This window comes from Peromyscus eremicus, chromosome 4 (genome assembly GCF_949786415.1).
Source record: "Peromyscus eremicus chromosome 4, PerEre_H2_v1, whole genome shotgun sequence".
NCBI classification, from domain to species: Eukaryota; Metazoa; Chordata; class Mammalia; order Rodentia; family Cricetidae; genus Peromyscus; species Peromyscus eremicus.
This window is the reverse complement of record NC_081419.1, coordinates 15,564,581-15,698,229: the sequence shown is the minus strand read 5'-3', so window position 1 is coordinate 15,698,229 and position 133,649 is coordinate 15,564,581. Positions and strand designations below refer to the sequence as shown.

The 133,649-nt window shown below is 51.6% G+C and overlaps 4 protein-coding genes across 7 annotated transcripts in view; all 4 read left to right on the top strand.

Annotated features, from left to right (window-relative positions):
* Positions 1-9,534, top strand: part of Ccdc187 (coiled-coil domain containing 187) — a 45,482-nt gene extending 35,948 nt beyond the window's left edge. The window contains exons 15-22 of the mRNA XM_059258812.1: positions 421-472; positions 2,000-2,139; positions 3,597-3,685; positions 3,908-4,124; positions 5,901-6,049; positions 6,408-6,520; positions 6,918-6,994; positions 7,468-9,534. Of these exons, the coding sequence (XP_059114795.1) occupies positions 421-472; positions 2,000-2,139; positions 3,597-3,685; positions 3,908-4,124; positions 5,901-6,049; positions 6,408-6,520; positions 6,918-6,994; positions 7,468-9,488 (2,858 nt within the window). The 3' untranslated portion in view covers positions 9,489-9,534. The remainder of the gene's footprint in view (positions 1-420; positions 473-1,999; positions 2,140-3,596; positions 3,686-3,907; positions 4,125-5,900; positions 6,050-6,407; positions 6,521-6,917; positions 6,995-7,467) is intronic.
* Positions 9,535-17,659: 8,125 nt separating this feature from the next.
* On the top strand, positions 17,660-49,497 carry Qsox2 (quiescin sulfhydryl oxidase 2). The gene is made up of 12 exons (XM_059260327.1): positions 17,660-17,975; positions 29,284-29,384; positions 31,257-31,305; positions 33,608-33,713; positions 33,932-34,022; positions 36,319-36,464; positions 37,450-37,584; positions 37,739-37,868; positions 40,177-40,299; positions 40,794-40,944; positions 44,808-44,996; positions 46,941-49,497. Exons 1-12 carry the CDS (start codon positions 17,675-17,677, stop codon positions 47,486-47,488), a joined length of 2,070 nt encoding a protein of 689 aa, XP_059116310.1. The 5' UTR covers positions 17,660-17,674; the 3' UTR covers positions 47,489-49,497.
* Positions 49,498-50,767: 1,270 nt separating this feature from the next.
* Positions 50,768-57,897, top strand: Lhx3 (LIM homeobox 3). Of its 2 annotated transcripts, none has more exons than XM_059259121.1 (6): positions 50,768-50,855; positions 54,855-55,026; positions 55,801-56,003; positions 56,485-56,636; positions 56,731-56,899; positions 57,476-57,897. In XM_059259121.1, the coding sequence occupies exons 1-6, from the start codon at positions 50,768-50,770 to the stop codon at positions 57,895-57,897; spliced, it is 1,206 nt and encodes a 401-aa protein (XP_059115104.1). The 2 variants fall into 2 exon arrangements, with proteins under 2 accessions (XP_059115104.1, XP_059115103.1); XM_059259120.1 differs by lacking the exon at positions 50,768-50,855 and adding an exon at positions 52,527-52,623.
* Positions 57,898-124,614: 66,717 nt separating this feature from the next.
* Positions 124,615-128,300, top strand: Tmem250 (transmembrane protein 250). 3 transcript variants are annotated; one of them, XM_059259117.1, is made up of 2 exons: positions 124,615-124,922; positions 126,177-128,300. In XM_059259117.1, exon 2 carries the CDS (start codon positions 126,288-126,290, stop codon positions 126,705-126,707), a length of 420 nt encoding a protein of 139 aa, XP_059115100.1. In that variant the 5' UTR covers positions 124,615-124,922; positions 126,177-126,287; the 3' UTR covers positions 126,708-128,300. The 3 variants fall into 3 exon arrangements, with proteins under 3 accessions (XP_059115100.1, XP_059115101.1, XP_059115102.1); XM_059259118.1 differs by lacking the exon at positions 124,615-124,922 and adding an exon at positions 124,945-125,056; XM_059259119.1 differs by lacking the exon at positions 124,615-124,922 and adding an exon at positions 125,073-125,286.
* The last annotated feature ends 5,349 nt before the right edge of the window (positions 128,301-133,649 follow it).

Genomic DNA, 133,649 nt, shown 5'->3' with positions numbered 1-133,649 from the left:
TTCCATTTCACTCAGCTGCTCCGGGAGGATGGGAGGGTAGAAGGGCATGGGAGGACCAGACATGCCCTGAGTTCTGGGAGGATGGGAGGGTAGAAGAGCATGGGAGGACCAGACGTGCCCTGAGCTCCAGGAGGATGGGAGGGTAGAAGGGCATGGGAGGACCATTCGTGCCTGAGCTCCAGGAGGATGGGAGGGTAGAAGGGCATGGGAGGACCAGACGTGCCCTGAGCTCCAGGGAAGAGCAAACAGCAGCCACAGTTACTGGCTCTGTGGTTGACAGGGATATGGGCATGTGGAGCTTCCTAAAGCACTTCTGTGGGGTGTGGAGTAACAGCACACAAACAGCCTAGCTTAAGGCAGCAGAAGGCGTGTATGTGACCACTCCAGCCTCTAGGACTATAGGGGTTGTTCTATGGCCAGCAGCAGCTGGACTCCGAGGCCTGGCCACCAAGGCCGTTTGCAGCAAAAGGGGGTAAGGTCCCTGCCCGTGCTTGGAGGGGCATGAAGAGTGTCCCTTGACCACAGGCTGGTGGAAGGAACAGCAGGGCTTCTCCATTAAGACCTTCCTAGCTTCCCCATGCTGGAAACTGTAGCAGGCTTTCTTGGACCACCAGCCCACAAGTCATGACACGGAGACTTATTAATGAGTGCTTGGCCTTATCTTTTTTTTTTTTTAAGATTTTATTTATTTATTATGTATACAGTGTTCTGTCTGCATGTATGCCTGCAGGCCAGAAGAGGGCACCAGATCTCATTACAGATGGTCGTGAGCCACCATGTGGTTGCTGGGAATTGAACTCAGGACCTTTGGAAGAACAAGCAGTGTTCTTAACCTCTGAGCCATCTCTCCAGCCCCCGCTTGGCCTTATCTTATGCTTGTCCCACTAACTCTTAGAACTTTATTCACCCTGTTTCTCTTCATCTACGTTTTTGCCTCGGGGCTTTTACCTTTCTTTCTATATGTCGCTGCTTTTTCTGTGTCTGGCTGGCAGCTGCCTGGCTGACTGGCCAGCCCCGGATATCTCCCTTTTTTCTCTCTCATTCTCTTCCCTCTCTGTTCTCTCTGCCCTCCAGCCCCGCCTATCCCTTTGCTGCTTAGCTATTGGCCGTTCAGCTTTTTATAGACCAGTCAGATGCTGTAGGCAGGCAAGGCAACACATCTTTACATCGTTAAACAAATGCAGCATAAACAAATGTAACACATCTTACATAGTTAAAATGATATTCCACAAAAGTAAACACTGTTCCACCCTGCGGAGCAGCACTGTAGGGGTAGGGTGATCTGGAGGCAGTTCTCATCCTGGCAGTCCCCTTTTCCTCAGGTACCCACCACCAGCCCTGGGGAGGCTATCACCACCCAGGCCCTAGCCATTAGTTCCTGGGCTTCCCCCCTCCACCTTGAGGGTGGGGATGGGGATTGAATAAGCTCACCTCTATGAATCAAGTGCCTCAGGCTGGCCTGCAAGAGGGGAGATTTTCTAGAGCTTTCTTTGGTACCTCTCACCAGCCTTGGCAAGAACAGTCCCTCTGTGCCCTCCTCTCTGCGCCTGTCAGCTGGGTGCAGGCTGGGCCAGGATAGCATGCCTATTCCTGGCCATGAACTTGATCTATAGCACTCGATGCTGGTGAAAGTGCTGGGACTCGGAAGCTGCCCTCAGGCAGAACCCTTCCTTTTGAACCTCTAGAGTTTCCCCAGGGTACTAAGAGGCAGGCTGGCTGGTTCACATGGTGGGCCCAGGCAACAAGGTGAAGGATCAGAGGCTCCTAGGCCCCATAGCCACTCCGCCATTGGAGGCACAGGCCCTGCTTGGGAAGCTGCTGAGTGAGCAGGGACCAGGACCCTGTCTTCTGCTTAGCCGTTGGCCACAGCTGCCCCTGGATGTGGCTCAGGGTGGTTCTAGAGACAAGGGCTTGCTGCGTGTTGCAGTCAGGGATGGGCACCCTGGGTGGAACAGTGGGGTGTGTACTCACATCTGTTCTACTGTGTGTTGCTCTGCAGCCTCCCTGAGCAGAAGGAAGGGATACCTCCCCAGACAACTCCAGCTGCAGATGAGCACCTGCAGCCTCGGAAGCTGAAGTGGGCAGATATGACTCCTGGGGCTGGAAGCCCACCTGTGGAGAGTAGACCTGACAACCAAGGTAGTTCAGGGCAGTGGTAGTGCCCAGCCAAGAACAGACAGTCACTCGATCGGTCGGCCCCAGCCTTCCGTGGTGGCAGCGTTAAGCTTAGGCTGAGACAGTCCTGCATACCAGGCCACCAGGCCAGTGTGTGACCTGGATTACCCAGGCCTCCGTGGGCACATCTGAGTTACAACAGAGTGCCCATTGGGCTGGCCCACAGGAGGCCTGCCCCTTGAAATACTCGGAGACACAGAACATGGGGTGCCACAGGGAGCTGCCCCGAAGCCTCTCCTGCTGTAGAGGGCTCCTGGTAGGGGCAGCTGCTCAGAGCTGATGTGGCCTGCCAGTCAGTGCAAGCCTGGGGCTGTCCATAGGCAGGTCAGAACACAAACCTGTCAAAGCAGCAAGACCTGGCCATGTCCCCCTGCTGCCAGGCAAGGATCAGGACTGAACATGCCCTTCCCTGGCGTAAAGGAGTTCGTTTTCCTGGTTCAGGGCAGAACCCCCAGGCAGAAACCTCAGCAGAAGCAGTCTAACACGATTCCTGGCTGTCCCCGTCTCACCATGGCCTGGCAGGTTTGCTCTCTGTCCCACTAGGAAGAATCCAGGATAGTAAGGGTGCTGCCTTCAGCACACTCTGCCTCCATCAGCCCATGGGCTGCTGGTGTGACTGCTTGGCCTGTGCCTCATTCTGCCTCCGTCCCTGTTGAAGGAAGGATATTCCCCCCCTCCCTGACCTTAGTCTTTCTCTATGATGAGATCAATGTCATTTTCATTTCTGGAGGCTGCCACAATAGCATTCTACAAAGTAGATGCTCAAACAAATGTATGCCCCCCATTCTGGAGACCAGAAGTGGGAAATCTATGTTCTCTCCAAAGGCTCCAGGGCAAGGCTCTTCTAGCTCCTTTTGGCTCCAGATGTCCCTAAATCTAAGGTTGTCTCCAGTCTCTGCCTCTCTGTGCCTGCCTCTTTTCTCCTGTGTCCAATTCCTCTCCCATCTCTTTTAGAGTTAGGACCTGCCCAACTCTAGGATGAGCTTGTCTAGAGATTCATAATTATATCTGCAATGGCCCTCTTACAAATACGGTCTTATTCCCAGATTTGCAGGTTATGCGTTGAGCACACTGTCTTTAGACCCCAGAGTACCTAGGCACACAGTGTGGGGGACACAGGGTGGAGCTGGCCCCCTTCGGACACTAGCATCTATGGTCAGGGATGCTGAAGAGGTTTGGGCGTGGGGGCAGAGTACCATTCAGCATTATGACCAGAACATGAGGCAGGTGTGGAGGGGAGAGTGTTGGAGCAGCAGTGGGGGCCCTAGGCTGTGTGGAACTCGGGAATTCTCCTTAGAGAGGGAGAAAGCAGTAGAAAGCCTCACCTAACCTCCAAAGCCGCAAGCTGTGTGATGCATCTTACGTCTGGGGTTCTACAGAGGCTGGACAGTGTGAGTGACCCCAGGAATTGTGTCTTTCAGGACCTGGAAAACAGCCTTACGTCTCTCCCCCTGGTCTGCTGCACTCGAGCTCTCTGGACCCTGACCATCAGAAACACCCAGCCTTTCCTGTATGCAACCCTTAGGGAGCCCCTCTCCCCAGCCCTGCTGGTTTGGAAAACCTCCCCTACCATTCTGCCAGTCTGCAGCTTGATCTTGGTTGGGACTCCTGGGTGCCCATGTGGTAGCACCCATGGTACTGGTGGCTCCTGGCCATCTTAGTCCTCGGAGTTCTGTCTCCAGGTGGCTCCCAGACACTTGGGTATATCTTTCCTTCTATCTTGTTGATGCAGATCATCAAGAAAGATGGCAGCCCAGCCTCTCAGCTGAAGCCACAGGAGGCCAAGGAACCGCCTCCTCCAGGTAATGCCCCGGAAACAGTCTGTGGGCCATCCCTGTCTGGATCTTTCCAGGAGCTTCCCCCACATCCAGTGGACCCTGTCCAAGGCTGGTATCCAGCGGTCAAGCAAGGACAGGGAGGTGTCCAGGGAAAAGTCGAAGAGGACGGATGCACATGACCCCCTGCTGTGACCACAGACCCTTCATGGTAGAAGACTGGCTGACTCCGTTGCCTGTGGGAGATAATTCGGCTGCTTCCTCTGGGGGCATTAAAGACAATACTTGGTCTAGTTGTTTTAGCTGTAGCTTGGTTTATCTAGACATTTCCAAGAGCTTAGAAAGCAGCATCGTCAGAAGCATCCTTATTAACAGACACCACAGATTTACACAAATCAAATTCTCCATTTTCTGAACCATGCACTTGGCCCTGAGGCCTCCCTAAGGGCAGAACTGATCTTAGGGGTGGGGTAGGAGAGTTCTCTCTCTGGGGGTTGCCCTGGGGCTGACATTGAGGGATTGGCCTGGCTGGCTCACAGTGAGTTGATGCCACTTCTGAGTTCCCCACTCCTAGGTCACCGCCCTGGGTTCAGAAGCTCCATCCCTCCACCCCCTACTCAGCATCTACCCTCAGAAGCAAGAGGGATGCCAAATCTTGTCAGACTGTGCGGGACCAAGCTCTTCTCATTAGGGGCCAGAGAGAGTGAATTCCAAGTCAGTCAGGATAAGAAGAAGCAAGACCTTCCCAGTGCATTAAGATTATCCAGGAGAGTTAGGACAGATGGGGTTCCCAGGGGTCCAAAGGTGATGGTGAGCAGGGGGCATGCAGAGCCCATTTCCATGGCTTTCCCGTCTGCTGGAGTCACACCTCTCTTGGCTATTGCTAGGGCTCTGTGGACATTTGTTAGGCCTGATGCCCCTCACCATGTGTGTACTAGCTGTCATGTGTGTACTTCAGTGTGTACTGAAGTCAGCCAGTACTTAGACCACACTCAGGGACCTTGTTGTCACTCGAGGTGAGTATGCTCATTACCCACCCTGCAGGTGAAGAGCCTGGGGCCTGAGAACTGAAGTACCTAGACCGTGATGGTGGAGCGTGTTAGTGATGGTCCATGATGCGTCTGTCTGACCCAGTGCTAGCCGCTCCCTAGTCAGAAGATGGCTCCTGCAAGGTTCTTGGGAACACCCCGGTGTGACCATTAGAGAAGTCCAGGGTCCTTCCTGCAATGACCCTGCCACCTCAGCCTTCATCCCGGGCTCTGGATGAGAACTTAAGGCACCATAGCTCTGGTCCCATAGGCCAGTGGCCTTGGGCCTCAGGATCCCAACAGTCTACCAGGGTCCAGGCAGGACTCAGATCTAGGAGTATGGAGGTATAATCTGGCTCTGCTGGGCCCTGCTTTGGGCCACTTGTCTGGCCTTTTAGCTTGCTATGAAAGACCATGCCATGTCCAAGGCCTACCCTTACCTGAGTGCCCATGCCCCTCACAGTACTAGAGGGCCTCAGCATAGTGCTGAGACAAGGAACGGAACAACTCTGGCAGGGTTCCCAGCCACTGGTGGGAGGTTCCCCAAAGGAGGGAATGAGGGCTATAAGTTTTTGTTTCCTGAGACAAGGCTGTAAACCAGGTTGGCCTGGAACTCCTAGAGATCAGCCTGCCTTTGCCTCCCCAGTGCTTGTGTTAAAGTGTGTACCACCCACCTGACAATAGGGCTATAAATTTAAAATGGTTTTTCCATGTGCCTTTCCCCCAGGACTTCACATCACTAATTATCCAACAGGATAATTTGGGGAGCACAATCACATCTTTTAGGTGCTCACACTAATCAAATGCCACAGTCAATCAAGTCTTGCATCCCTTTTGAATTTTCAGATATTTTTCCTGGGAACCACTCCTTTGCCCCTCTGCATCTATACATGCCAGCATTCACAGTCTGCTTGTCCCACAGGCGACCTACAGACCAAGCCCAGTGCAGCCTGGGCAGTGAGTGCATCCTGGGCAGTGGAGAGACAGCCTACAGACAGCCGTGCTTGGAGCTTGCATGGACAGTGTGGGCAGTCCCTAAGTGGAGATGGTCCTTGTCCTGAGGAAGCCAGAGTGAGTCAGGGTGTGGCCATGTGCCGTCTGCAGGCTAGGGGGGCACTGGCCTGCTGTGTGGCCTCCAGGGGCTGCCTTGTACATCACAGGAGGCTGTCTGTCACAGGAGGAGGGCTCAGAGGGCGTTCCAGGCAGTTCGTACGGTTCTGCAGCGTGCGGGTTCTATGGGTCTCACCTCACACTCAACGCTTGGGCAGAAAGAAAGTCTTCCCAGGGAGGAAGGAGATGTGATGATTGGGATCTTTGGGGCCCTCTTCAAGGGTCCCTTTAGTCTCAGGAAGCACAGCCTTTGATCCCCAGTGGAGGAGGTGGGAGAGGGTCTAATGGATATTTTACTTTTCCAATGTGTTTCCTGCAGGTGGCTGAAAACAGAACAAATCAAGGGCTAGGTGTTTCCGGAAGCCCCAAGGGCGAACACCAGGGAGAGGCGCATTGGCAGTCAGAGCAGCAAAGGTATGGAGCATGGGCAGGGTAAGGCACTGAGGCATGGAGACAGTCTTAGCATCTGGGACCTCTCAATGCCTGGACTCCTCCCCTACCCCTCCTGGACTGTGCCCAGCTGCATACCACGGGCTCTGATTCCTTCTTGGTATCAAAGTTGTTGCCCAGTGAAGGGCCAAGATGGAGCTGGGGGACACAGGTTTCTGGAAGTGTCCCCACCTGCCACCTGATCAAGGTGACTTGTGGTCAGATGTCCACCCCCATCCCAGGTAACCCTGTGTGGCAATGGTGGCTTCCAATGATGGGTGATTGCCAGGGCTGTTCATAAGAGTGTGTCATGGGGGTCAATGACTGTGAGCCCCGGGGCAAGGGCAACTGGAAGCAAGACTCCTTCCCCAGCAGCCAGGAGTTCACCATGTGCTTGCAGGAGAGAAGCCTGTCAACAGGAGAACCCAGACATCCCCTCCACCCACCTGGAAACTGACCAGAAGGCTGCTTCCCCAGGTGAGGCTCCCATCCCTTTAGGACCCCTACCGCCACCCCAGGGCTATTCAAAGACCATTAAGTCTTCCCTTAGAGGCTATCCAAAACCAGTTCTTAGATCAAAGTGAGGCTTTTGTGAAGGCATATTGCCCTGTCCTCCATACTGCCTGGCGTGGGATAGGGGAACCCTGCTGACCCTTTCCCCCAGGGCTGCAGGCTGAGTCTACAACTTCAAAACAAGCCAAACAGAGCCAACCACCAACTCTTAACAACAGCTGAGGTGGTATAGGCTGAGTCCAGACACTCAGGGACAGCCATGTGTGACCCACAAGTAGGGAAGGGGCTGGAACAGTTACCTAGGGGTTGTAACTGGTACCAGTGCCCTTTTTAGTGTCTTCTGTTGGAACATCTTTTCAACTTGGGACTGCTTCTAGTATAGCCTACCATGTAGGGTGTGGCAACTGTGAGCCACTCCCTAGTTCAATCCATCCCAGCAGCTCCTGTGGCCAGTGAGGAGGAGGCCCAGCCTGCCTGGCACCTAGACAGCCCTCCGTCCCAGCCTGCTGCCATCTTGGACGTGTGTTCTGAGTCTGCTTCTAGTAGCTTCTCAGGGTCTTCAGAAGCTCCTGCCTTATCCCTCACCCCTTCAGCGGGCTCAGCAAGCAGCCTTTCCTGTTCATCTCTTCAGGAGTTTCAGAAGGCCACAGCCACCCTAGTCCAACTTTCTAACAGTTCCACATCCCTGTCTAACTTGGAGGCTGAAGATACTCTGCCTGCAGATCCCAGTTGGTCTAGGGAGCTTTCTGCTCATGATTCCTGGGAGAAACGTGGCATGCCTTCATTCTGGGACCTCCATCAGGGACTTCCTCAGCTGGAGGGGCTTCCTGAGGATGTAGGTCAAGTGACCCTGCAGAGACTGGAAGGCAGTGAGGCCAGACTCCTGAGTGGCTTCTCTGGGGAGGCCGCTGTGGCAGGAAGCTCAGAGCCAGGGTACAACTTCACTCAGGCAGGCTGGCCATTGTCGTTCCCACATGCTTCTTCCCCAAGATTGGGGTCCGAGTTGTCAGAGTCCTCCAGCCAAATCTGGGATGAGAACGGTGAGGAGAACCTTGAGGAACCCAGCCCTGGTGTTGAGCTACCCTCAAGATGCTCCCTGCCTGCAAATGATTCTTTGGACCTGGAAGGCAGTGGAGGGCCCTATACCACTCTTCCCTCCCCTAGGCTTGGGAAAGAACAAGAAGCTTCCAGAACCAGCAGGAGCCTGACTGGTGCATCGAATACAGGGGAAACCAGGCAGATGTCCCCAGTGGCCACTTTAACAGTGTTCCCACCCCAGATCCCTTCTATCGGTGACTCGACTCTGCCACTGTCCTTTCCTTTGGACACTCCCACCTCTGGAAAGACAGGTCTCAGCAAAGCAAACATGCCTACTGAGGCCTCAGCTGGCTACCAGGGGGAACCCCAGGATGCTGATACTAGTCCATCCATACAGAGGAAGTCCCTACAGGCCTTGCCTGATCCTAAGGCTCCCGTGACCCTAAAGGCCCCTTCTGAGGACAGAGCTCCCCTTGTCACAGAAGTAGCCAGTCCGTCATATGTAGATGGATTCCTAACTGAAATACTGTCTCCTGTGGATGAGGAACTATCTTACGGCAGTGGGGACCTTCCATCCTCCATCCACAGGGACACTCGCCTCCCTCTGCCACCTCCTTCTCCTCACGCAAAGAGTGACATCAATGAGCCCAACCCCAGCTCAGAAGACTTCCCTTCCCCGCCTGAGGAGGCCATGTTTCCAGGTGACTCACTGGACACCCTAGGAGAGGATACATCCATTACTGTTGAAGACATGTCCTCCTTATCTGAGGACGCTCTGGAGGAAGCCCTTTCCCTGGGGCCCCAGAAGTCAGGGCACTGCCTAGGAGCATCTGGGCAAGATGGAAGCCTGGATGACTCAAGTTCAACATCTCCCTTGAGTAATTGGGTAGTCAGTGCCCCTGAGACATCCCCAGGACTGCCAGCTCAGCCCCTGTGTCCATCCCCAGTGGCTTGTGTGACCCGAAAGAACCTTGAGGCCGCAGGCAGTCAAGGTGGACCGTGGGAAGCAGCACAGTGTTTCAAGAGTGCAGAGCACCAGCCAGGAACAGAACACCTTTTAGACAGAAGAGTAGCCACATCCTCCTCACCCTCCTGGTCTGCACCCTCTGAAAGCCCACCCCCGGGCCCTAGGCCCTCGGTGGCCGGTGGCCAGGCTGAATCCCCCAAGCACACTAGTAAGAAGGAGAAGGAAGGCCAGAGCTGCTGGACAGAGGGCCAGCCCAAGCTCCAGGGTTTGTTGGACAGACAGGAGCTCTGTAGGAGAGACTTGGCTTTTGACCCTGCCTCTGGTACCTGTGTGGATCTTCCAGGGACAGGAGATGCTGGGCCAGTGGATGTGGTGTCCACCCAGCTCAGCAGGAGGATCTTGTGTGACTCTCTGGCTGCACTGTCAGGGTTGGCCCCTGGAGACAACCCCTAGGGGTGTGCTTCGAAATGATAGGAACGCATAGACATCTGACATGTGACTGTGTGTGTGTATATCTGTGTGTCTGTCTGTGTGTGCCTGTGTGTCTGTCTCTGTCTGTATACACAAGAACCTGATTTGAGGGACCTGGTCTTCCCATTGTCATACAGAATGTTCACACTGCACTAGGCTGGCAGGATAGTTATCTGAAACAATCAACAGTCATGGGTGAGATTCTCTCATGCCCATTACAGGCTGGCTCTGTCTGCATTTCCCTGGGCAGAGTATCCTAGCTTCTGTCAGGCTCTCAAAGGGTCCAAACCTCAGTGATTGAGGCATGCACAGCAAAGGCTATGTAGGATGGTGTCCAATGGCTGCCCGAGGCGAGCTCAGAAGGTCAGAGGCTCCAGCTAGAATGAGGTAGTGTGGGAGTCAGTGATGCCAAGGGAGAAAGGTAGTGTTGGAGGCCACCAAGCGGAGAAGTGATCAGAGTACATGGAGGATCTGTCCTGGGCTTTGTCTCAGCCTATAAATGCCCAATGTTCACCTACCTTTGATGGGTGTGTGTGTGTGTGTGTGTGTGTGTGTGTGTGTGTATACATGTGTGCAGGTGCACTTGGATTCCCAGAAGAGGGCGTCACAACTGGAGTTAAGGTGGTTGAGAGCCATCTGATATGGGTGCTGGGAACTGAACTTAGGTCCTCTGGAAGAGCAGGAAACACTCTTTTTTAAAAAACGTTTATTATGTATACAGTGTTCTGCCTGCATGTATACCTGCAGGCCAGAAGAGGGTACCATATTGCATTACAGATGGTTGTGAGCCACCATGTGGTTGCTGGGAATTGAATTTAGGACCTCTGGATGAGCAGCCAATGCTCTTAACCACTAAGCCATCTCTCCAGCTCTTGACTTTAAAAAATATTTTGTGTGCATGCCATGGTCCCTGTGTGGAGGTTAGAGGACAGCTTTTGGGAATTGGTTCCTTCTGCAGTGGTTTCTAGGGATCAAATTCAGCTCACCAGGCTTGCATGGCAAGTGCTTTTACAGGCTGAGGTATCTGTCTTGTTTGTTTGTTTTTGAACATAGGTTCTGGGAACTGAATGTAGGTCCTCATACTTGCAGGGCAAATGCTTAATCAACTGAAATATCTCTTCAGACCCGTCTGGATCTTGCTATGTCTCCTGTTTCCAACAGATTGCTTGTGGCTGAGGGACATTTGTTCATCTTGTGGAGATGGGGAGCAGATAACTGGTCACCCTTGACAAGCAAGGCTTAGGGCTTGTCCCCAGGGGTTGAGGGTCTCTCCTGGTCTTGTGATATTTTTGCTTTCATGGGGCTTGCTGGGACACTAATTTTCTCAGAAACACAGTGACTGGGGTCCAAAAAGACATCTTGTCCCTTGTAGGCCTGGCTGACTAGACAAAGGCCTAGACGGCCTCGTTTATTCCCTGGGGGCCTTCCAGGACAGAATGAACAGAGTGGTTCTTGAAATGTGGGCAGGTGACACAGATGGCTTTTGTATAAGGAAGCAGTGGCCATTCTCCCCCAGAATGCCTTCTTCCCTCAGGACACACATCCAAGGACTTGTTGATCCAACCACACAGGATTTGCTGCGTGGAAAGAAGCCAACGGCTTAATCATAAGAATGAGACCAGCTTGCAGAGCCAAGGGCCTCATCCAGCTGGGGGCTGGGCTCACAGGAGCCTAGGGTACAGGATCTCTACAGGGAGTGGAGTGGCCCTGGGGTGGGCTCCTGTAGTCAGTCCCCCAGGAGAACAGAACAATTGGGGGCACATATAAGGGTGAGGACAGGCCACTAAAGCAGTGACTTCTGTCAGGTGCCACCTTCACCTCCCTCAGGGGACTCTGGTGTGTTCCTGAGGGAGAGCAGGCTGCCTGCCACTCACTCCTGGTAGCCCGGTGTTACCCCACAACTGTATCCCAACCAATTGTCATCTCTGGGTGCTGGTGCACAGTCTCAGACAACAGTGGAAATCTCTGCTTTTGTAGCTGAACGGAGGCTTTTCTGGGACCCAGAGCAATTAGGGGGATGGGCTGTCTTTGGGGATTCTAGGCTCTCATGCTGGAAGCCACACAGAGTCCTCTGACTAGATGCCCATGCAGGTGGGAGTGTCCTGATGATGCATCTGATTTGTGTAGCTTTCTGTCTTGTCTTTAGTGCCCTGGGGAAGCGGCACTGTGTGTATGTGTTTGTGTGTGACTGGGTTTTGCCCTGTAACCCAGGTTAGCTTTGAACTCATATAAATCTCTCTGCCTCAGCCTTCCTCCCGAGTACTAGGATTATAGACATGAGCTGCCACACACCTCAAAGGAAGTGCCTTTAACACAAACCCAGAAGTCTTTCGGAAGAAGCAGCTTTTGAATCTGTTTTCTGAATCAGGCTTGGGCAGGATCTCATGGGATGGAGCTCACATACATGGTTAGAACCACCAGAGGTTGCTTGCCTTAAATCAGCATGTGTGTGCACATGTATGTGTACAGTGTGTGCATGTTTGTATATACATGGGTGTGTGTATCTAATCATCTCTCATCCATCCTTTTGTTTTAATTTCTTGTTTATTGATGTATATTTACTGTTCTTTTGCTGGGTCTCATAAAGACATTGTCTCCCAAGTGCATCACGTACTTTGACTGTATTCATCCTCTGCCCTGTCCTTTCACCCTTCCTCTCCAACTCTCCTTCTTTCCCTCTCAGTCTCGCTCACATCTTATTTTAATCCTTAAACATTATGCTTATGAATAATCTGTGCCAATGAAATTGGTTTATCTCCATGAAAAGTCTGGGTCACTGAGTTGGTGTTTAGTTCAGTATCATGGGAAATTACACACATAAAAGAAGTTGAACACTTCATGTGGTAGCTAGGTAATATGTGTGTTTTTGTTTTATATATCAGTTTTTAAAAATTAAAAAAATACTTGAGTAAAGTCTAAAATATGAAGAAATTATCTTCAGAAAATGGTTTTTTTTGTTTTCATTTTTATACTTCTGTATATACCAAGATATCCCCCTGCCAACCAGTATTGAGGCTTGGGGCAAGGCTTAGCACAAACTAGGAAAACATGCTAACATTGAACCACGTCTCCAGCCCCTTTTCACTTACTTGTTTTAACATTCATTTACTTGTATGTGTGTGGGTGCTGCAGTGTCTGTGTGGTCATAGAAGAACTGGCAGTCCGTTCTCTCCTTCTACCACGTGGAGTTTGTAGATCAAACTCAGGTCATCAGGTTTAGCAGCAAGCACCAATACTTCCCTCTTACTTTTTCTCAGCACCTGGAGAGAGAAACCAAGACCTGGAGGGACAGGTTCTTACTGAGCTCCCAGGCTGGCCTTGAATTCACTCTAGCCCAAGCGATCTCAAACTTGCAATCCTCCTTTCTCAGCCTCCTGAGTAGCGCAGGCCTGCAGTACCGTGCTCAGCCATTTTACATTTTTAACACTTTTTTCCAGTGTCGGGGATGGACTATAGGGCCTAGTATAGAGCTAGTGAAGTGCTCTCCTATGAGTCCCGTCCCCCGCCCACCACCACCCCTGCCCATCTGATCTCCTTTGAAAACTTTTTTCACAAAGGATTATTTTTATTTTATGTGTGTGACTATTTTGTCTACATGAATGTATATGCACTATGAGTGTGCCTTGGTACCTGCAGAGGTCAGAAGAGGGTTTGCATCCCTGGAACTGGAGTCACAAACAGCTGTGAGCCACCACGTGGGTGCTGGGAATCAAATCCTGGTCCTCAAAAGCAACAGATACTCTTAACTGCTCAGCCATCTCTCCAGACTCTTCTCATTAAATGGCTTTAAAAATTTTTTTTTTTGTTTTTGTGTTTTTTTTTTTTTTCTTTTCTCAAGACAGAGTTTCTCTGTGTAACAACCCTAACTGTCTTGGAACTCATTCTATAGACAAGGCTGGCCTTGAACTCACAGAGATCTGCCTTTGTCTCAGCCTATAAATGTCCAATGTTCACCTATGTTTGACAGTCATGGGTGAGATTCTCTCATGCCCATTACAGGATGGCTGTGTCTGTATTCCATGGGCAGAGTATCCACTTTCTATCAGGCTCTTGAAGTGCTGGGATTAAAGGCATGCACCACAACTGATAGGCTTCTAATCAAATTTTATTGATTATAATCCACATATCATAGTTTTCTTTTAAAAATGTACATATTAGTGACTTTTAATACAGTCACAAAATTGTGCAACTAGTTATTTCTTGAATGAGAAGGCCCCTTGTGGGTGCGGATTATTGATAGATGAGCATCCTGCTAGGCTTCGGGACATGTGAGTCCAGGGCTGATCCATCCAGGGCTCGGCTTCTCCCACCCATGCTCAGACGCCCAACTGTAAGGCATTATCTCCTCTGGGGAGATAGCTTATGGCCTCTGGGGAACCCAAATTTAACAGGCAGGTGGAATGGGCAAGCCCCTTGGTGCTAAGCCATCAGATCGGTCCTGCCTCTGCTGCATGCTTTGGTTTCCAGGCCACTTACAATTCCTTTGGGCCCCTGCTATGAAGTAGAATCCCTTTCTGCCCCTTGCAGACTCACAGTTAACTTGGCCTCAGGGGCATCCCAGCCTCTTAGCTCCAATGGGCTCTCAGCAAGCCAACTTTTGTGCAGTAGGCCCAGCGAATACTTGGCTCCAGGGATCTGCCAGCTAAGATCCTGCACCAGGTTTCCCAGCTGGTGCCAGAGCACAGAAGAGGCTTGGTCCAGTCGGAATATACACTCTTTGGTGTATATATTTTTAAGACACATTTCTGACCTATAGCTTTCCTATTGACTGCCCTGTAGTTTTTTGGAATGAATTATTCTGTAATTTTTTACTTGTTTTTTTTTTCTATTTATTGCTAACCTCTTTGGATTTATGAGGCTGAGTGAGAGGAATTATGTATTTTACACACACATGTTTGGCATAGCAATAAATCTCCCCCAACAAAACCTTGCAAATTTGCCTCAAATTCCACAGCAGCCCCTTGCTCCTGCCCAGTCTTAGTTTCATGGGGGTTGGTGCTGAAAGCTAGGCACATTAGGGCTATACACACAAGACAGCCAGGATCTCCCCAGAGCCACCTCCCCTGGGTACAGAGCAGGTGCAGCATGCTTTAGCCTTGGCACAGTGTCCTTGAAGGGAAGCTGGTGATGGGAAACTAATGAGAATCAGGTCAGGCTTTCTGAAGACTGCTGTAGCTGCAGGAGCCAAGCCATGAAATTACTCTTGTGGGCGGAGAGAAAGTATATCCACAGAAAGTGCTAGACACGCTTTATCTAGCTAGCATGTGTGCGAGCAGAGCGCTTTGGCATTCAGACGTATTGACCCTGGTGAGGCTTCAGCCCAAGGTCCCTCCCTCCAAGGCCTCAGGCTGTACCCGCCCTGGTTCTGATCCTTTGTAACCACTTGGGCCAATAAATCTTGACATGAGCCTCAGGAGAAGTCATTATTTTTCATAGAAAATAGTTATTTCTCTGTTAACCTGTACCTTTGATTTTCCTGTGATCTGTCTCTGTCAGTGCCCTGCTAAGCAGTCCCCTTAGACCATGCTTTCAACTTTCCACATGCCAGACTGTCACCCAGCTTTCCCAAGCCCCTAGGGTTTCATGCCCTGCTCCACCATAACAGCTACTCTCATAAAAACAAGTGGATGAGAGCCATATACTCCCAGGATCACAGAGTATTCTCCCTGTGCCTCTCGTCTGAGCCCTGGGGTCTAGTTGCTGTGGGCTGGGAGTAGAGTGGACTTATCATCAGTGAGACACAGTTGCAGCAATGGACACAACCCATGTGGTCCCCAGCAACCCGAGGAGTCTCCTTATCCTTCAACGATTTCCATCCAGATCACACCAGATCCTTGACTTTGCCATAGATAAGAATTTTAGGATTAGCCTGATAGTAGTGGAGTTTATTAGGAAGTAACAAAAACTTCATCGGAGTGATTTAATAGAGAAATGCTCAGAGAAAGAATAGGGCACACCTAAGCCTGGGTGTTGGCTTCTCAAAGGAGAGTCATATCTAAGTGGTTTAGCAATAGCTGTATATAGGATTTTGGAAGCTGTCAGAGTTTCTTGCTCAACAGGTTCCTAAGGGATTTCCCCTCTCTCTCTTTCCCCCTTTCAATGAGTGAGATTATAGGATGGTTCTGATGGCACTCTGGATGGGATTACAATCTGTTAAAAATAAAACCTCGGGCCACAAGGGGTTTAAGACACATCTTTTCTTGTAAATGGGGTTCCTTGTGAGATTCCTAGAAACTTGCAGGTTTAGGTTGAGAACACTCAAACATGGCTTGCTGCTACTTTAACATCCTTATTTGAAAAATGTTGCTATCTGAAAAATGTGTCAGCAAATGTTAATTGCATTGGAATTCTTGATTGTCAGCTGGAGAGAGGCTTCAGCCAGACTCCAGAATCCCTTCCTCATATCCCCATGGGTTTCCCCATCCCACCCTGCCTGCCTCAGACCTTCTTGCCTTCTGGGTAGAGTTAGGACCTGAAGCTCAGGCTCTCCTGCCTCAGGCAGGCCTTGTCCAGATCGTTCCTACACACCAACTCAGGCACAAGCAGCCGGTCCTCTCCTGCCTGCTTCCCAAGGCAGCTTCCATATCAGTCTCTGTGGTTCCTGGTCCTGCTTACCCGCCCTTTGGGGGCCATTAAACACCAAACAGCTTCTCTGTATTGTCTCCCAACCAGTGTCTCTCTCCCTTTGCCTCAAGCAATCCCCACAGCCCTCCACCCCATGCTTCCAGAACCCACCTAGGAGCCAGCCTGGCGTCTGTAAAATGAGACTGCAGGCTTTGGAAAATAGGACACATGTATGCATGTACACACACCAGCCTGTTCCTGACCCTGTGGCTCACCTGCATGGAGGTTTTGCCCTCAGCTGTGTCCTTCCAGGTTACAGAATGACACAGTTAGGTCTCTGATGATGATAACAGCCAACCTGTGGTCTGTGGGTACCAGAGTTCTAAGCCCAGCTCCATCTCCCATGGGGATATGCAGGGATCCCATCCTCCTGCCCTCAAATCCACAGTCACAGGCATCCATCCCCCCTCGTCATGGTGTCATTGGGGGCACTTCTCTTTACTTCTGCTCTGGCCCTAGTATGCTCTGCTCCAACCAAAACCAGCTCCTCACTCCCTATGTCTCCCAAGGGCTCAGCAGCCTTCATTTTACCTCAGGAACTTTGTACATGTTCCTCTTGCCCCTCTCCTCAACCCAGTAACTTTCCAAGAGATGCCTCCATGCCGTTATATGCACAACAGTCCCCAACACTTGCTGTCTTGATCTACACAACCCTGGGCATCAGGGCTTGGCTTGGATTGTATGTTCTCTCTAGTGTTTGGTAGAGCAGAATGTTAGCATAGGAAAGTAGACTAAGTGATTGGAGAAGCCAGGCATGATGGTACACATCTGTAATCCCAGAGCTAGGGAGGCAGGACAGAGAGTTCAAGATCAGACTCAGCTATATAGTGAGTTCCATACCAGCCTTAGAACCCTATCTAAAAAAAGGTCTACTTCTCCCTTCTACAATCTTAGCAGGACGTCGTCTGACTTTGCCCTGTGGCTCTACCATATCCTCTGGGTTATAAAATGGTCAAGGTGATCATCATGGACATTTGATGTTGACAGATAAAATCACAGGTTGCTTGTAAAATCCAGAATGCATGTTACATATGAATTTCAGGTACATAGATAATAGTGTCTGAGTCTATTTATGCCCAATTAAATATGCATTTCAGGCTGAAACTCAACTTCACATTCAACTTGGCATGAACTATTTCGCCCTGCTAAATCTGGCTGCCTAGGCCCAGGCTTCTCAGTTAGTTGAAAAGTACCTGTAGTCAGGAGCAAACCAAGATTGGGGCAGGGCCAACAGAGACCCAGAGCAGGGGCGGGGCCAGGAGTAAGGGGGCGGAGCAGATCTAGGGAGTGAGGCGGGACCTGCATTGTGGGGCGGGGCCAGTGTACGGGGGCGGGGCAAAAAGAGCGAGCAAGGCCGGACCTGGGATGACCAGAGCTCGGGGTGGGACCAGATCACGGGGGCGGGGCGAGAAGAACGAGGGGTGGTGCTTGAGAGGACTAGCTAATTTGGGGGCGGGGCCAATGCGCAGGGCGGGACCGGCGCGCGCAAGCACGTGATGGCGGTTGCCAGGGTGAAAGGTCGGCGCGCCGGCGGCACTCCCAACATGGCGGCGGCCCGGGCTGTGGCGCGCGGTCCCGGAGCTGAAGCGCGGCGGCCGCCCTCTCTGCGGGCCGCGCGGCTGCTCCTGCTGCTGGCGGCGGTGGCGGCGGTGGGGCCCCGGGAGGGCGGCGCGGCGCGGCTGTACCGCGTGGGCGAGGACGCCGTGTGGTTGCTGGACAGCGGCAGCGTGCGCTCGGCCACGGGCAACAGCTCGGCCGCGTGGCTAGTGCAGTTCCATTCGTCGTGGTGCGGCCACTGCATCGGCTATGCGCCCACCTGGCGAGCGCTGGCGGCGGACGTGCGAGGTGAGGGTCCTGCGCGCCGGCCGACGATCCTCCCGCGCAACAGCTGTGAGGGTCGAAGCCACAGCAGGGGCAGATGGCTCTGCTGAGGTCGCCAGCTCTCAGAACACCGACTTCATCCCGTCCCCAGCCTCTTATCCTGACCGCTCCCTGACCAGCCTGGACCTCCCCCATCCCCAGCAATTGCATTTCGGAGCCTACCGTCTCCACTCTGGAAGATCCCCATTCCTGTCAAACCCCAGCCTGGTTTGCTAGGTAGCCGTCCGTCCATATGGTGGGCTTCGGGCCGAGAAACTTAGAAACCCAGACACTCTGGGGACCGCTCTGCAGAAGCAGAAAGTTTACAGAGCGTCTTCTTGATGGGCTTCTTGTTCACTAACCATAGCTTTTGAGAAATCGTTGCTTTCTTAGTGCTAAGTTACTTTGCAGACCTCAGACCTCTTCCAGCAGCTTCTGTAAATGGATTTAAGTGGCTGCGCAGTAGCTTTCCCTGGCTTCACCAGCCTCCCTCTGTTGAACTAACCTCTAATTACAGATCTCACAGTGCAAAACAACAAATTGTTACTCTTCTCCTTGCACCTTTGGTTTTAGGTCTGGTGTTGAAACACTGCTGTGTTTTTCTTAAACAGATTTGCAAAGAAGCCTTTTTTCAAGTACACAATTGCAAATGACTATTTTTAAATGTTTACCTTCTCTTTCCTCATTGTTGGGACACTTTTTTTTTTTTTTTTTTTTAACTTCTTCATTAGAGTAGCCCAGGCTGGCCTTGAATCCACTGACCTCTGCTTCTTGAGTGCTAGGCTTTTATGTAGAATCTAATGGCATTGTTCTCTTGGGTCTTAAGTTTTCTTTTTTCCTTCTTCCTAAGATTTATTTTATTTTGAATTATGTGGGTGTGGGTGTGTACAGGTGTGTGCAGTTTTCCATGGAGGCCAGAGGTGTTGGATCCTCTGAAACTGGAGCTGTAGGATGTAGGTGCTGGGAATCGAATCCTGGTCCCTGCAAGAGCAGTGTGTGCTTTTAACCTCTGAGCCATCTCAAGATTTCTGGCAAGCTCTAGCCAAAAGTGAGACCAGCGATTGAAAAGACAGAGTTTATATAGTGGTTTTGTTTTTATTTTGTTTTGTTTTTGTTTTTAAAGCCACTCAGTAGTAGAGAGGACTTTTCAGTTCTTGATACTTGTCAGTGGACATGCAGGTGACCCTGGCAAGACTTGCTGGCAGCTTCTTTGTTTAAACTGGTTCTGGTTTTCAATCTAGTAACTGACTTGTAAATATCATTAACCATATCAGATGTTACAAGTGGGTTCTTCTGTAGCCAAACCAACAGTAGAGAGGGCTGAAATTGTCCCTGGAACTTGAAAGGAAGGACAATTCTGAAAGTGCCACAGTAAAAATCCACAACTAATGCTATGGTTGACTTAATGAAGTGAAGTTGCCTAAAGAGTGGCTGGTTGCCAGGACGATGGGCCTGAGACTGACTGCAGGTATGCTGACAGTGAGAGAGCTGACTGGCAGGAGCAGGTGAGGACCTGAGGAGCGGAGCAGGGATGCTGGGGACAAGGCTGCCTGAGTCAGGGCCCTCTGAGTCCGAGTGTGAAGCAAGTCACCTGGGGATTGCGGAGACACCCATGTTATCGGTCCCAGCCTAGGCTGCTGGGTGGGTCCCAACATCCTGTCAGCACAAGCTCCAAAGATGTCTGATCAGCTATTGTAAGGGATCCTGCCTAACTGCTAGATGCCTGCAGAAGAGATGGCATCCCTTGTGATGTCTGCCATGTCCATCTTCCTTAGGAAGGGTTTGCTCTCACCCTGTCCTGGGATATTGAGCTCAGTACCTCTTCAGTGCCTTGTCTTGTGGAATTCTGTGCAGAATAAGAATAAGAATCACTAGACCCTCTGCCCTGGCCTGCATTTGACTGTGCTCCCTGCTGTCTCCCTGCCTGCGTCATCCAGCAGGAGAGAGGGTGCTTAGCCACACAGGGGTAATCAGTCACCTGTGAGCTGGGCATGCAGGCCTTGCATTGGGTTCTTACCAAGAGTCTCTTCCTGCCCCCCTGAAATAGCACCCAATGGTTTCCCCAGTCTCTGATTGGATTGGCTTTGTTGCCATGGCATTGGAACTAGAAGGTGGCCCATGTCTGCCTTCCTGCCCCTCAACTTGTCTGATTGGAGTGAGCAACTGGAAGGTCCATAGAGGGAGGGCTCCCCCAGCCTTGTATGTGGTGATATAGTGTGTACCCTAATAAAGCTTTCCTGAGGATCAGAGAACAGAGCCAGCCACTAGATTAGACATAGAGGCCAGACAGTGGTGGCACACATCCTTAACCCTATCGCTTGGGAGGCAGAAATCCGTGTGGATCTCTGTGAGTTCAAGGCCGCACTAGAAACACAGCCAGGCAGTGGTGGCACACACCTTTAATCCCAGTACTGGGAAGCACACACACCTTTAATCCCAGGTATATTAGGTGTAAGGAAACAGGAACTAAAGCAGTTCAGCTGAGATCCTTTCTGGTGAGGACTCAGAGGCTTTCAGTTCAGGAAACAGGATCAGCTGAGGAGTTGGTGAGGTGAGGTTGGCTGTGGCTTGTTCTGCTTCTCTGATCTTTCAGCTTTCACCCTGATATCTGGCTCTGGGTTTTCTATTAAAAAAATAAGACCTCTGAGATTCAAACAACACTTGTGTCTTTGGTTCCGGACGCCTTCACTTCCTCAAAAACTTACGATGGTGTTTCTTTTACTCTTCACTGACTTTTAGGGGGAAGTAGTGTTTTTCCTTATGAGAGATGGGTTAACAAAAGGTCTACTGTGCTGGGCAGTGGTGGCGCACACCTTTAATCCCAGAGATAGGCAAATCTCTGAGTTTGAGGCCAGCCTGGTCTACAGAGTGAGTTCCAAGACAGGCTCCAAAGCTACAGAAAAGCTCTGTCTCGAAAAACAAAACAAAACAAAAAGGTCTACTGTTCTGCTCTGTTGAAATTGTTTATCCCAAGCTGTCGTGTTTAGCTCAGTCTGGGTTGGCAGTTGACACCTGTGCTTACTTTGCTGGCCACTGAAGAGTAGATTGCACTGGCAATCACCTAGAGGCCTAGGAGAACAGGAATGTGCCCTGAAGGCTGAGCCTGTGTCCCTCTGAGCTCTCTGTGATCTGTGGCTCTTCTCTCCCCTTCAAGTACACCTTGGAGAGGAGGGCAGATCTGTTGTTGGCCCTAAAATTTTTGGTGAAGGACTTGAAGGGGAACAGGAGAACTGCCAGACCATCACCACAGTGTCTACAATGAGTCTAGAACTGTCTGGCAAGGAGGCAGTTAGTCTCTATTGCAGCTGAGGGTACCCAGGTGACAGGCCAGGGCCTAAGTCCAGGCACAGGTGGCAATAGAGCCCCATTGGCACACTTCCTGTGTCCCTATAGAGGACATTGGGAATTGAGAGTAGGAGGTATTGGACAGGTAGATAGGTACAGAGTGTACCATCCACAGGCGGAAGACCGAGTGCTGTTACTGTTGCCAGCAGTAGCTAAGCCTTTATGCCTCCTCCTAGGCTCTCATTCCCATCGTGTCTGGTGTCTTCTGCTTGCTTAGGACACAAGCTCTTGAAGATGACGGCTTAATATTTATAGGGTGCCCGTTATCTATTTACTGAAAACAGAGGGGGACACTGGGGACAGTAATTGCTGAGGGGTTTGGCAGGCCCAGAGTCCTGGAAGCTGCAGAGAGCAACCACTCTTCAGTGTATGTCACAGCCATCTGGTCACTTTACCATTAGCCAGCGCCAGCTGCCAACTGGCCAGAGTGTGCTTCTCCAAGGTAGCTGCAGTTAGCATGTTAGGGACGTCAGCTGCTTGTGTATTTTCAAATAGCCAAGTGGGTTGTTTTACTTAACAAGGCTGGCCATCCACCCAGAGGACTGTCACCACTGCATTCCAGGTACCAGGAAGTGGAAGGGACCCAGTCATCACAGTAATTCCTTTCCTGTGTCTCCAGCATATGCTTTACCATCTAACCAACAGGGCTTGTTAACCTCACCCCAGTACACCCTTGAATGCTCAGGGGCGTATTGTTTTCCATCTTACTTACCAAGACTAAATAAACCAAGCGCTAAGAATGAAGAACCTTGAGGCCCCAGCCACTCTCAGTGAGGCTGGGGAAGAGTGCTTGGTTCCCACACTGGTCCTGGGTGACTGGTGGGTGTCAAGTGCTGGGTTGCACTTGTGGAAAATGGATTTTCTTTCTACCCAGACCCATGTGTCCCGCACTTGGAGCTTGGAGTTGGAGCTCCCCCCAAGACCTTTGCTTCGCCAAGAGAAGGAATGCACTCAGAGAGAAGGTTCTGGGTGTCTGGAATGTGGGCTTGGAGACATGATTGCCCAGGATTTTGTGAGGGTGAAGAAGCCATAAGAGAGCTAGAACAGTTCTGAGGCTAATTTACTTGTAATCATTTTCTAGAACCAATGATGCTTGGTCACAAAATCAGGATTTCCTCTGCTTCTCCATTGAGACATGGCAAGTGATGGGAAAAATTGAATCTGTTCATTCAGCAATCGAATCACTTGACAAATAAATTTGAAATAACTTGGTCTACTATGTATCGTAATTATTTTACAGATATTTCTAAGCCTGTAGTACTAAAATGGCTAAGCTGAGTACAAGCCAGAAGTCACTTGTAGTTGGTCACCCTCCCCTCTCGCAACCTCTGCCCTCCAGTGGGGGCCCTGTTACCCCTCGCTGGAGGGGACAGCCTGGCTGGTGCAAACAAGCAGTTTGCGTTTGGTTTCTTTTAGAATGGTGTCCTGGATAGGCAAGGCCGGCACTGCTGAATGAGGCACACACCCCAGAGCCGCCTTGTCAGGGTTCCGAATCCCATTTCTGGTAAAGTGGGTGCTGTGTCTTTGTTTGCTGTGAATGCTGTCCATCTGCCAGCCTCAGGCTTCAGGCCTCCCGGTTCCTAACTGTCATTGCCGTCTGCTGCAGCTTTCTCAGGGTGCATAGGCCCAGCGGTTTTTACCCCGTGAGATGCCAGCACACATGCCCCTTTCCCTGGATGTCCTCTGTTAAGGGGCACCTTATCTAAGTGTGGCTCTGCAGGTGCCTTATGGGCTCACAGGGATCTGAAGTAGCAGCAGGGCAGGCGGTGCTTGTGTGAGGCTAAAGCTGGACTTCTCAGCGTTGGCAGTTGGCAGTGTGGGCTCTGAGCTGATTCTCACATCTCTTCACCCAGCTCTGCTAGGCTGAAGGGAGCAGTGGGCAAAGCAGGCAGGTCCTTGTTCGTTAGAGGGATGTGTAGTACGTGAGAAAGAAAGTAACTGCAGGACTGACCTGCCCTGCTAAAGGAGCTGGCAGTTGGGGAAGTCTGCTGTCGCCCTCTGAGGAGCTGTCACTGTGACTGGCCACAGCAAGGGCAGAGAGCCCAGGCAGGCAGGACCCCAGGTCCAGAGGGTGTTAAAAGAGTTCAAGGGTGGTGACCTGGCAGACAGTGGGCATCCTGCTCCTAGAGGACAAGAAACCAAAAACAAACCATGGTTTTACGTGGCAGAGCAGACTTCTGAGAAGTGTCTGGGTAAAAGTTAGGAAAAACTGGGACACTAAGAAAGGCAAAGTAACTCTTCCTACCCTTACTGGATAGAGATCAGTAGGGTCATCGCCCCCCAAAGCCAAGGGTCTCATGGTGGTGAGGAAGCAAAAGAAAGTCATACCTTCTAAGGTGAGCTCAGGGGCTTTGCAGTCCATTTCTGGCCTGTGAGGTTCCCAGTGGACAGAACAGAGGCAAGACATACTCATGAGGGTCCTTGGCACTTTTCCTTTGGTAGCGGGGGAGGGAGGGATGATTTGTCAAGGTCTTGCTGTGTAGCCCAGTCTTGTCTTCAAAGTTGCAATCCTCTTGCCTTTGCTTTTTGATGCTGGGATTCCAGGTGTGGTGTGACCACCTTAACCAACCAACTGTATAGATAGATTTGGGCCAACGCTTACCCTAAGGCAAGGGTAAGGAGTGATTCTTAGGAGGAGACTTCATGACCCATTGCATTTGAGCCCAGAGTGTGGTCATGTTCCCAGCCTGGCCAGCTTCTGCCTTCTGGCTGCTTTCATCCTCAGCCACTGTGGGCCTCGGGTCCTTTCCATCTCATACTAGGACTTCATTTCACAGGAACTAGTAATCCAGGGGTGTCTGGGTGGCTGCTGTTCATTGCTCACTAGCCCTGGCTACAGTTAGGTGAACTTCACATCTTACTCGGTCAGTAAGATCTGATGGTGTGGGTCAGCACTAAGACAGCTTTGTCCTGGCCTCTCACTGTCCCTGGTGCTCTTGTGTGCGACCCTCCCCAGGGCCTTCAGTGTTCTGCTGAAGAACATTGTTAACATGGTGACATTGCTTCCTGCAGTGAGAATCTGCTTTTTCTTTTTTTTTTCTTTTTGTTTTGGTTTTTGAGACAGGGTTTCTCTGTTTAGCCCTGGCTATTCTGGAACTTACTCTGTAGATCAGGTTGGTCTCAAACTTGGAGATTGACCTGCCTCTGCCTCCCAGATGCTGAGATTATAAGTATGCACCTCCGCACCTGGCTTGAGAATCTGCTTTAATTCTTTGGAAATTATGCTTTGGTGCTACAGGGTGGACTCGTGGTAAGGATTTCCATCACTGGCAATGACCTTGTTATCGAATATATCTGAAGCAGGTAAGCTTCAGGTTCACTGCTCCTTCTCAGTGCTGCAGTGATGGCTCATTCCACCATGCTGAGGCTTCAGACTGCAGAAACAGTGTGGGCAACCCAGGGCTTTCTCCTTTTCAAGCCAACGGTTGCCCCATATGGGGTCAGAGGGCAGGGCAGCTGACCCTATATGATTGAAGTGACTGTTGTGGGTCTGAAGGAGAGAGAGCCAGTGGTGTCTCCATTGTACCTATATGAGACACTTGGAGCTGAGGGGGAAGACAGGACATTTCAGGAGAGATGCTAGGACAGCCGACTGCAGTCACCACAGAGGCAGCGCTCAGGGCGGGCCAGGCCAGAGAGGCCCGAAGTGGACATGGTGGTGAGTCGGTCCCATCGCCCTGACTACATGGAAAGGAGGACTTGCTCCCAGCCCTTGTCTGTAATGCACGTGCACAGTGTCTGGTACAGTTTGCATTCACGAGGCCTGCTCTTCTGAATCTCTCGAGGTCAGAGGGCATCGTTCATGTTTTTAAATGTCATTCATAAGTGTTCTACAAATGCTCATGTGGTAAGAAGACCTTTCTCTGTGGCCCTAGAGAGGTCTCAGCCTTGCTTGCCCTGGCCTAACCGTGTTGTCACCCTGGGACACCTGCAGTCTCACCGGCTGACGACTCCTCACTGTCCTCACCTTCACCTTCATGCACCTGAGTGTCGTGGATGTTGTAAGTGGTGTCCCCTCAGGGACCTGGAGGAGACAGGAAAGAACCCAGCCAAGGGAGCAAAATGGGGTCCAGGCCCAAGACCAGAGATCTGAAGGAGTGCTGTGTGACTGTGGGGACCTGTAAAGATTGTGATTTGAAGTCATGGAGTTCTGTTGAGGCCCGTTGTGAGCTCCTGCTGCTGTTTGCATGGGGTTTGCAGCTGAGCTAAGAGTCTTCTTCCATCTTGATAGCATGGCTCACTGCACCTTGCTACTTCCCAGAGCCCAGGTGGTAAATTAGCACTCAGAAACATCAGCTCCCCCACATGTCCTACTTCCTTGTCTCTGTCCTGGTATCCTTGTCAGGAGAGTTGGTTCTGGGGTTCTCTCTTCCTCCCTCATCATGTGGGTACTTAGAGTTCAGTGTCCTCATGTACAAAGTAAGAGCTGTGACATTCACAGGACACTGGAGTGAGACAGTGTGGATCAAAGACCCTTTTCAGTGTTCTGTGCTGATTACATTGCAGGGCCAGGAGGTTGCTCACATACTTGGGGACAGTGCCTACTGTGGGCTCGGTGAAATCTGTGGATCAGTGTTGAGGCCTTGCTGTGATGGAGATCCAGGTGCAGTTGTCAGCGAGCACTGCTCTGCATTCCTAGTGGCCTAGGCTGATGTAGCACAAATCCTAATTGGTCTTATAATAAAAACCCAGAGTCAGAAATCGGGGTAAATGCTGAAAGGTCAGAGACAAAGGAGCAAGCCACTGCCACCTCTCACCTCGCCAGCTCCTCGGCCAAAAGGACTGGGCTCCTGTCTCCTCCCGCCTTGGCAGTGGTGCTTTTACCCTCTGATCTTTAGGCAAGCTTTATTTGTTAGAACACAAACAAAATATCACCACATTCTCTTAGTGCCTTCAGTCTTCTAAATGCCGAGTCATTTCAGGAGGGCTCATGTGTTTAGTCCCTAGTGCTGGGCTATATTCGGGGATATTAAAAGAGCCATAACCAGCCAGTCCATGGTCTTAGCACTCAGGAGACTGAGGCAGGAGCATTTCAAGTTCAAGACCAGCCTGGGCTACCTAGCCAGAGCCTATCTCAGACAAAAACAAACAAACAAACAGAGACAAACTGCAGGGGCGCTGGCTGGGGTTTGTCTTGGTGAGCACTGCCCCTGCAGCACCGGGAACCCTCCTTTCCTGTGCCTTGTGTTGGAGAGAGTGGCCTTCTGGTTTGCATTCTGGAATGCAGAATCTGAGAAACACAAAGCTAGTGCCCAGTACCAGCGAGCAGCTGCCACGGTGTCAGGATCGGCCCAGAGATGTACTCTGCCACTGAGCACCAGCCCCTACACTCAGTTCTCCTGATGTGCATGCTTAAGAAAATTCTGAAAAACAAAAACAGGACCAGACCCCACCATGAAAACCTAGGTGCATCCTTCCCAGTTCTAGGTGGGTTTGGTATTTCAGGTAGCTGGGAGACTGGTTCCTACATTGTACTCTTGGAGATTTTCACTGTTACACTCTTGGCAGGCAGAAGGTGCTTTTCTAGAACATGGAAGAAAAGTGTGGGTGGAAACACCCAGTGAGCAGAGAGAATTGGTTGGGTCTGTGAGTCAAATCAGGGTGGCAGGAATGAGCTGCTGTGCCAGATGCAGGGTGGAAATCTGCCCTTGAAGTACCTTGAGCCTCAGAGTGCCTTCTGTGCCATCTGCCCCTAATTGGATGGGAGTATTAACTGTTCTTCCTCAGTTCTGTGCCATTTGAGACTCCAGGAAGCTATGACTGTGATTCAGAAATACTGGAGTTTTCTCCTATGCTTTGAAAGTGGCCTTGGGACTGAGCTGGCTTTTTGTAGCCAACAGTATTTGGTTACTATCTGTGAATGACCTATTCTTGCTTCTTACTCTTAATAAAAGAGAGAAAGAGTGTGTATTATAAGTCGGGTGGTAGGTAGGACATGGGTGGTTCAAAAGGAAGACAGTCACTGAACTCTGGCACATGGTGTTGTGTCTTCTGACACTGCCCCTTCAGTCCCTGCTGATCCCCACAGGCAGCCTCTGAGGGTTTTGAGCATTACTTGTCCTCAGAGGAATGGTCTCATGTGACTTTTAGCTAGGTTGCTGGTGAAAACAGAGTAACACTAGCAATACAGAGCATGCTGATGACCAGTGACCCACTGCATGAACTCCTGCCCAGAAATCAAGCGACTTCCAGACAGAGCATATACAAGGTCACCCAGGTGGTTCTTCTGTCTCTCATGCCCGTTCCCCCTTCCTACACTGTGTACCTGTGAGCTGGCCGTGCTGCTGATCATGCACAGGCCACCAGGCAAGCCCAGCACTTCTTGGGCCTGGGCCTAGACAGGACCCCTGCAGGACCAGATGCCTGGAACCATGTGTAATGGTGTAACTTTAATACCCTGGAGAAAGGGTACACTCTTTCTGATGAGGGAGGAAGAGGGAACCCCAGAACCAACTCTCCTGACAAGGATACCAGGACAGACACAAGGAAGTAGGACATGTGGGGGACCCCCTGCAGTTACCTAAGGTGTGCCTGATGCTAGTGACCAGAAGGCAAGGCAGAGAAGAGCCAGGCGCTTATCTCTGTATTACTAGAGGTGACTTCCCTTGCAGTGTCCCTCCCCTGGGGGAGAGGTGAGAAGAGAGGCTGCAGCCCTGATCTAATGTGTATTATTAGAATAATGAGGGAGGTGCCGAGGCTACCCCTCATGCTCCTGCAGAAGCACACTGCACTTTTTTTTTTTTTTTTTTTTTTGAGACAGGGTTTCTCTGTAGCCCTGGCTGTCTTGGAACTTGCTCTATAGACCAGGCTGGCCTCAAACTCAGAGATCCACCTGGCTCTGCCTCTGGAGTGCTGGGATTAAAGGTACACCCCACTTACACTTAGCTTCTTAAAACTAATCCCAGCAAAAGAACCTGATAAAAATCTCTGCTGGGCGGTGGTGGCGCATGCCTTTAATCCCAGCACTCAGGAGGCAGAGGCAGGCGGATCTCTGTGAGTTCGAGGCCAGCCTGGTCTCCAAAGCGAGTTCCAGGAAAGGCACAAAGCTACACAGAGAAACCCTGTCTCGGGGGAAAAATAACTCTACTTATGCCCCTTTTACAGGAGCTCTAGGGAGAGTGTCAGATGTGGGCAGGATGGGAGGAGATGTTTCAACTAGGTGCCTAATGGCATTAGGAACATAACTCATTGGGTGTGGCCATGGCAGTGTGTTGGACTGAAAAAGACAGGAAGATTTATGACCAATGTTTTGGATCTGAGGTTGCTTCCTGAGTTCTAGAACTGGGTAGGGTTTTGAATAAAACATTCACAAGAGCTGGTAATTACTGACACTAAGACAAGGCACATGTAGGGGGTTGTTATACTTTTTCTGATGCATGCTTCCGTGTGTGTGCACACACTTGTTGAAAATTCTCAATGAAAACCTTGAAACTAAAAAAGGAGATCTAAAACTGCCCCTCTTCTGCAGCAGTGGCATGTGCATCCCTGGGTGACAGGGGTGGGGTGGGGAGGCGGGTACTATCAGTGCAGACCACTGGCCTGACTTAAAAAATGGTTGCACGTTTCTGGTCCCACCAGGTCTACCTGGTCACTGTACGTACTCTACTTGATATCTCTTGTAGTGTTCCATTACCGTCCTGCAGACAGTGCTTCGGTTCCTGCACTTCTACCCATCAGGTGTCTTTAATAGGAAATGCTGCACGGCAAGCTGCTGTGTGAAATGAAAATTCAGCAGAACTCTGTTTCCTCAGTGATCAGAGGTGGAAGCGCCTCTAGCTTTGGTTGAAATGTTGCTCTGCTCTCCCAGCTCAGCACAGAGCTCATGAACAGCATAAAGGGAAGTGCACAGGTGGTTTCACGGGGGCAGCTGGTGCTCATGCAGATGCTGCCTAGCATGAAATGGCTTGGCGCTGGCAACTCGGCTCAAGATCCCGTTCTTGCCTTGTAGACTGGGCTGCTGCCATCCGTGTCGCTGCTCTGGACTGTGCAGAAGAAAAGAACCAGGACGTGTGCCGCACATACGACATCCACTTCTACCCCACCTTCAGGGTGAGCCCCCGGCAACCTTGACCTCTGCTCCAGTCCTGCCTTTTTCACAAGGGGATTTTAGGCAGAATTCTGGTACCAGTAACTCCTAGGTTGTCATTTCTGACTTGAAGTCTAAAAACTGTGGGGATTTGCAGACCCAGCATGTTGCCCCTTTGTTCCTCATCTGGAGTCACAGAAGGCTCTAACTGAAGAGCCAGCTGCTGTGTGAAGCCCCGCTCACAGAAGCCTGTTGGGTGCCTATCTTTGTGGGGAACCATGCTGCTTGGTCTCCTGTTACTGGCTGAAGGCACCAGCAGTGATGAAAGTGGTCCCCCAGCACCTCGCTGCCTGGGCTGCAGTTGGTCCTTCCGACAAACTTGGACATGTTTCTTCCACTAGAGGGCGGAGATGTGTGACCCTGCCGAAGGTCCACTGCTTAGTGAGTGCACGAATGTGTGGCCACATGCCTGCCCTCATGGGCCTCTCCAAAACCGTGGAGCCTCCCTCCTCCTCCTCTTCCTTCTCCTCCTCCCTCCTCCTCTTCCTTCTTCTTTCTCCTCCTCTTTTTTTTTTTTTTTTTTTTTTTTTTTTGAGACAGAGTTTCTCTGTGTAGTCCTGGCTGTCCTGAAACTCACTTTGTAGACTAGGCTGGCCTTGAACTCAGAGACCTGCCTGCCTCTACCTCCCAAGTGCTAGGATTAAAGGTGTGGGCCACCACTGCCCAACTCAGAGATAAATTCTGAAGAGCCTGTGACCCCAGCTCTGTCCTGCTAGTACTATGCACTGTCAGAGGCAGGATCCAGCACAGTGGTGTCCCGTGTTCCCCACCCATTCATTGCCTGGACTCTGCCACCCTGTGACCACCTGGCCTCCCAGTGTGAAGCTCCGTATGGCACCTTATAGGCCCTTGTTGCTTGTTCTCTTGCTTTCTACACTGGGCTGATAATGTCACGTGTATCCCTGTTTTACTTGGCTTTTCGCTCCATACCCTCTATTAAACAGTGCTGGGCCTTCTTTCTTGTACTTCATATGACTTTGCCAAGATTTGCACTGGGCACTGCTGTGACTCCTTGGTTTGACTGTGCAGTAATATCTCATTGAATGTGATGCCCCTCTCTGCTGTGTGTTGGGATATCTCCTAGCTTTTATTACATGGACCAATGCTGCTGTGAGCACACCCATCACACACACACACACACACACACACACACACACACACCACACACCACACACACACAAGTTTCCCTGACTGGGTCTGGGAAGAAGGCCAGAGGACCCAGTGGGGCCAGCCCCTCCCACAACATAATGCCCATGGTGCAGGGCAGAGTGCCTGTGCTCCCTGTCTTCCTGGTGACAGTCACATCTGTGTTTTTATTCTTGTGGGACTGTTAGATGTCTGTCCACTTTCCTCCTGACTGCTTCTGCTTCCCCCACCTTGTCACAGGGAGTCCTCTATGTGTCTCAGCACTGGTCTCCTCTTGTTGGGAACACTACCTAGCCTCAGCTGTCACTGATGTGCTTCTGATGGGGCAGCTCTGGTCAGAAGCGCTCATCTTCTCAGAGGCTCTGGATAGCCCCTCTTCCCTGGAACCTGTGCCCTCAGATTGCTCTTGAAGGGACACCACCCTTGTAAGGACCCCGCCCTAGTGAGTTGTCTTGCTTGGGATCCTGTTGGACTAGAAGTGACATAATAAAACCCAGTTGGTGCTTAGCAGAGTGGTCCACACAGCTGCAGGAACACTGGTGTCCATGGAGGCAGGGAACACGTCAGTGTAACTTTGGGAGGGACTTGATCAGAGCTCCTGGGTAAGACAGCAGTCATCTTGTTCAAGTATTAAACATAGGCACAACTCCCCCAAGCTGTTTCTTATTTTTTGTGTGTTTTTCCTTTAGTATTTTAGAGCATTTACAAAGGAGTTTACAACTGGAGAAAATTTTAAAGGTAAGGATACGCAGCACTCTGTTCTAATCCCGTAGACTGACTCACTGAACCTGGTAAACTGGATATGGTCTCAGCAGATGGATCCCATGGGCCTCCTCCCTTCAGTCAGCATATTTGTACCAGTTTTGCCTGACTTTCTATTAAAAATTCAAACTTTAGCTGGGCTGTGGTGGCACACGCCTTTAATTCCAGTACTTGGGAGGCAGAGGCAGGTGATCTCTGTGAGTTCGAGGCCAGCCTGGTCTACAGAGCGAGCTCCTGGACAGGCAACAAAGCTACACAACAAAGCTTTATTTTTTTGAGAAAACCTGTCTCGAAAAAATATCAAACTTTAATGGTTTGTGTGGGAATAAGTTGTTTTTTGTTTTGTTTTGTTTTTTTGCGGGGTGTGTGTGTGTGTGTGTGTGTGTGTGTGTTCAAGACAGGGTTTCTCTGTGTAGTTTTGGTGCCTGTCTTGGATCTCGCTCTGTAGACCAGGCTGGCCTTGAACTCAGAGATCCACCTGGCTCTGCCTCCTGAGTGCTAGGATTAAAGGCGTGTGCCACCACCACCTGGCGGGAATGAGATTAAAAAAAAAAATTTTTTTTAATTATGTATGTGTGTTTGTGTGTGCATCTGTCTGTCTTTGGAGGCCAGGGGTGTCAGACCCCCTGGAACTGGAGTTACAGGAGGTTGTGAACCATCTGACATAGGTTTTAGGAGCTGAATTGAGTCCTGAAGAGCAGTGCATGCTCTTACCCACTGAGCCATCTCTCCAGCCACGGAAGATTCTTTATTTTGTGCTTTGCCCTTCTTGGGAAATGTGGTAGTAATTTTTATTATCATTTTTACTAAGTTTGTCCTTTGGCTGTTTCGTACATGTCCATCCTCCATTCTGGTCATTCTCACTCTGTACCTTCCATCCCTACCCCATTACCTTCAGGTCCCTTTCTCACCTTCATGCGGTAGCAAACTTTATTTTTTCATTTATTTTACACACCAACTACAGTTTCCCCTCCCTCCTCTCTTCCCGTTTCCTCTCCCAACCTCCCGCCTATCCCCCACATACACTCCTCCTTTCAGAAAGGGGCAGGCTTCCCATGAGAGTCAACAAAGCACGTCATATCACGTTGAGGCAGGGCCAAGCTCCTCCTCCTGCAACAAGGCTGGGCGAGGCATCCCTGCATGGAGGGTAGGTTCCAAAAAGCCAGCTCAAGCGCCAGGGACAGGTCCTGATCCCACTGCTAGGGGCCCCACAAACAGACCAAGCTACACAACTGTCACCCACATGCAGAGGGCCTAGGTGGGTCCCTTGCAGGCTCCCTAGCTGTCGGTCCAGAGTCCTTGAGCTCCCATTAGCTCAGGTCAGCTGTCTGATCTTGACCCCTCCTTGCTTGTACATTCCCTCCTCCCTTTCGTCAGCTGGACTCCAGGAGCTCTGCCCGGTGCTTGGCTGTGGATCCATCTGCATCTGCTTCTGTCAGTTACTGGATGAAGGTTCTATGATGACAACTAGGGTATTCACCAATCTGATTATAGGGGAAGGCCAGTTCAGGCTCCCTCTCCACTATTGCTAGGAGTCTTAGCTGGGGTCATCCTTGTGGATTCCTAGGAGTTTTCCTGGCACCAGGTTTCTCCCTAACCCCAAAATGGTCCCTTCTATCAAGATATCTGCCTCTCATTACTCTCCTCCTCTATCCCATCCCCAACTCAACCAACTTGAACCCTCATATTTCCATCCCCTCTGTCCTCAGTTTACCCAGGAGATCCCATCTATTTCCCCTTCCCAGGGAAATCCCTGTGTCCCTTTTAGGGTCCTCTTTGTTACCTAGCTTCTCTTTTATTGAAAAAGTATCTAGTGGACTGTATATATGGCAAGTATAGGGCTCAGCTCATACCTTTTTTTTTTTTTTTTTTAGCTCGTACCTTTTTATGTATGAGCAATGCCCTAGTGAAGAGCAGGTGACTGCTTCACAGGCTTATCCCCCTGGGAGGCACCTGCCATTCCTGGCATCAGGGGTAGTTTGCCCATGTTAGCAGTATGTATGAGTTGGTTGGTGCCCCTGGCCACTTCTCACCACCATGAGTGTGAGGTTTGTCACTTTGCCATGTGTCTTACAGCCTGTCACTTGCTCTGGGCTGTGTGGTCTCCCATTGTATGCATCTGCTGCTAGCCACACTACAGCCTGTCAGTGAGCCGCTCTGCACCTAGGGCTGTGTCAGTGGTGCTGCTGCCTTCACTATCCTTGGGATCTGGGCTTGGAATGGCTACTTAGGTACATACACCTGCAGCCACAGCCATGACCCAGATTTGCTTTTGTAGGACCTGACAGGGAGCTGCGGACAGTCAGGCAGACAATGATCGACTTCCTGCAGAACCACACAGAGAGCACTCGACCTCCCGCGTGCCCGCCCCTGGACCCTATTCAGTGAGTAGATCCATTGAAAGGTGGCCTGTGGGGCCTGGACCATCATTGTGGCAGAGCTCCACAAGTAGGAAGCCCTGGTTCATCCTTCTCCCCAAGTTGCATGGTGCAGATTGGGCGTGGTTTTTAAAATCTCAGTATGTATAAGTGACTGGGGTGCTGGCATGCTGTGACAGCTTGCTATCATGGAGAGCATTGAAGGTTTTGCTTTTTCTTGACAGGCCCAGTGATATCCTTTCCCTCATGGACAGCCACAGTGGCCAATACCACGCTGTTATGTTTGAAAGCAATGGTTCTTACATTGGACGAGAGGTACTGTGTCTCATGGGCTCTGGGGCTGCAGCTAGTGTGGCTGGGGTGGGCTGTGGTTAGTGCATTGACAGCAACAACCAGTGAGCTTTGAGCTGTCATTGGTTACAGAGATCCTAAGTCACCAGCCTGTATATAGCAAGAAATGCTGGAGTGACAGGGCTTGCCTCTGAGAGTCCAGCCATAGCTGTGTCTTCCATCAGTGCCACTGTTGTAGATCTCCTGTGTCCTGTTACCACATCCGGGAGTCCGTAGGACCTTGCTGCTTTTGTGAGATGTTAGTGTCATGTGGGTGGTTCAGAAGCCTTCAGCTTTGGCCAAGTATCAAACCAAGGGACTAGAGACGTAGTTGCTAATGCCAGGGTCCTTTGAAGACAAGAAGGAGGCCTCCTGGCCCACATGGGAATTCAGCATTGACCCGTGGGCTCTTCCTTCATGCCACTTGAATGCGGTTCTCCAGGTTATCTGGGTAGCTCAGGAAAGAAGAGATAGCACTGCCCTCAGTAGGCCCTGGACGGTGTGAGGCAGGCTACAGACAACAGTGTGGCAACCACATGTGCCTGGCTGCACTCTAGGACCTTCCTGCTCTCCCTCCATGTTTGATGATGCACCTTATCCTTCTCTTCATTGTTGGCAGGATTCTCAGCCAAAGGACTGAGAAGCAGCAGAGCCTGGAACTCATTCATGCCCAGTTCCTTTCCCTACTGAGGAAGCCACTACATGCCAGATCTTCCAGGCAGTGCCCCTGTGCCCTTCATATACACATGTACACTTATAAACCAAAAACAGGACTTTGTCCCTCAGAAGATGGCTGAAGCCCCATCTTCTTGCCAGTCACCCTGTCCCCATAGTACCAGCACGTCAATACCTTTGGGATCAGTAAGGCCTGACCTTCTGGGTAGGAGCTGTAACCCAGGGTGCCCTAAGAGTCATGATCAAGAAGAACCACTGTGGCCAGGTCTGGTGCCATGCCTTTAATCCCAGCACTCAAGTGGCAGGTCTCTGTGCATTTAAGATCAGCCTGGCCTACATATGAGTTCCAGGCCAGCGAAGGCTACAAAAATCTCAAAAACAACAATAACAACAACAAACAAACAAAAAAGGACCTCCACCACCAACAACAACAACATGATCCACCTCACATGTAATCTGTTCCTCATCCCTGGAAGTAACTGGCTTTATTGACATCTAAGAGCAGCAGAGAACAACAGACTCCACTTGCCATGTGGTGAGCACAGGAGGGGTTTTTAGATACTGAGATACCATAACCATGGTCTCTCTGTCACTAAAACCACACTGCAGCTCCTTCAGCCTAAGCAAGCCCAACCGGTACAAGTCACCTGCAGGAACCACCCCAAACCTCCTGGCTTAGACCTGGAATGATGTTGAGTTGCCAGTCAACCCGGAAATGTGGGCACACAATAGCCAGTGTGTTGGAAAAACCCGGAAATGTGGGCACACAGTAGCCAGTGTGTGGGGAAAACCCGGAAATGTGGGCACACAGTAGCCAGTGTGTGGGGAAAACAGGGCTGTAGCTGATGAGTGGTGAATTACTCAATTCATGTAGATTCTGTAGCAGACAAACTGGTTCAGAAAGGTAAAGTTTAGTAACAGATGTTACTTTGGGGGTTACTTTATGGTTCAGCCCATAAAGTGCTTACCTTGAAAGCTTTAGGACTTGAGTTCCATCCCCAGCAGCACACTTGTAATGCCAGTGCTGAGGAGCCAGAGTAGACACATCTCTGGAGTTTGCTGGCCAGCCCACCTGCCAACTTGGCAAGCCTCAGGCTAATGAGAGACTCTGTCTCAAAAACAAAGTGGATGGTACCTGAGTAATGACACCTTAGGTTGTCCTCTGACCTCTGCATGCATCTACATACACACATGCACTAGCACACATACATGAATGTGTGCACACACACATACACACAAACAACAAATGTTACTTTTGATTATTCTGGAAAGTTGCTAAATGAGAGTGGACATGTGACTTGGTGAGCTGCTTAAAATGCAATAAAAGTTAAAGTGCAGAGACTGCTTTTGATTGCAGAGGGATGGGTACAGACTGATTGTGGTGCTGTGCCTCGGTCTTGTGTAATTGGTATAGCACTGCATGTCCCATCACCCAGCTGTTGACAAGTGGAGCAAGGTTTTCCATGTGCCGTACGGGTGGACAGCGATATTCTCTGAACAGTTCGGCACCTGTTGGGTGAAGCATGGCCTGTGAAGTGGTGGGTCTACACACTCTGGGATGTTTTCCAAGAAAAGCATGAAGGTAACATGATTTCTTGTTCTGCAGGTGATCTTAGATTTGATTCCATATGACAACATCGTGGTGAGCCGAGCACTGGATAGGGACAAAGCATTTCTGGGGACACTTGGCATTTCTTCAGTTCCTTCCTGTTACTTGATTTACCCAAATGGGTCTCATGGCCTGGTTAATGTGTAAGTGCTATTTTGTATAATGAGTAGATGAGCATTCAATAAGGTCTGTGGAGACTCGTGCATCATTGGCATACTGGATAAAGACTCAGAGTCCATGTGACAGACTCATTGGCCAAGATGCAAGGAAGCCATGTCTGGCCACCTTCCCCGACCTGTTGTGACCATGTTCCAGGCTCCAGGATCTGGAGTGGCCATTGCCTCTGGTTGTTTCCGTGGGTTTCTGTACAGACCTCAAGTGAAACAGGTGTCCCTCTTGTGCTAGGTCTGGGCTTTTGGTTGTGTTTGTTGTGGCCAGCAAGCCTTGTCTAGAGTGAGAGGTGGGGTTGGACACCAGGCACCAGATCAATAAAGTGACCTTGAATAAAGCTTCCGAAAGCAAAATAGATGTGAAAGTTAACAAAAGTTCTACGGCTGAAGGAGAGCCTTCCCAAGGTCTCAGTCACACCTCATAACTCTTTAGCTTTATGTACAGAGGGTGGGTTGTATGGGAGGCTGCCCTAACAGTTACCCCAGTAACTGCAGTTGAGTTCTAAAGACAGATGTATGTACACGTAGCACCAAGACTGTCACATGTGCAATCTCTAACACAAAGCCTTGGTAATACTTTACAATAACACCACTGCTGGCTCCTGAGTGGCAGAGAGCTTGGGAGTGGCCAACCCCAGGCCTGGCCTCCAGATACGGTTCAGCTGGCAGAGCAAGCATGTCGTGAAGACCCTCTGGCACAGTGGAGCCATAGCCAGGATGAACTGGTTTGGGCAGATGCTCAAACAACTTGACAAGCATCTTACAGTCCCAGCAAGTGTAGATGAGCCGTGATGCTCACTGCGGCTGTCGGCGGTTCTCTGGACTTGGTGTTCTGTCTTCCGATCTCAGATGGTGAAGAGTGTGTGGGAGTTGAACAGCTCTCCTCCAGGCTGTGGCCTGGAGAGGCTGCATGGTCTTGGAGGACAGCCATAACAGCATCTTCTCGTCCCTTTCACAGAGCCAAGCCTCTGCGATCGTTTTTCTCCTCGTATTTAAAATCCTTGCCGGATGTGAGGAAAAAGTCACTTTCCTTGCCTGGAAAGCCCAACAAAGAGGAAAATGCAGAGGTTATGGTTTGGAAAGAATTTGACAGGCAAGTATGAATGGGACTCGGGGCAGCAGAGAGGCTATCCCCCTGGGCCAGCTCCCTCTGTCTGCCTCCCATCTGGGGGTGTTGACAGAAACAAGAGGGGCCTTGTACAGGAAAGCAGGAAGTATCCATCCTAACTCTTCACTGTTCCTCTCAGGGCCAAGCTGTACACCGCAGACCTGGAGTCGGGACTTCACTACCTGCTGAGAGTGGAGCTGGCTGCCCACAGGTCCCTGGCTGGAGCTCAGCTAAAGACATTCAAGGACTTCATGACAGTCATCGCCAAGGTGTGGCTGGTTCTGCTCAGACTGCTCTACTAGGCCCCATTTAGTATGGGCTTGGGGCATCTGTCTGCTGATGTGGGTGGTTGGCTAGCCTAGACCCCCTGGTATTAACTGGTATTTGCTGGTATTGACTGGTGTTTGCCTGTGAGGGAGGGTCAGAAGAGGCTGAGAACAGGAGCAGAGCATGTTGAGCTCCGACTTCCCACTAACGTGGCGCAGTCAGCAGGCTGAGGGAATGGTAGATGAGGCGTGAGGAATGAATGGGTTGGATAGATAGCAAAGGCGGGGACCTGCTCCTAGGCAGCTTCACAATAGGGTTCTAGGAGAGTTGTGTGTCCAGGGGAAGGAAAAGTCATGACACAACACAACCCAGGTCCTGCCATCCAGAGTCAGGTTGAAGACCAGCCAGCATAGCCATGGTTTCCCAGAAGCCACGTGAGGAAATCAGTTCGATGCGTAGGTGCTGAGCAGGACTAAGGGGCAAATGAAGGGATATCTCACAAAGCTAATGCAGGAAGGTCACTAGGTGTGGCAGATGTGTGCTCCGTGGCCATTCTGGCCCTGGTAGGAGGGAGGGCTCTCAAGGGTTAGAAGAGGGGCCCTGAGCTGGCGGCTTCAAACGGCTGCCTCCTGAAGAACAGAACTCATGCTGGGCAGGGAGGGAGGGACAGGCGGAAGTCCAGTAGACAGGACAGCGTGCTTGACATTCTCGGACCTTCTAGATGGGCTGGGACCACTTCCACCTCGGTGATTTGTAGTACAGGCTAACGCTGTGGTAGCTGGTATGAGAGGGGGAAGTGTCACGCTTAGTTCCCGCCAAGTATTCCTCTCCAGTGCGCAGAGTTAGGGAGGGGGACTGCCCGGCCCTTTGGGAATGGCCGGAGCCCTCCTGTTGGTTGCAACAGCCCAGTCTGGTCTGGCTGTGGTCCTGCTGCTTTCTGGCCTTTCAGATTCCCCCACCACCACTATTGGCACAAGTGAAGTGTTAGACCCACCTTACCTTATACTGTGTACAGATACAGAAGCAAGGTATTTTACAGGCCTACTTTCACTAAGTGGAAAGTCCCTTGATAGGACTGCTTTTGTCTAGCTAGTTAGATTGTAAACATTTACATTTATAGTGTAACCAGAAAAAAGAAGGGAATAGGATTTATGTTTCAAGGAATAATGGGTCAGATATTTCAGTGAATACTGCTAGGTAAGTTTTTAGTTCACTGTGCTACTCAGGGTTGAGATGGCACTGGATGGCTTTGTTCTTTAAAAGTATGTCCAGCCAGGTTTGGTGGCACACACCTTTAGTCCCAGCACTTGGCTGGCCGAGGGCAGGCCCAGCACTCGGTTGGCAGAGGCAGGCAGATCTATGGGAGTTTAAGAACAGCCTAGTCTACTCTACTTATTGAATTCCGGGTCAGCCGGGGCTACATAGAGAGACTCTGTCTCCAAAACAAAAAGTGTTCAGCTAAACTAACTATATGTCTCACTAGACCTGCTGCCCTGGAATGACCTCCAGGCAGCAGACTCACCCAGGCATATAGTTGTTGGCTCACAGGAATTAACCGTGTCTCGATGGGTATGCCTCTCTGCATATTGCCCTCCTGCCCTCTTTCAGCTAACTCTGGTGTTTGAGGATGTGCCTGCCTTATGATGGTGGCAGCTCCTTAAATCACGACAAAAAGTTACTATTGTAAAATTTACTTAAGCCTCTAAGAACGAATTTAATGCTGATTAACTGATCATAGTACTTTGTAAGCAATGCATAAAAATACAGCCAAAGCAGCCTTTCTTCTTGCATGTGTAATAAGACAACAGTGTACTATCCAAGGAGGACAAGACCGCCAGGGTTCTCCGGGCTCCTGTATTGTGAGTCAGCCACTAGGCTACATGGCATCACTGCCTGTGAAAGGTCCCTGTTCCCACACAGCTGTAGGGCCGTTGCTTAGAGACCGTAGAAGAGGCTGTTGGAAGTGAAGAACTGCAGAGAGGCAGGATAAGCATACAGGCAGTGCCTTCTGGAGGGCCACCGAGCTCTTGATAACTTAGTAACATACCCTACCCGGTTGTCCCCTGTCTGACATTGTGAAATAACCATCTGCTGTCCTCCTGGTTCTTGAAGAACCCCAGTTCTAGGCTGGTCCTAAGGTTGAGCTGTTTCCTGAAAGGTCTGTCTGAGGTAGGGCATGTGTGCTGTGGGACTTTGACCCTGCCTTGTGGACTTTGCCACAAGGTCACAGCTCTCCATACTGCTTTCAGACCTTGGGAGGTAGTAGCACTTTTTCTCAACATCTTATAGGATGGGTCCTTCCTCTCTTAGCTGTTCCCCGGCCGGCCACCAGTCAAGAAGCTTTTGGAGACAGTACAGGAGTGGCTGGCCAACCTCCCCCTGGACAAGATTCCGTACAATGCCATCCTAGACCTAGTCAACAACAAAATGCGGGTGAGTCCCAGCCCTGGCCATGTCTAGTGTAAATCCCGCCGCTTTCCTTCACCTAGCACGTCTCCTCCTGCTCTGGCCCAGGACGAGAGTCCACAGAAAGGAAGTAAATCCGCTCACCTGTGGTGTCTCCCTGGCCTCATTGTCAGTACTTGGTGCCCACAGCACAGGCCCTGTCTCTCTGCTTGGAGAGCCCCCTCTGCCTGCATAGACAAGCCCAAGAACACGCTGTGAGAGCTGCGCTCCAACAGCACAGCAGCACGGCACTCAGGGCTTTGGGGTTTACATTGTTGTTCGATTCTTTCGTTTGTTTGTTGAGATCATCTCTCTCATGTATCTCCAGTCTTAGCCTTCTAAGTGCTTGGATTATAGGCATGCAGTGAGAAGCTTTGATAAATACATACCCTTGTATGATCATCTCCCCAAGCAAGGCCCACGGCATCCTTCAGCTAGTGTTAATTTAACACTTGTATTTTCTGTGGATGTTTTCCCCTCAGATTTCTGGAATCTTTCTTACCAGCCACATAAAATGGGTGGGATGTCAAGGAAGCCGATTGGAGTTGAGGGGCTACCCATGCTCCCTGTGGAAACTGTTTCATACTTTGACGGTTCAGGCCTCCACCCATCCAGAAGCACTGGTTGGCACAGGTAACAATCTGCCTAACCGAGCTGGTGTGAGTGGCCTTCTGCATTCACTGTCTAGTTCCAGTGCGTGGTGTGTGCTACCATAATTACCTACAAGAGTTTGCTTTGCTGTCCATGAGCTGCCAGTCTTCTAGGTGTCGGGGAGGGGACATGCTAAGTCTGAAGATGAGCGTCTCAGAATGCAGACAGCACAAACACAGCCTGCCTGTGTGGAAGGCAGCAGGGAGAGAGAGAGAGAGTTCACACCCTTTGCCACAGCAGCCTTATTAAAAAGAAGCCACAGAGAAGACAGACCCGCCAGGATCTGTAATGTAAACTCACCTTGGTTTACTCAAGGAAATAGGCAAGTGGACCCTGTTTAGTGAGGTATATTATTTGTCATTTGTTCTAGAATAATTTAGCCTCAAATTTAGCAGTTGAAAACATTCTACTTTCGGGCTGGAGAGATGGCTCAGTGGTTAAGAGGACCTGGGTTCAATTTCCAGCACCCACATGGCAGCTCACAACTGTCTGTAACTCAGTTCCATGGGATCCGACACCCTCACACAGAGTATACGCAGGCAAAACACCAGTGCACATTAAATAAATAAATCTTAAAAACAAACAAAATCCTACTTTCATAGTCTTACAGTTTCTGTGGGTCAGGAATCTGAGTGTGACTTAACCTGGGTCCTCAGCTTCAGGATAGTGAGACCCATTTCAACTTGGGATAGACCTGCTTCCAAGCTTTCCCACTGCCTGCTAGCTGCTCCTCTGAGGCCCTCAAGTCCCTGCTGGGTCCTGACTAGGGGCTCCTCATCCATTTCTCTGAGGTCCACTGGCATCTTGGCAGCTGGCTTAGGAGAAGGGAGCCAGCAGCAGAGGAACTCATCACTCTGTCACCTTGGTCTCACTGGCCCACCCTGCTCCCAAGGGAACAAGAACCTGTGACCAGGGACAGTCCCAAAGGCTGCTTGTCACATGGACTTGAAAACTACACAACCTGAGGATAGGGACAATCGCAAAATGAGAAGTACATCTGCTCTCTTCACAAGGCACTAGCCCCTGTTGAATTTTTCCTCCACTCTGCGTGTGGCCATGTGGTACTTCCAATCCATCAGGCCCTGGAGCTGTGGATCAGTGTTTGTCTTTCAGCTCTTGTGCCTTAGTCTGTGTGGCCGCACATGTCCACTCATGTTGACACCAAGCCTTAGTGGAGTCCATGCCATCCACTATGCCTTCCAGGAGCATCATAAAATTCTTTTTTCAAGACAGGGTTTCTCTGTGTAGCTTTTGGAACCTTTCCTAGAACTCACTCTGCAGACCAGGCTGGCCTCGAACTCACAGAGATCCACCTGCCTCTGCCTCCCAAGTGCGGGGATTAAAGGTGTGTACCACCACCTCCCAGCTATAAAATTCTTATAACTATGTGGTGTTGTCAAACACCCACCATTTTACTTGCTTGTGTTTGGATAGGTCAGCAGTTGGGTTGGCTGGACTGCATGATTCTTCTATTCCTAGGCATGGGCTTGTTTGTGTGGGTGTCTGGTAGTAACTGGCCATCCAGGGTTGGGGGCTGGGATTAACTCACTCCTGTAGGCCAGCCTCAGCTTCCTACCAGGTGGCGCCAAGATCAGGAAGGATCCTGAAGGCCTTAGCAGGTTGTCATTCAGCCATATCCTGTTTGTACAGACTGAACTCAGGGCTAGGGAAGTGGACCCAACTCATCACAGAAGCACCTAAATCACTTTGCAAAAGGGTATATCCAGGATGGGAGAGGCTTGGTTTGTCTTAGCGTCACATTCCCATAGAAATCAGAAGAGGAGCACACCAGGGAGAAACCCTAGGACCAGTCCAGACTCTGAGGTCAGGCCCATGACACTATGTAATTTAATTTAAAACAGGCTGACTCCAGAGACCTCTTGTCTATGTGGAGAAAGGAAGTGAGTGCTGGCCTGCCATGCTCCTGCTGTGCTAACCCCTCAGAGCACTGCTGATGTGTGCTCAAGGAGGAATGCTTAAAGACACTTGAGACAGCCGGAGACGCAGGTCCTGAGATGTCTGCATGACAGACTCCATTCAGACAGGCAGCTGCAACACTCCTCCTCATGAACACAGCCTGATGCAGCTCTGAGGAGAGCAGTCTCCTGCCATGGAATTGGGTCAGTCGAGGAGCAGGATTAAGTCTTTGAGGTTTTCTTTTCTCGCTGCTGATTTAAACCCGTCTACTAAAGTGCTGACTGCAGGGTCTAACCCTCCCCCAGGTAGTGGTTTATGGTTCTTGTCCACTTTAAAGATTAGGGCTGGAGCGAGCAGTGGTTTGGTGGGCAAGAAGAGGGATTACTGTGATGTGAGGCAGATGTTTGGAGAGCTGGTAGGGAGAGGAAGCCAGGCAGGCTGGTCACAAGAGCAGCAATGGTATCTCACACCAGGCATTGCCCAGCTACCCATGGGCATATTCAAAGCCAGCAGGAACAGTAGTACGCTGATTTCTACCTCCCAGATATAAAGGTCCTAGTGTAACTCCCTGTGTCCAAGAGCTTCTTGTTGACAGACACCTGGGTCAGGGCCTATTGAGAAGCAGACATCCATGCAGGCTGCTGTAGATGGAAAGACCGCTGCCCGCCCCCCCACCCCCCACCCCCAGTGAGAAATGCATTTTCTGTTCAGTCACTTTGTGCCTGTCTGTGGTGCTGGTCCCTTACTTGCATACTCATCTGCACTGGGATGTCGAAAGAGTGCAACCCTGTGCAGTTGGATTGCTTGGCTCAGGCTGCGTGCTTCTGCTTTTGGGATGGATTGCTTTCTGGAAATGCTGTGTACCCTTCATGTCTGCTGCTTCTATCCTATAAGCCCCTATTTTGCTGTGAACTGTGGTCCTAGATGCTGGACTGTTGTATTTTAAAACCACCACCAGCCAGGTGGTAGTGGCACACACCTCTAATCCCAGCACTTGGGAGAGAGACACAGGCAGATCTCTGAGTTTGAGGACAGCCTGGTCTACAAAATAAGTTCCAGGACAGCCAGAACTACTTAGAGAAATCCTGTCTCAAAAAAAAACAAAATAAAACAAACAAAACATCCACCAGTTAGATGTGGTAGTTTTATAATCCTATAATTCCAATATCCAGGAGACTGAAGCAGGAGGATGGCCTTGAATTTAAGACCAGCCTGAGCTCTTTTGCAAGTTCTAGGCCAGCCAGGGTGGCATAGCAAGATCTCACTTCCAAAAAAATCAAAACAAACAAAAGAATAAAACTGTCACCGTTTGGAGAGCTCAGTCCTGTCGAAAGAGTGCAGCCCTTGCCAACCTGCCTCTCTGTCCATCCTCCCAGAGGGAGCCCCAGCAGCTGGCCACCTGGTAACTGTTGCTGCCCATCTGCTCAAGGAAGATTGTACGTAGCCATATTCGCTCCTGGGCCTGGTTCTGTGGAATCTGTACCCGGGTGGTCCTGGGCTCAGAGTGACAGCCTCGTCTCCACAAGCAACACTTTTAGGGGTTACAAAACAGGAAAGTGCACACAACTGGATGATCCTAAGAAAAACACACTCTTGGGGTTAGGTTGTTCTTTGGGTCATGCGGTCAAGGACAGAGAGAACCAGGAGCATGGTCGAGGAATGTTAGGACATCCTTTTAAGGCTTATGGGGATCGAGGCATCTGAGTTATTGGGTCTTGTTCCTCTTGGTACTAGCACTCAACCTTCAGGATGCCCATAGTAATGAGGTATGCCCAGTGTGATTACCACTGTCCTCACGCAGGGGAGCAGACCTCACCACTGCCAGTTCCCATGCCATGGTTCTCTGTGGGGACACTTGGAGCCACTACGTGGTCTGGGGTGTGGTGATCCGTCGGCTTGCAGCACTGATGGCCTTCTTCCTCCTGCAGGTTTTAAAGATGACCCGCAGGCTGTGTTACAGACCATAAGGAGATACATTCACACATTCTTCGGGTGCAAAGAGTGTGGTGAGCATTTTGAGGAAATGGCTAAGGAGTCCATGAATTCTGTGGAAACCCCAGACCAAGCTGTCCTCTGGCTTTGGAGGAAGCACAACATGGTGAACAGCCGCCTGGCAGGTGAGAGGTTTGCATCTTCTTTGCTCTTCTGACACTGTCGAGCACATACTTTGCCTGGATTTGGAGGGTCCAGCCCACTGCAAGGCTGCCAAGGAGCCCTGGTCAGGGTGTTTAGGACAGGAACGTTGGTTCTGGGTGTCTCGGGCTGTGTCCCGCTGACCTTGGGGCTCCTGGCTCTTATAGAAACTGATGGGGCTCTTTCTTCTCCCTCTGGTACCCCTCTCCAACTTTACCACCAATAATTTTGAACTCTGGAAAAAAAGAAACTATAGAAATTTTGCTAACCATTTTTAGTGTCTTTAAAATCTGTTCACAGGGGCTGGAGATTTAGTTCAATTTGTAAAATTCTTGCCATGCAAGCATGAAGATCTGAGTTGGTCTCTTAAAAAATCTGGGCCAGGCAGTGGTGGCACATGCCTTTAATCCCAGCACTTGGGAGGCAGAGGCAGGAGGATCTGTGAGTTCGAGGCCAGCCTGTTCTACAAAGGGAGTTCCAGGACAGCCAGGGCTTCACAGAAAAACCCTGTCTCAAAAAAAAAAAAAGAAAATTCTGTGTGCAGCAACACATACCCATAATTCTGGTGCTGGGGAAGTGGAGGCAATCCCTGGATCTTGTTGGCCAATCTAGCCCAATCAAATCTGCAAACTCCAGGTTCAGTGAAAGACTCTGTATTAGAACATAAGAGCCTCAGGGCTGGAGAGATGGCTCAGTGGTTAAGAGCACTGACTGCTTTTTCAGAGGACCCAGGTTCAATTCCCAGCACTCACATGGCAGCTATTAACTGTAACTTCAAGATCTGACACCCTCACACAGACATACATGCAGGCAAAACACCAATGCACATAAAATAAAATTTAAAAGAAAGAAAAAGAACATAAGAGCCTCAGAGAGTAATTGAGGAAGATCCTCAGTGTCCACCTCTGGCCTCTACCAGAATGTGTACACACTACACATGTGCACAAGCATGTACACACACACACACACACACACACACACACACACACACACACACACATCTCAGATTGTTAAGCAAACCTTGCAAAGTGATTTTGTTTTAAGAAAACTAAATAGAGGGCACATGTAGTCTGTCAGAGTTAAGTAATTCCCGCTATTCCAAAATCAATGGCAGATTAAAATTAGGCTTAAGAGTAATTCTGCTGAGAAATGAATTTAATAGAGATGAACGGAAAATGTCGCTAAACTCTTGGTTTTTGTTTAATCCGCTGTATTATAAAACATATTACAACTAAAGCACTAAAGAAAATTGGTTTTTCTTGGCACCAGAAGCAGACGGTGCCTTTCGTGGGGCGGATTTGCTTTGTCTCAAGGCGCTGCTCAGTGGCCCTTGCATAGGGATTTCTCCCTAATGCCTCCCTATCTCCCTCCTGCCTCTCCACCTCCCCACACCCCAGGCGCCTGGCTCTGAGGCAGCCAGAACAAGGCACCAGCCGGGCTGCCCCATCCAGGGGACGCTGCCATTCGTCCCCATCCACAAGTGCCCACATCATTAGGCCACAGTGGGAAGGGGCTGTGTAGCCTGGTGTGATGATGCTCATAAGATTCCTCACCTTGTCCCCAGTTCCACCACCAGCCTAGGGATTGGGCTCCAGGACAACCAGGGCTGTTATACAGAGAAACCCTGTCTTGAAAAACAAAGGGGGTAGGGAGGAGGATGCAGAAGTGAGAACTTCATGGACCCATGAAAGAGGGAGGGTCTAGGTGGGTCACAAGAGTGTGGTCCCTTGAGTGGCAAGTAGAGCCCAGAATGCAGGGTCCCTCCTTTGCATGTAAGTGTCGGGGCTTGCCAAAGAGGAGAGGGCATGCACTGGGTACACAGGAGTGGGGGAGGAGCGAAGCAGGGGTACAGCTAGTGTGGATGGGTGAGGTCCAGCATCCTGTGGCTGAAAGGTTTCTCGGTGGTTCTCTCCTTGCCTCCCTCCTAGGCCATCTGAGCGAGGATCCCAAGTTTCCAAAGGTTCCATGGCCCACTCCAGACCTCTGCCCAGCCTGCCATGAGGAAATTAAAGGCCTGGACAGCTGGAATGAGGACCAGGTGCTTGTGTTCCTGAAGCAGCACTACAGCAGGGACAACCTGGTGGATACATACTCTGTGGACCAAGGCAGTCTTGATGACTGGGGAGTCCTGGGCAGGGAACAGGAAGAGGGTGAAGGTCTTAACCCCTCAGGGAAGTCCTGGGGACATCAGGATGCTGAGAGTCTCCGTCCACCCCACATGCTGGGCCCCAGAACTGACCTTTCTAAGAGCCTGCACCACAGACTGGACCTAAAACTCCAGAGCCCCCAGGGGCAGCAGGCACTGGAAGAGGCCAAAGCAGCTGTGCCCTTCCTGGGAGTTGGCTTCTCCAGTCTGGACATGAGCCTCTGTGTGGTGCTCTATGTGGCCTCCTCCTTGTTCCTGATGATCATGTACTTCTTCTTCCGAGTGAGGTCCAAGCGATGGAAAGTCCGGCTCTACCACTCAGCTGTGTAGAGCACCGGACAGCCATAGCAACACAGAGGAAGCCTTTGAAATCACCCGCACACCTGCAGCTCCAATGTTGGGATCAGGGATTTGGAAATGTGCCCAGCATGGTGTCTGGAGGAGCATGTTTTGTTTCATTTTATTTTGTTTTTACTGGAACATTTTGCATTGCTGGTACCTTGTCCTCACCTTCCCAGCCTCCATGTCAGACTTGTGTGTATTTGCCCTGTAGGCTGGAAGGAGGCAGGTCCGTGTTGCTGCTCCCTCACGAGGCCTCACATCTACATTTGCCCTCCCTTTAACCCCTAACCCCTGCTCCCTGGGGGCAGTGTCCAGTGATGAGCAGCCAAAGCACAGAGGCCTCTCCAGGCATCACTCGCCCTGCCACAGATGTGTACTGTGTAGCTGTTCATACATGAGCCTCGGGCGCTTTCGTGGGAGCTCAGTGCTCTGAGGTTGAGCAGGGAGGTCTGGTCACCTTGTGGGGTTCAGCGCCTAGAGGCCCCTGAGTTGTTTCGTAGCTTCTCTGTGTCTTCAGAAATAACCCAAGGTGGGGGTGAGACACTCAGTGGCTCAGAAGAGGAAGGGTGGTGACAGTGGATAAGACTGGCTGTAGCCCAGCCTGGGCCCTGTGGTGGGGTTCCACTCTGCAACACAGTGGTGGGCACTGTTGGGAGAGCGCAGTCTCTGGGAAGCCTCCAGAGCCCCTGTCATGTCTCATGTGCACCATGAGAAGGCACTGGTGGGGGCCCAGGATGCTGGGCACATGCAATGGCCCCTGCACACTAGGCTTCCCGGCCTTGGGGGGGGGTGACTTTAAAAACAGACAAACAAAAATTTAACAGTTTAAATACATTATTTGTAATATCCCAAAACACTGAATGGTAAACTTGTGCCTGAAGACTTTTTTTTTTAAAAAAATGGACTAAGTCTATCTACATTTATGGAAACATTCCTACTGAGACCTGTCATGGCTCAGGAGCTTCTTTTTATTTGGATAAAGCAAGCTAGTTTGTGTGTGTGTGTGTGTGTGTGTGTGTGTGTGTGTGTGTGTGAGAGAGAGAGAGAGATAAATGTGTGTGTGTACCTCTGTGTACTCACATGGATATGACTTGGTTAAATATACATTCACTTTGCATAATCTATATTTTATATTTGCGTCCTTCCCAATGACAGCTGATCACATGAGTATCATTTAAGACCCTGTATTACCAATGTTCCTGCTGCCACTTAAAAAAATGGACATCAGTCTCCTTGGGCTATTGTTAACCCTCCTTCCATCACATGGGAGGATCAGTTCTGAGAGCCAGGCTTTCCTGCTGGGGCCGGCATAGCCTGGGCCCAGCCATTTGAATCTCCTGCTTCACTTGCCTGTGGCAGGAGGTTTCTTCTTAGAAACCTGGAATCCTGTGCTTTTTAAAAACAAACAAGAAAAGAGCTTGTCCTTATTGCTGGCTGTGTGTCTAGGTTATTGAGACACCATTGGCCTGTCAGCTTGAAAATGAGGCCTATTTAAGCACAGCTCCAAAGAGAAATGCTTTGAGCCCGCAGTTGAACTGCCTCTGGGGAACGTTGCTGAAGGGGACTTACGTAACTGTGACCCCGGGGCTGCCGCAGTACCCCACAAGGCCTGACATGCTGATGTCTGCAGAAGCCCACAGAGGGCATAGCCTACTTTCAGCTGCTCTTGTGGAGTCCCAGGTCATCCCTTCTGGGGGACAAGCTTGCCACATACATCCCTATTTGGACTGTCCATTCTGCAGTGAGAAGGCTTGCATTCTTCCTCCAGGGCCCCGCTCAGCCCTGAGACCTACCTTTAGGCCAAGTGTAGGTCTGTTCTTCTAAAGTCTGAAGTATTATGAGATGTATTGCAATTAATGGATATAATAATTCAGTAATTTAAGTGTTTATTTATTTTTAATGCAAAGATTTTGATTAAAAAGCCAGTTGGCATGAAAATGTCAATGAAATTTCTTACCTGCAAAGGAAGGGTACATTTTGTATTTCAGTAAATTCTACTGTGCACATTTTAAGAATAAAGAAATTTGACATTTAGTAAAGTTGTTATTAGTTTTTGTTTGTTTGTTTGTTTTTTTGGAATATGAGAAGCTATACGTTAGGCTGGATTCAGGAAATGCTCTAAGTCCTTTGCTTTCTTCTAGTTTGCAGACCCAACTCTGAAGTTCTAGAATTTCTTGTTTAAACTAGACGCTTTGGGGAAGACAGCCCAGAGGTCAAGCAGAAAGTGAAGAATGAAAATGGATGGTGGCTGAGAGTTGCAGGACTCTGCACCTTTGTTAGCAAAGTGCCGAGAGCAGAGCAAGTGCACCCCACACTCATTCTGTTCTTCCTTTTAGTTGTTGGTTTTTTATCTTGGCGTGATTGAACACTAGACAGCCTGGGAATTGAACCCAGGTCCTCTGGAACATCAGTTAGTGCTCTTAACCACTGAGCCACCTCTCTCTCTCTCTCTCTCTCTCTCTCTCTCTCTCTCTCTCTCTCTCTCTCTCTAATACTGAACCTGCTGAGGTGCTTCTGGTTGCCAGAGCCTGGGGAGACCGACAAGCCCAGAAGCTGCTGAGACTCTCACCAAGTTTCCCATCTGCTCTATGTCCCTGCTCTGTCATCTTGAGGCAGTGTGTGTATAGCGGATCGCCTTGCAGGAACCTGGGAGCTTCTGTGAGGAGCCTTGGAGTAGCAGGTGGATTTGCACACTTGACCCTCTTCCAGAGGTGGGGATTGGAGAGGAGAGTCTAAAACCTGCCTGCAGTGTACTGGATACAGGTGGTTGAGTATGGGGAGTTCTAGAGGCCACCAGTAGCAGTTGGAGGCTTCTGGCTTGTGCCTACAACAGAGACTTGGACCTAGAGTCTAGTCTGCTCCACCAGGGGAGGGCAGAGTCCCGGGCTAACAGCCCTGAGGCTCTCAAACCCGCATACTGTGAACATGGTGCCTCCAGCCAAGGCCCAGAGCCCAGAACAGAGCAAATTGGAGCCGCTGTGCTACTATGTGGCAGGTTAAGGAAGGTCCTGGAAAAGGACTCACCACGTTTCATAGACTGGTCAAACCCAGCCCTGGAGTGACGCCAGCCTGACTCCGCCTGCCCAGGCCTGGAAGGGGCCATGGGCGGGGACAGAGGAGGGGCGGGACAGGCTGGAGAAGGGCCCCAGCACGCTAGTGCCTCCTTCAGCACCGCGGACAGCGCTGGTCCAGAGAGTGGGCCAAAGCCTGGAAGAAATCCAGCACTCCAGGGAACACCCTGCACCAACCACTGGATTAGTGACTGCCATGCTGCTAGAAGCGGAACACGATTGCGAGCGAGAGCAGCCTGGTGCCCCCGGAGCTGCTGCCCTCTGTACCTTCAGCAGGGCTCAAGGTAAGAGCCATTGCAACCCAGAGGCCTCCACACCAGGCGGGAAGGAGAAGGACAGAATTCCGAGTGGCTAGGAGGGGTAGCGTAGGAGTGGCTGCAGAGAAAAAAAGTACAGAAAGTATGAGGTGATAGCCGGCAGGGGGTACAGGCCACAGGGTCAAGAGTAAACAAAATCTGAGGCTGGCCTGAGATGGTGTCAAGAAGGGGCAGAGTAAGGAGCATAAAGAAACGTAGAGATCAAATGTCCCTCAGCATCCAGAACGGCTCTGGCTTACAGCAGGGGTCCCCAGGCCAAGTCTCCCGCCTGAACTCTGATCCCCAAGGGCCATTTCATTGCTATGGACGTTGGAAAATAATGGAGGCATTGTTGGAGGTAAGCCAGATGCCCAGCAGTGTGGGGCCGCCCCTTCCCTAGTCTAGCCACACAAGGCCCCCGCCCCACTGCCTCTGTAGCAGCTGACACTCAATGGCTCACATCCCAGCTCGCCCAGCACCCATTTCACTCCAAGCTGGTGTTCTCTGACCTTCTTAGAATAACAAGTACAGAGCAACACGAAGGGATGAATGCAGGCACAGGGCTCTTGCCGAGGCAGCAGGTGTGCTGCTGGGAGCAGGTGGGAAATCCTGTGTTCGAAAACTCATCCTTCCCACCCTGGGCTCTGAGAGTTCACAGTCCAAGGGGCAGAGGCAGAGCAGGGCAAGCAGAGGAACCAGGAGGGTGGCAGCAACCTGCTGATTCCTCAAACACTTTCTGGGTGTCCCTGACAGTTGTCAGGACCCTACACCCTGCTGGATTCTACTTACTGCGGGTGACAGCACAGGCCTGTCTCCTGACTGGGTCCTGTGAGCCCTCAGTGAGGGTACATGCAAGGATAGGATGGGTTCTGGTGGACTCACCTGTTCTGATGGGGGCCAGATGTGGAAATCCACGTGCAGGAATTGCTCTAAGAAGTGAGGATAGATCCCAGGGCTTCCACACCAGCTCTTCTCCGACCTAGAGACTTGGCTCTGTGTTCCCACAAAGGACACCAGGCCTGAGGTCCTAAGTATCGTTCCTTCTTCCTGCACTAGCTCCAGTGGGCAGTTCCAGAGGTGGGGTCCGGAAGTGTCAGAGCTGGAGAGGGGGCGGCAAGTCGGGCTCCTTGCAGCTCTGCTGTGGCTTCTTTGCAGCCACATTCCCTCGGTGGTTATCAGGTTGCCCTTCTGCTGACCAGGTGTGGTCCCAATGCTTTCCAGCTCAGGCTCAGAGGCTAAACATGAGCAATAGGAGAATGCGTTTCCCTCCCTGACACTTCCCTCAGGACCTCAGCCCTCCGAGAGCCTTAGTGAACTTGCTTCGGGGCAGGGGCAAACATCTGTGGGAAGCCTTGACTGGGTAACAGCTCTGTCTCCATCCTCGGGAAGTGCAAGCCGGACGGCTTCTGGGCCCCGAGCCGCCAGTGGCCTCGGGAGCGTCTCCAAGACCCCGGCCCAGCCCCGCCCCGCGGCCCCGCCCCCCCGCCGCTCCGCCCTCCGCGGGCCCGTGGCTTGGCGCCCCGAGGCCTCCCGTGGGCACAGCGCCCAGCAGCGACACGAGTCGCTCCGACGCCAGCTCGGGAGTCTCTGCAGCGGTGGCCTCACCGGACCCAAGAGAAGTTCAGGGTCGGAGGGCGGCAGTACCCGGCCACAGGCCCCATGGAGGCTCGAGGGGAGCTGGACCCGGCTCGGGAATCGGCGGCGAGCGGTGACCTGCTGCTGGCGTTGCTGGCTCGGAGGGCCGACCTGCGCCGAGGTGGGTGCCCGACGGAGCGGCTGCACCGGACAGGCTCAGATATCCTCGGTTTTTTGGTGGTTTTTTTTTGTTTTTTTCTGGCCTGTGCGCAGAGGCCGGAATAACCCAGGGTATTTGGGCAAGGGTATCTCTGAGGGGCTCTGGCACGGCTAGGCAAAGGCGCCTCAACCTCTAAAGTGTGTGGGGCCCCTGGTGCCGCGTTGTCCTGGCATTTGGTCCTCGGGCTAAGGAGCCCTTGGTGATTCAGAAACGGTTTAGGGAACCCTTTGCAGCTTTGAGCTGGCTGAGGCCCTTGAGCTGGAGGGAACATATGAAGCTGTTTCAAGAGACCCAGGAATCAGGAAGCAAGAGTGTCTCCTAGGGAACTTCCTTCACCCAGTCCCTCCCCACTTCTAAGAGGGATCAGGGTCAGGTCATGCTGAACCACACATCTCCCCTGATTTGGGCCTTGGTGGCTGCACCCGCAGCTTACCACTAGGCTGGTGGCCGAGACCCGTTTTCAGGGGAAAGTGGGACTTGTCTGGGCCCCCAGTTTCTTGGTTGTATCAATTTCTTTGCAGGGCTTTGGTTCTGGGGAGTAGGAGCGTTCTCCGGGTTTCCAGGCTGATGGGATACAGAATGGGAAAAGAGACAGGCTGGCAGAAGGTTGGAGCAGGCGGGAAAAGGATTCTATCCAGTCTGGGGGGTCGGATATGACCTACTTGCTTATTTATTTCTTTTCCCATGGTTTATGGGAGGGGTTGACCGTAGGGGCTGGGAGGAAGAGGTGGGAGGGGAGGATGAGAAAGGGGGAGGGGAGGAAGGCTTGGTAAGCCAGGCTCCAGAGCTCCGGGAGGCTTGCTAGAGCGCTGTTGGCTCCCGAGGCTTCACAGGGCCCTCCAACTCTGTGTAGGAAATTGTGCGGAGGCTGGAGTGACCATGCAACGTAAGCAAGCGGAGGTCCAGGGTGGCTTCATTGGGAGGCTTGGCGGTGGGCGATGGCTTTTGTTGGATGCGGGCCTCCTGTGGGCTTCTTGGCGGCCGAGGCGCTGTCCGTGCCTGGGTGCTGAATCTGCAGCGTCTGGTCTGTCCCGCCACCCCACTCTTTTCTGGGAATCCTCGCTGCCCTATGATGGCTCCCGTGATCTGATACAACTACAAATGATTTCCATGCCCACACTTGGAGATGCGGTTTTGCTCAATGCGGGACAGTATCCATCGCAGGCTTGTGGCCAGTGCCGGAGGGTGGTAGGACAGATTTTGTTATTTTCTAATTCCTCCCACCATCTAGAGGCCAGTCTGAAGCTAGCTGTCTATAGCCAGAGAGGTAAGGACACTGGTGTGGGTGTGATATCATGAGTGGGTCTTAGGTCTTGCACATGGTTCTCCCTTCTTCTAGAAACCGTTCCTAAATTATCAGGGACTCTTCATCCCATGAACATGAAGAGCCCCTCCGTGCTTCCCTGGCTCTTGAAAGGCACCTTTGGAGTTCCCCAACCTGATTTCCGAGGCCTGTGGTCTGGTGGGGGTTGGGGAATCAGAACTGATTGATGAGAACTTAGGTGTTTGAGGAATTGATGGTATAGAGGGGTGAAACCACCTACTGTGTACTCCAACTCATACCTGAGCAGGAGAGCAGCAGATATACTCATAAAAGCATAGCCAGTCACTCCTAAACACCTGCACCCACTCAAAGTGAGGCCACTATCCATTTATACCTTAAATGCTGCAGGCAGGAGCCAGGGCTGGACAGCCTCACTTGCTGGGACTCTGCAGAGTGAGGCCAAGATGTTTTGTTGAGCAAAATCGCAAAGGCAATAAAGTCCCATGTGTGGCCTTTTGCCCTTGCTAGTAAGGACATGTGTCCTATTTTTTGACCCAGCTTTCCAGATCACCCAAGGGGCAGGATTTTCATTTGAGATGGACATGCCTTGTCTGGTACTGGGGACACCTTGTAGAATGATTATTCCACTTTAGGGGACAGCCTGGTCACCTTTCCTGTTGCAGACACATTTCTAGGCCTATTTCAGTTTCCTTTGCAAGGAGGCCGAGGGGTGCTGCAGGATACAGTATCCGTCCATTGTCCTCACTGGGGAGCCTGGTACCCCTGAGAGCTGGCAGGGGAAGGTGTACAGGGAAGCAGATCCTTGCACAGCCCTGAGGTCTGCAGGCCTGCCAGCTGGCCCCAGCCAATGAAAGGGCCATCACCCATCTTTGTGGTCCCATGACCTGGGTTATTTTTGTATCCACAGAGATCCCAATGTGTGCCGGCTGTGATCAGCATATCTTGGACCGCTTCATCCTTAAGGCTCTGGACCGACATTGGCACAGCAAGTGTCTCAAGTGCAGTGACTGCCACATACCTCTGGCTGAGCGCTGCTTCAGTCGCGGGGAGAGCGTCTACTGCAAAGATGACTTCTTCAAGTAAGCAGGCTGCCGAATTGCTCTGGAGCATGGGAAAGAGTGAAGGGGGGGGGGGAGCTGGCAGAAACGAGGCTGAGCTTCATGATAACTAGGTCCCTGCCCAGGTAAGGCACTCTGGGGTCTGGCCAAGCTCAGGATGGGGCTCCTCATGACATTTAAAAAAAAATTTCATTTTATGTGCATATGTAAGTGGCCACGTGTGTGTATTATGCACCACATGCATGCCTGGTGCCCTCAGAAGATTGAAGAGGGCATTGGATCATCCCCTGCAACTGGAATTACAGATGGTTGTGATGTGGGTGCTGCCATGTGGGTGATGGGAACCAGACTCAGAGCCTCTGGAAGAGCAGCCAGTGCTCTTAGCCACCCAGCCCAGCGATCCTCCAGCCCCAGCATTACTTTTTAGGGTAATTTGTTTTGGAAATCATGAAAGCAGTTGTTTGTTAGCTTAAAAAAAATTAACCTAAATACAATCGTAGAATTGTATGAGACTTACTCCCTCTTAAAATGTGGTTTTGTTCCTTAAATATCTGGGGTGTGGGAAGCTCGGGCATCTTGGAGCCGAGGGAACTGACCCAGGTAAGGCAGTGCCCCTCTAGACCCACCTTCCCTAGCAGCAAGGAGCAGGCTCGGCTACCCAGGGTATTGTGGCTCTGCCTAGGCTGTGGAGCAGGGCTGAGTCTTTCTGACCGCGCCCCAGGCGCTAGGAGCTCGCTGCTTTGCGACCCGCTCTGGGCGAAGGAGCTACTGAGCCGCACCCTGTGCATCCCGCAGGCGCTTCGGGACCAAGTGCGCCGCATGCCAGCTGGGCATCCCGCCCACGCAGGTGGTTCGCCGCGCCCAGGACTTCGTATACCACCTGCATTGCTTTGCCTGCGTGGTTTGCAAGCGGCAGCTGGCCACGGGGGACGAGTTCTACCTCATGGAAGACAGCCGGCTGGTGTGCAAGGCGGACTACGAAACAGCCAAGCAGCGAGGTCAGTGGGCGGGGATGGCCCTCACTGCCGATGAGGGAAACACTCAGTCCTGGAGGCTGGGGACGGGAATTGGTTTGGTGCTGGGAGGTGGGGCGACCTGAAGCCCCAGGCACTCAGCAGGCTGCTCCGGGAGGAGCCCGAGTAGCAGTCGCGTCGGCGGCGGTGGGAACAGGAGGTTGCCCGCTTTGGGAGAATTAGCAGCCTTGACCATGAAGAATTAGCAGCTTTGACCGCGAAGATCTGACTCACACAAACTATTAGAATAAGGGGGTCGAGAACCGTGTCTGACTGCGTTGTGCGCCACGGCGGGTTCTTAAGACAGAACCCATCTGCCGGTGCTCCGCGTTCGATGAAGTGCGCGGGGCCACCGGCAGCCTTTGCCGGGGAGCCAGGGCGCCACGGGCATCCGGAGAGCGATGCGGGGCTCTTGGGGTGAGACGCCGGGAGAGGGCTGGCCGGCCTCACCGTTTGTCCCGCGCAGAAGCCGAGGCCACAGCCAAGCGCCCGCGCACGACCATCACCGCCAAGCAGCTGGAGACTCTGAAGAGTGCCTACAACACTTCGCCCAAGCCGGCGCGCCACGTGCGGGAGCAGCTCTCCTCCGAGACCGGCCTGGACATGCGCGTGGTGCAGGTCAGCGCTCGGCCGCGTCCCCCGGGCCCGCGGGCGACAAGGGCCACACGCTCCGAGGGAAGCTGGGCGGCCACTCACCATCCCTACCCCCCAGGTGTGGTTCCAGAACCGCCGAGCCAAGGAAAAGCGACTGAAGAAAGACGCGGGCCGGCAGCGCTGGGGACAGTATTTCCGCAATATGAAGCGCTCCCGCGGCAGCTCCAAGTCCGACAAGGACAGCATCCAGGAGGGACAGGACAGCGACGCCGAGGTCTCCTTCACTGGTAAGCCCGCCGCGTCAACTATCTGTGGGCTGGGACTGTCACCCCACACCCCCGGCTGCCTTCCTGGGGAGGATCTAAGTTGGCCCTCAGGCCCCCCATCCTCTGCTGTTCTTGAGGCAACCGACTGCAACTTTGGAAGGCAGAGAAGTTCTCCAGCCTCCCCTGGGGAACTCAACCTCTTATTTTCTACACCAAGAACACTCTTCACATCCCTTAATACCCACTTCTGTTTGGGGCTGTATTGTGACCTCCGGTTACTAACACAGCCTCTGGGGCCCTAAATTTCCTCATCTACAAAATGAGTCCTTCCCAGGGTTGCCCGATCCTGGGCTCTGGCTGGGGTAGCAAGCCTCCGATCTGAGATCAAAGCCTTCCTTGGAAGGTGCAGCTGAATGGGCCCCGGTAGGGGGTGGAGGAGGGGCAAAGGCAGTCTTAGTTCCGAGAGAGCTGGAGAGACTTGCCGATCCCTTCGTTCTTGTGCTTAGGACAGTCTCCCTTACTCAGTCAGGGTCGGACACTACAGGAACCTCAGACGGAGGGATGAGCTTCTCATCCCAGCTCTCTTTTCCACTGCAGATGAGCCGTCCATGACTGACATGGGGCCCGCCAACGGCCTGTACAGCAGCCTCGGAGAGCCCACCCCTGCCTTGGGCCGGCCTGTAGGAGGAGGGCTCGGCAGCTTTGCACTGGAGCACGGAGGCTTGGCTGGTCCAGAACAGTACCGAGAGCTGCGTCCAGGAAGCCCCTACGGCATCCCTCCATCTCCTGCAGCCCCCCAGAGCCTTCCCGGCCCCCAGCCTCTCCTCTCCAGCCTGGTATACCCAGACTCCAACTTGGGCCTTGTCCCCTCAGGGCCCCCAGGTGGGCCCCCACCCATGAGGGTGCTGGCTGGAAATGGACCCAGCTCTGATCTGTCCACCGAGAGCAGTGGCGGTTACCCCGACTTCCCTGCTAGCCCCGCCTCCTGGCTGGATGAGGTAGACCACGCTCAGTTCTGACCGAGGCCCCCACTTCCCCTGGCTCTAACTCAGGGGTCTTGGTGCTGCCTCTGGGTGGGCAGCTAGCCCCACCCCCACGTTGTCCATTCCAAGGACCTCTGAGGGAAGGACAGGGTTCCCAAGTGGGAGAGTAGGACTGCCCCACTGCCAGGATCCCTGGCTCCTCCCTGGGCCTGAGGGGGCTCCCTAGCCCTTCCCTGGACACAAGGATGGCCTGCCTGCCTGGTGGCTGTCCACAGGCCAGTGACTCTTGACCATGTTTTGTAAGCATTTCTTTCCTGTTGTCGACCAGTTAATGGAGCCCTTGCTGCTGTTTCAGACAGGGCGGGAGGCCCAGGCTCTGGCCCTCAAGTCCTGGCATAAAACAGTAACGACTTGCTTCATTGCTTCTGATGGGGCTTGGTCGGGGACCATGCTTGTGTCCTCCCCCGCCACTGACAAAACCTAGGAGCAAACCTCTCCTCCCTGCCGCCAGTTTTCCCTCCCTGGAGTCTCCAGATCGTTCTGTTCTGGAATGTGTTGAGGAGGTGGAGCTTTCTGGAGTCCCTTCTCCAAGGCGTAGTCTTTAAATGTGAGAGCAGCTCCCCACTTCTCCTAAGGCACAGCCTCTCTCAGGAGCAGAGCAGAGCTGTGCGCCAAGGACAGACACCATTGCCAAACAGACTGCGATCCTGTGCAGGGCGCAGGGGGATGAATCTGCCAGTCCAGACTGGGAGGTCTCTCCCACTGGAGAAGGCTGGGCTGGGGGTCCTCCGAATGGAGTCTGTCTCAGACACAAAGCTTGGCCATGTGTTAAGTCAAAATCATTCCTGAAAACTAGGATCTTGGCCACCTGTTGGTTCTGTAAATGTCCCGTGACTTTTATTTATTCTCTGGTGATCCGCTCTTTCCAAGACTTCAATAAATTTGTCAGTTTCAGTGCTAGAAGGCCTGTGTTTCTAGCGAGCCTGGAGGGTACAGCTGGAGTATTGCTGCAGAGGGTGTCCTCTGAAAGCTGAAGTGTGCGGTGCTGGAGGGGCGGTAGGACTCGCTGAGACTGGCCCTTGGTATGAATTTGGCCTCTTTTCTCCGTGGGTTTTGTCCAAGCCCCTGAGCCCTGGAAATAGGCATGGGATTGACTGTCCATTCATGGTTGGATTGGTGCGGGGCACTAGGGTCTCTGCTATCCCAGGCCAGGCTGGGATGTCCAAGGAGCCACCCAACACAGCAGAGAGTGCCATGGGGAGTCCCCAGAATGACTCAAGTTCTCTACAGTTTGGATTCTGGTCCTAACTGCCCTGCTAACTTGCTGTGTAATATAGAGCCTTTCACTTGACTTCTGGGAACCCCAAACAGGAATGACAGAGCTCTTTAAAGGGATACTTCAAGCAAGGATCAAGGCAGGTGTGCCAGCCTGCCAGTGGCGGGACAGTGGTGAAAACACACACGCTCCAGCTGAGGTAGAATGGGAGTCTGCACAGACAGGGTCCTCGATTCTCAAAGAAGGAGGAAGCAAGGTTGGTTGCTGTTATGTGGGCTGAGCAAGTGGCTTTCACTGGTACAGAAAACTGTTGGTGTGTCCAAGGGGAGCTGCTTGAAACTGGAGACCTGCGGTGCTCCCTAGCTAGGCTCCCACTCCTGATCTCCTGGAGCCTTGGGTCTCTTGAAGGGGTATCAGCTGAAGGATCAGTTGTCATTACTGGGTGTTTTCAGGCACCCCGTGAGTGGTGAGTGTCTCCAGCAGCCACACTTCTCACTAAGGAGACAGCCTAGACCCAGGGAAAGCAAGGGAGGGAGAGACATGCACGGGAGTGAACTGACAGAATTGGGCCGAAGGGGATGAAAGAAATCTTAAAGGGCTAGCCTTCGGCCATTCACAGACTGTAGTGAGCCAGGATTGGGAAGTCTCATTTCTAGGTTCCTGAACTCTTCATTCCATAAACCTGTCTCCAAACCCCTCCTCCCACTGATCCACACAGGCCCACAGGGAAGACTGAGGCCCAGGGTTTATCCTGGTGGGGCACCTGCAGTAGTGAAGGTAAGGGATCCCTGCCCAGCTCTACTCCCCAGCCCTGCAACTCCCACTCCCCAGCCCTGCAACTCTGGCCTGAACTGCCTGGGACTTGGGAGAGGATGTGTCACCAGGCCATCCAGTAGAACATTCAAGAAATAATGCTTCAATCACACCCCATCCCCAGCCCTGAGGCAGGGGTTCTCTGTGTATCCCTGGCTGTCCTGGAACTCTCTCTATAGATTAGGCAGGTCTCAAACTCAGATCTTCCTGCCTCTGCCTCCCTAATGATGGGATTAAGGGTGTGTACCACCACACCAGGCTTAAAAGAAGGGTTTCTAAGGAACTATAAGTGGGGGGGGGGGGCGGGCCTGGACGACACACTCCTGGGATCCTACAGAGCATGGTGGTCGGTTGGTGCTGGCCTGAGGAGGGTGTTGTGCAAAGGGCAGAGAAGAGAGATGGGTGGGAGAGATGAATTTGAATTCTCTTTTAGGATGATGGCCACTGAGACAGCAGCTCACAGCCCAGGTCTGAATCAGGATTTGGGAAAAGGGTAGATAAATGTGGCAGTTCTCAAGTCAGACCCTCCAGCCCCGCCCACCTGGCCAGCCTACAGCCCCACCCCCAGGGCCACTTGGGACCTTTTAGGCGTTGACAGGTTAATGAAGTGCTAAGCGCCCCCTTGGGGGCTCTTCTCTCATCTGCTGAGCCCCGCGGGCTCTCTCCAGCTGGCCTTGTCGATAACTTTAGCACCAATGGAGCAGGAAAGGGGGTGGCGCTGAAGGCAAATGACCGAGCTACGGCCCACCTATGCAGGTCCTGAGTGGGCTCATTTGCGTAATCTTGCTTGCCTCAGTTTCCCTACCTGAACAACCCCATGGGAACTGCTGTCTAATTATCCTCCCCATCCCCCAAAGGCCTGGAAGCTAGCTAGTGGGCACACAGCAGCCAGGATCTGAAGTGCTTGCCCCCCACCCCACCCCACCCCACCACACCCCATCCTCCTCAAACTGAAGCAATTTAAATGTAGACTCAGATCTCGCAGCTAAGCCCCAACTCACCCTGTCAGCCCAACAGGTGTCCAGGGAGGTTCCAGATGTGAGGTAGAGAGAGAACTTGGGCTACCAGCGGTCTTCAGGCCCTGGCAGGAAGAGGTGGAGCCCTGCCCCATGATTCCAGGTGGCATAGATCTGCAGGGACTTAACTGTGGGTAGTGTAGTATGTGAGGTATCCATCTGAAATTCAGGATCCCTGCGCCTCATCTCCCCAGGGCCTTGTCATCTAGGAGCCTCTGTCTTCAGGAGGTTTAGAGTACCCTGAAGGAGGAAATGCTACAGTCAGAGACTAGACTGAGGGACCAAGAAGGGAGTGTGCAGGGTTCTCACATCTCAGCCTGTGTTTTGAATGTATCTCTTGATTGATCACAGAGACGCCCCTGCCCAGGGATGGCGTGGGTCAGCCCCGTGCCCATCTGCTCATCAGCCAGCAGGGGAGTCCCATGAGCTTTGGGTAGGAGCCTCAAAGGAATGGCAGGGAGGGATGGCCTGAGATCACCCACTTGGGCTTGTTAACTTTTGATTTAGTAATTATATTGTCTCTTTACATGGGAGAACCCAAATGATTTTTTAAAAAAAAAGCGGCAATTTTACCTGCTGGTTTGGGGCTCTGCTTGCAATCCTAGCCCTTGGGAGGCTGAGGCATGATGATCAGGAGTTCAAACCCAGTTCAGTTTGAGGATAGCCTGAGCCACATGAAGCCCTGCCTAAAAGGGGTGGGGGCAGTCAATTTCAACAGACACACAAAAAATACTTCTCTCTCTTATATTGTAAAATTCATACTGGCTTCCACGACTTAGGACCCCTTCAATCTAGGGCACTTGGGGACACACTCCTCTCCATTCTCCCTCCCCACCATCTGCCACTGGATCAGCCCCCAGGCTGCTCAAATGGGGTGTAGCAGGGAGAGTCCAGCTCTGGGGCCGGCCCTGTGGAGTAGCCACCGCGATAAATCAGATGGGATTCAAAGGTTCCAGTGTGGAGTGCTGAGTCCCAGGGGCTGTAATGATCAATTCTTTAAGCCCATAATTGTTCAAATTACTCTGAGCAACATAAAACATTAATTTTAGGAAATTTAATAGAAAAAAGCTCTTTAAATCCACAGCGAGATAAATGACACCCAGTATGGCCACCTTCTTCCATACCTTGGTGACATTGAATGATCTGAAAGCTATTTACATTTTCATTCTCCGTGGAAAATGTTGACAAGCTTTTGGCCACTGGTGAGGTCCGCTTCAGTGTGAGAGGACCCCTCCCCCCTAATTAATAGGGGAGCAGTGACTTCATAAGCGGAGTTTTCATCCATCTGCCTGGACGACCTCAGGTGATGGCTCCCACCCTCCCGAAGCCGATGCAACTGTGGCTCATTTTTTATCATAAAAATATTCCATCCTGACCTGTGATCCCTCTCTTGGCGTTTCAAAAGTAGGTGCGACACTGGGAAGCAGCTGCCGTAATCTGGGCATATGGGTAGAGAAAAGTGAAGGTTCTGCAGCCCGCCAGGGCAGTGGAAGTGTAGCTGCCCTGATGGATTCCACAGACGACACTCAGCCAGAGTCCTCAAGTGCAAATTCTCCCCCACCCCACTGTCATGGGGGTGGGGGAGGGCATCTCTGCAAGGCTGCAAGAGCCAGGCAAATGCAGACTTGGAGCAGGACAAGAAGGGTGGGGGTGGGGTGCTGGATGCAGGGTGGATTGCCCCGGGTTCCCTGCATGTCCAAGGGTCTGTTACCTAGCATATGACCTTGGGACAGGTTTTCCCCTGTGGAGAGGGGGTGCAGATGTGTGATCAGGGAAAGTCCTGGAACAGGGGAGGGAGTAGTTCATGGAGGACTCTGGGTCTCAGCTCACTTTTGGTCATCTGTGAGACCCAGCAGTCTGGGCCGCCTGGTAGCCCGTATACAGCCTCAGTCATCTGGAAAATTCGAACTAGACCACACCAGGATGCCATACCTGTGGAAGTTGTACCTCAGCGGTGTAAGGCAGCACTCTAAAGTGCAAAGCACTCTAAAGATTTATTTGTTTACGTATTTTATGTACGTGAGTGCTCTGTCTTCATGCAGAAGAGGGCATTGGATCCCTTACAGATGGTTGTGAACCACCATGTGGTTGCTGGGAATTGAACTCAGGACCCCTGAAAGAGCAGCCAGTGCTCTTAAGCACTGAGCCATCTCTCTAGCCCCCCACCTCACCCCAGCATAGCATTCTTTCTAAACTCAGTACCCTGGATACAATCCCCAACACCGCAAAAGCAAACAACAAAATCATCACAAATGTGGGGAAATTGAGTCCCTGTGTGTGACTGCTATGAAATAAAAATGGTGCTGCCACTGGGAAAATGGTACAGAAGTTCCTTAAAAACAAGTCATTTTTGCTGGGCGGTGGTGGCGCACGCCTTTAATCCCAGCACTCGGGAGGCAGAGCCAGGCGGATCTCTGTAAATTCGAGGCCAGCCTGGGCTACCAAGTGAGATCCAGGAAAGGCGCAAAGCTACACAGAGAAACCCTGTCTCAAAAAACAAAAAAAAAAAAAAAAAAAGTAATTTTCATCTCATCCAGCTTAGGTTCTCACTGGAAGAACTGAAACAAGAACCCAGGCCAATACTCTCTCACAGATGCAGTACCACCGCTCACTGTGGACAAACAGAAGCAGCCCCATCAGTCAATAAATGTTGACTCAAACCCTGGTCCTCATTACCGAGGGGATGTTTCAGCCACACAGAGGGAGTGGTTCACCCTGGAGTCCACTTAGGACGTGGAAAAGGCACCTGACTCCAATCACATGAGTGCATGAAGTGTCCAAAAGATCTAACGAAACGTCCAAAGAGGACTCCCAGGGTCGTAGAACTTGGGATAGGGAAAAAAGGCTATGGGACCTGGGTTCTGTTCTGGGTGACGGAATTTCATGGAACCCAGTGTGGGGGAGGGTGCTTAGCGTTCACTTTATAGCATCTAATTCTGTTATGTGGCTTTCCTTTCCTTTAAAACAGAAGGCTCCTCTCCTTACCATGGGAGCCTGGCTCCCAACAGATGGGTAAACTGGGTGGACTGTGGCCTGTAGAGTCCACCTTAGCCCCTCCCGAAGGTGGACCTGGGCCCTATGGCAGTAGACAGGGGCCTTGTTCTTTCCATTTCAGGGACCCTTCCCACAGCCTGCTTGGCATCATCCTGGCCCTGGGTTCTAAGCCGTTAGTATAAGGGATATATACTCTACTCACAAAGGAAGACTGGAGTCCCCACAGATTTGCCTTGACCTTGGAGCACCCTTCTTGGTGAGGAGGGACAACGGACCCACTGGCTTCCAAGGGCCTAGTGATCATTTATAAAGTGGCTCTTTCCTGTCCCCTGGTATTATGCCCTGCCTGGCCTATCCTGGGTCACCAGCCTTGTCTGATCTCTCAAAGGTCAGAGGTTGAGTTCTGACACAGGGACACATGCTCTTTCACCTGCTCCCTCCCTCTTGTCTCTCTGCTTAGGGGACAATAAGGAAAGGAGCATCCATCCTCTGGAGGAGTGGGCGTGGCGGCCACCTGCTCCAAGGGGGCGCCTTTCCTGGACCCTCACCATGGAATATTCCTTGAAGGCACTGAAAGCCATGGGGCCATTCTCCTTGGAGGGGAGCCAGATGCTGTTGCTGAACCTGGGCACCCAGAGCTGAGGATGTGGTTAGCGGGTTTCTGACCATCTTGTCTCAGGATAACACCTGTAGCCAGGCACGTCCCAAACTGCCTCAGGGATTTGGGGCTGTGGGACTCCTACACTTTCCAGAAGATTCCTGTTTGAGCTAGTCCTCCAAGGAAGTTTGTACCCAAGATCCATGCCCTCCCCCCACGAGTCTGGTGGGAACAGAGTGAGCCCCCACCTAGCTTCTCGGGGGAGTCCTGACTGCCCCCCCACCCCTCACTGCTTTGTTCAGACCACTAGCTAATCCTGGGAATGACAAGGTTTAAAATTTAATTAGCAGGTTTCTCTTATGCAAACTCTCCTCATTAAACTAAGTGTCCCATTAGTTAAAATGGAGGATGGCGGAGTGGGGGTGGGGTGGAACTCAGGCCAGCAGGCTTGTCTGAGGAGTACAACTGGCAAGGAGCTTTATGAGCAGGCGGACCCCTTTCTCACCCACCCCAGGCCTTGGCCACCTCTGGATTTGGTCGGAACAGAATTGATGTCCTTCAGGGGACATTAGTAGGACTTTCAGGAAGGAGTTGGACCACCTCTTGGACAGGCTGTCAAGTGGTATGATGTTGGTGTCTAAGACCTTCTACCCCTGCCCCAGATGACGCCGTGGCTGGCAGGGTCATGGAGTCCACACACCACAGGCATTTAGAAGGGGGGTGGGGTAGGTACTGTTCACCCCTCACCACCCACACCTGCTGGGGACTCAGGACCTCTCATTCAGCTCCCTCCCCTACAGTTCCAAATCCCAGGGGCAGAAAGAAGGGGGTGGGGCTCAGTGTTTGTGGGCTCCTGGAGCTGGCACTCTCTCAGGAGAATTTGGAAAATAGAAGGTCTTGCTCCACCCATATGCCTAATTCTTGTGCTCAGAACCTCCCCCCCAACCCCGTGTGTGTGTGTGTGTGTGTGTGTGTGTGTGTGTGTGTGTGTGTGTGTCCTGTCTGGGGAAGGGTTTACTTCAAAAATTCTGCTAGGAGCTGGGTATGGTGGTGCATGCCTTTAATCCTAGTAGTCAAGAGGCAGACTTCACCCCTTGGAGGTCAGCAGTGAGAGGCTCTGCTTCCTGTATCTTAGGGGAACCGCACAGCTCTGTATGGGCTCTTTGACAGTACTGCTGTGTGATTTAGCTCTTGGGGTTGGAGCGATGGCGCAACAGCAGCTGAGAGTGCTTTCTGTTCTTGGAGAGGACTCAGATCTGGTTCCCAGCATCCACAGGGCAGTTCACAACCGTTTGCACAGCTCTAGTTCCAGGGGACCCAAATCACTCCTCTGTCCTCCGCAAACAGTAGACATGCACACACGCATGCATGCAGGCAAAACACTCATACACATTAAAGAAAAAAAAGCCTTAAGAAAATGTTAAGTACAATTACACTCCAAAAATACTAATTAAAAATTAGAAATTACATTCAGGGATATTTATAAGTTTTAAGGTTGAAAGAATCTGCATTTTATTTGTTTGTTTGTTTGTGAGACAGGGTTTCTCTGTGTGGCTTTGGCACCTGTCCTGGAACTCATTTTGTAGACCAGGCTGGCCTCAAACTCACAGAGATCCGCCTGCCTCTGCCTCCCGAGTGCTGGGATTAAAGGCATGTGCCACCACTGCCCGGCTTTGTTTTTTTTAAGACTTTTTTTTTTTTTTTTTTTTTTTGGTTTTTTTTTGAGACAGGGTTTCTCTGTGTAGCTTTGCGCCTTTCCTGGGACTCACTTGGTAGTCCAGGCTGGCCTCGAACTCACAGAGATCCGCCTGGCTCTGCCTCCCAAGTGCTGGGATTAAAGGTGTGTGCCACCACCGCCCGGCAAGACTTATTTTTACTACATTTTAATTGTGTGTGTGATATAAATATATATATATATATAAAATTTATTTTTATTTCATGTGCATTCGTGTTTTGTGTGCCTGTATGCCTGTGTGAGGTGTTGAATCCTCTGAAACTGGAGTTACAGTCAGTTATGAGCTGCCATACAGCTGCTGAGAATTGAACCCAGGTCCTCCGGAAGAGCAGCCAGTACTCTTCACCACTGAGCCATCTCTCCAGCCCTTGTTATTGTTTTTATATTTTTCCATTTTTAAATTAACTTTTTAGCATACAAAGTGTTGAATTTCCTATTACAGTTTCAACTAAGTTCTGAAAACACTAAACTAAGGGCTGGAGAGAGATGTGGTTGAGAGTGCATGCTGCTCTTACAGAGTACTAGAGTCTAGTTCCCAGCATGCATTTCTGGTGCCCTAGATTGGAGGGGTCCTAAGTCACAGGAGCCCAAGCATGAAATTTTATATAAGAGAGAAAAGCACTTTTTAATATGTCTGTGGTTGAAATTAAATGTTCCAACCCCATTTTAGGCATGGCCTCATGTAGCTCAGGCTATCCTCAGACTGTGCCGGGTTTGAACTCCTGATCTTCATGCCTCAGCCTCCCAAGTGCTAGGGTTACAAGCAGAGCCACCAAGCCCACTTGTAAAATGGCTGTCTTTTTAATCATTTGGCCTCTTTGTTTAAAGGTATAATATAGTTGCGAAATTCAAAAGTTGACAAGTCCAAGTGGATGGTCTCAGGCTATCCCCATCACTCAAGGCAGCACAGCTACCAGGAATGGAGGCAGAGGTGGGGCTTCACAGAGTATAGCAGCATCTGGGCAGATTCTCCCTCTGAGCCAAGGAGGGAACACGCTTGCCACACCTGAGCCTGGACTGGAAGACACCTGAGCTGTTCAAGTGGCCAAGTTGGTGGTCCTTTCTTACTGTAGCCCTCACATTTCCAGGATAATGGGATTACCCAGACCGACTTCCTACTGGAGCTGACTGGGCTCCTGAGACAGTGGTGTGGGGACACACAGGTCCCAACTGGGTACTGAGAACATGGCAGGACAAGTTCTCAGGGAGCCAGCACAGGCACAGAGCAAGCCTCCAAGTCCCTCTGCTCCTAAGACCCGGGTGCCTGCCCCTGTCTACTGCAGTTGTACTGCCCCAGAGCCGAGGCACGGTCTGTTGCTGCACCCCATTCCCAGCAGACCCCCCCAACCATCCATCGCCTCTTCAGAACCTGACCGGGGTGGGATCTAAGCCCCTTGGCCCCAATGACCCTGCTCTGGCCTCCCAAATCCGACAATATTACAAAGGATTTGTGTCCCTGATGAATAATGCAGAGTTAAATTACATCCGCTCTGGCTTAAATTTTCATATTCCTATCTCTCATCTCCATAAAGAATTTCCACTTGCAGCTTCATGGGGTTGCCTCTGCCAGCTGCGCGACGCTCCTAATGAAATTATTCCTTCCGCGGGTGAGGTGGGCTTCAGGGCGGCCCGCCCACTGGGGGAAAAGGTAAAAAGCCAGAGTTCAAATTATTTATCTCCCTAATAACTTAACCGAACACATGCATTACGTGTCAGAGGCCGACAGCTGTCGGGGGCCCTCAAGCAGCCCTGGCAGCGATCTGTGAGGAGACAGGGGTGAAAGTCATCACCAGGGCACAGCAACCCTGACACGTGCTGGGAGAATCGGGGACCCTGAGGATAGGAATAGCAGCTTCCTGTGGGTGGCTGCAGCTGCAGCCCCTTGTTCAGTGCGGGGGGGGGGGGGGGGGCGCTCCCCAGAGGCTGCTGGGAGCTATTGAGGGTTAGCGTCCACAGACTTCCCACCCAGGCCTACAGAGAGTAAGTGTTCAGAAAATATGAAATGAGTGGCCCAGCCCAGGAGCAGCGAGGAGAAAAGCCTGAAGCCTGCCCCCAGGGACCTGAGGTCCAGCCAGCCAGGAGGAGGTGGGATCCAAAACAGTGTCAGAAGAGGCCTCTGGGAGACAGCTGCCCAGGGAACATCAGAGGAAGAGTGGGAAGACACCCGAGGCAGGGAGCCCTTGGGGCAAGAGGAGGCAGAGGCCTTGGAAGGAAGCAGCCAGGAAGATGCAGGGCAGGTTTAAGGGTCCTGAAGCACACAACAGATGCAGACCACCTTTGGGGTTAGAGGCAGTCTACCCCTGGCTCACCTCTCCCAGGTACTTTCATTTGTTTGGGCTCCCACACTTCCCAGCTGGGCAAGGTGAACAAGAAGAAACTCCAGGTTGAGCCCAGCTCCTCAGTTGGCCTTATCCTGCATCTTGGCCCATGGCCCCCAGACTCTAGCCCCTCAGGAGACACCAACGGCCCCATGTCTTGTACTTATAGCCACTTAATCTGTTTGAGCGGATGGCCCCCAATATATCTCCAAATATTGATCAGCGTTGGGCTGATAGAAGTTCAAGCTCACAAGGTCTCGCTCTTTGACCCCCAAATAGGGTATGAATCTCAATCGAATAGACTGATATTCACACTTGGCTTCTACGCACGGGCCGGAGGCTGCGGGAAAAATCAATGAAGAGTGCTGAAGACTCACGATTTATAGAACACCTGCCATTTTAATATTAGAATAAATGTTATATTGCACAGGGGGAGGGGGTCACAGGAAAATATTTCTTAGAGAGCTGTTTCTGTTGGAGAATGATGTGCGTGGGATTTTATGAAGTTAAATTTATAGACCTCATTTAGGCTTATAATTTAAAACTCCTGATGAGAAAGACATTAAGTAGAGTGCTTGGGTGGGGGGCAGGGGCTGGACAAGTGGGTGGGCCCAGAGCTAGAGAGAGCGCTAGCTGGGGCATGGGGCCAGAAGGCCGTTTCTGCCAAGACCTATGCAGCTAGACATGGGGTCACTGCAGGCTCAGAGAGCTGGGCTGGGCTTGGGCCAGCAGGTCATTTGGTAGAGCAGCCTGGGTACCACCTTCCTAGGGTCTCAAGACCCCATCCCCAGAATGCCCGACACAGCAGACCCTGGAGAGTGGGCCCACTTGCAGAGATCTTTACACACACAATGCTGATATATTTGTAAGTGTGCACACATATCCACTCAAGGTGGTGTTGCTCATCCCATGTGTGTGTGCACATAGCTACAGAATGTCCAGTTGCATGCATGCATATAGATATATGCACGTACACAATGCTCTAAATGTACACATGCACAGACATGTGCACACACTGAGTGTTCCCCCAAGCACGTGCTCACGCACACAGGAGCACACAAAAAAAATTCATATACTCAGTTATGCACGCACACATACACACACACAAGCACATGCTCCCATTCACCTGCTGCTCCTCAGGAGCCTCATGTCACCCTTTGTCAGAAGAATACCTCAGTGCTCTCTTTCAGACAAACTTTAGGAAAGGGCCCTGGGCTCTGGAGCCAGGTGCTGTTCTGAAGGCCACTGAAGGAGTGCATTGTCAGGGATGCTGCCTGAGAAGAGAGCCGACTTCTACCAAGACAGCAGCATGGAGACCAGACCATCATCCCACAGCAGCCTGACACACCACAGAAGGGACCCACAGTGGGGTGAGTGGGAAAAACTGCACCTCGGAGGTCGGTCCAGGGTCCCAGAGGGTCTCTTCAGGACACTTGTACCTTCAATAGCCTATTTCTCAGTTGGGTTAGCCAGTGCCTTATTTGTGGCTTTGAGGCTGTTTTCCCACACATAACTAGAGAGGGTTAGCTATCTATCTTTCTGTGTCTGTTGGTCTGAGAGTCTAGGACTCCAGGCCCTGTGTCTGATTCTGAAATCTCCTGAGGGAGACTCTATCCTGCTCCTTTGAAGTCCCTGCAGGACACATGCTAGAGAGCCTGTGTCAAGCTCTACAATAGATTCTCCAAAAGAGCAGACAAGAGCTGAACCCGGCAGGACCTAAAGGATTAGGGGAGCCACAGGCAGGGATCCACAGGCAGTGGTAGAAGTGGCCAGAAGTACCCCTCCAGATCTAGGACTCCTTGGGAAAACTGCGAGAGGTGGGTCCTGACCTCTGACTCCCCAGTATAAGATAGAGATTGCAGCTGTCTGCCCTGCAAGCCATCTCTAGGCTTCATCCAGACCCACTCTGGCTACTTCCCATCACACAGCCCCTGGCCACCCATTTCAAAATCAACATCTCCACTCAACCGGATCAACCTGCACACTCCAGGCCTGGACCAGGGGGCACATCCTGTACCCCAGGACAGTCCATTCTCTCCCGTCTTCATTACTCAGAAGTCGTTTCAAACTTCTAGGCCCAGACTGCTTACCTGTCTTCTGCCCCAAACTACTCTGTTAGTGTCACACTTCGCACTAAAAGGGGAGAGCAAATGCTCAGACCTCAAAGGAAAAATCCAGACAATATGAAAGATCCAGCCCAGGCGGTTCAAGCCTGGGTTGGAGGCAGTAGCCTCAACTTGAACTACCCTCAGCTCAGCTCCAACTTGAGAAAAGGCCACTCCCTGCCTGCTTAGCTTGTCCCTGGTCATACAAGTACTGGCCACTTCCCCGGAGGCCCACTTCAACTGCTCAGCAGGGGAAGTCTGCATCCACAATTGGGAAGTGGATCCCTCACCACCCAGCATTCTCTTTCTTCATTGGTGGTGGTGGAGGTGGCTGTGGCGGTGGCGGTGGTGGTGGCAGCGGTGGCGGGGCATTGGGTTGATGAGAACAGCACCAATTGGCTCAGCCTGCCCCAATGATTAGGGATGGCTCCACCATGTGACCTGCAGGCACCCAGGACAGCAGGGCAAGGAACAGAACAGGGGTGCATGTGGGAAGAGTGTCCCAAACAACAACTGAGTCCCAGGACTAGAAGGGACAAAATATGGGTGGAGCGCCCCACACAGGACCGGGTTGGCTCTCTGAATACAACCCACATCCTCCCAACAACATTGAAACCCACGGTGGTGCTGTTTTTATCTTTCTTCCTCCAAATGCCACCTGCTGCAGGTTCCTGCCTCTGGGAACTGTTTAAAGGTGATCAGCTGCTGTCTTAGCTGCAGCCCCGGGCTCCGCAGCCCCTGAGGTGTGGGAACAGGGCCTCCCCACCCCCACCCAGCGCTGGGCTCTCTAAGCTGCCGGTAGCACTTTAATCACAAGTGCTTGGGCAGTGGCCTGGGAGCCACTGGCTGAGTCCTGTAATGAGATGGGGACTCTGTCTCACGCTTCCTTCCATAAACCCTGCCCACTGCCCACAGCGCCGCAGGGGGTGGAGCAGGCGTATTTTACATTTTCAACTTTATTAAAGGAGTGGGTCGAGCTGGGGAGACTGCCTCCTCTCCGTGGTCCATTCTGCCCCCGGAGGCGATAAATCTCCAAGCCTGTGATTTGTGGCTCTGAGCTCCCTATAAATTAAATCTTTCTCGATGAAAAGGTTGGAGCTCCGGGCTCAACACGGGTCACGGTATTCGTCCGAAGCCAGTGGGCTGGGAAGCAGGCACAGTGCCCAGTCTGCACTGTCAATCCCCGCCGGTGCTCTTCTGGAAGTGAATATAGCTTACTCTGGGTCCTGAGGAAAGGGGGGTGGAGAATTATTCAGTTCCTGTACAGAGCAGCGTCCTCTACACCAATGGACCCCCAGACAAGTCTGTGGTCCCCCTTTAGACCTTCACTACCAGAGGACATTTTGGCTTGGTACAAAAATTCCAAATTCCATTCCAGAGATGAAGTAAGCTTGCCCAGCACAGAAGGTAATACCGTTCAGACGGAGGCGTGGGGAGATGGATGTTGCCTCAGACAGTTCCACACTCCATAGCTTCCCATGGTACTGTAACAGTCTCTGTTTTCCATCTGTGAAAGGAAGAAGTAGCCACCCGGGAGCTGGCACCATGCCTCAAGTGCCGTCATCACTTGGGAACACGCTCTAAGGCTAGGACCTAGAGGATGGAGCTGACAGGGAATAGAGAAGGCGTGAACTCCAGCCTCCGGGTCTTGTTGCCAGCTCACCTCTGGCTCACTAGTGGATGTCAGTGCCCAGGACAGATTGGTGCTAAGCAATAGGGCTCCAACAACTTCCTCTCAGACCAAGAGAAGCCCACACCCATCAGAGCTGAGCCCCCTGCCTTTGCTGGGAGGTGCCATGAGGGCTGGAGTTGATAGAGATTTCACAGCTCTAGGCTGTGTTTAAACTTCAAATCGGTGTCAGCGACCAAAAGGTCTGCATTTTGGAACAAAAAGATTTATGGCCCTAGTTAACACCTGACCCCCAAGGAAAGTGCCCAAATCACTCTATACAGAATAACCTTGCTGAGTCTGAGGAAGCTGGGAGTCCTGTCCAGGAGCCAAAGTCAACACTGCTGGGCCCTGGTGCTCCAGTTTCAGGTGGTGGGATTGACTGGGGTCTGGGAGCTCACATTCTTGATAGGCAGGGGCTTAGGCACTGGCACCGGACACAAAAGCCTTAACCCCAGCTTCCTGGACTCAGGTTGCAAAACCATTACGTTGATTAATCAAATCGCTTGCAAAGCTCTGGGCCTCTTTGGCTGATTGCGTTGGGCAGCCCCTCCTGCAAGCCCCCTTAAAAGTCTTGACTATTTATTCTCTTTTGGGTGGAGGCGTGAGGGGCTGGGCCAGGTCACCCTGCCTTGGGGAGGGTCTGTGTGGGAAGGAGGAAGAGACTGATGGATACTTAATTGCCATTCAAGATATTGGCATTGATTCTCAAGCGGACAAAACAGAGACACCTCGTCTGTCAGTCTAGGCTCACCTCAGAGAGGGAGCAAGCAGGAAGGAGCCAGGGTCAGGAGGCTTTGTGCTCCAACTCTAAGGAGCCACGGTTGCACTTCCCACCCACTTACTGCCTGAGCCAGCCCACCTGGACACACACAGAGGGGAGACTTGGGAAGGCCTCTCCCCAGCTTCCCCAAACACAGGTTTGGCCTGCTGTCTTTCCCATCTGGGATAGAATCAGGCCAGGCCTGCTGGGTGAGGTCACAGCAGGCAGCAAGTCTCCAGCACACCCTAATGTCCCTGCTGCACGTTTCTCCCTCCCAGAGCGTCAGCCTCTCTTCTTACGCACTCCTGCCCAAGCCCTCCCAGCAACACAGCTCTTTTCTGAGGCCACCCATCCCCATACCTACTCGGTCCCCAGTGGCTCACTGTGCTGGAATCACACAAGTGGGCTACAGATCTGTGTGTGGTACCCAGGCCTCTTAAATCAGGACAGGAAAGCTGGGTGAGGGACAGAGTGGAGTTGGCATGGGTCAGGTGGCAGAGCCAGGCTGGGGGAGGGGATCAAGAAACAGACACTGGGTTCCGGGGTCACACGCCAGGTCTGTATAGAAGTATCCTGAGACTAATGCCACAATTACCCCTTGTGTGGTTCAACACAAAGAGAAAGATTAGCCCCGGAGGTCAGAAGCCTAGGTGTGGTGGGACCATGTTCTCTCAGAAGCCCTGCTTCTCCCAGTTCCCTATGGCTCCGCTATCCCTTGGCTTGTGGCCACATCACCCCAATCCCCACCTCCGTCATCACATGACAGTCTCCCTGTGAGTTTCTAAGTTTCTAAACTCTTCCTTCCTCGGCCTGCCCCTAAGACAGCTGTCACTAGATGAAGTTCATCCTGACCCTGAATCTCATCTGCAGAGACCCTTTTCTAAAGAGGGGCTGGGGTGGGACTCGGACATACCTTGGGGCACAATTTAGCACACAGCTTGGGGAGCCTCAGTTCTGCTGTGGGACGACCTGGGGCACACCCCACCGTCTACATAAATGGACATGTCTGTCTTCCTTTAGAGCAAAAGCAAAGCACTACAGACCCAGCCAGGAAGCCCTACCCAAGGGATCTGGAGACCCTGCCCAGTTTCTGGCCTAAGATTTGGAACTTGGGGCTCTTCCCAATACAGCTAGGCAAGCCCAGGACAAGGAAGCCGTGGGCTGTGGGTAGCTGCATGTGTCTGCTCTCCTAAACAGTCTTGAAAAACCTTGCTCCAGATGCCTTGATGGCCCTGAACCCCTCTTCAAGTGGGTGTTCTTTCTTATCCAGGCTCTGCCATTGGCGCATGAGAAAACAGCAGATCGGGGCCGGGGATGTGGCTCAGCTGGTAGAGTGTGCCTAATAAGCAGAAAGCCCTTGGTCTGATCCCCAGCACTGTACAATCTGGGTGTGGTTGGCACTGCCTATGACCCCAGCACTCAGAAGATAGCAGAAAGGTTAGAAGTTGAAGGTCATCTTTGCCTACGTAGAGTTCAAGGCCAGCCTGGACTACAAGAGACCCTGTTTTAGAAGGGGTGTGGAGGTGGATCACGGAATGGCTACTCTTTTGTTTGTTTTTTGTTTTTTGAGACAGGGTTTCTCTGTGTAGCCTTGGCTGTCCTGGAACTCATTCTGTAGACCAGGCTAGTCTCGAACTCATGGAGATCCACCTGCCTCTGCTTCCCAGGTGCTGGGATTTAAGGCATGTGCCACCATTGCCCTGCAGAATGGCTATGTATGCTGACTGCCTCTTGGAGTCATTAGTAGGGTACCAGGTGATAACTATATCTTCTCAGGTATGTGGACTGAGGCCTGCTCTAGCCAGAGCAGCTACCCACAGCCCCATCAGGGGCTTCTGGAGGGCTCTTGCACGCCAGGACTTCTGCTCCCCTTTACTCTGCACACTATGCAAGGTCAGAGACCATCTGGTCAGTCAAGAAAGACTGAGAGAAAATCTCACGATCCCTCTCCAGCAGAGCTGGAGTGAGGCCTCTCCTTACACTCACATGGGAGGCTCCACAGCTCTGGCCCCACTGCTCACAATCGGGAACTTTCTGCAGCTTCGCAGATTCCTGCCAACATCTGTGCACTGAGGACCATGACCTGCTCACAGTGAGTCAACTGAGCCTCAGAGGCAAGGAAGCTCGCTCAAAGCCACATGGCACTAATGTCGTAAACTTGTTTGCCTTCCTGCCCTAACTCCCAGACCCACAAGTGGAGTGGAGTTCAACCACAGTCTGGAGCCATGGACTCAGGGGCCTGACACCTCCCCAGAGACTCCACTAGGCCTGAGGCTGGGGAAACAAGTTCCAGGGTGCAGGAAATGGATTCCACAGGCTCCTGCACACCATCTGCAGAGGCAGGGGATCTTCCTGTACTTGCCTCTTGGTGCCATCCCCTTTGCGGGGGAGGGACACTGGTGCAGGTGGTGGGTGGGGCTCTGAGAAGAGTGGGCCATGCTGATCCAGGACTGGCCTGGGAGAGGAGGCTGCCAAGGGGTTTCTGGTGGCATTGGGTTGCACAGCAGGGAAACCAGACCCGAAAGAGCAGCATCTGAGAAGGGCAGAGCCTTTGTTTGCTCTGGGGGTGAACTGCAGCCACTGGCCTCACTCTGCCTTCCTGCTGACTTAATCTGGGCTTTTGTCTGGGAAGCCCCCTAGCAGGAATGACCTGGGCTTTGGTTACAGTTCCTGAGCCTCAGCCCTGCTAACGAGCTCAGGGACAGGTGGTGAGGGTAAGAAGGAGGCTTTTCTGTGCAACCCTGGGAACTTTCACATGAGCCCCGCCCCCAAGTCTGAGAGGCTTCCCGGGTGCCACTCTCTCTACACGCGTGGAGAATAGGGAGGTGCAAGCTCACAGGTGGGTCCCTAAGCTGCAAGCTGGCAGCCCAGCAGAGAAGGGCCACAAGACATGCAGATAAGTGCTTTACAGACACCAGATGTGGTCCCTCATGATGAAGCCCCCCTTCTCGCTCTCTCTCGCTCACGCACACACGTGCTCTCTTTCCTTTCTTTTCAGAAAGGGTCTCATGTAGCCCAGACTGGCCTTGAACTCCTGATGCTCCTGCCTCTCCCCACCAAGTGTTGGGATTACAGACATGCACTGCCATGCTTAATTTCTTCCAAGAGTCAGGCATTTGCTGTATTGCCCAAGCTGGCTTCAAACTCTTGGGCTCAAGCATCCTCCCGCCTTAGCCTCCTGAGAAGCTGGAATGATAGTCCATGTTCCAAGCTAGGCTTTAGGGGCATTTAAATGAACACGTTCATGGTCTAGTGGGACTACCCTGGTGCAGGTCAGGGGAGGGGCATTTCAGCCAGAAAGCACAGGTCCCGAAGCTGGCGAGAAACTGCGGTGATGGGGAGGGAAAAAGATGGATGGCGACTCAGAGCCACGAAGCTGAGAGAAGAGGAGGGGATGGAGAATGAGGGTTCTAGGTAGAGGGTAACCTAGCTTGACTGGCCACATCCTTCAGGTACCCTGGACAGAAGGGAGTGTGAGGACCATTGGTGGGGTGGCACAGGTGGCAGGGCCTGCCGCAGAGCTGACGGGGTCAGCACCAGGGGCTGCCTCAGCTGAGCAGAGGGCAGGCAGCGGCCTTTGCAACCAGACCTGCTCTGTGGAACACAGGCCCCAGTGGGCACTCGTCCAAGGAGGAAATTGCGGGTCAGATATTATCCTGGTGACAGAGCCGGGGGTCCACCTCAGCTCTTGACTGCAACAGCATCCAGGACCCACTTCCCTAGGGGTCCCAGATCTGGCTAGTGACACTGCCAGGCTTCCAGAAGGGCGATACAATGGGAGTTCCCTGCCGTCGCTAGACAGCCTCTGCTGCCCCCTGGCTGTCACCCTGGTCAGGGATATCAACTGGGACATTCCCCTTCCTGCCCAACCTGGTATTCTGCAAACAGGTTCACAAAATTGTCAATTAAGTGGAAATCAATTCCAGGCCATTTATCATAGGCTGCCGGGGCTAAGCACAGGATGCCATCGATCGGGAGGGGGGTCCCTAGGGAGTGATTGAGGCCAAGTGCAGCCCCACATCTGCTGCACCAGGGCAGACACTGCGATCCATCACCTGCAGAGGTTACTGTGCTGCCCCAGGATCCAGGCCTCCCAGCAGGGAGGGCAGTGTACAGACATAGGCCCATGAGGCTCTCAATACCCTGGCCATGATGCTAAACCCATAGGTCCCTTCCTGTTCTCCAAGGCCTTAGAACCTGCATGGGACACTTTGGAGTCTCCCTCACCAGGGACCATGTGATGTCATAGCTGCAGCTGTGGCTGAATGGCAAGGGCAAGCAGCTGAGGAACAGCAGAAACCCCTATTCCGCTTCACCTCCAGGGGGTGCTCCCTATCTCCCCACCGCTATTGGCTCCAGCCCTGGGCTCAGACATGTTCCCTTAGGCACATCCCCCTCTTCACCCAATGGGCCTTCTGCAGGGGCAGCAGAGCAGGGAGGCTCATCAGGACTCAAAGGCTCCCCACAAGATTCCCCTAGGACTCTGCACACACCCTAGGAAATCTGCATGGCCCAGAAATGTCTGGGTTTTCATAATTCCTCCACATTCCGGTGCGTTGCTACCACTACCCACTAAAGGAAATAAAATGCTGCTCCTCCCTCACCCCACACCTGAGGCCCAGGGAGAAGCTGCCCACAGGGAAACAGGAAAGTTGACAATGGCCGTGCAATGGGGCTGGAGAGTGGAACAGCGGTCAAGAGCACTGGCGGAGTTTAGAGGGCCCAAGACCAGTTCCCAGCACCCACACGGCTGCTTCCAACTCTGTCAATCCAATCCCAGAGGATCTGACATCCCAGTGCCTCAGTAGGCACTAGGCACACACATGGTATTCATGCCTACATGCAGGGAAAGCACCCATACACACAAAATAGATCTTCAAAAAGTACCCTAGTGTAATTTATATGCTTATTATATATGTATGTATATGTATACATATGTACTGAAGACAAGAAGAAATAAGAAAGAGACTAACATGTAAGTTGTTGAAATGGAACTTTTCTGTGTCACCTTGAGAACCTGGAGGCAAAGAAACAACACAAAAGCCGAGGATCCAGTTTTACGACATTCCTAAACCAAGTCCAAGAGTCTCCAGGAACCTCCAGCAGAAAATATACAGATAAAGCAGCACTGAATCACATTGAAGTCAAGGACCTCAAAACCAGGGATAGAGAAGAAGCCAGGCCCAGCTCAGAGGCAGGGCAGCGGAAGGCTTAGCAGTGAGTGCTTGTCCCCAGGCAGGGGCCTGGCTCTGTCCCCTGCACTGCAAAAATAATTGACTGCTAAAAAGTAATAGGTGATGGGCAGTGGTGGCACACGCCTTTAATCCCAGAACTAGGGAGGCAGAGGCAGGCGGATCTCTGTGAGTTTGAGGCCAGCCTGGTCTACAGAGTGAGTTCCAGGACAATCAGAGCTATATAGAGAAACTCTGTCTTGAAAAAAAAAAAGTAATAAGTCATAAGCTGGGTGTGGTGGTGCACTCCTTTAATCCCAGCCCTCAGGCTCGAGGCAGGTTGATCTTTATGTGTTCCTGGCCACCTTGGTCTACACAGTGAGTTTCAGTAATGAGAGAATTCCATGGAGTCTATTTGATGGTTAAAGGAATTTATTCGGTGTTTAACTCACAACAAGAATAAAGGAGTTGGTTGCAGAATCCTGGAAGGGTGGGGCACGGTCCAGTAAGGTTCTCAGAAGAGCTCTGCCTTGATCTGCAGCACCAGCATCCAAGACCATGAGGTAGTGAAGAGAGAGAGGAAGGCACATACGTACATATGTATGTACATACGTACATACAGTGCATCCCAGGTCTTAAGGGTCCCCATATGGGCCACACCCATGGGAGCAAGTACCTAGCAGCTCCCTGCTGCCTCACTAGGGGTGGTGCTTCAGGGTATGGCACAGACAACCACCCCTACATTTCAGGCCAGCCAAGTGAGGCTGTATAGTAAGACCTTATCCTAAAAAAAAATTATCATGATGTTTTTGGAGGTTTATAATGCACAGTGGCTGGAGAAGCATAGAAATGGGAATGAGAGTAGCCTATATCACTCTAAGGTAGGCTATGTTATGTCTCAGGCACTGATCCCTAACGCAACCACTGAGAACACAACCGAGTCGCCACATAAACCAGCAGAGAAATGAACTCGTACTTGACTAGGGCTCAGGACACGGTTCAGTGGATAAAGTGTGTGTTGTGCAAGCATGAGTTCAATTCCCCACAACCATATAAAAAATGCCAGATGTGGGGGGCTGGAGAGATGGCTCAGAGGTTAAGAGCACTGCCTGCCCTTCCAGAGGTCCTGAGTTCAATTCCCCACAACCATATAAAAATGCCAGATGTGGCTGGACATCAGGAGAGGTAGAGACAGGTGGATCTTGGGGGCTTGCTGGTCAGCCAGTCTAGTGCAGCTGATGAGATCCAGGTTCAGTGAGACCCTGTCTCAAAGGAAGTAGATAGCTTTCCTGAAATCTACAACATCTAAGGTTTCTACAGATATATCACACATGTTCGTGTGCACCTGTACACATATGTGCATATATCCATGAACATGCACACATGCAACAAAATACTTGATTATTCCAAAAGCCAGAAATGGGAGCTAGGAACAGAGGCAAAGAGCAGAGAGAGCAATAGAAAATGGATGCCCCAGGTCTTGATAACCCTATGGTATGTAAAGCCTGGACATCCAGTTCAAAGGTCATGGCCATGGTATGCGGTTAGAGCACAGCACAAAGAGCATTCTGAGGCTTCCTCTGCTGGTTATATTTTTGTCAATTTGACACAAGTTAGAGTCATCTAGGAAGAGGGAACCTCAATTGAGAAAATACTTCCAGCAAATTTGCCTGTGGGCAAGTCTGTGGGCATATTCATTCTTCATTAATGATTGTTGTGGGGCCCATACCACTGTGGATAGTATCACCCCTGGGCAGGTGGTCCTGGGTTGTATAAAAAAGCAAGCTGGGCAAGCTATGGAGAGCAAGCCAGTTAGAAGCATTCCTCCACAGCCTCTGCTTTGGCTCCTACCTCAAGCTCCTGGCCTGGCTTCCTTTCATGATGGACTGCAACCTGTGGTATGAAATAAATCTCTGTTCCCCAAGTGGCCTTCATCATGGTGTTTATCACAGCAATAGAAAGCAAACCAGGACACTGCTGCAGCGTGGATGGGAGCTTAAGGATGCTGTGCTCTGTGACATAAGTCATTCACGAAGGAAGGTGCCTACGATCACTCACAAGAGGGACCTGGGATGAAAAGAGAGCCAGGCTGTAAAGGGTTGATTTGGTGGTTTGAGGTCACAGAGTACAGTATGGGCTGGTGAGTGAGTTGTGGGAAACCAGTCACGCTGCACAGCACTGGAAAAACTTTAAAGAAAACTGAGCCCTACACTTAGAAAGACTGAAGTGGCAAACATATGGTGTATGCATTGTGTGTGGACATGCATGTGTGTTCACATATGTGGAGGCCAGAGGACAACCTCATTATCATCCTTGGGAAGGCCATCCCCACCCCACTTTGAGACAAGGTCTCTCATTGGCCTGATGCTCACCAACAGCTGACCAGTGAGCCCCAGGGATCCATGTGTCTGTGGTGGTCTGAATAAGAATGGCTGCCACAGGCTCATATATCTGAATGCTTAGTCATCAGGGAGAGGCACTACTTGAGAGGGATTAGGAAATGTGGCCTTGATGGAGGAAGTGTGTCACAGGAGGTGGGCTTTGAGGTTTCAAAAGCCCAAGCCAGGCCCCATGTCCTTCTCTTCCTGCTGCCTGTGGATCCAGATGTAGAACTCTCAGCTACCTCTCCAGTACCATGTCTGCCTGCATGCGGCCATGCTTCCCGCCATGATGATAATGGACTAAACCTCTGAACTGTAGGCCAACCCCAATTAAATGCTCTCTTTTCTAAGAGTTGCTGTGGTCATGGTGTCTCTTCACAGTAATAGAACACTGGCTAAGACACTGACCAAACCATTCCTCCCAGCCCATTATGTATATATGTTTTAATTGCAGTTTAAAGAAAGAACAATATGGCAGAACTCATGAAGCCATACAGTTTAAATGGTGGAATTTTGGCAGGGCAGAGAATGTGGTGGGTCATCCCAGCTACTTGGAAGCTGGAGGCAGAAACACAGCTTGAGACCATGGGTTTGACATCAGCCTTCACAACTAGCTCCACGTCTCAAAAACACTATGTATAAGGATTAGTATATTAGTAAATGAATAAATGGGATTGTATGGTATGAGAATTAAATTTAAATAGAGTTGACATTTTTAAGGCGATACTTATCAAAATCTATTTTTTAAATCCTGAAGTGTGGCTGGGGGCAGGGGTGCGGAGAGTAGAGCATCTACTTAGCATGCACAAGGCTCTTAGCACCACTAAGAGAAACAAAAAAGACAGGCAGGTATAGAGCAAGCACTGATGATTGTGCTGATTCTGACCTTGACCCTGGAGACTGAGCAATAAAACTTAGCCAGCTCCTACTGGAGCCACTGTAGGAGGACAACAAGGAACACTGACAGAAGGAGGAGGACAAGGGAGGAGCGGGGAGAGGAGGGGAGGAAGAAGACAGGAGGAAGACTGTTTCTAGGAAAGCCCTGGCTCTGAGTGGACACGGCGATCCTGGAGAACGCACAGTACTAGATAAAGACAGCCAGGCTGAGGGTGGTAAAGAAACAGCTTCCTCGAGATCCTGAAGGACACAGGAGCAGTTAGGAACAATCTACCACAGCAAATCCTCTGAGAGCTTTTCCTTTGGTTTGGTTTGTTTTTTTCCTGCTGGGGACTGTTCACTGGGGCTTTTATTACAGACATGTAAAACATGTTTCTGAAAAGACAATGAAATAACTCAGGGAAATTCCTATTGCATTGGGCTCAAAACGGAGAAAACTAAGCATGAGGCATGGTATGACCATTCCACAGCACACACAGATAACCCACGTACACACACCACATACACAGATAACCCACATGCACATACCACATACACAGATAACCCATGTGCACACACGACACACACAGATAACCCATGTGCACACACCACACACACAGATGACCCATGTGCACACACCACACACATAGATAACCCATATGCACACACCACACACATATAACCCATGTGCACACACCACACACACACACACACAAATAGGCCACATCACACACATAGTCTCCACACAGGTATAGTGTGATCATCCCACAGAACATACATATAATCCACGTGCATACCACACACACACACACACACACACACACACACACACACCACACACACATACCTACCTGCACATCTATCATCCTCCATCTACCTTTGCAGACAAGGAGCTGAGACCCAAGGGATGTGATGATCTGCTCAGAGCTGACTCATGACCAATAGGATGTTTCCTTTCCCTGCAGGTTTCCTCTTGATGACTTCTCCTGGGGTTGACCCCACCCTAGAGCTGTGTGGCAGCTTGCTCCCTCCACAACTGAGATTCTTTAGTGACCATGCTGCTCCTGAACACCATAGACCCTGCCCTGGGCCCCGGGCCACTAGATGGGTGGAAAGGGCCATACCCTCATGTAAGGACATATGAACAAACAAACCTCTACTCCAGATCCTGCTGTCCCAGGAACAAATTAGTACTTCACTGGAATCCTCATAAATCTTCCAAAGGAAAACCAAGGCAGAGGAAGAAGGGGGTGGGGGAGAGCAGGGGGTCCCTTGCTAATTCTTCCAAACTGCTGTTTATTGAAATGAGGCTCCGGGGATAAACAGGAACCAGATCAATAGCAGCCTGTCTAATACAATCAGAACTGGGCCTTCGCAGCGACACTGAGCCTCCCCTTCCCTCGGCAGCACTAGAGGCACAGGCAGCTGTCCTCTGAGCATGCAGGGCTGCCCCCTCCTTGTCTGTCCACAGGCATTCCCCTTTCAGGCAGATTCAGACAGGTAAACACTGTGTCGCAGGCCCAGGGCCCAGCTGGTAGGGAGCGGGATGACTCTTGCCAGCTCTGATCCCCCAGCCTCGCCCTGCAGCTCCTGATCAGTCTCCACAGTGCCACACTGCATAATGCTCCCTGTTCAGTACCGCTTGCCCAGGCTGCACATACTTTTTCCTGGCCTATTCCCTGCCCAGCACAAACCCTGGACCCAAAAGTAATCAGCCACTCCTGACTCAGACACCCTTCATGCAGCGCCAGGCTCCTCATTCTTCCTGTGTAGCCTTGAACTTATTATGTAGCCCAAGCAACCCTTGAACTCACTATCGTCCTGCCGCTGCTTCCCTAGGCATGAGATTATAGACTGGAGCCACCATGCACAACTCTTCCGTAATTTATGAGACCGGTCTTCCAAGGTGAGGCTGTTGACCTGAACATGTAGAATCAAGTGGGCAGATTGTCCCAAGCTCCATGCCTTGTGGTTCTAACTAGTTGGTCAGCCGAGCCCTACAGCACCATACTCAAAGCCCTCCCTGTGGCCAATGGGTTAAGGCCTCGATCTGGGGATGGGGCAGCAGGGATGAGCAAACACATACCACCTCTTTGAAATGGATTTGACATTTGAGCTATCCCTACCCACAGGTTGTCCTGATCTTTATGCACCTCCCAGAGAATGATGCAGAAGGCCCTGGATAGCTGTTTCCTTCCACATCTGGAGAACAGAGAGGGGACTTCACAGTGCAGGAGTCCCTCAAAGATTCCTAGGAGATTTGAGCCCTGTCACACTCGTCCCTTCCTCAGGTCCTATTTCTCAGCCACCTCCATCACCTTCTGTTGCATAAAAAATATCTCTAGCCAATGGTCCCAGAAGGCCCTGCATCAGTTTTTGCCAGAGCGCTCTCCTAGTTCCCCATATTGCTGCAGGACATTATGGGGAGAGTCATAGAGCTCATCGGCCAGGTGATCTACAGCCTGGTGTGGCTACTGAATTCATCAGTTGTTTGGAAAATAGGCTTGTGCAATGGACACGTGCTACAGACTTCACCAAGGCCCACGGCCAGCCTTGTTCATCATCTAGAAGGCAGGAGGAATAGATCTCAGTGAGATGGCCACATCCTCATCACCCATGCTTGAAAGCATCCTAGATGAAGACACCAGAGGAGGTGGATTTCACCATGACAAGCCAGCCTGGGCCATTCACAGTTATTTTCAGCGGAAGGCCAGCAAATCATTAACCCTTGGGAGAAGTAGGAGGAAGGTCAGGATCCTCTGCCCAGGTCCATGGTGGGGGTGAGGTCTCCAAACATTAGGCTGTTCTGGGAAAGGATCTGAGGCAACTTCAAGTCAGCCAATCAATCCATGCTGAGCTTTGCCTGAGGCTGAGTCTAAACACACTTGTGCCCTGTGAAATTTGGAAGGTTCAGTCACCTTGTTTCAGGGGGCTTTTTTCCAGAATATACTTTGGTATTCAGCTCACACAGGGATGCTGATGAGGAATGACCACAGAGGTAGTCTAAGGAAGCAGATTTGCTGGCACTTCAGAATAGACAGGGCAGGATATGGCTCTGCTTCCTGATAGCAAAAGGGAAAATGGAAATGTGCTGAGCCCTACTGGATTCTGCTTCCCCACATGCTTACCCTTGCCAGTGGGTTCAGCCTCCTCTTGGGACTGACCAATAGCAGGGCTTTTCATGTCACATCTACCAGGGTGTGGAAGCCTTGTGGGCAGCCGTCAGAGCAGGAACCAGCAGGAGGCCTTTTCATCCTTTGGAGCCAGCCTGTCTATGACACATCGGGTGGAGATCTGTCCCCTTAACACCACAACACCAGTGGACAGAGGCCGTGACTCTTGGGACACAGATCTGAGCACCTGTCCAACCACCTCCAAGTTCCTCCTGCCAGCAGCTGGGCTCCTACAGCCTGCCAGGCTCATCGTCACACCCACAGAAGGCTTGCCACCAAGACAAGAGCCACCACAGGGACCCCAAGGCCCTGGGTTCATGGCTCTGACCCCATCGCCTCAGGATCATCTGGGAGGGTCATGAATCTGGTATTGAAGTGTGCCTGGCTTTTGCTCAGAGTGCAGGTGCCCAGAGAGGGACAGACAGCAGGACTAGAGGTGTCCTTGGCTTGACCTGGATGTCAGTCTTCATGAAAAGGTAGCTTGACGGTTGAAAAGAAGTCACTGTACCAATGGCATACGCCCCTGGAAGGCAAGTCCCTGCCTCAGTGGACCTGAGAAGAGAGATCTAGGTTCTTCCAAGCTCCCGTCTGGTACTTGGAGCCTGTAGCTGAGTGGCTAGGGCCCTCAGGGGAATCACAACTCTGTCTGTCATAGTGTTCCTGCTGGTTCAAGTCCCAGGCTATATCTACACTTTCCTTCTGTCTGTTTCTGAACAACCCCGCCTCTGGCCTCAGTTTCCCCACTTTGCAGGACTCCCTATGTTTCCATTGTATTGATGTCATTATCAGGAACCATGTTCTCCTGTGGAACCCAGGAATAAAAAGACTTTTCTAAAAGGGATCAAGGTATTTGACTCGGACACCTTTGTCCTGGACCATTCAGGTGTCCTGGACCACCCAGGGACTTGGAAAATACTGAAGTAGGTTGGAGGGGCCTTGGGAGGCAGCGAGTCAGACTCACCACTGGGCAGGGGGGTGTGGGCAAAGATGCCCCAGCGAGGGCCACGCTGGGGGCCGCTCTCCTTCACACACCAAGCGGGGGCCCTGGCTCTCACATGGGGAGGGAGAGGAGTGAAAAGAGCTGCTGAGGCTAAGAGGAAATCAAAAGCAAATTATTTTCGGGATTATAGCTCTGAAGCCCCAGCGAGGTATTACCCATTTTTCATAGCAGACAAAAACATTTTCTAAGGGATCAATTTTGCCTGTAGAAGTCGCCTTCTTTCAACCCACAATCCATCATATTTCCCCATTTGCAATTTCTTGGTGTCTGAGTGTTTTAAGTTTCCTATGAATTATTTTATAAAGCTTTCTTTCCTCCTGCTGAAATGAGGTGGTCCAGCCCAGCCAGGAGGACCGGACACCATCAGGCCATGCCTGTGGGGGGTTGGGGGGGAGACTCTGGTGCCCGGTGGGGGAGGGGCTGCACTACAGGCAAAGGGCAGGAAGGAGAGATCCCACATCCCTCAGCCATAATCAGGGTCCCTCGGGAACCCAGACCGGAGGTGTCCAGCGTAGACAAAGGTGAGGAGGATGGGTTGGGTCACCTGCTCCTGGGGCTGGGATGCTGGACGAAGGGAAAAGTTCCAGAAGAGATTTATTCTGCTGCATTGCTGAGGGTGGATCATCCCTCAGGAGGCCGCGTGTGTAAAAGCCCCGGCCTGTTGATTGGTCTGTCAGCGTGATTTGTGGCTCCCCCTGAGGTAATGGGGAGCAGTAGGGCTGGCGAGAGGCAGCCGGACAGATTGCCGAACAGAGTGGCCACCCTGAGATTTATTGACCTTGATCCACAATGTCCCTTCAGTGCTTTTAATCTGCCTTTTCTGCTGTCACTGGCTGTGGTGACGCCCCCACCAGGGGCCCTGAGGCTTGGAAGGACAGGGACATGGGTGACATATCCTGAGGGCTGTACCATCTGTCCCTGGGGTTCTCTTCTCAGAAGAGCAAAGGGGGCCTATCCTTTGTGGGCCTGGGGGGCTGCTTTTTAAAAACAGCTCGAGGGCTGGAGAGATGGCTCAGTGGATAAAGCACTAGCTGGGCAGGCCTGAGGACCTGAGTTCGATCCCCATGGCCTGTGTAAAAGCTGGGAAGGTATGGTGGCTGCTTGTAATCCCAGTGCTTGGGAGGCAGAGATGTGGAGCAAACTGCCGACATAGACTCGTGGGAATTAGTGAAGTCCAGGCTCAATTAGAGACCCTGTCTCAATAAATAAAATGAGGGTGATCAAGGAAGATGCCAACTTCAGGATGCCCCCCTCCCGTGTTCATCTGTACAAATGAACAGGTCAGGGTTGAGGTGCAGCTCAGGGGTAGAACACTGGCATAGTGTAGACCAGACCCTGAACTTTATCTCCATCTCAGGATCAAGGAGGTTGAGGCTGGAGGATCACAGGTTCCAAGCCAGCCTGAGCTATACAGGGAAACCCTGTTCCAAAGACAAATAAATAAAACATTTCCGTTGTCTTAGAAACCATTGCTCTGCCCCTCAGCTGTCACCTCACCTTTGTCTGCATCCTTGGTCACAGCCTATCTGACTTCGGTGCCTGAGGGTCTTTCATATAAACAAAAGCATGTGCTGTGTACTTTTGGTGTTTGTCCGGCTCATTTCTTTGTACATATTCCCAGGATCACCCTGACACACTGTGTATCATGGTTTCACAGCTGTGTCATGTGGTTGGAACATCTTTCTTTTCCTATTTGTTTGAGACAGAATGACTTTGAACTGATAAACTTCCTGCTTCACCTTCCAATGCTAAGGTTATAGGCATGTTCCACCAAGCCCAGTCCAGATGGTACTTTCTTAACCCATTTATCTGTCAATGGGCACCTGGGCTCTATCCAACTTTTGATTGGACATAATACTGCTGGGGACCTGTTATAGTTTGAATGTGGGATGTTCCCTATAGCCTCCTGTGTTTAATACTTGGTTCCCAAGCAGTGGCAATGTTTTGAGGGATTCTAGAACCTTTGAGGGACGGGGCCTCCATGGCACATACAGGGCATAGGGTTAAGTCTGTAGGGCTAGAGTCGTAGCCAGCTTCTGACCTCAGCCTCTGTTTCCTGAGCCACTGACCTGTGTGCTGGCTACTTTCATGTCACCTTGACATAAACTAGAGTCATCTGGGAAGAGGGAACCTCAGCTAAGAAAATGCCCCCACCAGACTGGCTTGCAGGCAAGCTGTGGGGCATTTCCTGATTGATGCTTGGTGTGGGGAGGGTGCTAGCTCATGTGGACAGTGCCACCCCTGAGCTGGTGGTCTTAGGGGTGTACAAGAAAGCAAGCTGAGCAGGCCAGTAACCAGTGTTCCCCGATGGTTTCTGCTTCAATTCCTGCCTCCAGGTTCCTACCCTGCCTTCCCTCCGTGATGGACCGTTTCCTTAAGTATACACAAAACAAGCCCTTTCCTCCCCAAGTTGGTTTTGATCATAGTATTTTATTACAGCAATAGAAATTCTAAGACACGATGTGAACCAGCTGCTCCTCAGGCTCCTGCCTCCACCACAGGCCCAGCTGCTGCAGCCACCCTGTTCCCACCCACTATGCTGGAGCAGAACCTCCTTCCTCCTATGATTTGTTTCTGTCAAGGATCTCATCACAGCAACAAGTCCCTAGCACGGGCCCTGTGTCTGCCTCTCCAGGAAGACCTGTCCTCGTGACTCAGGGGCTGGTCACTGGCAGGAGCACTTCTGGCTCACAGTTCTCTGTGTTTGAGGGAACAGTCTGAGCTCTGCCAGCTTGTTAGTCCCCTCTCCCGTTTTCTCTGTTTCCCTAATGGTGACGTCAGCTGCGGTCCTTGTCCCACACCTCTAAGGAGCAGAAAGCCACAGAGGAACACAGCTTGCCCTTCCGTGGGTCCCGGAGGCTGAGGCCACCCAGGCTCCAGGCCACCACCCTTCCTCCTCCCCTGTAGCTTCGGTTTCCCTAGCTGGCCTTGCTAACTGTGCTAACTGTGCTAACTGTGCTAACTGTGCTAACTGTGGCTTCACAATCAAGGCAGAGTTTGCCTCAGGTTCACAAGCTCTCCCACACACCATTAGCCGCTCTGTGCAGTGGCAGGCCTGGTGTCTGCCTAGAAGATCTTTCTAAGAATTCCTGGAGCCATGCAGAGCAGAGCCAGTGCCCAGAGCATTGGAGCAAAACTTCCTGGAGGTGCCATGCATGCCTTACCAGCCATCTGGCCATGGCATCTCCCTGCTCAAGGAGCAATGATGAATACCAGGCAGACACCCAACCCAAACTTGACCAGACTCACCATCCCTCCCTCTCTGTGAGTGCCCTGGCCCCAGGGAGGCTTTATCCTCTCTCCAGGCCTCCAGACAAGGTGTTGCCTGCCAGGGCCCAAAGGGCACCTGTGCCTTCCTGGTCCTACACAGAGGGTTGGGGGGGAAGACCTGACCACCCACTTCTTTCTTGTTCATGGGATCTTGCGTTTTGTGGAGACATCCTGGGACTAAGCTTTCCATACCCCACTCCCCATCCCACACCCACGAGAGCTGCAGGCACCCCCACTTTACACGTGAGCAAATTTTGGCTCAAGAAGATTAAACCAACTGTCCAGGGTCCTGAAGCTGTTAAGTGACAACACTGTGGTCTTCTCAATAGCATATCTGGGCAGTGAGTTGGTCACCTGCTGAGTGGCCCATCTCAGAGAGGGTGCCAAAGGCCACTCAGAAGTGCTCAGTGGTTAAGAGCACTTGCTACTCTTGCAGAAGAGCTGGGTTTGATTCCTAGCACCCACATGGCAGGGATTCCTCCTCAGCTCACCTCAGTGTGGTCAAAGCATTGGTCAGCACTCATGGCTTCTTCCCAGTTCCATTCTTCCTCCCAACTTCTTCAGCCCCTCCAGCCTTCCACCACCCTGCTCTGCTCATCCACCCCTTCATGACCACACTGAGCCCTAAACCCAGCGCTCATCCCTAAGTGGAGCCCAGGTCCTAGAGGAGGAAGGGGCTAATGCAGGCTTCTGTCCAAAGCAGCGGGCTGCCAGTTCACGCTGTTGATGGAAGACAGGTATCATCTCCTCTGGTTCAAGGTTTTCTAGGGTGGTCAGGGTGAGGTACCTCTTAGTCCTTCCCTCAGAGCCTTGATGATTAGACTCCTGTGTCCATTACCCCCATTCTGAGACATCTGTGTGTGTGTGGGTACTATGCACAGCCCCCTGAAGACCCTCACCCAGAACTTGATAGTATGGAAGATGGGGGTGTAGGGCATGGCCACTATTTTCCCTTCCCAACACCCAAAGGAGGGAGAAGTGCTTGTGTTCCAGGCCTGTTTGAAAGAGCCTTACATCCCGAGCATTCCAGAAACATGGGGATGATCTACCCCCTACCTTCATGTGAATTAATTTCCCTTTCTGCACACTGCCAATGTTTAAAAATCAGTAAGAACTCTAGCTAAGCCAGTGGCTGGGCAGACACTGTAGGACGTGACAGCAAATGGCACTGCCTCCCCCAAGACACTTTGCAGGGACTCCCCCGCCCGCCCGCCCGCCCGCCCGCGGCTGTGGGGACGCCAGCACAGCAATCTGAGCTGCCTTTGCACCTGGAAATTAAACTCCCTCAGCTGAAAGAAGCCGGGCTTCAATCACCGGAGCCCAGCCTCCCATCCCCCCAGCAGCAGCGTCTTTTAAGTATGCAAATGGTGACACCTTGCTAAACGGTCAGCGGGATTGATCCTGCTGTTTTCATCCAGGAAATAAAATTAAAACGGAATTGGGTGGTTATTGGGCTGCCCGGAGCACTCCCCAAGGGCCTGTGCCCTTCAGATGCTTGGGCATTCTCAGGACAGCTGCAGCTCTGGCCCCTGACCCCCTTCCCTCTGGGACACGCTCTGACCTTGAGAGTTTCTGGAAGACACAGGTGAGGCCCTTGCTGACAGAGGGAAGGAAGATGGGAAGTGGAAGCACCTGTTTCTAGTCTCAGCTCGTTCTTTGTGGCCTTGGGGAGTGGTGTGGTTCCACCTCTGTCATTCAGTGAGAGAGCCAGGGCTCCCCAGATCTGCCACTTGTGATCCCCTTAAATCAGACTGATAGATGTCTGGACCCAGGGCCCTGAGCAGAGGCGGATCAGGCAGGGCATTGCTGAGGGCCTAACTTCCACACATCCTTTTACACAAGCCCCGAAACCCCAAGTGCTCTGGACTCTGTGCCCTGCCCTGCACTGACTGACTGGCTCCCAAAGACACAGACAGGACAGAGGCTCCCAGGGTCCCCTGACCACTGGTGTCATGAGATTGGGCTTCTGGGAAAGAGCCTGCAGAAGATGGAAGGAGTCTTCATGACCTTTGAGCGTAGCCTGGGATGGTGGCAAGATGGGGAGGCTGCCAAGCTTGTGGCCTGAGGCTCACCAGGTCCAGGCATTGGAGATGGGGTAGATACCTGCCGTCCCTGAAGGGCATTAGGACAGTGGCAGAGCCTGGAGGATGCTGCTCTCTGGCTACAGTTTTGACATGTGAGAATTTTGACATGTGCCTGGGAGGGTGACACTGAGGACTTTCAAGAAGGAAGCAAACTTATTGCTATCCTACGTTAGTGCACTGCCCATCCCCCATTTCAGGCTACGGGCCCTGCCCTGTGATAGGTTTTTGAGGCTGGAGGTGAGACTGTGGGCCTAGTGGGCAGGAAGGCTGGACATATGGCAAGCAAACCCATGGTCCAGGACCCTGTGCCCAGACCGAGCCCTTGCTACCTCCCCCACCCAGTGCTCGACTCCGCCACTTTCATCTCCCAGGCTTTATGTTCCTTAGGAATCGACTCAAAGGCCACTGGACAAACACAAGCCTGGTGGTCTCTGCTACTTCACAGTCAAAGTTTCTCCATCCATTGTGTGCGCTCATCTTCTCAGGAAACTGAAGTTATCACCCACAGAGGAACAGTCTGCTCCACAGAGGGAAGTCTGCTCCACAGAGGGAAGTCTGCTCCACAGAGGGAAGTCTGCTCCACAGAGGGAAGTCTGCTCCACAGAGGGACAGCCTGCTCCACAGAGAAGTCTGCTCCACAGAGGAACAGTCGGCTCCACAGAGGGAAGTCTGCTCCACAGAGGGACAGTCTGCTCCACAGAGGGAAGTCTGCTCCACAGAGGGAAGTCTGCTCCACAGAGGGAAGTCTGCTCCACAGAGGGACAGCCTGCTCCACAGAGGAACAGTCGGCTCCACAGAGGGAAGTCTGCTCCACAGAGGGAAGTCTGCTCCACAGAGGGACAGCCTGCTCCACAGAGGGACAGCCTGCTCCACAGAGGGACAGTCTGCTCCACAGAGGCACAGTCAGCTCCACAGAGGGACAGCCTGCTCCACAGAGGCACAGTCTGCTCCACAGAGGGACAGCCTGCTCCACAGAGGGACAGCCTGCTCCACAGAGGCACAGTCTGCTCCACAGAGGCACAGCCTGCTCCACAGAGGCACAGTCTGCTCCACAGAGGGACAGCCTGCTCCATGGGACAGCTTCATTGCAGAACAGTTGGCTTACTCCAGAAAGTAAGCACCTGGAGGCCAAGCCTTCACTAAAGCAGACTGTAGCACCATGTAACGGCCTTTGCACTTCCTGAGGGAATTCTGTCCCACATCCCTGTGGGAATCTTTTGCACCCTCCACAGCCTCTCAGCTGGTTCCAGCACGGTATGTACTTGAACGAGATACGCCAAGTCCCCTTGGTAAGGCTGGGTGTCCCAGCACCCCCCTTGCTGTCATATAGGTGACCTGGTGCTTTTTGCTTGTGTGGTCCTGTTTCTCTGGTGCCAGGGTGGATAACGGGAAGCTCCTGCCCTCATCTTTGATTTAAAATGAGAATGTTAATTGTGATGTGTGATTCTCTTGTAATTAAACTGGTTCATTCCCAACAATTGAGACTACACTGCATAATGTATTTAATTAGCCAGATCTCCGGCACAGGTTGGCAGGACAGCCCTGGAAAGTTCTAGATGTAATACACTTAATTATGAAATAAATCACTGTTTAGATTGGTGCACATCTAGGTCTGCCCTGCCCCAAGGACCAGAAGCCTGTAGGGTGGGGTTTGGCATCCCCAGCCTGAGCCGGGATGATGGGTCCTCCGCCCAGTCCTCCAATAGAGGGAGCCCAGACTGCTAGGCTAGAGGGAAGAAGCCCAGACCCAGCCTGGAACTCGGGCTGCCTTGTGTGCTGGTGGGCACATGCTGAGCCATGCCGTGTGGTTTTGGAGGTATATAGAGCACAGGACACCTGGAAGGCAGTCTCATGAGGGTCAGTTCTGGGGAGCTTTGGAATCCCCCGGCCCAGGGTGCTCACTACTGCCTCCCAAGGTCCCTGAAGGCCGCTCTGCCTCTTTCTCTCAGCCCTTACCATTTTGGTCTGTCCAGTGAAGGTCACCCATCTCCAGTGACAGCCTAAGTTTAGCATTCCAGGCATAATTTCATGTACCACTTGGACTGGCAGAGGGATTGGCAAGTCTTGGTATTATAAAGAAAGGCGTTGCCAGTGACCCAGCCAGTGGGGACAGGCATGGCCACCTGGGGCTGTCCCAGTGTGAAGCTCCCATCAGGCCTGTGTCCCCTCTGCTACAAACCAAGACCCCCCGACCCTGCGCTCAGTGCTTCCCCCCCCCCCCCATCTAGGCAGATCCCTCCCTGCCCTTTGGCCCACCATCTTCCTGCCTTCTCAGCGATTGCCTCTGCAGGGCACAGTACTAGTGACTGGGAGGAGTGGAGGACCGTGACACCCGGCCATCTGGGACACACAGAGGGACACATGCAACTCAGGGGGCCGTTTCTGGGACCCCAATTATGCGGGCTCTTTGTCCCTTGCAGTGGAATCCCTGGATGGGCGGGGCTCCCTGTGTGCACCCTTGGCCTCCTGGGAGAGGAGCAGAAGGGGAGGTGCCTGCCGACAGGGCTCTGGTTACTGTGGGCTCTGCCATCTGCCGCCTGGGGAGCTGGGCCTCGTGCATAATTCAGATACCTCAGACAGGCCCCAGCGAGGCACTGACAGCTGGAATGGCCTGATCGGATGTCACGACACTGGACACTGGCTGTACAGGACACGTGTCCTTTTGCCCCTTCTTCACTGTGGTGACAGGCTGGGAGGAGAGCTACATGGGAGGTCTCTTACACCGACTGGGGGACCATGGGGACCTCATTCATCAAGAGCAGCTGGAGGGGTCGTGGCAGGCTCGGGCCCACTTCTTTTACTTGTTATGCGGCCATGGTGATGAGTTCACTACATCCTCAGACCCCAGACCTAGGTTTCCTCATCTGTAAAAGGTCCTAGGGCAGCACCTGGGGCTGGTGTGGCCTGACCAGTGAGTGGCCTCTGGAGACTCAGTGTCATAGTGGCCAGTTCCAAACTGGAGTCCATCTGGGAGTGATCCTTAGTCCTGTTCTGGCCCTGGCTCTACCCTCTGCTCCAGGACACCAAAGAGGCAGGTCCAGCCTTACATCTGACTAAAATAGGGTCAGTCCTTGGTCTGTGATGCCTGGAGCTCACACCACCATAGAGTACATGACCTAGTAAGGACACCAACTATAGGCATCATGGCTGTGTGGTCCTCCGGGAAGCTGGAGCAGGGAGAGCACGCTGCAAGTGGCCTCTCCGCTCGATGTCCCCCCTGCACATGGAGAAAGCAGGTAAAAGCTGAGCTCTGCGGGCCCTGGTGTTCCAACAAGTCCTAGCCCCAGCCATACCCAGCAAGGACCCAACCTCAGTGACCCACAGTGACTTCAACGCTACCCACTTGAGTAGAGGGAAAGAGTAGGGAGGCAGACAGTCTCCCTCAGGGGTGCCAGAGGAGCCTCCAGCCGAGGAGGCTCCCAGGCTGCCCCTCCCTCCCAGCCTGCCATGGACTTGAGCAGCTGCTGGAGGACCACTGACCCTCAAACAATGGATGGGCCTGAGGCTGCCCCCCCCCCAGCTCTTCTTAGCTGCCTGTGCCTGCAGAAGCCTTTGGAGCAGGTAACCAGAGCCACGCCCAGCCACCTGTCCGCTGCCGCTGCTGCTTTTTTTTTTTTTTTTCCAGAAAAGAGGGATGCCTCCTCTTAAATAATTGATGGACATGGGAAACATCTGGCAGGTGGAGAGCTTTTCACCCCCGCAGGATTTAGATTAAGCCAACTGTGCAGAGGGTGGGTGCAGAGGGGCGGGTGCAGAAGGGTGGGTGCAGAGGGTGGGTGCAGAGGGTGGGTGCAGAGAGTGGGAAGTGGGGTTGCACCTCCCCACCCACACTCTGGGGGCTTGCCCAAGCAGGGACCTATCAACAGGGGGACCTCTTCAAAGCCGTTTTCCCCAATGGTGCACATGAACTCATGTACACACTTGTTTTTGCTTACAATACAACAGACACAGTTGAACACACACACACTATACACACACACACTCTCTCTCTCTCTCTCTCTCTCTCTCTCTCTCTCTCTCTCTCTCTCGCTCTCTCTCTCTCTCTCTATATATATATATATACACGCATAAAAGCATGCACGTTACATATGTACATTTGCCCAGTGGATGCAAAAACACCACAACTATACACAGAAGTGTGCACATTTGCACACAGAAAGCTATATTATAAATGTGTGCAAATAGTTCTGTATGCAAATAGTTCTGTATGCACACATCACACACACATAAACTACAATATTACTGTGTGCATATCACACATGAATACACCACACATGTGTGCATACCGCACACATGTACACACTACACATGCACACATATTACATGTGCACCCCAATCCTCTAGGCCTCAGGAACCTGGGGACCCTCTCTCTGCTGTAGTAGGAAAGTTCCATCTAACTCTGGCCTCTGAGGTGGGAAAGAAAAGGGCACACAGCACCTACCTGGAGCCAGCACTGACTTGTTGAAGCAGTCCCTCTTTTCTGGCCCGGGGGCCTGGGGACCACAGAATGACACCTGTAGGCCATAGTGGCAAAGGGCAGAGGAGGTGGATAGACCCTGGGGACTTGGAAAGACATTGATAGATGCTCCTGGGGGGGGGGGGGCTTTCATCCAAGAATGCTTGGCCTGTTTGAGGGTTCTGAGACTACACAGGAAGTCCCTTCACCCCTGGCTGCTGATGGGAACAAAACAAGCTGAGCCCTTCCTTACTTCCGCTCACTCCTTAGAATACAGCACTATTATCTCATTTTATAGCCGAGGAGACTGAGGTCCAAATAAGGAAGAACCTGCCCAGTGCTGCTCCTTGGCTGGTGGTCAGCTGCCACTCCCAGCTCTGCATACCCTCATCTTCTCACATCTGGCTCTGCACATTCAGCTATCCACATCTGACCTAACACACCCTCATCTGCCCACATGCAGCCTCAGGTCATGGCCCGCCCATGCAGCCATAACAGGGAGCCTGGCAACTGGCTGTGCAGGGCCCTTCTGCCTTCCCCACCGCTTGTCTCATGCCCCCAAAACAGCACCACCCATTTGTGTCAGAATCACCTGCTGAGTGAGCTAAGGAGAAGCAATTTGGGCTCCAGAATCCTCAGTGACTAATTCTAGAAGTCATGTCACCAGGGACAAAAGGGAGCAGCCTCCCCCAGCTGGCAGCACCCGAGCTATGAGGACAGGCATTGTTGGGCATGCACTCCAGCCCAGGGTCCTGGGTAGTGCAAGGGGAGGCATGAACATCAGACTTGCTCAAGGCCGGTGTGGCTGCTCCAGCACCCTCGTCTGCCACCGGCGCAATGGATTGAACGAGATCATCTACCATAGCATCTGGCATTTGAACACTTGGTTCCTGGTTGGTGGCATTGTTTGTAGAGGTCTAGGAGACGTGACTTTGCTGGAGGAAGTACGTCACTGGGGGCAGGCTTTGAGGTTTCAAAAGCCAGGTGCCACCCCCAGTTCGCTGTCTGCTTCCTGCTAGCTGTTAAGATGTGAGCCCTCGGCTTCCATTCCAGCTGCTCCTCCACCACGATGGACTCATTCCTCTGGAATCGTGGGGGGGGGACTGAGTGATGAATGTCCTCCATACTTCCTGGTATATGAATGCTTGGTTCTTAGTTGGTGGTCCTGTTTAGGTGTAGCTTTATTGGAGAAAGTATGTCACTGGAGTAGTTTTAAAAGCTTAAAGATGGGCTGGAGAGATGGCTCAGTGGTTAAGAACACTGGTTGTTCTTCCAGAGGTCCTGAGTTCAATTTCCAGCAACCACATGGTGGCTCACAACCATCTGTAATGAGATCTGGCGCCCTCTTCTGACCTGTAGGCAGACTGTATACATAATAAAAAATAAAATCTAAAAAAAAAAAAAGCTTCAAGACTTACACCGTTTTGAGTTTGCTCTCTGTTTCCTGCGTGTGGTTTGAGATGTGAGTTCACAGATGTTCCTGCCATAATGCTTGTGCCTGCTGCCACACTTGGCCACCATGCTGGGCTCCTGTCCTTCTGGAACTTTAAGCCCCATAATAACCCCTCCTTCTGTGCATTGCCTTGGCCATGGTCTTTTATCACAGCAGTAGAAAAGTTACTAATGCACTGACCCAGACCCAAACCCTAACAAACATCTCACACATGTGGTCCCTTGGCGCTGGGACTAGCGTGGGTGCTAGCCCTGCCTCTTGCAATGTGACCTTCTCAAAGGTCACTTTATATCCCTGCCCCATCCCTGGGTTAATACAGTAACCCACTATGGCATCTAAATACACCTATTACCTGACTTCAAAGATGACCATTGGTGGATGTACAGACTAGCTGACCTGTCTTTGTTGACCTTGACCTAAGCATAGCTTCCTCAGGACTCTGGGAGTTGGGAGCCAAGGTATGCTGAGGAATGACCCCCCAAGGGCCAGCAGAAGAGACTCTGAAGCAGCTCTCAGGACTGGGTTGGCATCTTTCCCTTCTTTGACTTGCTTGGCTACCTGACCCATTGGGCCTCAATACTTGCGCCTGTCAGTGGGCTACCATCCCTGAACCCCCTCTTACAGCAGCATGTGGGCCCTAAGCTGGGGCTTTGCTTACATGGCGCCCCCTCACCGAGTCTTCCTGCCACCTCTGGGCTCTGCTGAAAACAGGCAAACAAAGCTCTGAGAGTGGAAGCCTCCTGCTGACCTGAGGCTTGTCTGCAGCACAGGAAGGGACAGGAATCTGGGGAGTAGAGGTCACAGTGGCTGAGAACCAGGGACCTCCACTGAGGCCTGGGGAAGAAGGCATTCAAACGTGACCCCTGCCAGGTTAGACATGGAGTTCGGTTGATAAAGTGCTCACCTTGCATGGGTGAAGCCCTGGGTTTGGTCCTCGGTACCCCATACACGGTGGTGCAGTCTGGAGTCCTAGCACTTGGGAGGAAAGTCAGGGCAGGAGATTGGGGAGGTGGAGATTATCCTCCACTACATAGTGAGTTTGAGACCACCCTTGAGATGTGTCAGAAAGGAAAGGGGGGGGAGTAAAAAAAAGAAAGAAAAAACAGTTCCTGTTCCTGGTGGAGCTCAGACACCCTCCATCCCTACTCTTCCATCTCTCCTTACTTGTCCAGAGCATGGGCAGAAGCAGAGCTGCCCATCCCCCACCACTGGGACTTCCCCGAGGGGTTGTCCTCTCACCTCTGTGTGGCTCACTCAGCTAAGACTCTGGTTGTCCTGTGTGAGGTCCGGCTGGGTCTAGTGAGGGTTATTCCTACTAAAGCCTTCCCAGGAGACTCAAATGAGCAGTGGGAGGAAGCCCTATGATGGGAGCCTCCTGCTAGCCCTTTGGGCTAACACGGCTTGGATCTGAAGCTTGAGTGGCCTCTGGGAAGGAGTGGTGAGGGGGCATATAGCCCCAGCCTTCTGCTAAGGACCTTAGAGCAGGAGGGTGTAGCCAGTGCCTCACACCCTCAAGCCTGGAGCAGGACTGGGAGGTAGAGGGGAGGCAAGGCTGTCTAGTTCTTACCCTGGCCCGGACCCTCCTCTGCTCCTGCCCAGCTGTGATCAAATGGACTTGAAGGCTGGCAGAAGACCAAAGCTGAGTGTCTGAGGTGTCCCTGGCTTCACAGCTACAAGTCTACAGCACTTGCTAAAAGAAGGAAAACCAGAATCCCCCTCTAGGGTGCTACCTCAGTTTCTCCTGCATCAAGTGGATTGATGCTCCAGTCCCCTTAGGACTTCTGGGAAACACTGAAAGTTCACAAAAAGAACTATGCCTGTAGGAAGCCTCCAGGCAACAAGAGAACATTCTCCAAGCTAGGTCTGGGCTGCAGATTGTAGCCCAGTGCCCAGGCCATCAATGAGGACAGTGGGCACACCATGGATGGCCCATGATCCTAGTACTGTGTATATCCCACACCTTAGCACGTGCACCCCCACACAGGCCTAAGGCTGCTGGGTCATGTCTTGTCTTAAGCATATGCCCAAGGACCATGCAAATTAGCCCCTCCTAAGTGTCTGCAGCCAGGCCTGACATCTCTGATCTCAGAGCCCTGTCGTTCCCAGAGGCCACGCAGCATGCATAGAAGCAGATGAATAATACGTTTTAAATTTTTCCAGTTTTACAACCTGGAGACAGGCTTTTAGATGGCCTCAGCAGCCAGAGAGGTAGGGGTGTCAGTTTATGAGGGGAGTGAACGGGGTTTAAGCACGCAGGCATGCCTGCCCCTGTCCCACCCCAAAGATCTTTCCAGAGCCCCCAGGGATCATGTGGCCATAAGCAATGACACCCGGTGGCCCTGGGGACTGTCCCTCTGGCTCATAGAATTTTGATTCTGGCCCTCACTCATTGATCTCTCTGAGTTTTTAAAGGAAATTTTATTTGTTTGGGGTTTCTAGTCATTAAGTTAAAACCAGAAAAATAGAGCAAAATCAATAGACAAAGCCAGTTGTATTACCATGTAAAACAGACATAGCACATCCTGGGCGAGAGTTCACCCTGGGGGAAGGGCAGCCAACACGTACCTGGGATGGCCGCGGGATATCTGTGGGGGTGGGAGCAGCAGGGGCAGGGCTGGGCACAGAGCACAGAGCCTAGAGAGCATCTCGGGCCTGGCTACACTCTGAAGACCTCACTGAGATCTCAGGGTTCCCTAGGAAGCGTGGGCAGCTCTGAGACAGTGCCAACCATGTAAGCTCTCATCTGCCCGCCTCCCCTCACAGAGTGAGGGTCCTGAGTTGGGGTGGGAGGGAGGAGGCCCTGATTAGAGCAGGCCTGGCCAGCTCCCACTGGCACCACCCACCTGGCCAGCTCCAGAGTCTCACCTGAGAGGTGTTACTGTTGCCCCTCTCAGTGTGACTTGTCCTGGAGTCATAAACGTTCTGTCACCTCAGACAGAGCACACAATGGATCAAAGAAGCAGTTCTACCCAAGTCTAGCTTGCAGAACCAGTGACTTCACTGGGGTTCCGTACAGGGGCATGGACGACTCGAAGGCAGCTGCATCACTGGTAAGCCCTTCCCAGCATGGCTGAAAACCCACGTGAGCTAGGCCATTCACAGGCAGGCAGCCAGACTGGGGCTGGCCCACAACTTTCTTCTCCTTAGCAATTGTTATTGCTTACAAAATGCTGGGAGGGGCCTGGTGATCATTGTCTTTCCAGAGCTTTCTGAGACTTGTGGGTTTGATTTACTTCATGACTTTTGAGAGCTTCCCTCCAGAATATTTCTATTTGGAGGAAATCGCTACACATCCCTCTTTCTGCAGGAGCATGGGTCCTGGGTCATGTGTGTTACTTCACAGCTGGCATGAGGTGGAAATCCAGCTAACCTCTGGTGAGTGCGGTTGTTGCTCCAGAAGATCCAGCCAGCTCCAGCTGTGGTGAAAGATCCCTGTGTGGACGTAAAGTGGTAGCACTATAGGCTGCTGAGGGTTCTTCCAGGGCAGCACAGGAACACAGCTGACTTGGATCTTAGCACTGTGAGTTTCCTAAAGTGTCTGTCCCAGGCAGGAGGCAGGAGACAATGACCCTGTGTGTGTGCCTCAGACAACAGGGAATGGGGAATGGGAAGATGGGAAGAGGCCTGGGCCAAACTTTTGAGGGTTGTTTTTGTATTTGTTTTGTTTTGTTTCGTTTTAACAGCTTGATTAAGTTATAATTCACAGAGCCAGGTGTGGTGGCACCATTAATTGGGAGGCAGAGGTAAGAGGGTCTCTGTGAGTTCAAGGCCAGCCTGGTCTACAGAGTGAGTTCCAGGCTAGCTGGTCTCAAGAAAGAAGAAGAAGAAAAAGAAGAAGAAGAAGAAGAAGAAGAAGAAGAAGAAGAAGAAGAAGAAGAAGAAGAAGAAGAAGAAGAAGAAGAAAGAAAAGAAGAAAAAGAAGAAGAAGAAGAAGAAGAAGAAGAAGAAGAAGAAGAAGAAGAAGAAGAAGAAGAAGAAGAAGAAGAAGAAGAAGAATATAATTTTCTATAATTCACAGGCTGGGATGTAGCTTCATGACAGGGTACTTGCAAGCCTCTGGGTATTTGATTCTCCAGCATCATAAAAGAGAGCATAGCATTCATTCATGGAAACGGGTACCTCAGTTTTCAGTATCTGCATGGATGTGCACAGCCACGGCCATGAACAAAACAAAGGCCCTTCAAGTGTGGGGCTCTCTGGCTCAGTTGAACTCTCTCTCACTGACTGAGCTGAGATCTGGTCTCTCACACTCTGGATCTGATGTGGACATAGCTTCCTGAGGTGTCCAAAATTTTGTGCTTGTGTTACTTCGGTGATCATTAAGGGCTTCAAAGTATGCCCGTGTTTCAGGAGGGATCAGGGCTTTGTCTTTTTTCACAGCCAATTAATATCTCATGTCATCCAGGCTCCTGGTTCTTAACTTTTCAGTATGTCCTGAACACTATTGGCTCCCCTGGACCTCCAGCTTGCAAATAGATGGATAGATGATGGATAGGTGATGGACAGATGATGGACAGATGATGGAGGGCCTTTCAGCCTCCTGAATAACATAAGCCACTCTCTGGTGGTGAGTATCTTTCCATCTGTAGACAAAGGTCTATTGTGTTTTTTTTTTTTTTTTTTTTGAGAGAAGAGTCTCACTATGTACTCCTGGCTGGCCTAAAATTTATTCTGTAGACCAGGCTGGCCTTGAACTCACGGAGATCTACCTGCCTTTGCCTCTGCAGCGCTGGGATTGAAAATATGGACCACCACACTCAGAAGTCTATTGTGATTTTAAAGATTAAAAAACATATGTGTATTTACCTGATTGAGTTTGTGTATAGAACCTATATGCGGGTTCCTTGGAGGCCAGAGGGGTCAGATCCCATGGAACTGTAGTTACAGATGGTTGTGAGCTACCTGATGTGGGTGCTGGGTATTTTTTTTCAAGACAGGGTTTCTCTGTGTAGTTTTGATGCTTGTCCTGGATCTCGCTTTGTAGACCAGGATGGCCTCGAACTCACAGAGATCTGCCTGGCTCTGCCTCCCGAGTGCTGGGATTAAAAGCATGGGCCACTACCACCCAGCAAATCCCATTTTTTCCCCAGAACCAAAGGTGTTCTTAACCACTAAAGCTAGAGGTTCTCAACCTGTGGGTCCAATAACTCTTTCACATGGGTCACCTAATACCATTGGAAAACACGGATGTTTACATTATGATTCATAACAATAACAAAATTACAGTTATGAAGTAGCAATGGAAATAACAGTGTGGTTGGGGGTCAGCACAACATGAGGATCTGTATTAAAGGGTTGCAGCATTAGGAAGGTTGAGAACCCCTGCATCTCTTCAGCCCTGTTGTGATTTCATGTGTAAGATCTAGAATCTTCTATGAGCTCATGTTCTGATCTCATTCATTGTTCTGCTTCTCTGGAGAAACCTGACTGATAGGAATAATAATTTTGTCTTTTTCTTTCTTTCTGACTCTTGAGACAGAGTACAAATAAAGACTCCAGGCTGGCATGCTGACATCAAATTCAATGTGTAGCTGAGGATTGTTAAGAATTGTGTGGGTTCACGCAGATCCGTGGAAAGAAGATTCAGAGGCATCTTAAGAATGAATCTAGCCTTTCATGGCTTCAGGGGTGTCCAGCCTCGAAGGACTGAAGCCCTTTCCCTTCACCCAGTGCATTTTTGTTTTCTCTCTATTTACAGTTTATCCAGCTAATTTCTGTATCTTCAAAGCAACCTGGAAGGAGCTCCCAAAGATAAAATGCCAAGTGCAAATTCCTCGATTTCTCGGGTACTATGGTTTTCCAGGTTTCCTGAACCAAGTTTTGCATAGGCCTTTGATCCTTGGGAAACTCTCAGACAAGATTCACATAGGACCATAAGAGAAACAAAAGGTGTTGGTTAAACAAAGGATGGAGCAGGGCTAGGTGCTACTCTCTGGAGCCAGGAGTAGCTCAGCAGGAATGCTGCCACACAGGATGACCTTGAACTTCTGACCCTTTTGCCTCCTCTTCCTAAGTGTGGGATAACTTATATGTCTTACCACACCCAATTAAGAGGCAATGGGGAGCAGACCCAGGGCTTCGTGCATTGTGCTCTACTTCCTGAGCTACATCTCCAGTCCCTAAGTGATCATTTTTTATGCTTTTATTTGTTTTTACATTCGTTAAAGGGAGGGAAGGGGAAGAGAATAGGGGAAGGCCCAGCTGGCTTCCTGTCTTTCTGAGTTTTCCCAGGCGGGACAGTTCACATTCTCAGAATCATACAACAGCAGGCTGTATCTGATGGACTGTCCTGATGATAGTGCCTGAGTCCATCCAACATAGCATGAATCCTGTTTCATTCCTTTAAACACTTTAAATTACATTTATTTGTTTATTGTGGGGGCAGTAAATGCATGCCACAGCATATGTGTAGAGAGCAGAGGACAACTTTCAGCAGTCAGTTCTCTTCTATTGATTTGATCTGGATCCCCAGGATCAAACTCAGATCCCCAGCTTGGCACAAGGTGCTTTGACTTGCTGAGCCATTACTGGCTGAAGCTTCATTCCTTTTTTTATGGCAAATGATGTTTCTTACCAGGATAAATGATTGATGTGTTAGCAGTTGGGGGACATTCCGATTGACTCCACATTTGGGCACCATGAGGATGCTGTTATGAGCCTTTCTGGAAAGCTCTCTGTGGTTCAGAGCTTTCGTTTCTGTGGGGTCTGCATCCACAGGACCAGTGTGCTTGAAAGACCAGCAGGCTGTTTTCCAAGCTCAGTCTCTATTAAATAGCCCCTTCCAAGCTGGTGCACTCGGAGGTGTAGTTATTTATTTGGCATGTCCCTCACACATCCGGGACAGGAGGATCAAGTGTTGAAGGTCTTCCTCAACTACATAACCAGCTGGAGGCTAACTTGGGCTACAGGAGATGCCAGCACAAAACAAATGACTTAAGTGTCCAGTCTCAATCAAAGAAAGTGAATTTCCTTTTCTACAGCATCTTCCTCCCTGAGCACGCAAAGTTAGTTCACAGGTGGTGTTTCACCCCAGCCTTTAAGAATGGAAGCTCAAGTTGGGCAGGCAGTGCACGCCTTCAATCCCAGCACTCAGGAGGGAGAGGCAGGCAGATCTCTGAGTTCGAGGCCAGCCTGATCTACAGATAGAGTTCCACAACAGTCAGAGCTACATAGTGAGACCCTATCTTGGGAGGAGGAGGGGAGGAAAAAGAAAAAAGAAAGCCCAGTGGCTAGAGAGTGGCTCAGCGGTGAACAGGGCTTACTGGTCTTGCAGAGGACTGGCGTTTGGTTGCCAGCAAGTACATTGCCTGTAACTACAGCTCCGGGGAATCAAATGCCTTCTTCTGACCTCCTTATCTGGGCATACATATGCGTAGACACACAGACATACACATAAATAAAAATTAAAAATAAATCTTAGAAAAATAAGAACAAGGGCTGGAGAGATAGCTCAGTGGTTAAGAGCACTTGCTACTCTTCCAGAGGACCCGGGTTCAAGTCCCAGCACCCACATGGCAGCTCACAACTGTCTGTTATTTCAGTTCCAGGAGATCTGACACCTTCACACCAATGCTCATAAAATAAAGTTAAATAAAATTATAAAAAAAAAAGAAAGAAAGAAAGAGGGGCTGGAGAGATGGCTCAGGGCTTAGGAGCACTGGCTGCTCTTCCAGAGGACCTGGGTTCAATTCCCAGCACCCACATGGCAGCTCACAACTGTCTGTAACTCCAGTTCCAGGGGATCTAACACCTTCACACCAATGCACATATAATAAAGTTAAACAAATTATTTAAAAAAAAAAAAAGAAAAGAAAAGAAAAGAAAAGAAAAATAAGAACAATGATGTCTTACTGCCCACACAGCTATCCTGGTGCCCCGGGCATTTCCATCTTGCAGGGGACAGTGGGGACCTTTCTGATTGTTGCCTGGAACTGGGTTCCTACCCACACATCAGAGTTGCTGTTTCTGCCTGCAGACACCATATGGTTTCGTGTTCCTGCTGCATTCTGGAGCCACTGGGCCCCAGTGCAGCCACGTGAGTTGTACTCTGGAAACCTTGCCAAGAGGACATTTGAAGTGCCTTGTCCCTGACCCTGCTATGGGGCAGACGGCTTCCCTGATCTCAGAACACCCTGGGTGGTCATACCTTGAGATGACTCACCAAACAGATTCCTTTCCCTGCCACCAGAAGCCACACAGTCAAGACATGGCTCCTGCTGCTTTAGACCACTGTGGGAAAATGGCTCTCTCCTCAGCACCAAAGAAGCTGAGACCTGGGCCCTGTGGGGACCCATGTGGAGGGTGTCTAGAAGTCCATTTTACAGTAGGGCTCAGGCCAAGGCCCTTCCCCCTGGAGAAAGCTAGAAGCAGGTGTGACTGGCGAGAGTAAATCTCACACACCTGGGACAGTGCTCCTTCTGGAACGTCATCTGCATCATCAGGATTTGGGGTTTCACACCGTACAGGCGGTCATCCCCCAGGATTCAGGGGTTCACACCACAGAGGTATTTGGCACTTGAATCCCACAGAAAATTAAATCAATTACCCAGTCTAATCAAGAACTCCAGGTTTTTAATTAAACTAAGCTTAATTAAATGGCGACCGTGCAGCTCTGTCGATGTCCTGATCGGGCCCTGGGGGCTGGGAGCAGCTGAGTGGTCCATGCTGGTTGCTGGCAGCTGGCCGGGAGGATCGATGGGTTATTCGCTCACAGGATCTGGCCCTATGACAGGAAGCATGGCAGGGTGATGAGCAGCCAGGGATCCCAGCCTGCCCTCAAGTCCTGGACTCTGGGAGAACCCATGGCCACAGAGAAACAAACTCTACAGATCCCCAACCACCTGACACAAGGGGGGCTGTCTACAGACACTGGGGACACATTAAGGTTGCACAGGAAGCTGGAAGCCCTGCAGCTGAGGTCCTGTGGCATCTGCCCCTGCAGGTGGCCATGGCTCCAGGGCCTGGTTTTGGAACCCTTGGCTTCTACAGCTTATCCGGGCCTGGCAGCTCTCAGCAGGGCCCTGGCGGGCAACAGGACTCCACTAGTCCTGGGACTCTTCCCTTCCCTCCCCTCATCTTGTCCTGCCCCTCTGGGCTTTTTATGCTTCCTCCTCCCTCAGCCCAAGGTCATTTATGATCAGAGAAGGTAAAGGCCTGGCTCGTCAGAGCTGTCAAGATTTTTTTTCCACCACATTTGCCACGGCTGTGACTGAGGGCGCAGTGGAGCCCCAGGGACACTGGCTTTCCTGACCATCACTGTCCTGACCATCACTCAGTACTGTGTACAGCCCCTGCTAGACCCCAGAGCACCTGTTGCCCAGGCCAGGTGGAGTCGCTCCCTGACAGGCAACCTCTGCCTGGTCTACAGTGGGTAGGTGGGGATTGTCCTGAGAGGTTCTGGGGCTGGGGAAAGCTAAGGCGCATGTGTAGAACCACTGCTTCAGGGTTTGGACAGGGCCCACATGGAGGCCACATGTGAACAAGCCTGGGCTGGAGTCCCAGTTACCAGGAAACTATGCTCAGGGACTTCAAGTCTCTCTGGAGTGGAAATAGAAACAGCCTTCCCTCCCCGATCCAAAGCCATCCAGAGCCTTGCCCACATGGTACTCACAGTGGCCCCTCAAATCCAGGCTGACTCAGAGAGTCCATCATGTCCCCCTCTATTCCCTGGCCCGCTTACCCTGCTCCCCACCTCTCTAAGACTCAGTCTCTTGTAGTCCACACTGCCATGAACTCACTATGTAGACCAAAATGACCTTGAACTTCTGATCTTCCTGCCTCCATCTCCCAAGTGCTGGGATTCAAGCTTGTGCCCCTGTGACTAGTTTATGCAGTGCTCGGATGGATCCCAGGGCTTTGTGCACACTAGGCAAGCACTCTCCCACTGAGCCACACCCCTACTCTTGCCCTGGCCTCTCTGAACCAGACTGAAATGCCATGGATGTCAGCAAAGCTCCCTTTCTGATGAGACATCACCTTTTGCCTGGGAAAGTGAGCAGTCTCTGGGTGCCAGGAGGAACTCTAGGGTCCAGACAGTGCCAAGGGCAGCAGAGCAGCCCCCAGCCTGACACTTCTGACTCACAGGCTTTTTGGTCCCACATTCCAGTCCACTGTGCCCTGTGATCCTTCCTGAAGCCCCTGGGACATAAGCTTGCTTCTTGCCTTGTGAGGACTCCACGGTGCTCCCGGGGTCTGCCAGCCTCACCCTTGACATGCAGCTGCATTATGCCCTTCCCCCACCAGTTCTCAGTCCGCAGCCTTGCAGCATGTGAGCAGGTGCAGCTTCCCAGTCAGTTCAGGCACTCCACTCTGATGGATGTCTGTCGAGGGAAGCCGTGTGCCAGGAGCATCCCACCCCAGGCGCGGAAACCAAATGCATAATAAAAAAAAATAGAACCTTCACTGCGATTGTCTGATCTATATTTATTTCATAACATGTAGAATTAATAAGATACCGGGTTTAAGGTTGCCATGGCAACAGAATGCACAGAGACTTGTCCTGGCAAATAGATGAATTCATAAATAATGCCAAAATGCTGATATCAACAATCGAGGTACCCCGCTATACGGCTAGTCCCTCACCCCAACTCTGTGCACCCACATCTGGGGACAGCTCACCAGCTTGTGTCAAGCCACAAGTGTCATTTCAGGATGAAGGTTTATTGAAGCTTGGCATGTGATGGACGAGTCCTCTGAAGCTGTCTAGTAGGAGATTTTGCTTAGTTGCCGTCCCCTGTAGGGACGAGATCTAGAGATAAATGACCATGGAGGATAGGCAGGGTGGATGAAAGTGAGACACCCTTTTTTAGTCTTCTTACTGCCTAACTGCTCAGACAGCTAGGTGCTCAGCCCCCTGTCCTGCCTTCATGAAAACGGGACAATTCACACAAGAAAGTATCCATTCATTCGGGTGACCGCTTATTGACTTGGCTCATGTCTACCAGCCACCAAGTATGTAGGGGGTCAGCAAGGACTGCTGCAGAGGGACACCTGAGGTAGCAGCCACTCCATGCAGAGCAGGCACCCTGTCACACTTGCTGATGGTGAGAAGTACTGGGTCACCTGGGACTTGCCCACTTGACGTGGAGTCAGTCCCCAGTTCTCCAGGCACCAAGAGCTGGCCAGACACTGTACCATACCTGTGACCTCTGGAATCCGCCACTGTGCAAGAGCAAAATCACTTCTGACAAAAAGCCAGAGTCGTTGGCTGAGCCCCCCCCCCCCCACACACACACACACAACTTCCCATTGGGCCACAGACAGGACATGGCTTGAGCCATAAGGCAGTCTGCTCTTGTCTTGTCTGGACTCACAGGTGTGAGTCCTTTGCTTCCTGTTTTGTGTCTCCCTGTATGGACAGTGTGGGACCCTCTCCAACCTGGCCAGAAAGAATACAACTTAAAGAGGCAGGCAACTCTCTGAGTTCGAGACCCGCCAGGTCTACAGAGCTAGTACCAGGTCACCCAGGACTGCACAGAGAAACCCTGTCTCAAAGTAAAGTAAAGTAAAATAAAATAAAATAAGAATGTAACTTAAAAGAGGGAAATCTGGAGCAAAGGCCACAAGAGGTGAGTAGTGGGCACAGGGACTTAAGGCCGGGCATGCCCTGTGGAGCCCTATGATGGACATACATCACACACCCCTGTCAAACCCACACACTATGCAACATCAAGAGGGCCCTCGGGGAACTGGACTTTGGGTAGGGATAAGGTGGCAAGAGTAGTCCCAAAACTGCCCTACAAGTAAAGCCCCTCTCTGTATTTTAAGGATACAGTTCATTTTTCATCATTATGCTTTTTTTTTTTTTTTTAACACAGGTTCACTTGTAGCCCAGGCTTGCTTTGAACTCAATATACAGCTGAAGGTGGCCTTGAACTTCTGCTTCTCCTGCCTCAGCCTCTGGAGTGCTGGGATTATAGACACGCACCACCACATCCAGTTTATGCAGTGTTGGAGACTGAACTTGTGGCTTCATGCACGCTAAGCAAGCTCTCTACCAACTGAGCTATACCCTCAGCCCCGCTTCAACTCTTCTATTGGCCCATCATCTCCTTGTCAGAGGCTATTCAGATTGTTCAAACATAAAGGAACTGCCTACAACCCTTGGAACACCTGAGGCCTGCCAAGACCTCTCTACCCTGAAGACTACTGTCCAACAGATGTTTGCTGAGATGCATGGCTGGTGACAGAAGTCACCAAGCCATAGCCAACACCTCCAGATGATAACAAGCTGAGCTAGTCACAGGGCTGCGGGATTTCTTTCCACACCTGCCCATGACAATTGCACCAACAGTGACCAGCAACCAGGCAATCTTGCACAAGTGCTTGAGGGCATTCAAAATGTAGCAGCTCTCTTATCTACCACAACAGGCTTTACCAGTTCCACTGACAGCTGCTCCTGGCCCTCTGAGCCCAGCAGCCTATGTGAGTGAGCCACGTTCACCTCACTGCACAGACAGTCTAACGCTTGTGTCCTCTGTGTCCACCATCAGGATGGAGAAGCACCATGAGCATCCTGGAGGAACCTGGCCCTGCCTTGTTTCCACCACAGATGTCTAGGTGTAAAGCCTCGCTTCTGCGCCCCAGCCACCAGCTTCTCCACATCTATGCCCTCCATCTCCTCACTTGGAAAGGTGTGTGTGTGTGTGTGTGTGTGTGTGTGTGTGTGTGTATGTGTGTGTGTGTGACAGAGACAGAGACAGAGAGACAGAGACAGAGAGACAGGAGGATGAACCTTAGGAGCCTGGGGTGGTCTTCGCAGGTGTTCAAGAAAACCTGTAGTCACCCACAGGCTTAGCTCCTCCTTTCAGAATGAAGCAGCGGGGGATGCTCCCCTGCACGACTGGGGGTGTTGCATAGAGGAGTTCTGTCCCCCCACTGTCGCTGCCACCCTGACGACCCTCACCATCGTTGCTCGGCATTGCTCCGGCTGCACCTCTGTAGGCGAGATGAGAAGTGGAAAGAAAGCACAAGACTGCCCCCTAGTGTCACCAGCGGAAAACTGCTCCAGTCTCCACTGGCTGCTCCCAAAGTAGCAAGCTCCTCCACCTCAGTCTGTCGGGTGGGAGACACCCGCCCCCCCCGCCCCCCCCGCCCCCCCCTCCCCCCCCCCCCCCGCCACACACACACACACAGGACCCTCCAGCGAGCAGGCCCTCTAGAGGTCAGAAGGGGATCCAGCATCCAGCTCACTGTGTCAGAGCACTCTGGGGTTGTGGCGACCTAAGATAGAGAACCATCAGCAGCTTAAGGGCAGCATGGTGCCACCCAGCACTCCCACACCCCTGACCACCAACCAGCTCCACCCTAGTCACCTGTGACAGGGGTGTAAGCCCTGTTAGGCTTTGTGTTCATCATCACCCCTAAAGCATCCCCTGCGTGCTCCAAGGGAGCCTGGGCTTCTGTAGCCAGAGCTCACCATCTTGCTGAGGTCCCCGAGTCAGGGTTCAGCACAGCTGTCCCTTACTGAAGGGCCCATAGCCTACCTTAGTAGATTGGGAGTAAAGCGAAGCACAAAGACCTGGGTGATCAGAGTTGAACCGAGGTATTCAGAGGTGAACCGGGGTGAATTGCTGTGATTAGTGTGACTTGAGGTAAATGGAGATGAACCGTGTGCTGGGGTGACATGAGGTAATATGCTGGGGTGAGCAGAGTGACCCAGGGTGAGATGAAAGGGGGCTGAGGTACATGAGCTGACCTCACAACACAGTCCAGAGACAGCTATGACCAGAGCTCAGACCTCCACTAGCTCTAACCCAGGACAGACTGCAGCCTAGGGCTCACTCCAGCTCAGACCAAGTGCCATCTGGGACCAGGTGTGCCCCCTGGTGACTGGGTCTGTACCTCTGGCCAGACCCTGGGGCAAGTCCCCTGAGTAACCCCCTTAGGCGTTGGTCTCTGGGCAGGTCAGCTGCTGAACCATTTCCACATTGACTGACTGTAGGCTCTTCTTACTACACAACTCAGAACCTTGCTAGAAGGCAGAATTGCTTACAGCAGGGTGTGGCTGGAATCTCAGCTGAAGGTCAATGGGTGAGGCTGAGTCCCCCCCACACACACACACACACACTCTTCAGGTAAAACCTGACCTCAAGGCAAATGAGCACTATGAATGAGTTGGAAGAATTGCCTCAGGAAACCGCCTCCTGCCCTGTCGCTCCTCCTAGGAGCCTCGGTAATGGAAATGGGCAATGAGCCACTAAGGAGAACTGTGACTCTGACACCGGACTTCCTCAGGGCAGCTGCAGAGCAGGTGGCCTTGGGGGTTGAGTTTTGAGTAGTGTCATGTGATAACACAGTCTCCCTTAGTCAGTACCTCTGTGTCAGTTACCCTGTCAGGGACCCAGCGCTGCCCAAAAGGAGCCCCAGACTAAGCAGACAGCAGGTGCAGACACACAATCTGTTAATATTCTAACCTACCCATTGGAAACCCGCCCCTTGGGGCTGCCCTGCGTCCTGACGTAAAAGCCCGATTTAAGGAAAAACCCCTCCCTTCTCTCTCTTCAGCTTTCTCTCCATCCCCACGAGGTGTGCACCCTCGACCCCTCCCTCTCTTCCTCCCTCTTCTTTGTCCTTCCCTCTTTCCCCATTCTGCTCTTCATCTCTCTATTATAATAAACTCATTTCTGTGAGGATGCAGCCTCTGGGTTGTAAATGACTCGTTCCGCCTGCCGCTACATCTGCCCAGCATGTTTTCCCTCACTCGAGGGATACCCTGGCCAGCCGGGGATCCCCCAGTGCAGTCTCATAACACAATCTCCTGCAAATTCTGGGTGGATCTGGCCCAGGGATCAAGAGGGCTTTCTGGATGCCTTACTTAGGGTTTCTATTGCTGGGATAAAACACCATGACCAAAGGCAACTTGGGAAGGAAAGTGTTTATTTCATCTTACAGTTTGGAGCTCATCATCCAAGGAAGTCATGGCAGGAACTTCAGGGAAGAACTGATGCAGGGGCCATGGAGGAGCTCTGCTTACTGGCTTGCTTTTCATGGCTTACTCAGCATGCTTCCTTTCTTTTTTCTTTTTTCTTTCTTTCTTTTTTTTTTTTTTTTTTTTTTTTGGTTTTTGGTTTTTGAAGACAGGGTTTCTCTGTGTAGCCCTAGCTGTCCTGGAACTCGCTCTGTAGACCAGGCTGGCCTTGAACTCACAGAGCTCCTCTTACCTCTGCCTCCCGAGTGCTGGGATTAAAGGCATGCACCACCCAGGACCACCAGCCCATGGGTGGCCCCATCCACAATCAATCATCAATCAAGAAAATGTTCTGTTGGGCGGTAGTGGAGGCAGAGGCAGGCGGATCTCTGTGAGTTCAAGGCCAGCCTGGTCTACAAACCGAGTTCCAGGACAGGCTCCAAAGCTACAAAGAAACCCTGTCTCAAAAAAACAAATAAATAAATAAAATAAAATGAGGGAGAAAGAGAGGAGAGAGAGAGAATGTCCTAAAGAACAATCCTATAGAAGCAGTTTCTCAATTAAAACTCTTTCTTCTCAAATAACCCTAGCTTGTGTCAAATTGACATAAAACTAGCCAGCATACTGGAAGACGAGGCTTGAGCTGAACCACAAATGGTTCAGAAAGGAGAAATTTGGAGTGGGGAAGGGAGCCAGGGAAGTGGCCCGAGGAGGAGGAATTGGTGGGCAAGGCCCAGAGACCCCCAACAGCAGGGTTTGAACTGTAGCCATAGGTAGCTTGACTTCTCTAAGGCCAAGGGATGTCTCCTGTGGTGGAGGGAGGAGCTGGGACTCCACCTGTGGGTCCAATTTGTCCGTAAGAAACTGTCCTCCTGCCAGGCGGCAGTGGCACACGCCTTTAACCCCAGCACTCGGGAGGCAGAGCCAGGAGGATCTCTGTGAGTTCGAGGCCAGCCTGGTCTACAGAGTGAGTTCCAGGACAGCCAGGGCTATACAGAGAAACCCTGGTCTACAGAGAGTGAGATCCAGGACAGGCACCAAAACTACACAGAGAAACCCTGTCTTGAAAAACAAACATACAAACATACATACACACACACACACACACACACACACACACACACACACACAAAGAAAGAAAGAAAAATAAAAAGAAAGAAAGAAACTGTCCTACTATCAGAGGAGCTTTAGGACCTCCAGGAATCAATGGGAGGGGAGACATGTCACATCACAGTTGGACAGGCTTGAATGCCACATGAACCCATGAACCCAAGCATGTGTTTGCCAGATGGACCAGGTCACATGGCATCTATGTAATTTGGGATCCAGACTTGACATTGTGTCCTCAGCAGGGACACCAGACCCACCCTGCCTGCCCACCCAGGGAAGACCACAGAGCTGTGCAGACTGGTGAGGATGTCTGCGCACAGGTGCAGAAGGCACACTGGGATTCAGGCACCGGGGTGCGTGCATGGGTCAGCCATTAAGGTGGGTCCTGTAGGACAAAGACCTATAGAGGTAGGCACTGGAGCTCATGGGGACAGAGTGTCTGGCTGGGAAGATGAGTGGAACTGTGGGTGGTGGCTGTTACAGAATGCCAGCCTCTAAGCAGAACAGCCCTCATTTTTATCAAAGCAGCTATGCGACCATTTGCTTTTTCTTTTCTTTCTTTTACATTTTATAAAATCTTTATTGACAAATATACATACAATTTGCCTGTTTGCACAATTTGATAGACTTTAGTCCAGCTTCCTCACAGGCCCATGACACCATCACCACTTTCTATTTTAGAACATTGCTGTCTTCAATTCCATACGCACATATAATGTATGGTGATTACATTCCACCTTAGTTTTTTAAATGAACATAATATTTGCAGTTGTAACCATTTTTAAGTTCACAATTCAGTGGCATGAATTACATTCAAGATATTAATTACACTCATGATATTCATTAGTTATACTCATGATATTAATTACATTTGTGGTATTCATTGATTACACTCACAGTATTCATTCAATAACTGTATTTATGATATTCATTAATTACATTAATTGGATTGATTTATTACATTCATGATATTATGTCCTGATACTACTGTCCATTTGTGGGGCTTTTCCATCACACAAAACAGAAACTCTGTACCTAGGAAATCATTGCTCTATATTCCTTTCTTCTCCATCTTGAGATAACGACGTGACCATGTTCAAGTCATCTCTGAGATCAGGCCTGGCGACTGCTGCCTTCTCTCATAGAAGGAGAGCATGAAGAAGGTCACCAGACTTTCTCCTGGTAGCTCATCCACTCCCTACTGCACCTCCCAGCAAGCTGTATGTAATTCAGCTCTGACTGCATGTGGCCGAGTGGGAGTGATGGCAGTGTGCTGGTGGTGGCAGCTAGGATACACAGATTGTGGAAGGTCAATGGGAGGGGGGATTATTCTACCTACCCAGTTATGAGCCATTATGTCCATGTTGGGCTGACTGTTTCTAGTGGGGTGGCTACTTAGGTGTCACCATGTCCCAGTAAGCAGCTCTTCACCCAGAACTCAGAGGTTCTGCAAATTGAGCTTCCATGGAATCAGACTTTGGTTTGTCTTTGAGTCCTGTAAAGAGGCAATGGATTTTTTTGTGTCTCCTTGACGACAGCAGTGATGCTCTGCAACAACAGGCTTCCTGCGTGCTTACAAATGGTCAAGACAATGCATTTGATGCTGTGTGTGATGTACCAGAGAGAGACTGGAGAGGTAGGGAGGGGACGAGAAGCAAGCACTCCTGATCATAGCCAGTGAGATTCCTCATGGTGTGGATCATTTGATCCTCCACCATAGACAAGTCCTATCTACTAAAAATCTTAGTTCAAAAAAAGGAAAGGTAATGTCAGGCTCAGTGGCACATACCTTTAGTGCCAGCACTCAGGAGGCAGAGGCAGGAGTATTTCTGTGAGTTCTAAGCCAGTCTGGTCTCCATATTGAGTTCCAAGACACACCCTTTTGATCCCAGCACTTGGGAGGCAGAAGCAGGCAGATCTATCTGTCTGTCTGTCTGAATGTATGTATGTTTGTATCTACCTATCTATATATTAACTATATACATATGGTTAATAGGGCCGGAGAGATGGTTCAGCAGTGAAGAAGAGTGCTTACTGCTCTTCCAGGGGACCAGAGTTTTCAATTCCCAGCACCCACATCAGATGGCTCACAACTTCCTGCTACTCCAGCTCTAGGGGTCTGTTTGACACCCCTTTCTGGCCCTGGAGGGCACCTTCATATACGTGGCCGGCAATCACACAGATTCATAGACATACACATGAATAAAAATAAAAAAAATAATGAAACAAGATTGGCTGAATGGAGTGATTATGAGGAGGAGCTGGTGTCCTGTCTCTGACCTTGGTGTGAGTAGACAGGCAAGAACCCTCTGGAGGGAGCACAGACTGATTGCCGGGGCGCTGGGCACAGCCATCTGCTGGACTTCTGAAAGAGAAAGAGTGTTGCAGTGTTGGGAATCCTGAGAACAGCCTAGATTCCCCCTTGCCTGCTCAGCAGCGCCACCTGGTGCTTATGCTAAGCCCGATCTGAGCTCCCAGCTTCGAACCCAGAGAGCAAGACGCCAGGGTGATCTCCAGAATGTTCCCTCTGGATCTTCACTTGCCCTAGGGCTTGGGAATCTCATTTGTAAACCTATTCTCCAGCCAGGTTTTCATTCCAGTTTGTTTCCAACAAATTTGCCCACAGAATCCTGGGAGTCGGGAGTGCCTGATGCCAACGCTCTCACTGGGACCTCCGATTCCTGCACCCCCTAGTTTAAGTGCATTTACAGTGTCCTGCATCCTTCCCTGCCATCCAGCCACAGAGTTCTCATCTTCCCAACTCCCTAGTGCACACTCATCTATACCCTACTCCATCCCATCTCATTTACTCACAGCAGGTGCCAGGCAAGCTTGGGTCCGTTCCAGAGACTCTTGGGCCCTAGGGTGACCAGCACTGAGGGCCTCATTGGGGTGCTGTGGAGCCACCCACCTGGCGAGGAGGTGGTAGCTCCAGCTCCTCACACAGTACTGTTTGCCTTTGCTGTGAAGATGGCTGCTGGTTGGTTTGTCAAAGAGGAAGTCTGTTCCCAGGGTAAGCATGGGTATCACAGCAGGACCCTATGCTTAGAGTCCCGTGCTGAAAAGTGGGCAGGGATCTTTATGTGCAGCTAATGAAGCAAGGAGTTTTCCTGTCTGGTAACCAGACCTTTGAAAAGTTAGCTAAGGCCAGTTGGTCAATCCATCCCAAGGGACTTGTGGGAAGCTTGAATGCCCACAGATTTATTACAAGGGTGTTCATCGTAGCATTATTTATAATTACAAAAACTTGGCACCAGCTCACATGTCCCAGTACAGAAGACTGATGGGGAGAGTGGGAGGGTGCTGCATGCTGATGACGTAGCTGTTGAACATCAGATTTATGAAAGGGGTTCACAGACACAATAAATGCTCATTATATATGGTCAGGCAAGAAACAACAGGATGCAGACCCAGGTCCTCGCCATCTTCCCTATTCTGCTAATTAAAAAAAGAAATAGAGCATCAGCACCCAGGCCTGGGCTTAGGCTTCATCCACTCCAGGGCCCCAGGGAGGCTGGAGAAGCAGGTGCAATGGGTCCCTGCTGATGGATCCAAACACCTCATACCAAAATGTAGGGGTAGGGGCAAGAAAGGCCTTGAAGGGGGAACAAGGTGGGACCCCTAGGCTCGGGCAGCAGGTGGGAACAAGCCTCTTCCCCTCCCTCTCTCTGTCTCTTCCTTTCTTTCTCTCTGTGCCTCTATCTCTTCCCTCATCTGCACACTTGCTTCTGATGAAATCAGTTCATTATATTTTACAAAAAGTAACAAAATCTCTGCACGTCGGCCATGTTTGTAGGACATACACAATGTCCAGGTCTCAGGGTGTAGGTGCAGTCTGCTGGGGTTCAGAGATCCCCAGTATCAGACGGTTCAGACGGTTAGGGTTCAGATATGCATACTTTTGTATTGACTCTATTCCCACAGTGTACATGCCAAATCCTCTTACCTCAGGCCCAGGAACGGGGCACATTGTCCATCTCTGGAGTGAGTACCTAATACTGCCCATTCCACAGAGGACACAAACCCCACTGAGGAAATGGAACCTCTCCAATGACACTTCCAAGATCCTTATATGAGGAATGTGTGGGAAGCTTCCAGTGGAGCTTTACGGAGAGAGCCACGATCCTAGGGCCAAGCAAAACAACACGGCTCTTAATAGGACAGCTATCAAAATGGAGGACATCCGCTCTTCAATTTCCCAATCACGGGCAGTGGAGGTGGGACCATTCTCCAGGCTAGTGTCTATCTTCTTCATAGGAGGGACAGTTAGGAAGTTAAAAGGAAGACTGGGATGCAGGTCAGTAGTAGAGTGCTTGCTTGCCACGCACAAGGTCCTGGGTCCCAACCCCAGTATGGCAAATAAATAAATAAATAAATAAATAAATAAATAAATAAATAAATAAATAAAATAAAGCAATAATATATATATCATGCTGTTCTCCATGGCCCCCACGGCCACAGGGCTACTGCCCTGGTTTGGGGTCCTGTATGTCCCCCCTTAGGGTGTGTTCACAGGAATTCATCTTTTCCTAGCCTCCACATCACTCTGGGGCTGATTAAATTAGCGAATGCAATCACAATCTGAAGCAAGTTAATTGAGAGAATTTATTTGGGCCTGACAGTTTTATGCATGTTTGATTAAGTATTATAAGGTTTGTTTTTGATTTTGCATAATTTAACTTTAAATCCTGCACTGGGGGGCCTATCAACCATTAACGACCAAAATAAACCTCCTTTAAGATGCATCCATTTATGATTTATTTCTGAGTGCAGTATCTTCCAGATTTTTTTTGGTGCTGTTGCCAAAGTGACAAATATGTTTAAAGTGACATTTTGAGCCATCCCCTTTGTCCCATAAATCTTCCGGACTGGATACAAGTCATTAAAAGTTTTGAAAGAAGTACAAGTTAGTATTTATATTGCAACACGTGACATATAAATGCCTGTGTTTGTCTTCTGCGTGCCATAAAATACATCCCAGTGCCATTCCTTGGGAGCCAAGCAGATCGCCCACGCTCTGGAGCAAAGATAAGCTCGGTCACAAATCCTTACTCCCGTTGACAAGAAACTGTTCAATCAACAGTGGTCCAATTGAGTCTCCGGCGAAATTGGAACCCAGTGAAGACAAGCCTTGAATTCGGCCTCTTTGACCTCTTTGAAGTTTAAGGCTAGGTTCAAAGGGCACACTCACCACCAGCCAAAGGCCTCTGGCCTTGAGGAAACCATGGCGCCTGGGAGGCTAAGCTGTTGTCCCTGAGGTTGTTAATAAGGATTCCTGTGGCCTGTTTCCTCACTCAAATCCCGGAAGAGAGAAGCTCAAAGCAAGGAAAACACTGATTTCAAGTGAGGGTCGGGTCCACTCTCAGACATGCCGACAGCAAGGGTCTAGGTCCCTCACCTCTGACTACTCTGTTATCAATGGCACTAAAGCAGCCACAGAGAGGAATGAGCTTGTCCCATGCATATGCATACCAGGGCAGAGCAGGCAGCAAAGGCAGCTTTGGCCCGCAAGCCTCTGGCTTGAGACTCTAGGCAAACAAAAACAATCTAGCTGGGAGAATAACCGCAGGGTGACTGAGGCGCAAGGCGGTGGCTCTGACACTGACTGAAGGCTTTGAGTGGTGAGGGACTTGAGAGAAAAGGGTACTGTGGGACGAATGGAAAGTGTTGAAGTCATATGCCCTCCCTAGACCTAGGAAGAGGATGTCCTTTGGAGTGTATGGGCCTGCATGGCCTATAAGCTCAGGATGCTCCTTGCCAGAGGTCAATGACAGACCAATGACTTATACAGAGTATGGTGGCCTTCACTGAAATACAACACGACAGAGTACTGGCCTGGTATGCTTCAATCTGGTTGAATCCTTAGCACCACCACCAAAAGAGATGGAGGCGGGGTGGGGGCTGGGGGTGGGGATTGGAGGGACCTAGTCTACACCTCCTGAGGTAACAAAAGCTTAGGGTAGGCAGCTTACAGAATAAGCATCTATTCCTCACAGCCCGGGGTGATGAAGCCCAGACTGAGGTATGGCAGGTTGGCTCATCTGAGAACATTCTCCTTGGATTATGGATGCTGACTCCTATCCCCATCTTCATCTGGTCACCCCTTTGTGTGTGTGTCCCTCTGCATGTGTGTCCGTATCATGATCTCCAGTCACCCTGGATTAGGGCCTATCACCACAGAGACTCCACTTTATATTACAGATCTCTTTCAGGGCCCACAGCCTCCAAATAGTTACATGCTGAGGCCGTAAGAATTAGCATTTCAACATACAGATTTGGGAAATGTAATTCAGCCTCTTGGGGTACTCTATCCCTTCCCCATTCTGTAAGCCCGGAGCTGGGGCAAGGTGGAGCTGAAGTCTGCTCTGGAGCCTCTCTTAAAGCTGCAGAAGGTCCGTTTGGGCTGTCTGTTGGAGAAAGGACTTCGTGTTTCCAGGTTGGCAGTGTTTCTGGGTCAGCTCACTGCAGACAGCAAGCTGGAGCTGGCCAGAGGCCCTCGGTCCCTCCCCAGGGCTGACTGCTCTGCCTCAAGGTGGCAACACTCAACTGTTATGTGACCCTCCAGCTTCTGGGAGAGACCTGTGAGGGCAGGAAGGGTCCTACAGTGAGCTCCGTGACTGGCTGTCGACGTCACCTGTCAACTTTGGGCAGTGAGGAAGAGTAGGGCTCATGGAGGGGACCATAGAGGGCTACCTGAAGGCCAGCTCTGGAGCAGCAGCAAAAGCTGAGCCTTGCATGGGCCAAGCCATCTTCTGCCCGCTTTCCTGGACTAGTGAACCTCGTTCCACAACTTCCTGTGAGGGCCTGTGTGTTGCTTCCTCACTTTACAGACAAGGAAACCAAGACCTGGAGAGGCAGAGACTTTACTCATGGCTAGAAGTGGTGGTTGGGAATCAGGCTGGGTCGGGAACACTGCTCCAGCTCCTCCGCTCAGCCATCAGTCCATTTCTTTTCTTTTTTCTTTTCTTCTTCTTAAATTTTCGGCCGGGCGGTGGTGGCGCACGCCTTTAATCCCAGCACTCGGGAGGCAGAGCCAGGCGGATCTCTGTGAGTTCGAGGCCAGCCTGGTCTCCAAAGCGAGTTCCAGGAAAGGCGCAAAGCTACACAGAGAAACCCTGTCTCGAAAAACCAAAAAAAAAAAAAAAAAAAAAAAAAAATTTCAAGACAGGTTTTCTCTGTGTAGCCCTAGCTGTCCTGGAACTCACTCTACAGACCAGACTGGCCTCGAACTCAGAGATCCACCTGCCTCTGCCTCCCTAGCGCTGGGATTAAAGGTGCACGCCACCATCACTTGGCAACCATCTGTCATCTCTACCATGACTATGGCCTAAGAAGAAGGGAACCCTTCGTGAGGTAAAGGAGCAATTGTGGAGGGGACTCAAGAGACCAGGGTCTTTTATCAAGAGGTATTACTATCTCAAGAGGTTGAAATTCTCTCACCAAGGACCAGAGGATTGGGCCATTAATAAACACTGAGTTGTAGTGTGCGGAATTGATGACTGATGCCCACTACAGCATGTTGTACCAACTGATGATGTCATCTGGGGTGTGGTGGACGTGGAAGGGCATACATGCCACACAGCAAATATCCACAAGTAGTGGGTTCACGCTGCATTTTTGGAGTCAAGCCTGGGTTGAGCAAAAATCTCTCTCCGTGTCAGTAAATTGGAGGCTAAGCTGCTGTCCTTGGAGTGCTTTTCAAGGATTCAAGTGGCTGGTTTCCTCACTCAAATTACAGAAGAGAGAAGCTCAAAGTGAGGAAAACACTTATTTCTTTTTTTTTTTTTTTTGGTTTTTCGAGACAGGGTTTCTCTGTGTAGCTTTGCACCTTTCCTGGAACTCACTTGGTAGCCCAGGCTAGCCTCGAACTCACAGAGATCCGCCTGGCTCTGCCTCCCGAGTGCTGGGATTAAAGGCGTGCGCCACCACCGCCCGGCGGAAAACACTTCTTTCAAGTGGGGGTCCCATCCACTCTTGGACAGTGCAGGCAGCAAGAGGGCCACCGGGCCCGACATGCCTACCCTCCTCTGACTGCTCTGTTGTGATGGCACCAGAGCAACCATAGAGAAAAATGAGCTGCCCGCAGGCCCTCGGGTCCCACACCTGGGTTTGGACTATAACTTTAGACTTTCTCTAGTCTCTCTAGGCCCTTAATGGTCCCAGCAGGTGGCGCCAGGCCACTGTCCAGCATTTGCCCACAGAGAAGCCCAGAGCAGAGGGCAGAGTGGAAGCTGATGTAGAGACTGGAGAGAGATGTTCTACAGCAGGGCAAGCCTACAGCAAACAGCACAGGTGGGACTCTGTCCTCTCCTTGGGGATGACCCTGCTGTGGTCAGACCTCAGGTCCTGAGAAGTCTGGAATCAGTTCAGTGGTCGTACCCAACACTTCCAAAAGTAACAGAATGTAGGAGAGTGGAGATAACAGGAAGCATCCTTTAGTGAGACTTCCTGAGGTCTTTCTGTATGTGTACAGTGGCCTGAGGTTAGAGGGCTCTGAGCCGGAGGGAGGCCGAGGGCAGTCAGCATCGGCTACTTGCCCTACCCCAGAGGGAGAGTGAACCTCAAAGTCGGTGAGGAATGGATGGTAGAGGTGGCTTCTCAGAGGTGGAGAGCATTCCGTGGGGTCTTACAGGAGGAACAGAGACTGAGCATGTGGACAGGAGCAGAGCCACAGAAAAAGAGTAAAGAACAAGGCTTGCCCTGAAATGAGTCATAGGACCAAGGAGGCAGTTTAAGGTGGAGAGGACGAGGAAAACAGAAAATCATCACCCCATGGTGACAGAAACTGAAGCCAGGGGAGAGGACAGAACATGAATGTTTGGTTTTGAGAAAGTCTCACGTAATCCAGGGGTTCCAGCTCACTCTGCACCAGAGGCTGATCCTCCTGTCTCCAAATGAGATCTCAAATGAGGACCACCCTACCCCACTACAGAAGTTGTATTGTAAGCATTACTTCTGTGTGTACACGAATGGTGTGTGTGTGTGTGTGTGTGTGTGCGCGCGCGCGCGCGCATGCGCGCGCACGCACATTCACACATGTGTGGAGGCCAGAGGTCAACATTGGGTGTCTTTCTCTGTGGATCTCTATCTTTTTTTTTCTTTTTTTTTAAGATACAGTCTTTATTTTGAGACAGGGCCTCTCTCTATGTAGCCCTGGCTGTCCTACTCACTCTGTAGCCCAGGCTGGCCTTGAACTCACAGAGATCTTCCTGTCTCTGCCTCCCTAGTGCTGGGATTAAAGGCGTGTGCCACCATACCTAGCAAGACACAACCTTTACAAAATACTTAATTAACAAAATAAAACACATTGTTTTATGTGTATGTGTGTGTGCTTGCATGTAGGTATGTGTACCACATGGGTGCCTGGTGCCTATGGAGGCCAGAAGAGAGTGCAGGATTTCTTGAAATGGGGTTACAGAATGTGAGCCACCAATGTGGGTGCTGGGAACTGAAGCAAGGTCCTCTGTAAAAGCAGCATGTGCTCTTAACTGAGCCATATATCCAACCCCAAAAGACACACACACACACACAAAAAAAAAAAAAAAAAACAAAAAGAAAAAAGAAAAAAAAGAAAAGAGAAAAAAGTATGTGTGTGTGGGTGAAAGTATGGAAGTCAGAGGACAACATGAAGGCATTGATCTTCTCCTTCATTATGTGGGTACCAAGGATGGAATTCAGATTGTCAGTTTGGTGGCACGTGCCTTTACCCACTAAGCCACCTCACCGGACCAAGATGTTTGTTTGACACGTTCCCACTATGTATCCCTAGCTGGCGTAGAATTTACAGAGATCTGCCTGCCTCTGCCTCCTGAGTGCTGGGATTAAAAGTGCATGTCATGACACATGGTACATTTCCTTATTTTTACATCTATTTACTTATTTGTGGGTTGCTGTGGGATGGTCTGTATGTCAAGTATGTTGCTGATTGGTCAGTAAATAAATCACTGATTGGCCATTGGCTAGGCAGGAAGTATAGGCGGGACAAGGAGAAGAATTCTGGGAAGTGGAAGGCTGAGTCAGAGAGACACTGCCAGCCGCCATCATGACAAGCCGCATGGGAAGATCCCGGTAAGCCACGAGCCATGTGGCAAGGTATAGATTAATAGAAATGGATTAATTTAAGCTGTAAGAACAGTTAGCAAGAAGCCTGCTACGGCCATACAGTTTGTAAGCAATATAAGTCTCTGTGTTTACTTGGTCGGGTCTGAGTGGCTGTGGGACTGGCGGGTGACAGAGATTTGCCCTGACCGTGGGCCAGGCAGGAAAACTCTAGCTACAAATGGCGTCCAACGTGGTGGCAAGAGTTTTCACCTAAAACCTGAGTAAAAAGATTCTAAAACGGAGCTAAAAACAGCTCCTAGTTGTCTCTTTCAAGCTAGCGGCAGCCTGCGTGTTTGAGCTACTATGGCGGGTTCCTGGCGTGCATGCTCAACCTGCAGTATGGCGGGAATGAGGCCTCTGCAAGTGGCACATTAAGCTGTGTGGTGGATTTAGCCTTTGCTAGTACAAAACAACAGAGAAGAGAATTGAGGGAACAGGAAGAGAAGGGAGAGACTGCCTGGAGCCGCCGCCAGGACAAGGAAGATGTAAGGTACCAGTAAGCCATGAGCCATGTGGCAAAGTCAAGATTAATAGGAATGGGCTAAATATAAGAGTAAGAGCTAGACAATGACAGGCCTGAGCTAATGGCCAAGCAGTTTAAATAATGTAAGAGTCTGTGTGTTTATTTTATAAGTGGGCTCTGGGACTGGCGGGACTTGGTGGCGGGAGCTGGAGAGAAATTCTCCAGCTACAGTGGGTGGTAGAGGCAGGATGTGCATATGTCACCGCTCTTGTCCCGAGTGGGCTGGGGCCCCCAAGTGCCCCCTGTGCAGTGCAAATCTGTCTTATGGCCAGCCCCAAGCCGATTCTTAGCTGACGTTCCCCTTCCTGCAAAGGGCCTGCGCTGCACCCAAGAACCGCCTGGCTTAGGTTCGTTTTCCATCCCTGGGGAGCCTACACCTGGTAAGCAGGAGGGTCAACGTGGGACAACCCTGAAGGACCAGCCACTTTTTGGTCTCCATGGGATGATGCTTCCCTTCACACCCTAACACCAAGAGCACACCACATCAGCTTTTAGCTCAGACTCTTGACACCTACTTGTAGGAACCAGGCAAGGTCATTTAGGCCGGTGGTACACCAGTCTCACTCTTTTTTCTGGAGCTTCCAGGACCCCTCTGCTCCACAGAGGGGATCCCTAAAACCCACGATCGCCTGCCTCATCTGCAACCGTCTCTGCTCTCGGGATGCCTAGCAGCGCCCGTTCGCACACAGGAGAACCAAGCTCCGCAGCATCACACGATAGGAGACAGCTAGCTCACACCAGAGCGAGGAAGCCCCACCCACTGTTGCGCATGCGCACTAACACCGAGTCGACCAGCGCTCCCTTCTATACCCATCTGCGCCTGCGCAGGACAGGTCCTGCCTCCGGCTGCGGCCGCGGGCCATGACGTCATGGACGACTCGCGGCGCGCGCACGCGGGCGCGCACCCTCGGACAACGTCGAGTTCCCGGACGCTCAGCGCGGGCTCGAGGCGGGCGCTGCGAGGCTCCACGGTGTCGGCGCAGGCGGAGGGGGCGTGAGGATCGCGCTACGGTGGCCGCCGAGGGACGACGCTACGGCTCCCACGCTGGGACAAACGCCTCCGGCCCTGCCCGGGCGCGCCCTCCCCTCCGGGCCGGCGCCAGCCGGGGGCAACTGAAGGGCCGCGCGAAGCGACCCCATCTTCGGCGGCATGAGCCCGCCCCGGCATCGCAACCCCGGGGCACAGGTTTGCCCGCGGGCCCGGTCCCCAGCGCCGTCGGCCTGCCGCATGGTTCCGGACACCGGCACCGCCGCGGAGAGGGCACCGGGTGAGCGGCCGAGGACGGGCGGGGACCGGCCGTGGACCCAAAGGCCGTCTCCACGGCAACAGCGCCCCGACACCGGAAGTGGCGCCTGCAGAGGACGCGGGCAGAGGGCCGGGGTCGCGCGTAGCCTAAGGCTTGTAAGGGCCGCGTCTCCAGCGCCGGGTTGGCGGGTCCTCGAGTGGAGCCTCTTGCTCTGGGGTCCCGGGTGCGGAGATGCGTGCCTTGGTGCCGGGCCGCCTGAAGGGCGGGCTATGGGGCGCTGGAGTGCACGCACCTCCACCCGAGTACACCTCCTGCAGAATGCAAACCCGTACTGCGAGGTGTCCAGTAACACACCCGAATGAGGGCCATTTCCCTGTCTAACTGGGTAAAACAGCTAAAGCTCCCGGGCTCGGGACAGGTTTCTTCCCCCTGAGCCTCGGTCACAGCTGCACTGGCGGCCATTTGCTCAGGACGTGCGGCGGTGAAGGAAGCTGGTCTGGAGTCGAACTCGCAAAAGCCTGTTGGCGATGTTTCCCTGTCCTGTTACCAACATTTAATCTCTAATGTCGTATAGTCTGAACTTTATTTTTTTTTCCACCCACAAATTAACATAGGCAGCTGCAAATGACATTTGCTTGGTGAAACAAGGAACCACATGCCATTTCCCCTCTCTTTGTGGACCAGTTTGGAGTACTCTGGCGCTATGCCCGGCCTAGACAAGCCAACAATGCTTCCGTGTACAGGCAGACCCCGGGAAAGAGGTCTTGTTGCCTCCATTTACAGAGCAAAAGCAGTGGGAGGTGCGGTAACCTGCCAAAATAATGCCAGAGTTGAGGTCCAGCAGGTGACCTGAGGGTCTGGCAATGTGGACACCCTATCATCATCTCAGTCCTGCTGTGGTTCTGCATGGCGTGTCCTTGAAGGAACTTGTCACTAGATCAGTCACCATAGAAGTACTAGAGAGTAATGGGCCCGAGGAATGCAACCAGTAGTGTAGTGCATGGAGTCTTCAAGAAGCTATAAGGAGTGGGCTTGGCTAGACTACTGTCCCCGTTCTATCACTGATGGCCCTTAGAGGGGGCCCTCCCTTGGCAGCTGCTAAGAGAGGGGCATACTTACTGTCGCTCCCCTTCCCCAGCACTGTGAGACAGAATGGTACTTTTGTACAGGTTGTGGGTTTGTGAAGAGGTTAAGGGGACAATCTTAGGGTGTAACTGATTTCCAGACACCCTTGCTGAATTCTGACCTGGTACTCTCCTGTACTTCTCCCTGCAGGCCAACACCTCCCCCAAGGCTCAGCTGAGGGTTCCTAGGTGCTGATGACACCTATGCTAGCCATCTGGACGCTGCACTACCACTGCAAAACAGCACTGCCGCCTGGGCCCAATGCCGGTCATGCCCATCCCGCGGCGGGTGCGCTCCTTCCACGGCCCGCACACCACCTGCCTGCATGCAGCCTGTGGGCCGGTGAGAACCTCTCACCTGGCTCGCACCAAGTACAACAACTTCGATGTGTATGTCAAGACCCGCTGGCTCTACGGCTTTATCCGCTTCCTGCTCTACTTCAGCTGCAGCCTCTTCACCGCGGCCCTTTGGGGCGCCCTGGCCGCGCTCTTCTGCCTGCAGTACCTGGGTGTGCGTGTGCTCCTGCGCTTCCAGCTCAAGCTGTCGGTGCTGCTGCTGCTGCTGGGGCGCAGGCGCGTGGACTTCCGTCTCATGAACGAGCTGCTCATCTACGGCATTCATGTGACCATGCTGCTAGTTGGGGGTCTGGGCTGGTGCTTCATGGTCTTTGTGGACATGTGAGGACCCAACCTCCATGGGGTTCTTGATTGTGCTGTATCAAGTTTCTTGCCTTGAAGGGTGGGGCTTGGTAGGGGCCTTTTTTGCCCCATCCCAAAGGTAAGGCCTGAAGCACACACTCCCACTGAGGAGAGAAAAGGGCTGAGACTGCTCTGTGATGGGGACACCAGTCTCCCTGTTGGCTTCTGCGCTGTCCTTCCTGTGCACCTCCTCAGATGTGACATCCCTCTTAGCCTCTTGCCTCTGGTTGCCTGTACATTTTCAGGTTGTCCAGTGGGTGGCCCATCTGTCCTTTCTGCACCTTGAGACCTTCTGCGTGACGTTCTCGCCAACGTCAGGCCCAACCAGTGGGACACACAAGGGGTGCCTCTGGGCTGCACAGCCCCTTCATGTGCCCTGTTCCTGGCTCTAGCCTCAGGGACCCAATCTGGCTATACAGGCAGACACCCCACTGCCACTAGTTGCGCCCCCTTCTGAGCTGCTTGAATCCTAAGCCCATGGGCCACTCACTGCTGTCACCAAGCGGCCGTGTCCATCTTGAACCCCAAGTCAGGCCTCAGGGTCACCTTGGTTTGCATAGGTGCGGTCTAGCAGGACACATATATGGCATTGGCCGGACCTGATGCAAGGGAGCACAGACACCAAGGCTTGGACTCCAGAGCAGGGCCTGGTCCATCCTCTGGGCAGGTCTGTGTGTCAGGCCATGCTAGAGCTCTGCAAAGTTAAGGAACCTAGGAAGCCACTTCCACATAGCACTGGGAGGAGCCTTGACTCTCTGAGGGATGGAAGGCTCCAGCAGCCTCCCAAAGTCTTGGCTAACCCTGTGGAGAGCAGGAGCAAACAGATTGTACCTCCTCAGTGGTATTTACCAGCCCCAGTGGGCAGCCTGGGTGGGCTAGCTGCACCTTCCCCACATGGTGTTAGACCTGGTTTGTGAGATAAAAAATGGAGTTCCCGACCACCTTTGGCCTCTGTCAGGAGTGGGTGGTGGCTCTCACTGGTGTCAAGGGCCTGGGTGCTAAGTGAAGTACTTTGAGTAGTAACCGCAGGGGCAGGACACTGAGCAGATCTGCCAACACATGCTTCGCCCCAACTGTCACCCCACACCCTGGGCATGGGAGTGGCCCCTTTGACCCCACCTTGCCAGGAAAGCCAGTTGTGTTCCACTGAAGAGAAACCTGAAGAAACCCAAACAGGGAAAGCAAAGCTGCAGGACTGTCCCAGCTTATTAACTTTTTAGCCAGCTGTGCCCATTGGTCTAGCGGGAAGGCTCACGGAGGAAGTCTGTCCGTCTCCCAGGACAGCGGGTGAGGTACCTTCCCAGTGGACCCAGCTGCTTGCTTGCTGCAGAGAATTGTTTGCACTAAATGACACTCTTCCCCCAAAGCAGCTTTGTTCTTTGTTAATTAGCTCATGTTCCTCAGAGCGGCCTGAAGCCCCATTTGCTGGGTGGTGGTGGGTGTGTCGGAGGGCTGGTGGTGGGAGTAGATGACAGGACCTTGTCACCCACTGCACACCCAGCTGCCCAGTGTCCTGAGTGCCTGTTAAATTCTTTATGAGATGAATCACCTGCATTAAACCTATTTTTTTAATGTGTTGATGGAGTGATTAAGTTTTGCTGTGCTGGGGCCTCATGCGTGTTAGACAAGAGCTCCGAGACAGCGCTGTGATCGCTGTTAAGCCAGAAATCTTCGCCTTTGCAAAGGATGTAGTCTAGGATGTCATAGAAACCATTCCCTGCAGGACTGAGTTTTGAACGTGTCTGATTTTAGTGTTAAGTGTGGAATTCTCAAAACAGAGTCAGGTGGCCTGCTGAGAGCCTAGAGTTGAGTTGGTCAATAAAAGTGAGGGCTGGATTTCTGGTGCTTTCCAGAAAGGACAGGAAAGCCTGTGGATACCATGCACACTTGAAGATGCAATGTCTAGATGCTTGGAGGAACAGGAAACCAAGTCTTCTCTTTTAGCTGTGGTTGTGAGATGTGTTATTGGGGATTTTTCTTTTTTTTTTCTTTTTTCTTTTTTTTTTTTGAGACTGGGTTTCTCTGTGTAACTTTGTGCCTTTCCTGGATCTCACTCTGTAGACCAGGCTGGCCTCAAACTCACAGAGATCCACCTGCCTCTGCCTCCCGAGTGCTGGGATTAAAGGCGTGCGCCGCCGCCGCCACCACTGCCTGGCCGGGGATTTTTTTTTTTAATTCCACATGTATGTTATATGGCTTGCATGTATGTCTGTGTACCACTTTCATGCCTGGTACTCATGGAGGCCAGAAGAAAGTATTGGAGTCTGTGGGACTGGGATTAGATGGTTGTGAGCTACCATATAAGTTCTGGAGATCAAAATGGGGTATTCTGGAAGAGCAGCCAGTGCTCTTAACTGTTGAACCACCTCTCTAGCCGTTACTAGGGATTTTGAAGTAGGGGGTAAGGTCTCACTAACTTGTACAGGCTGGCCCCAAACTCCCAAGTACTGTGATTATAGGCATGAGTCACCATATCCAGCTTGAGGCATGTTGGGTTGGTTTGTGTGTGTGTTTTTTTAAAAGATTGTTTATTTTTGTTTTATTTCTATAGATGTTTTTCCTGCATGCATGTATGTGTACCATGTGTTACCTGGTGCTAGCAGAAGCCAGAAGAGGGCAATAGATCTCTCTGGAACTGATTGGTTGTGAACCACCATGTGGTGCTGGGAACAAACCCAGCACCTCTAGAAGAAGTCAGTACTCTTAATTAATGCCATCCCTCCAGCCTTAAATTTTGTTTGGAGGACTTGTTTTGTTTTTGAGATAGGGTCTCAAGGCAGTGGTGGCACACACCTTTAATTCCATCACTTGGGAGGCAAAGGCAGGCAGATGTCTGTGAGTTGGTCTGCAGAGGAGTACCAGAACGGCGAGGGCTGTTACACAGAGAATCCCTGTCTCAAAAACCAGAAAGGGAGGAAGGATTGTCTCACTATGTGCCTGGATTGTGTAGACCAGGCTGGCCTCGAATTCATAGAGATCCACCTGCTTCTGCCTCCTGAGTGCTGGGACTAAAGGAGTAAGACAGCAAGCCCCACCCAAGTGTGTGTGTGTGTGTGTGTGTGTGTGTGTGTGTGTGTGTGTGTGTGTTTCTTCAAGACAAGGTTTCTCTGTGAAACAGCCCTGGCTGTCCTGGAACTCACTCCCAACTCAGAGATCCACCTGCCTCTACCTCCCAAGAGCTGGGATTAAGGACATGTGCCACCACACCTGGCAAGTTTTAGTTTTTTGATAAGAGTAAATTGCAAATCCTTTGTCCCAGACAGCTCAGGACCTGAGGAGGGGGAGGTTAGCTTCATAGGCCAGGGCTGGGGCTTAGTATGGATGGGGCTTCTGGCCCAGGTAAAGCCATGCTGAAGGGTAGTTCTGGGATGGCTGCCCTGGCACACTTATCCAAGAATCCAAAGCTGGGCTCAGTAGCAGATAGGCATGGTAAAGGTAGCTGTGCAGTGACAGCACCCTTCCAAGCTACTCATCGCACCAGAGGGGACAACACGTATTTTCCAGGAACTTCCCTGGGCCTGCTCTGTTTTCTGTCCATCTGGAGTGGTTGGCTGATTGGTTAGTTTTACAGTGCTGGGGATGGAACCCAGAGCTGAACATGTAATGGCAAGTGGCTTCCACTTAGTCTCACCTAGAGCCCTGGAGTGTTCCCGGTTGTCTCTTTGCTGGGAAGAACAAGAAGTTGAAATGCCTTGTTTGAGTAGATGCTGCCCTTGCTGTCCTGTGGGGCCACTAGGCTGAGGCCACTGAGCACAGGGAACACAGCTACCGAGAACAAGCCACTCAGACCCAGGAGGTGAGGGCCAGTGCTTGGGGCAATAATGATATTGACCTGCTCCAGGCCCTGCTACAAGGCCTTGGAAAAGCCTGGTTGAGCCAGCCCCTCTTAATAGCCAAGAGCCTTTCTGGGACTTGGGGGTTATGAAATAACTCCTGGCTTCCCTGATCAGCAGGACTGGGCCTGTAGGCCACATTACCTGGACATTAGCACTGTTTTTGAGTGTGTTGGCCTTGAGGCCCTAGGTGACATTTTGAGCTATATCTGGGGCTGCAGCCTGTCTGAGGAAGACTGGTGATTGCTCTTAGTGACAGACATGTAAGCCAGGTCCTGGACAAGGCAGCATTTTGAAGGCATCCATTGGGCATAGCCCAAGAAACTAGTAGTAACTGTGCCTCTGCAGAGTGCACAGTTAGGACTACTCCCCAGGCCTGCGCGTTCTGCTAAAATGCCCGTGTTTATTAAGGCAGCACATCAGAGTGTAAACATGGGAATGACCTACCTGCTGGAGGACAGGGCAGGAGGAGTCAAGGACAGGGGAAGTGATGAGGGGGCCAGACCTGGCCACAGATAGGATGTACCTGCCCACAGAAGTCCTCAGTGGCTGGATATCAAACAGGATCAACACTGATAAAGTCACCCATCTGGTTAGCTGCTGCCACCCTGGGCCCATGCTGCACGAGGTCAAAAAGTCAATGGGGACAGCTTTCAGGCTGGCCTCGTGAGGAAGGGTGGACAAGGGGTGCCTGCTACCCAGTGGGTGGTGGGAGAGGAGTGAAGAACAGGAATGCAGCCACCTGCTAGAACTGTTCCGAGGTTGGCAGAGCTGCCCAGCCTAGAGCTGGCTCAGGGGACCCAGTCAGGGTGGGAATACCTGATTGGACCACACCAACAAGAAAGGGGCATCCAAGGCAGAGGAGACTGTGCCCATGAAGACCTGGGGGCTGGTCACTGGGCAGGATGGTTGGGAGCCAGGGCCAAGGAAGAAGGAGTGGAGGTGAGCAGGAAAGCTCAGCCAGGTATGAGGAGGGGTACAAAAGAAAAGGCTGAAGCTAATTCTGTCTACCCATGACTCAGGTTCTTTCTAGCCCATGTGAGGTGCAGGGAAGGGGGTCACTGTGTGTTACCTACAATCCTGGGGAGTGTGTGTGTGTGTGTGTGTGTGTGTGTGTGTGTGTGAATATATATATAGTCTCCCCCGCAGTAACAAATGGGATCAGAGCCAAGGAGCCAGCAGAGGGCGAGTGACGACAAGAAGGGTACCACGGCTGGGCAATTTCTAGAAATAAGCCAGGTGCTGCAGGGCCCCAGGTTTGGGATGGACTAGTGGGTGGCTCCCATTCACTGCTCCTGTACCAAGTAGCAGTTTCTGCAGTCCCGGGCAGAGACCCAAACAAACACAGTACCTGTGACCTTCCCAGGGTGGTGTGAGGAAGGGAGCCAGATGGTCCCTTCTCAGCAAGGATGGCAGGGGCAACCCAGAGTACAACCCTGGACCGTCACAGACTCAGCTGCACAGTTATTGATGTCCCCTGACCTTGGGAAGGCCCTGTCCCTGCCAGCGAGTGAGGGGGAGGGAAGCCAGCGGCGCCTTCACATGCTGAGTCAGCGATTTGTGGGGACGGAAACGTGCTAGATCCACAGCAGCCAGGGTGTCTTTCTCTTCTCCGTTTTTGGTCTTGTTTGGAAAGAAGGGTCCCCATCTGCCCGGCCCTCCTAGGAAACCTTCCCTCCCCTAGAGGTACTAGCTCCCAGGAAGCTACAGTTCCAGGCTGAAGCAAGCAGGGGCGATTTTCCGGAAATCCCAGCATTCTGGCATGCCTCCCCAACAGTTCCCAAAAGAGGGAGCTGCCCCCCAGCAGCAGCCTTGCCCAGGCAGGGATGGTCCAGCGCAGCTGATTCAGCGATCCAGGGCCCAGGGCCCCTCCCCCGCCCCGCCAGGCAGCTTGCCCGGGCCGGGCTGGCAGCTGTGTCACATGGGGCTTCAGGCAGAGTGTGTGGCCCGCACTGCGCCTGGGGGTGGGTGGGTGGCGGACTGAAGGGCACAGACTGCCAGGTGACCCCTCCCTGCCTGGCCAGCTTCCCCACCCCCACCCCCGCAGTGCTTTTCCAGTCTCCTGCAGAAGAGCAGCCCTAGGAGGTTGCCATGGGCTCAGTGCGGGGAGGCATGGGGTTGTGGTGCTGCTGAGCTGTGCTTTGAGGCCTCTGGTGCTGTCAGCCCTGGGAAATCTCATCCCATCCCAAAGAAACAGCCCCTACTCCCCCACCACACCCCCAAGACACAACCAGTCTCTCAGAAGCCAAGGTCTCGGGTAGAGTTCTTGTCCATCTCTGGTGGGGCCAACTGTGACCATCTCCCAGGATGGGGGTGGCATCCCATCCTGAGCTAGGACTAGCCAGCACAAGACAGAGAATGGGGCCCCAGGGGCTCCCATATCAACAGGAAAAGATGAATGTTCCTGGGATGGAGCAGATACCCTCTTCTCTGGAGGTCTAGATTGTAGCTGGTCTTATTGCAACCTGGGATTATATCTAACTGTGGACCCTGGGCAGGACAGGGGAGTCTGTGGAAATCACTGACCAGGTCTAGGGGCAGGGCTGTGCCAGCTCCTTGAGAAAATGGGGCCTGTAGACAAGCTTGATGAATTGATACACAGCCCTTGGTATCCTATTACGGTGGGGCTATGGGTGTAGGTGAGCATTTCAAGCAGGGTGGGAAAGAGCCAGGGCTTTGGACTGGAGCTACAGAGGAGGGAAGAAGGGTCAGGTGAGGCTGGCCAGGAGCTGAAAGAGAGCTGGATTGGTCAGGAGGGCATGGCCAGTAAGGCAGGCAGGAACTGTAAGGGGTCACCTGTCAGAGGGTGAGGTGGGGGTAGGAATGGGGGCAGGATGGACACCCTGTCAAGCTTGGAAGTCCATAGGTGGACACAGTAGTCATACGCTGCAGACTGACCTCACTCCTCACTCATTAAATGAGGACAGGTATTCTTTCCCCTTTCTTGGAATATTAATGACAGTCCTGCCAGCCGCTGCATGAATATTCATGCAGAGATCAATCAAGTCCAGGCTTCTGATAGTGGCACCAGTGGTGGTACCAAGAGATGGGACTTACCAGGTTGGTAGTGATGTATAGAGAGAGCACCATCA

What these genes read in the sequence shown, in the direction of transcription:
- Qsox2 (XM_059260327.1), top strand. Translation starts at nt 17,675, where the DNA reads ATGGCGGCGGCCCGGGCTGTGGCGCGCGGTCCCGGAGCTGAAGCGCGG. An exon ending in ACTTCTACCCCACCTTCAGG is followed by an intron (nt 29,385 to 31,256) that starts GTGAGCCCCCGG and finishes TTTTTCCTTTAG; the next exon opens with TATTTTAGAGCATTTACAAA. An exon ending in GTTCTTACATTGGACGAGAG is followed by an intron (nt 34,023 to 36,318) that starts GTACTGTGTCTC and finishes CTTGTTCTGCAG; the next exon opens with GTGATCTTAGATTTGATTCC.
- Lhx3 (XM_059259120.1), top strand. Translation starts at nt 52,527, where the DNA reads ATGGAGGCTCGAGGGGAGCTGGACCCGGCTCGGGAATCGGCGGCGAGC. An exon ending in TGCAAAGATGACTTCTTCAA is followed by an intron (nt 55,027 to 55,800) that starts GTAAGCAGGCTG and finishes TGCATCCCGCAG; the next exon opens with GCGCTTCGGGACCAAGTGCG. An exon ending in CGCCGAGGTCTCCTTCACTG is followed by an intron (nt 56,900 to 57,475) that starts GTAAGCCCGCCG and finishes TTTCCACTGCAG; the next exon opens with ATGAGCCGTCCATGACTGAC.
- Tmem250 (XM_059259117.1), top strand. Translation starts at nt 126,288, where the DNA reads ATGCCGGTCATGCCCATCCCGCGGCGGGTGCGCTCCTTCCACGGCCCG.